A 144,179-nucleotide genomic window follows, 5' to 3' on the forward strand; every position below is an offset into this window, starting at 1 on the left:
GAGGGAAGAAGAGGCAACAGTTGGATATGAGAAAACTCTGGACTTGCTGTAAGAAGATCCAGATGCAAATTCTGCTCCATCTACAGATATGTGTGATTCTCAATAAACCACTCAGTCTCTGGCCTTTTATCCTTATTTGCAAAGTTAAGGAGAAGGTGTCAGGGAAGGGGGTTCGTTAGATGATTTCTAAGTGCATTTTGCTTTTATTACTCTATGTAAGGGCCAGTAAGCCAAACCCTGTTGGCTCTTGGCTCTTCTGTATATCTGTAAGGTAACAATGGCTTTTCCACTTTTAAATGGTTTTTTAGAAAATCAAGAAAGTATGTTGTGACATTTGAAAATCATCTAAAATTGAGTATGTTTTATTCGGACATAGTCATAATCATTTGTTTATGTATTACCTATGGTCAGTTTCATGCCAAGAGGGCAGAATTGAGTAGTTGCCAGAAACCATATGGCCCACAAAACAAGGGATATTTAGTATCTAGTCCTTTTAAGAAAAAGTTTGCTTTTTTCTGCTCTATGTCGATAAGTATACTTGCTTATTTTGGACTGACCCATCTCTTTTATATGAGGTTTGTGCTCATCAGGTATTTTTCAAAATATTATTATATTGCACAATCCCACAAACCGTTCAGCTTTCTGAGAGACTGTTTTGCTAACCATTGGAATCCTGGTGCCTTACACAGTGCTAGCATAGAGCAGGTGCTCAGTATTTGTTGTTGCGTAAGCATTCTAAGACCAGTGCCAAGCTAGTAATTTCAAAACTTCATAAGGAATTTTTTTATCCAATACAAACTAAGTTGCCTATTTTGGTAATTTCGATTTAAAAAAAAATTTATTTTTAAAAACTTTTTTGCTGACCAAAATTCTCCCTGCAAAAAAATAAAAATAAAAAAAATCCTACTGAATTTTAGATATCCAGTGAACAGAGAATTTAAAAAAAGATTAGAATCTTTTTTTTCCTAAATAAAGCATGTATTAAAAATACTGGTAAAACTGAAATGGCCTCAGCCTTTTACAACTGTGCGCCACGTTTTAAAAATGACGATTACTGGAGTCCAAGGAATGGTTGTCAGAAACATTCTGCGTAACTTAAGCATAGCGGCGAAAAATACAAGCATGAGTGCTGAGCAAAATGATTGTGCAAGGAAAAAAAAAGTAAAATTTTGCATTCTGTGCAATGTGTCGAACGTGAACGTATTGCACGTTGTGTTGCAGATTTACTACAGCTGAGTCATTTCGGGACACAAGTGTGTTTCCAGGAAAAAACGAGAGGAAGGAACCAGGCTGAGGGGCTTGCCGGGTTCCCCCAGGCACTCCCAGTAGCAGACACCGGTATTGCGCGGCGGGCGACGGCGTGGTCAAAAAGGCGCCGCGGCCCCTTTAAGACTCACAGCACCTTCTCCAAGATACCATCTTGCACCAGGAGTTCACGTAAGCTCTCCACCTACCTTGCTATATCCCTCCTCCTTAGCTGGGTACGGCCTGCCGGCGGGGCGAGCGAGCTTTTTCATTGGCTCTGCGCGCACGGCCCTCTTATTTCTATTGGTTTTTGCGCCCGCCACCTGACGCTATCCCCTGCCCTCCTGAGCCGTCAAGCTAGGTTGAGTGAGGGCTCTTGGGTTAGTTCCTGTTAGGCCCCGGCCGGGGGAGTAGGTTGAAGTCTCCTAAGATGCCCGGTGGGCTGGGGCACCGGGAGCTGTGAAGAGAGGGTGAGGAAGCGGCGAGGGGAGACCCGCGGCAGGCCTGAACAAGACCGGCGGCCGAGCCCGCCTTCCCTGCACCATGCTCATAGAGGATGTGGATGCCCTCAAGTCCTGGCTGGCCAAGTTACTGGAGCCGATGTGAGTGAGCCAGGCTGGGCCAGGGCCGGCGAACGTGGGCGTTGGGGGCCCGCGGGGGCGTGGGGGGAGGGGAGGCGGCGTGGGGGAGGGCGGAGCGGAGGGGCCGCGGTCCGGAGGTCCCGGCGACGTCTTCTCTGTAGTACTATCACCATTGTGGGGGGGGGCGGTGGCGGGGGGGGGCGGCGAGAGGCAGGGGCGTAGAGGCGGTGTGGCTGTGCGACCGGAGGGTGGGGGTGGGGGGCGGCAAGGACAGCGAGGGCTTTTTAAATATAAATATTGGGATGTTGGAAGGGGTAGCAGGAATAGTGAGGGAATTTAAAATTTTACTCTTTGAGAACAGCGGTAGATCGCAAGGCTATCGAGGGATTTTTGAATGTGAATATTAAGGGTGTAGCAGCATGTCGAGGGCTTTATTAACAATATTAGTACGAGGTTAAAAGATCCAGAAGCAGAGTATCGAGGGCCTTTTAAAAACATGAAGACAGAAAGGAATAGTAGGGATACTGAGGGTTTTATAGCGATTATTGATGAGCTCTAAGGGTTCAAGAATTTTGAAGGATTTGAGAAACATGAGGTAGTTGAAAGGGATATGTGAGCATTCAAGTGTTTTTGGGAATTACTGGAAAGCTGTTAAATAGGATAACAAGGATATGAAGGGATTTTAAAATATTATCTGGGAGTTGTTAGTACTAGGAGAACTAATAACTTTTAAATACCATTAAGGGTTAGAAAATACTGAGATTTTAAAGTTTGAGGGTTGAAAGGGCTACCCTGGTCTTTAATATTACTGGAGGAGTAGTTGAAAGGGGGTATACCTGCAACATGTAGGGATTTTTAGGTACAGCCATAGGAGCAATAAAAGGGGTAGAAGAAAGACTACGAGTTTTGTAAATATTGTTGAAGGATTGTGAGGGCAACTGAGGATATTGGGGTGTAGGATTATTGTTGACGGGCTGAAGAATCAGAAGGGCTTGTTTTTGAAAAATATTTGGGTAGTATTAGTTATGGAATTACTGGGACACTTGAGAGAGAGAGCAGAGGTACCAGCTTTTTGTTTTGTTTTGTAACCATTTTAAGAGTTTAGGATTGTGGTGAGTTTATTTGAGATAATGGGATATAGGTAGTTTCTGAAACATCCCAGAGAGGGAAGAGAAGGAATGCTGAAGGGAGAGTTGGAGAGAGATTATATCGAACTCTCTTGGGAAAGAAGGCTTGGAAAGAGAAGGGAAGGGATCATTTCCTGCCCCCTCCTAATTTCTAGTGCTTATTCTCCTGTTAGAGGTAGGACTTGCTGGTGAAAGAAAAGGGGTAGAGGAAGAGATGGGCAGGCTATAGGATTCATTAGATTAGACCATTTTAGTGGAAACATTGAGTTTTTCAGAAGTGTAAATAAGAGGTAGTTTGGGAGGCGTGGAGGTGTGGTAAAGCTGGGGCTGTTGGGAGACAGCTACTTCCCAGTTTATGTCCTGGTCCTCCTGAGAAATCTTGTTAAATAACTTTGTTGTTGTTTTGCTACTTTGATTTCTTGGATGTGAACACCTAAGAAGAGAGTCATCTTTAGTCCACTGTGTCAGCCTTATGAAGGTAGGATGGGCGAAGGAGGCAGCATTAGAATTTTGGTGTCTGACATGCTTTTTACATTCTGAGGATGAGGAGTATGTGAGAGTACAGGTGTGAATGAAAGTACACTAAGGGCTTCTGGGTTTTATATTAGTGTTGATCTACTTGAAAGTTTTGTAGAAGAGTATGGGTGTCTTGAGTCTGCTGTCTTTTTCTGCAGTAAAGTTTGGGAGCACAGAGATGGAGATGTATTGTGATGAAGGTAGAACATAAATGAAATAGATTTAGTGAAATTGACCATATATGGAAAAGGCTGAAAAAAAGATCATGTTTAAAAAATTGTTTACCTTCATGTTATTTGACATCAAAAAAAAAACCTTGTGTGCGTGTGTGACAGTTTTGGCTCATATAGGCTCTGATTTTGTTTGTAGGTAGAGATTCTATAAGAATTACATGTATATGTCTTTGGTAGAAGGTGACTAGTTTTAATGTTACTTTAATGTTAATTGCCTTTTTTTTTTTAGTCCTCCCTAAAATGTTTTATTCTGGGTAGTGGTTTTTGTTTTTGTTTTAAACAATTTTTTTTAACGTTTATTCATTTTTTGAGAGACAGAGAGTGAGCGGGGGAGGGGCAGAGAGAGAGGGAGACACAGAATCTGAAGCAGGCTCTAGGCTGTGAACTGACAGTACAGAGCTGACGCTGGGCTCGAACTCACAGATTGTGAGATCATGACTTGGGCTGAAGTTGGTTGCTTAACCGACTGAGGCACCCAGGCGCCCCTGTTTTTGTTTTTTGTTTTTTCTTTAATGTGAAAATTTAGTTCGGGTACAAACTTAAACCTAATTGTGTTTTTTCCCTTGGCTTTTTATACTAATAAGTTTATAGGTATTCTGTAATTTTTATGGGTAAAAATTATCTTTGAAAGTGATTATTTTAGTTTCCCCATTTGTTTTTACTTACATGTTCAACTGAAAACACCCAAAATGCTTTTTTAATTATTAAAAAATTGTTACTTTTTTGGGGCTAAAAAGAGCCAAAATCACTACTCAGGCTTTCCTAGAAGTACAAATTAAAAAATACTAAATTTTAACTCATAGAAGTATGGTTTCAGATGGAAGCGTTAATAAGAGACAGCAAATGCAAAAAGGAAAGGAATAAATGCAGATATATGTATTTTCTTTTTTTTTTTTTTTTAAATTTTTTTTTTTCAGCGTTTATTTATTTTTGGGACAGAGAGAGACAGAGCATGAACGGGGGAGGGGCAGAGAGAGAGGGAGACACAGAATCCGAAATAGGCTCCAGGCTCTGAGCCGTCAGCCCAGAGCCTGACGCGGGGCTCGAACTCCCGGACCGCGAGATCGTGACCTGGCTGAAGTCGGACGCTTAACCGACTGCGCCACCCAGGCGCCCCTGTATTTTCATTAGTTGTCATGGGATTTTTTTTTAGACATCCTAAAATATAATAAATGATATGCTAAAATGGGTTGTATTTGGTAATTTACTTTTTGCGTATTACAGATTGTAGAAAATTTTTATGGCGGATTGGCATGTTGTTATGACCTAGCGTTTCAGAGCAGTTGTTAGGGTTTCAGATAATGGAGTTGAAGTGGATATGTTGGAATCATACTGTGTCCATGCACATGATCTTCTATTGTGTTTTCTTAGCTTAGTTTATGGTTAAGTAAATTTATAAAAGATTTTAATTTTTAGGGGCTTTTAAGTATGTTGTGTTGCATGTAATGGGGTATTTCTAAACCAAGGCATTTTACATTTAATTATTTCTTATAGACAAATTAGAAATATCATATGCTAGAGCTTATCTGTTACCTTCCACTTCTTTTGTAGATTGGGGACCTATCTTTTACTTTAAAAAATTATTTTTTAACGTTTACTTATTATTGAGAGACAGAGACAGAGCATGAGCATGGGAGGGGCAGAGAGAGGGGGAGACACAGAATCTGAACCAGGCTCCAGGCTCTGAGCTATTAGCCCAGATCATGACGTGAGCCGAAGTTGGACGCTTAACCGACTGAGCCACCCAGGTGCCCCATGTCAATTACTTTTACTAGAGGAAAGACAAAAGGACAGTGCCTGGAAGAAATGACTCCTTAACTGGCTTGGAAAACCTAGTACCATTTTCACTGGCAGTGCAGTCAAGGGAGTGAAACCATCTCAGTCAAGAAATTTATATCTCTTTTCCTACTGCTACATGAACAGACTGAATTCACAAGTCTTGTTTGAGGTCTTTTTTTTTTTTTCTAAGTTTATTTATTTGTTTTGAGAGAGAGCACGATCTGGAGGTGGGGGTGGGGAGAGAGAGAATCTCAAGCAGGCTCCTTGCTGTCAGCACAGAGCTGGATGCGGGGCTCAATAGCAGAAGCTCCTTAACTGAGCTGAAATCAAGAGTTGAACATTCAACTGATTGAGACACCCAGGCGCCCCTTGTATAAGGTCTTTATCTTTGCTCACTTTCAAAATATCCTAGATGTCAGAGAGACTATGTAGGGATTATGTACAATTGGGAGATGTCATGGTTTCTATTAGAAATAACGTCTCATTTTCAGTAGGTGGGCCCTTTAAGAGTAAAGTCTAACTAAAATCCAAGGGATAAATTAAAAACTGATGAAGTTACAAGTTTAGAAAAAGTTCAGGCAGTAGAGCTTTTCTTGGGATTCTCTCTCTCCCTCTCTCTGTCTCTGCCTTTCCCCTGCTTGTGCTAGTGCTCTCTCAAAAATAAATACATAAAAAAAAAAAGTTCAGGCAAGCATTTTTCTTTTTAAGAAAATATTTATTTTTTGGGATGCCTGGGTGGTTTCAGTCAGTTAAGTGTTCTACTTGGGCTCAGGTCATGATCTTGTGTGTTCAAGTCCCATGCTCAGAGCCTGGAGCCTGCTTCAGATTGTGTCTCCCTTTGTCTCTGTCTCTGTCCTGCTAGTACTCTGTCTCTATGTCTCTAAAGAATAAATAAACATTAAAAAAATTAAAAAATATATTTATTTATTTTGAGAGATAGGTAGAGAGCAAGTGGGGGAGGGGCAGAGAAAGGGGAAGAGAGAAAATCCCAAGCAATCTCCACGTTGCCAGCGCAGAGCCCCCACTCAGGGCTTGAACTCATGAACTCAAATCAAGAGTCAGACACTCAATCCACCGAGCCATCTGGGTACCACCAGGCAAGCATTTTTTAATAACGAACATGCATTTCTACCTGAAAATGTCTTTATGTATTTATTTTTATTTGAGAGAAAGAGTACAAGCCAGGGAGAGAGAGACTATTAAGCAGGCTCCATGCTCAGTAGGGAGCCAAATGTAGGGCTCCAACCCACAACCCTGGGATCAAGACCTGAGCGGAAATCAAGAGTTGGACACTCAACTGACTTAGCCGCCCAGACACCTCCCCTAAAAGTCTTTAAGTGTTTTAAGTTATTTACATTATATATAATATATATATATATATATATATATATATTATATATATAAACGTAATTCAAAGCTGTTTGTTTAGCTTACTATAAAAATCTGTCTTGGTATGTGTTTTATTTTTTTCTTTATTTTTATTTTTTAAAGTTTACTTATTGTGAGAGAGAATATCCCAAGCAGGCTCAGTGTGGAGCCTGATGTGGGGCTCGAACTCACAAACCTGTGAGATCATCACCTGAGCCAAAACCAAGAGTCAGATGCTTAACCATCTGAGCCACCCAGGAGTCCCCTTGGTATATGTTTGAAACTTTTTTTTCCCAATGTCTGTTTTGAGAAAGAGAGACAGTGAGAGCGGGGGAGGGGCAGAGAGAGAGGGAGAGACAGAATCTGAAGCAGCCTCCAGGCTTTGAGCTGTTAGCACAGAGCCTAACAATGGTGCTCGAACTCATGAACTGTGAGATCATGACCTGAGCCGAAGTTGGACGCTTAACTGACTGAGCCATCCAGGCGCCCTCCTTGGTATATGTTTTAAAATGAGTGATGGGGTTTGTAATACTTTTTTGTACAGTTGCATCTATCTATTGTAGTAAACACCATTATGTGAATCAGGGCATTTAGTTTCTAGTTCTGTATCTATCTCTGATTTACTGTGTGACTTTGGAGAAATTCTTTAAATTTTCTCTAAACAGTTAATAATATTAGCCATCTACCTATCTTTCAAATATGGTATGAATATTAATGTGTAGACTATAAAAAGTGCCTGTGTACCTTAGAATCATTAAATATAAATGTAATTTTGTGGTTTTTGAAATATTAAAATATGTTAAACTCTTTTTGCAAAAATATTTTACTTAATATTGTTAAGCATTACTGCTACTTACTAGAGAGCAGCTAGAGTCTCACTGCGGGCCTGTAGGTAGGACCGGGAATTGGTGAAAGCTGTGACTTTGATGTGTAGCTTCTGTGACTTCAGCCCATAGCAACATCTTTTTTAGTGCACTAGGAGATTGAATATGTTGTCATCTTGGAGTATGATGGAAAAGGCAGCAGTAAGCTTCATAGACAGATCACTGTATTGGTTCAGTATTCAAGGAGGGAGTATACTTTGAACTCTATAGAGTTTTACATGCCACCATAGATTTGCAATCTTATCACATTAAGTTCTGATTAGTAATGTCTTCAGCTGCTCAAATAGGAGGAAAAATCATCACCTAGTAGCTATGACACCTGACCTTACATAAATAAACTACTAGGGTGAAATGAGTATTTTGAAGGTATGTTCTTAAAAGATTGAGAAGTTCTGATAATGTGCTTAGTGGCCTCAAGGAATTATACTGCCTCTAAAGTGCTGTCATTGGACTCGTTTAAGGAGACTGACCCTTAACTATTTCACAGAAAAGGACTTATTTTGACCAGAAGACTTCTTGGCAAGTTTCCGCCCCCCCCCAATTTTTTTAATGTTTTTATTTATTTTTGAGAGAGAGACAGAGCATGAGCAGGGGAGGGGCAGAGAGAGAGAGGGTGATACAGATTCTGAAACAGGCTCTAGGCTCCAAGCTGTCATCACAGAACCTGATGTGAGGCTTGAACTCATGGACCATGAGACCATGACCTGAACAAAGCTGGACACTTAACCAACTGAGCCACCTAGGCACCCTACAAAAAATTTTTGAGTGTTTATTTATTTTTGAGAGAGAGAGAACAAGAGCACAAGTAGGGGAGGGACAGAGATAGAGGGAAAGACACAGACTCCGAAGCAGGCTCCAGGCTCTGAGCTGTCAGTAGAGAGCCCGACATGGGGCTCGAACCTACAACCCACAAGATCATGACCTGAGCTGAAGCCAGACGCTTAACCAACTGAGCCACCCAGGCACCCCTTGGCAAATACACTAAGTTTAAGGACATACTTGTTCTTATGTCCTTTGGTTTGCCTCCTAAATATGTCTGACTTTTTTCTTGGCCCAATTGCTATAGGCTAGAAGCCAGAAGTTGCTCTTATAGCCCTCTGTTTCTTATCACTGTCTTGTCTCATCCTCTGATAGGGTTATTGCTTACTTTGTTGTGAAAATGTTTTTTAACCATTTGTTATTTTGTACTGTAATTATTTGTTTTCATTTTCAGCCCTTGGCCACTAGACTGCAAGGCAAGGTCTGTCTTTCTTAGATTAGACTAATTCCATTACCAAGCAAGATGCTTGGTACTTAGTAAACGTTCAGTAAATGTTTAAATGAATCAGTGTCCTTACACATATGTATATGTACACATTGGTTGACAATTTTGAAAAGTACTATTTAAAAAAATTTTTTTAAATGTTTATTATTTTTTGAGAGAGAGAATGTGCGTGTGGAGGGGAGGGGCAAGGAGAGAGAGAGAGACAAAATCTGAAGCAGGCTCCAGGCTCCAATCTGTCAGCACAGAGCCCAATGCGGGACTGGAACTCAGGGACTGCAAGATCATGACCTCAGCCAAAGTCAGACGCTTGACTGACTAAGCCACCCAGGTGCCCCATATTTTTTTAATAGCCTAATTTTTAGGGTATACTTAGCTGGTGACTATTGATTTGTAAGCCATAGTCTGAATATCAAAACACTGTTTGCAGCTGACAGGTATATATATATATTTTTTCTCCAAGGTAAATCTAGGTATTTTCTTCCATTCATGAAAGCCTCTAATTAATTAAGGGGAAGATGAAAGCTTTCATTCGAAAAGAAGTAGAAGTGCCATTATTTCTTTTTAATATGTGTTAACAGGTTCTTACAACTTAATGTTATTCATATTAACTCTTTAAAAAAATTTTTTTTTTAATGTTTTTTTTTTTTTTTTTTATTTTTTTAAATTTTTTTTTTTTTTTTCAACGTTTATTTATTTTTGGGACAGAGAGAGACAGAGCATGAATGGGGGAGGGGCAGAGAGAGAGGGAGACACAGAATCGGAAGCAGGCTCCAGGCTCCGAGCCATCAGCCCAGAGCCCGACGCGGGGCTCGAACTCACGGACCGCGAGATCGTGACCTGGCTGAAGTCGGACGCTTAACCGACTGCGCCACCCAGGCGCCCCTTTAATGTTTATTTTTGAGAGAGAGAGAGAGACAGAGCAGGAGCAGGGGAAGGGCAGAGAGAGAGGGAGTGACACACGGATTTCGGAGCAGGCTGTAGGCTCTGAGCTGTCAGCACAGAGCCCGACGTGGGACTTAAACTCACAAACCATGAGATCATGACCTGAGCTGAAGTTGGACGCTTAACCAACTGAGCCACCCAGGCGCCCCACATTAACTCTTTTAATAAAGTCAGTTCAAGTTTTACTTCCTTTTCTTTTCTTCTTCTTATTTTTTTTTTTTTTTTTTTTAATAAAAAGAGATAAGGGAGGGGGCAGAGAGAGAGAGAGAATCCCAAGCAAGCTCAGTCTCCTTGCCTAGCCTGGACTCAGAGGTAGGGCCTGAACTCATGACAGAGATTATGACCTGAGCTGAAATCAAGACTTGGATGCTTAACTAACTGAGCCAGCCAGGTGCCTTAGATTTTATTTTATTTTATTTTTAAATATTCATTTATTTTGAGAGAGAGAGAAGAGTGTGTGTACAAGCTGGGGAGGGGCAGAGGCAGAAGGAGAGTGAGAGGGAATCCCAAGTAGGCTCCATGACCAGTGCAGAGCCCCACTTGGGCTCGATCTTAGGACCATAGTGTGAGATTATGACCTGAGCCAAAAACAAGAGTTGGGACACTCAATTGATGGAGCCACCCAGGCACCCTTAACATTATATTTTTAAGTAATCTCTACACCCAACATGAGGCTCGAATTTGACAACCCTGAGATTGAGAGTCGCATGCTTCACCAACTGAGCCAACTGGGTGCCCCCTTTACTTGTTTTTCCAGTGTTGTTTTATCAACGGAATAATCTGAACACAGATCTCAGGGTCAGACATTTTGGTGTTTTATTTAGGTTTTTTTTTTTTCTTGCAAAGTAAAAATAAAAGCATTATTATAGAAAATATAGAAAGAAAAAATAATAAAATTGTGTGTATTAATTTCTAGTTTCTCTTGTGTGTTTGAACTTCATGTAGCTATAATAAGAATCAAATGTAAAATTAAAAAAAAACCTAATGTTTACTTATTGGAGGACCTGGGTGGCTCATTTGGTTAAGGGTGCAACTTCAGCTCAGGTCACGATCTCACAGTTTGTGGATTTGAGCCCCACATTGGGCTCTGTGCTGACAACTTAGAGCCTGGAGCCTGCTTCTGTCTCCTTCAGTCTCTGCCCTCCCCCGTTTGTGCTCTCTCTCTCAAAAGTAAACATAAACATCAATGTTTACTTATTTTTGAGATAGAGAGCGAGCAGGGGGAGGGCAGTGAGAGAGAGGGAGACGGAATCCCAAGCAGGCTCTGTGACCTGAGCCAAAACCAAGAGTTGGGTGCTGAACCAACTGGGCCACCCAGGTGCCCCCAAATGTAAAATTTCTTATCTTGATTTCTCCATTTTACCTTACATCAGAAATGTTTTTCATATCTGTGTATTTTTATAACTATCACTTTGGATCCCTTATGTTTCATAAACATTTACAATAAGAATGGGTGGGTACCTGGGTGGCTCAGTCCATTGAACATCCAACTTTGGATCAGGTCATGATCTCACCGTTCTTGATTTTGAGTCCCTCATCAGACTTTCTGCTGTCAGCAAGGAGGCTGCTTTGGATTCTCTGTACCCCTCTCTGCCCCTCCTGTGCTCTCGCAAGCGCACTCGCTTGCTCTCTTTCTCTGAAAAATAAACAATAATAAATGTATATTATTTATATAAACATACATAATAAATAAAAATAAAAATAAACAACAATAAGAATGGGTATCTTGACTTCTTGTTAAAAATAATGCTGTTTTTATATCATGTATATATTTAGATATATATATATATTTAGCACTAATTAGGTATAGTGTTCTCTATGTTTGGCTTTATTTCCTGAAGCTAATTTCTCATAACTACAACTACTAGTCAGAGAATATGAATATTTTTAATGGCTGTTGATACACATTAAGATCAGGAGGTTCTTTCCCCTATGGCTCAGTAACGTATTCATTGTTTCACTTATGAAACAAATATCACACTAAGGTATAACTTAAACTTGGGCCCTTCTTATTCAGGAACATGTAGATTTTTCTGAAAGTGGAAGAGGTTTAAATAGTGTTGGTTTTTTCCTTAAAAAAAAAAAAAATTAGACTTCTCTAACTTTTAAGTAGCGTTTCTTGGCTAGGGCCTAAGGCAAGCAAAGACCTTTATTCTTTGGTCTTGGGATTGGACATATGTCTGAGATCTGTAAAGCTGATATGCCACCAAAGCAGATGGGTCATAAACTTGTAGTGGAGATTTCATTAAGGAGGAAAGGACAAATTTGAGGATTTTACAGATATTTTTAGGGCAGTATTTCTGTTAACTTCCCCTGATGAAAATTCATTATAGTTGATTTTTTAAAATAAAAGATAATTGAAACATGTTCTTAGAATATTATAATGCAAGATGTAAATTTTAAGGAGTCCTCATGTTTCTAATTTCCATTAAACTTAAGGAAATTTATTTTGTTCTTGATTTTAACTGGAAGGTAACTATTGGTCGAGACTTCAGATACATTAATTTGTCATGCAGATTTACAGTAGGAAAGCATATGCTATAAAATATGCTATAAAATAATTTTACTCCCTGGAATTGCAACTGAGTTTTACTTCCACAAGTATGCTTTCTGCCTGATCTTAGGTGGATTCCTTAATTTGTCTTTACATATTTACAAATTTAGATATCTATAAAATGAATACTAATTCATTGTGCTGTTAAGGCCTTTTAAAGACTATAGTAGAATAGTAATTCAGATGGGTATCATTATGTTTTCTAATCTTTCTTACAATAGAAGCCTCTTTCTGTCTAGAAATGTGTGTACTTAACACAGCCATGGATCCAAGATTTTAAAATCTTTTTTATTCTCAAACATGCTTGTCCCTATAGTTAAGGAGAAATTGGTTTCCATAAGCTTTGGTTACAAATAAATAGCTAAAAGATTTAAAATACTCTGGAATAAGAGAATAAGAAGTCGTCCTGCATTTGTCTCATAAATTACCAAGAATCTTAGTCATGCCCCGATTTTTGGGACACGCTTTTGGAAGTCTTGTTGGTGTCAAAGCTACTACAGTATTGTATTTGTTAACTTCTAAAGATTATATAGTAAGAAGTGATAAAAGACTATATAAGAACAGTCATAAAGGTACAGAAAATTACAGCATAAAACTCTCCGGTGTATTTAAGTTTCACCATTCACTTGGTGTGACTTGATTATTTCAGACTGGTAATTTCCGTCATAGTACTTGATGGGTACATATTAGGAGCTGTTCAATTTAAATGGTCCCATTCCTTTGGTTGTAAACATGCTTTTGAATTGGGTACAGAATTCTAACTCTCAGTTCTTAACAATCAGTTGTTTACTCATGTTGCACAAATACTTAAAATCTGTGATCACTCTCTTGGTGTCTAGTTTTTTCCTGATCTTTTACCTTCTTGTAATTATTCATCTTGTGTTTTCACATCATCCTCTCATCATGTGTTTTACCAGAAGCAACCTAACTCCGCAGTTGTTTTTTCAGAGTCTGTATACTAAATACATGTATAAGATATGTGGGATTGGGGAACCTGGGTGGCTTAGTTGGTGAAGTGTCCACCTCTTGATTTTGGCTCATGTCATGATCTCAACCATTTGCGAGTTGGAGCCCTGAATGGGGCTTGGCGCTGACGGTGCAGAGCTTGCTTGGGGTTGATTCTCTCTCCCTCTCTTTCCACCCCTCCTCCCATCTCACTCTCTCTCAAAATAAGTAAACCTAAAAAGAAATACGGGTTCGTTTAACTCCTCTTCAGTAATGTAAATGTTTTGCCTGCTTCTCACTAGAAATGGCATATCCTTACCAACTTTCTACCTGTTAGGTCATGAGACTCCTTAAAGCTTCTTATAACAGGAGAAAAAACAACATTGCCTCTTTCTACCATTTGTACGTATTTTTAAAAATTCTTGTCTTTTCTACGTTTAAAATATCTTCCTTATCCATGATCTGAACTTTCTAAGTCAAGGTAGAGATGTGATATTTTTTTTAATCCTCTCCCCTCCATTTGAATGTTGTTTAGAACTGATTGATCAAATACCTTACCTTACTATTCTCAGGAGTGAAGTGTTTATGGATTAGCCAAGGTGAGCATGGTCTGTGTAACATTTTTGAAGGTGCAAATGCTATATATTCATTTTATTATTTATTTATTATTGCTGTTTTTTAGGTTGGGTAATTGACATACAATGTTATATTACTTCTAGGTATACAATATAGTGATCTGATTTATACATTATGAAGTGCTCACCACAATCAGTCGAGTTACAATCTGTCACCATACAAAGTTATTAAAATGTTATTGACTATATTCCCTATGCTATACATTATATCCCCTATGTCTTATTTATTTAAAACTGAAAGATTACAACTCTTAATCCCCTTCACCTATTTCACCCGTCCCCTCCAACTGCCCTTCTCTCTGACAACCATCAGTTTGTTTCCTGTATCTGTGAGTCTGTTTCTGCTTTGTTTTATGTTTTAGATTCCACATGTAAGTGAAATCTTACTGTGTTTGTCTTCCTCTGACTTACTGCCCTCAACATACACTTTCTAGGCCCATCCATGTTGTTGGCAAATGGCAAGATTTCATTCTTTTTTTTTAATGGCTGAGTGATAATACATTGTATGTATACGACGTCATCTTTATCTTCTTTATCCATTCTTCTGACAATGGACATTTAGGTTGCTTCTATATCTTCTTAGCTGTTGTAAATTATGCCATGATGAACATAGGGGTGCATATGACTTTCCAAATTAGTGTTTTCATTTTCTTTTTTTTTAATTAATTTTTTTAATGTTTATTTATTTTTGAGAGAAAGACAGAGCATGAGCAGGAGAGGGGCACAGAGAGAGGGAGACATAGAATACGAAGCAGGCTCCAGGCTCCCAGCTGTCAGCACAGAGCCCAACACGGGGCTCGAACCCACAGACTGTTAGATCATGACCTGAACTGAAGTTGGGCGCTTAACCCGACTGAGACACCCAGGTGCCCCCAGACATTTTTTTTCTGATTTTGATCTGTATATCCATTTTAGAATTTAGCAATTGGATTTATCCAGGTAGTCTATTAATAATTCTCCAAAATGTAATTTACATTTTTTACTTAAGAAAAATCCTGGCTTTCTTTTAAATTGCATATTTTTATTAATATATAGCTCATCATCGTGGACACTTATATTCTTTCCCAGTGCACTTTGACCCTTATCCATAATTATTTTTTTATTAGCTCTGAGTTTCGTAAAATTGACATTGAAACTTGCTCTCTTAGATTTGGTGCATAAATGTGCGGGTGTTTAAAGAAATAGCCTTTCCCACAGCAGTATTGGCAGTGAAAAAAATTCTATTTTATTGAATTATGAACTTTAAAAATATAGAATAGAAGGAAGTGCTTGGCTTTTCTTTTTGTAAAATTTTTTTTATTTACTTAAAAAATATATTTTTCCCATATATGTATATATTTACAACACAAAAACTTTCATTTCCTATAGTGTAGATAAAATGTTAAGTCTGGAGAGTACTACATATTGGCAACTCAGGGAACATGTACTGCCCTGGCAGACGAGATGATTTTGAATGTCAAAAGACAAGTTACTACTGACGGGGGGGGGGGGGGGGGGGGTTGGTGTTGGGAGGACAAAACAAAAAAGGGAAGTAGCTAAAGATCCTTTCTGCTGCCCTTCTACTACTTCTCTTATCCTTTCTGTTTTAGCTCCCAGATCTTTTCTTTCTTGCTTAGAGCTGCTAGAGTGTTTGCCAGTAATATTTATGGTGTCAACCTTCTTGTGTTCTCGTTTTTTAAAGAGATCTTTTGGGGTGCCTGGGTGGCTCAGTCGGTTCAGCATCTGACTTCCGCTGAGGTCATGATCTCGCGGTCAGTGGGTTCCAGCCCCATGTCGGGCTCTGTGCTGACAGCTGGGAGCCTGGAGCCTGCTTTGGATTCTGTCTCCCTCTCTCTCTGCACCTCCCCAGCTCACGCTCTGTTCTCTCTGTATCTCAAAAATGAATAAATGTTAGAAAACATTAAAAAAAAATAGATCTTCAAGAGACCGAGAAGATTATCAGTGGAATTGATTGCTATTTTTGGATGCTGGTGCCTGGGGTTATAGGGAATGAGGAAAGGTGTCCCATCACTTCCCCTGGTTCTTCCTCACGGTCACATGGAACAGATAGTTCCTGAAGATATGAACAGTGCTTCTACAGCACTGCAACTCGGGTTGGTTGCCATCCTTTCCTTGTTTCCATTGAGAGATGCAAATCAATGTAGATTTGGTCCAAAATTCTGGGTATAATTAGAACATTGAAAATAGACAATTTTATAAAAATAAGCATAAAAGGAAAATCTTGCTTGCACTGTGTGTATGCTATTTGTTATAAAAATCGTCTTTGTTTGCAGTCAGTATTTATTTATTTATTTATTTATTTAACTTATTCGCAGTCACTTTCTTTGAAATAAAGTTGTTGACCTTTAGCTTTCCAAAATAGGGGTGACTTCATTAATGACATTGCTGTTTAAAAAAAAAGTTAAAACATTTTTGTTTTCTCTTTGTCTATCTAGATGTGATGCTGACCCTTCAGCCTTAGCCAACTATGTTGTAGCACTGGTCAAGAAGGACAAACCTGAGAAAGAATTGAAAGCCTTTTGTGCTGATCAACTTGACGTGTTTTTACAAAAAGGTAATTATTGGGGCCTTTCAGCCACATATTTAAGAATGTAAATTTAAAACTTTCTGATAAAATCTTGGAGATAAAAACTTGGAAGGAAAGACATCAGTTATTGCCCTTTAAACATTTGAATATACCGATTCCTGTTAATTATTTATCATGTATTTTGGAAGAACTGTTTTTACCCCCTTTCTTTCTCTACTTCTTTCCTATATTGGAGCATTTGCTTTTTAGGTGAATGGATCCTCTTTGGCTTGTGACAGAATCTAGTTGATGGTTGGGGATAACAGTTTAAGGATGATGGAACTATTTATGCTTACTGTTTATTAGGACTATGAAGCTATGTTTTTTTCCCTCTTGGCTGGAGCTTTTTGCTGTCCAGGAAGAGATGGGCATGATCCTCTTTACTTTGTGCCTCCAACTTCCTATCTTACCAAAGTCCTTTCCATGGCCTGCATAGCGTCCTGGAGTGCTCCCCTGCTTATTCTCTGACCTCATCTCCTACCACTCCCTCTCACTTGTTCCAGTCTAGCCACCTTGACCCCCTTGCCTTTTTTTTTCAGTATGGCAAACATGTTCCCACATCAGGGATTTTGAACTTGTTTTACCCTTGCTTGAAATGGTTTCTTCTCTATGGTTTCTGGTTTCTCCTCAAATGTTACCTCAAATGTTTCCCCTGAGTGTTCTATGTACAGTATATTCTACCTCACGCCCCTAATCACCCTTTCCTTTTCCCAGCCTTGCTTCATTTTGTTTCTCCTCGTACTTGTCACTTTTTGTCATGTTATATGTTTATTTGCATGTTTATATGTGTGTGTGTCTTTTCCCCTCCCCCTACTTTTGTCTTTCCCTTTGTTGAGAGTGGTGACTTGGAACCTGTAATGCCTGGCACATAGAAGGCATTCAGTAAATGTTGAATGGATGAAAGGAATGTGGATAATGCACACGTTGGTTGATCTAGCTATTGCTGTGAGAAGATAACCTTCAACTGAAATGTCTACAGAGAAATAGAAGATAGTAAATATGGCTTCTCACTTGGAAAACAGGATTACATATTTTTTTGGTGGATTTTAAGGCTTTTTTTTTTTTTAATACACAAAAAACATAATACTTCTAGAATTCTTCCCTAGTACAGGTGAGTATTTGTTTTCTTTTTTTGTAAAGGAGTATTTTCTAAATGTATTCATTTGTTTTACTTAGTTTACATGTGATGAAACTAGAAGAGTCATGTGACACACAGAGCCATGAGAATAGTAAAAAAAAATTAGTGAAGACATTGGGGTAAGAGGCAAATGTATATTTAAATATACATTTAAGAATTTGTTGTAAAAGCTTTAAAGATTTTTAGTAACTTTTTAAAAAAACAGTACACAAGAAGAATCATAAAAACTTTCTTTTTAATATTTATTTTTGAGAGAGAGAGCGCGAGTGCATGTGCACAAATGGGGAAAGAGCAGAGAGAGGGAGACAGAATCGGAAACAGGCTTGAACCCACGAACTGTGAGATCATGACCTCAGCTGAAGTCAGACCCTTAACCACCTGAGCCACTCAGGTGCCCCTAAAAACTTTTTTTTTTAAGTTTATTTATCTTGAAAGAGGGAGAGAGAGAGACAGAGAACATGCATGTGAGCTGGAGAGGGACAGGGAGAGGGAGAGAGAGAATCTTAAGCAAGCTCCATTCTATCAGTGCAGAGCTGAGGAGAGGCTTGAGGCCACAAACTGTCAGATAATGACCTGGGCTGAAATCAGGAGTTAGATGCCCAACCAGCTGAGCCACCCAGGAGCGCTTATAAAACATTCTTTAAAAGAGAAGAAAATTAATAGCCATAAATTTGCCACCAGAGATAAAATCAGTTACCTCCGTATATGTCTTTGTAGACTAGCATGGTCTAGTAGAACTTTGTACACTGATGAGTATAGTCTATATCTTCCTTTTCTAATTCAGTAGCTCCTAGCAGCTTTTGAGCACTTGAAATGGGGCTAATGTGACTTAGGAACTGATTTTTATGTTTTTAATTTTTTTTATGTATGTATGTATGTTTACTTTTGAGACAGAGAGACAGAGTGTGAGCAGGTAAGGGGCAGAGGGAGGGAGACACAGAATCTAAAGCAGGCTGTAGGCTCTGAGCTGTCAGCACAGAGCCTGATGCAGGGCTGGAACCCACGAACTGGGAGAACATGATCTGAGCCGAAGTCAGCTGCTTAACGTACTGAGCTACCTCTGCGCCCTAGGAACTGATTTTTAGATTTAAATTAATTTAAACACCTACATGTTGTTTCGTGGCTTCTGTATTGGACTGCATGGCTCTGAACTTATATATATTTGTATTACTTGTCAAAGTAGTTTTAAATGAATATATGCCCTTGTAATCTTAAAAAGAAAACAATAGTTTATCTTGAATATTATGTTAGGTATTTAGCTATGCTTTTGTTTCTTTTTTATAAATATAAAAAAAAAATTTTTTTTAAAGTTTATTTTAGAGAGAGAGACAGTGCTAGTGAGAGAGGGGCAGAGAGAGTGAGACACAGAATCTAAAGCAGGCTCCAGGCTCAGAGCTGTCAGCATAGAGCCTGACATGGGACTCGAACTCATGGACTGCGAGATCATGACCTGAGCTGAAGTTGGACGCCCAACCAACTGAGCCACCCAGGCACCCCTATAATTATGTTTTAGATGTTTGTTTTTTGAGACAGAGAGCGAGGCATGTGTGTATGCATGGGCGGGGTAGGGGCAGAGAGTGTGGTAGAGAGAGAATCACAAGCAGACCCTGTGCAGTTGACACAGAGCCTGATGCGGGGTTCTATATCTCTGTCTCACAAACTGTGAGTTCATGACTTGAGCCAAATTCAAGAGTTGGCACTTAACTGACTGAGCCACCCAGGTGACCCTCTTTTTCTTTGTAAGTTTGTTTATTTAAGAAATCTCTGTACCCAATGTGGGGCTGGAACTCATGACCTTGAGATCAAGAGCTACATATTCTTCTGACACAGCCAGTCAGTCAGGCACCCCACAGTTCTTCATTGGGTTATAGGTCTTTTGTTTTTTCAATTTTTTGAGAGAGAGAGAGAGAGAGAGTGAGAGAGAAGATGCAAATGGGGAAGGAGCAGGGGGGGGAGAGAGAGAGAGGGAGAGAGAGAGAGAGAGAGAGAGAGAGAGAGAGAGACACTCAAGCAGACTCCACGCTCATTGCAGAGCTTGACATGGGTCTTGATCCCAGGACCATGGGATCATGACCTGAACCAAAATCAAGAGTTGGACACTTAACTGACTGAGCCACCTATGCACCTTGTATTATAGGTCTTTTAAATTACAAAAGTGATACATGTTTTAAAAAATGTTTTAAGAAGTACAGAAGCATATGAAGAGAGTCTTGATCATAAAGAGTTTTGAAGGGTCTGATCAATTTATTGTTTTAAAGTTAGGTGTAACAGTTAACAAGGCCTAACAGTTCTATAATCACAGAAAATGCTTACTACACAAATTCATACCATAAAGTTTTTTGAAAACATACTTTTCTGAAGAAAAACTCATTTTACATTTTAGAAATAGCTATTTATATAAAATGTATAATTACAGTGTAAGTAGATTCTGTGCTATATTTTTAATACACTCTGTAGTTTTTAATAAATTCATCTGTTTCCCCCATTCAGTTAATCTGAAAAAGTTACAAAATACAGTAGCTTTTAAGTAAAACACAACGAGATATTTTCATATCATTCTCGTACCAAACTTTATTTTTCCAAGTGATTTTAAAATGTTTATAATGAAATTTTTGAATAGACAGTACATTTAATCCAACAATTAAAGGTATGTATCTTGAAAAATATCATGAAAAGTCTGTCTCACTTGTTTTTCGTTTGTTCCCTTCCCGCTTCCAGTAGACAACCTTGTCATTTTTTGTCTGTGTCCTTTCAGAGTTTTTTTATGCACATATAAACAGATACAAATATTTAGTTTGTGTCTTTGAGATGTGATGTTATCCATATTCATTCTCTTTAGAGCTCTGTGTATTCTGTTGTATGGTTGTGACATACTTTATTTAACTAGTCTCTTATTCATGAAAATTGTTCTTTTTCCAGCATTTTACTATTTTGTACTCAGTGTTGCATATACATCATTTTGTACATAAGCAAGAACGTACAAAGGATTTAAAAACCCAGACATGGGAATCTCCCTCATAAAGTATAGACAGACTTAGTTTTGATTCCACTGCCAGTGTGGAAGGTGTTCTGTTTTCCTCAGCTTTGCCGAGGAGCGTGTTGTCAGTCTTCAGTTATTGTTTGTGCAATATTTAAATACTGTTTCTTCTCCTTAGAAACTTCAGGTTTTGTGGATAAACTGTTTGAAAGTCTCTATACCAAGAACTACCTTCCACCTTTGGAACCAGTTAAGCCTGAGCCAAAAGCACCAGTCCAAGAAAAAGAAGAAATTAAAGAAGAGGTATTGTAATAAAGTTTTCTTTTGCTTTTGGGGGCTTTTTAGATCCTATTCCTAGTATCATTCTTAGTTGGAAGTTGACCTCTTTAAAAATAATTATCTCTTGATTGACTTTTCTGTGTTTGGCATGTTACAGTTTCTTTACCAGGGCTTCTTAGTTAACTTCTTAGTTTTTTGGACTGGAAATGTTATTTAGTGTTCCAAGAAATATTTTAGGAATATTGAGAAATTCAGAGAAATCTTAGTGATTTTAGAAAGACAAAACTTGGTTACATGTAGAGGTTTGACTAAAAGTGAGATGAAAGCTCAAGAAAAATGATTAAGTGACACATTTTCATATTATAGACCAACCATTTTCTCTTTTTTAACCACAGAATATTTTTTATGGTTAAGGTAGTTACAAATAAATAGTTATAATGTTAACATATGAAAGAAAAAAACGTTTTTACAACGGTTGGAGTTTAAAAGCATGATTATATAAGGTAATGTTCTTGTTTGAACTAAGGGGAAACTTTTTACAGAGTTGATTTGTAATTCCTCCTTTCTTTTCCATTTCCTTCCTTCCTTCCTTCCTTCCTTCCTTCCTTCCTTCCTTCCTTCCTTCCTTCCTTCCTTCCTTCCTTCCTTCCTTCAACCCAGTGTGGGGCTTGAACTCACAACCCTGAGATTAAGAGTCATGTCTTCTATCGAATGAACCTGTCAGGCGCCCCCATTTGTGATTCTTTTTATGTACAGATAACACAGTATTATGAGATTATGGGTTCTAGAATCAGGCTGCATGAGTTAAAATGATAGCTCTAAAATAAATTACTTGCTTCATTTTCACATCAGGATAATGATCATAGTAATACTTATCTCATTGAGGATTAAATGAGATTTTTATATATACACACATCTTAGCTACCTGGCACATGAACGTTGGTTATGATCCAGAAATATTTATCAACTTTTGTTTTTATTATAATTGTTTAATAAACTTTTTATTTGGGAATAATTTTAAGTTTACATAAAAATTATAAGAATAGTACCTAAAACATCTGTATACCATCTATCTTTATTCACCTATTGAAGATTTGTCCCATATGCTCTCTTTATATATCCACACCCAGAACTATCATGCTCTGAATCTAGGAGTAAGTTAGATACCTTATGATCTCATGGCATTCTGTGTACTTCATAAGAATAACGATGTTCGTTATTCTCATTTTCAGTAAATTTAATTTTGACAAAATACTTTAATCCTGTTTGTATTTCAATTTTATGCATTGTCCCAACAATGTACCACCACCCCCCTTTTTTTTCAATGTCCTCCCCCACCTTTTTTAACAGTTTTTTTCTCTTTCAGTACATGATTCAATCTAAGAAGCAAGTATTGCATTTAGTTGTCCTCTCTGCTCCATTTTTAAATGCTAGGCTGATTGAATCAATCCATCATTAAAAGAAAACAAGGGGCTCCTGAGTGGCTTAGTTGGTTGAACGTCCATCCAGCTCTTGACTGGCTCAGGTCATGATCTCACGGTTTGTGGGTTTGAGCCCCGCAACAGGCTCAGTGCTGACAGTGCGGAGCCTGCTTGGATTCTCTCTCTCTCCCCTTGCCTCTCCCCCTCCCCTGCTCGTGTGCACGTGCGCTCTCTCTCTCTCTTTCAAAATAAATAAATAAACAAACTTAAAAAACAAAACAACAACAAAACGTGGCTATACTTACAATCACTTGAAACCACTGTCGCATTTTCGTTTTTGGCTCATGCACTATAATTGTTTCATAAAATCTTTTTAAAATAGGAGACACTCTCAGTATGTTACTTCAAGTAATGGAAATAGTAAGAAACTTTTCTGCTGTACTTGATTGTGTATAAATTTTGGTCTGTGTGTACAGGTTAAATCTTTTAAAATAAGTTACAATTTTTGCACCATTTGTCCTTTTCTACAGTCTTTGAAGTTCAGTGGACTAGAAGTATCTGTTTGAAAGATAGCAGGTTTGAACATAAGTGAAAAATTGCATTATTTTGAGTTATTAAAGAACAGTTTAAAAAAAACAAATTGTCGCACTCTTTCATTTTGTATCTTACTAAGTTCTAATTTCGAAAATTGTGAAAAATGGGTATCAGCTTCTGCATGTAACAACTCCACAGATAACATCATGTGGTATTTCTCTTGTATTCTAAGATTTTATACACAACTTAATTGTCATCACTGACATAAATAACAGCTTATTGAGCTAGTGTATAAGTAAAGTAGCTCATCCTAACTCTTCTACACGATGTGGAAAGGAAGGGGTTTGAGGTAGCACATACTTCTGGTCTGTTTTAGGTTGATGCACTTTCTCTGAGCAGTGTAGAGAGTTGCGGATCCATCTAAGGACTGGCCATTTTAACTTTTTTCTTTAAAGGAAAAGGGCATTGTGTATGCCCTCTGACTTATTTATTTATTTATTTATTAAAAAAAATTTTTTTTAATGTTTTATTTATTTTTGAGACAGAGAGAGACAGAGCATGAGCAGGGGAGGGGCAGAGAGAGAGGGAGACACAGAATCTGAAGCAGGCTCCAGGCTCTGAACTGTCAGCACAGACAGGGGTCTGATGCAGGGGTCGAACTCACGGACCGTGAGATCATGACCTGAGCCGAAGTTGGATGCTTAACCGACTGAGCCACCTAGGCACCCCACCCTCTGACTTTTTAAAAATAGCTTTATTGAAATACACCTCCCCTACCATACAATTCCCCTACTCACAGTGTACAAATGTGATGGTTTTTATCGCATTCAGAGTTGTGCAGCCATCACTAGTATGCTCCATTTTAAATCATTTTCATTATCCAAAAATGAAACCCTGTACTCATTAATCTATCACCTGCCAGCCCTTCTTTCCCAATCCCCACCCCTCTTTTAGGCAGCCACTAATCTACTTATTTCTCTATGGATTTGGCTGTTCTGAATATTTCATATAAATAGAATTATATAATTTGTAGTCTTTTGTGACTAACATTCATTTAGCAGGATGCTTTCAGGGTTCATGTAGGTTTTATCATGTATTCATTTTTTATGGCTGAATAATATTCCATTTTGGGAATGTACCACATTTTCTTTATCCACTTATGAGTTGATGGATATTTGGGTTGATAGACAAGTTGTTAATGCTTTTTTGTTGTTCTGAATAATGTTGCTCTGAACATTCATGTCCCAAGTTTTTGGGTGGCCTTATGTTTTTATTTCTCTTGGATCTTTCAACTCTTTAATAATAGTTTTTTCCATTAGGAATTAATACATGTTCATCAAGAAAATTGTTGCAAAATACAGAAAAGGAAAAAGATCTTCCAAGTTGATGTCTTTTAAGTTTATTTTAATCTTTAAATCCCCCCTTTATACCTACCTGTATGTCTCTCTCATTCTTCTTTTCCTCCCCACTTTTTTCTCCCTAAATTTTATGTTGTTGAAGGAACTCAGTCTTTTGCTCTGTAGAGTTTTTGCCATCTGGATTTGCTGATTGCATCCCAGGGGAGTAACATATAGTCTGTATTTCCTGTAAATAGGTAAAGAGAATGATTTTTAAATATAGTCTTAACAAATGTGTGGTATTTTAGCCAGCGCCATATGGTTGCCATATTGTGGCTACCATTTTATGTTGCCTGAGTTTTATTAAATTGTTCTCATCTGTTCCATTCACTGACCTCCTATTTGTTAAGTGAGCTTCTCCATTAGATGGACCTTTGTTTTAGCTCTAAGGCAAATGACTTTATTTCACCTTTCTCTAGTAAAGGCTATATATTTGTTTTCAGATTAATCTTAAAAAAAAAATAAAATCACAAGTTATTTCTGGTCAGTCTTAACTGTTAGGCTTTAAAAAGAAGACAGTATTTCTTGGGGCCCCTGGTGGCTCAGTCATTTAAATGCCTGACATTGGCTCAGGTCATGATCTCACAGCTCATGGGTTCGAGCCCCACACTGGACTCTCTGCTGACAGCTCACGTCCTAGACCCTCCTTCACATTCTTTGTCTCCCTCTCTCTCTGCCCCTCCCCTGCTCACTCACTCACTCTCTCTCTCTGTCTCTGTCTCAAAAATAAACATTAAAAAATAAAAATAAAAAAATAAGACAATATTTCCATTAATTCCAGTATCATTTTCCTGTAAATCTCATGAAATGTGTAGTTTATGGCACTTATTTACTTTACCATTTTTTCTTGAAACATTTTCTATGAAATAAATCTACAGCCCTCAAATTATGAGTATATTTTATAATTAGGAAAACAGGAACCATTTTGCATATGATACTTAGAAATGCAGAATTGCTGTTTCCCTTCTGCACTTCCATTCTCTACCTTAAACTAACATTTAAAAATTAGTGTATTACTGTTAAAATAATTTCAGCATCTTTTTTACTCCCCCCATTGCCTAACTTTTTTAGATGTGATTTGCCTCCAATATTTCTTTCTTTCGTCTTTTTTAAAAAAGTTTATTAATTTTGAGAGAGAGCATGAGACAGCAAGCAGGAGAGGGGAAGAGGGAGAGAGGGAGAGAATCCCAACAAGTCTCCACGCTGATGCATGGCTTGAACCCACAAACCCTGAGACCATGACCTGAGCTGAAATCAAGAGTTGGACACTCAACTGACTGAGCCGCCCAGGAGCCTCTAGACTTCAGTATTTCAGTGTATTTGTGCCCTCTCTTTCGTTAGAAAGATTATCAGGTGGATGTGTTTCGTAATTAGTAGAAGGACTGATCTTTCTAATGAATGCTTTCATGTAGGTATTTCAGGAGCCGGCAGAGGAAGAACGAGATGGCAGAAAAAAGAAGTATCCTAGTCCCCAGAAGACTCGTTCAGAATCTAGTGAACGAAGGTTTGTGTTTGTATTTAGTTAGGAAGACACTCATAATTCACTTTTCAGTTACCTTGTAGGGGCATTAACGGGATTTTTAACATATGTACTGATCCCTCTCTCTCTAAACTGATTAAAGAAAGTGAATGTTACCTTCTTTCCATTCTGTTTTTTGTCTTTGTCATATTTTCTCTTCCTTTTATAAACAGTCATCATTATGTGCTTTCCCCAAGAGCACAGGGGTGGGAGTAGTCTCCTTAGAGGATACTAATGAAATGTTCCATTTGGTTAGGGGTGCTCACTATTAAAATCTCCATAGTATTTTATATTACAAATAGTTCAGTTTACATGTTGAATCATCAGCCTGCCATCCAGAAATTAGTCTTTTGTTTAGGAAAACTTTATTGCAGCCTTTTTTTCTTTCCTACTTGTAAATTTCTTTTTTTTCCCCTACCCCTCCCCATACTTTGGATTCACCTCTTTCATTTCTCCCCACCCAGTACACTTGAGGGAATGTTTTTTCTTATTATATAATGGATCAGAGGAGTTGTGCTGTGGCTTTATGGCTTTCTAAAAAAGCAAGACGTTACGAGTTTTGATGAATCAGGGAGGGTATTTCATACTCCTGATTCGTTTGCTTACTTGGTTTCTCTAGTGTATATATGGCTTTTATATCTGTGCATTATAGGACACGTGAGAAAAAAAGGGAAGATGGCAAGTGGAGAGACTATGACCGGTACTACGAGCGGAATGAATTGTACCGTGAGAAATATGACTGGAGAAGAGGCAGGAGTAAGAGCCGGAGTAAGAGCCGAGGCCTGAGTCGAAGCCGAAGCCGAAGTAGAGGGCGCAGCAAAGACCGGGATCCAAGTAGGAATGTTGGTGAGTAGATGAGGCGTCCCCCTAAAAACTCTATATTGCTTATTTTCCTTTATCATAACTGTACCAGAACTTCCCTTCAAGGCACATTATCTTTAACGTGTCTGAGCGATATAAAATCTAGAAATGTCTCAAAAAATCTAATACTGATTTTGTTACAGAGACAGGGCTGAGTTTGACTAAAAAGAAGCTCTTGATGAGTATATCATGGTACATGTCTAGGCTTAAAGTCATTTTGTATAATTGAAACTAATGTCATTTCATCAACAAGGCTATCATTGGAGGAAGAGGATTACCTGCTCCTTCCCCCACCCTCTGACTAAAAATAATTGATTTGCTTTAAGATTGCCTAGAGTTTCTAAAATTAAAAATAAAAAATGTAGGTAGATAACTAACTGGGATCCCAACCACTCATTACCAGGATGAAGTCAGTTCTTGGAAGTCACTTCTTAGGTAGCTTTCTTATTAACTCTCAGTGGTGAAGCTGGTCTTTCTTCATTATGTACTGATGTTGATGTTATAAAAGATGATTTTACATAAGCTCTTGTCAAGATACATCATGTTGTTGATGCTCCTGCTTTTAGGATATATTAATAATGAGAACACTTTGAAATACGGATAGCTCAGTAAGTTTACTGCAGTGTTCTCTTTTTCCCTGTTCTGTGAAAAAAGGAATCATAGGTTGAGAACATAAATGTCTAATCTCGGTTGTTTCTTGTTTTTACTTTGTTTCTAAAGCAGAGCACAGGGAAAGATCAAAGTTCAAGAGTGAAAGGAACGACTTGGAGAGTTCCTATGTGCCTGTGTCTGCACCACCTCCGAGCTCTTCTGAGCAGTACTCCTCTGGGGCACAGTCTATTCCCAGCACTGTTACTGTGATTGCACCTGCGCACCACTCTGAAAACACAACGGAGAGTTGGTCTAATTACTATAACAATCATAGCTCTTCCAATTCTTTTGGTCGAAACCCACCACCAAAGAGGCGATGCAGAGATTATGATGGTAAAAATTGTCCTTTAGATTGTACCCCAAAGTGCTAGTAAAGCAAATGTGAATATTACAGACCTTTTCATTTTAATCCAGATTTTTGTTAAAAGGGATGGATGAGGAGGAAAATCTCTTTTCGTATATGCTTATTTGCTTTTTTGATTTAATAGTTTGGTTCTGGTTAAGAGGGTGTTTACATGTCATCCATTCGTTTCTTTGTTGTTGTTGTTACTTCAGACAGTATACCACAAAATATGGTAGGCACTAGGAATTGTAATTTATTTGTGTAGTGTTTGGTGGTGGCAATTTGTTAAGCATTATAACTTGGTTAAAATTTTAATATGCTGACTTTCCATTTGAATGTATGTATGTATTTAGGTGTGTATGTATTTTAATTTTTTATTATGGAAATATTTAAATATTAATGTTGACAGAACAATGTAATTAACCCTAGTGTATCTGTGATCTCGCATCAGCAGTTAGTAGCTCCTGGGCAATTTTGTTTTCATCTGTGCTTTTCTACTGCTTCTTCTGGACCTGTATTATTTGAAGCAAATCACAGACATTATTAACATGTTTCCTGTAAATATAGAATATATATTTTTACATTTTGTTTATTTTATTATTATTGTTTTTAATGTTTATTTATTTTTGAGACAGAGAGCACAAATGGGGGAGGGTCAGAGAGAGAGCGAGATACAGAATCCGAAGCAGGCTCCAGTCTCTGAGCTGTCAGCACAGAGCCCAGCACAGGGCTCGAACTCACGAACTGTGAGATCATGACCTGAGCCAAAGTTGGAGGCTCAACCGACTGAGCCACCCAGGCACCCCAACATTTTATTTATTTTTAAGTGGGAAATAGAATCAAATAATAATTCAGGCATTATCTCATTCTCACCCTGGTCTCCCAGCCACAGAGTTCTCTTAAGGCCAATTTAATGTTATTTATTTATTTATTTACTTATATATTTATTTTTTAAGTTTGTTTATTCTGAGAGAGAAAGAGAGAGAGTAGGCAGGGGAGGACAGAGATAGAAGAAGAGAATCCCAAGCAGTTGGTGCAGAGCCCGATGAAGGGCTTGAATTCATGAACTGTGAGATCATGACCTGAGCTGAAATCCAGAGTCAGGTGCTTAACCGACCAAGCCACCCAGGCACCCCAGTGCTATTAATTTCTTATGTATCTTTCCAAACATAGTCTGAATATGTGTACATAAATATGTACGTTCTCCCGTTTTCTATTTTACATAAATGCTAGTATACTATTCACACTCTTCTGCATGTATTTTTTTTCACAGAGTAGTATTTGCTGGCAGTTGTCCTATATTAGAGCTTCCTTAATGCTTTTTTGAGGTGTTTTAGTATTCTATATGTAGAAAAACATGTTTAACTTAATTTGATGTTAATGTGCTTTTGGGGTGTTTCTAACGTTTTGTTATTATGAACAATGCTGCAGTGAATAACCTAGTAAATTGAATGGTTTTTTTTCTTCCTTTTTTTTTTTTTCTTTTTACATTTATTTTAAAGTAATTTCTCCACCCAACATGGGGATTGTATTTACAACCCTGAGATCAAGAGTCACATGCTCCACCAACTGAGTCAGCCAGGCACCCCTTCCACTTTAATATTTAAAATTTTTTTTTTTTTTCCAACGTTTATTTATTTTTGGGACAGAGAGAGACAGAGCATGAACGGGGGAGGGGCAGAGAGAGAGGGAGACACAGAATCGGAAACAGGCTCCAGGCTCTGAGCCATCATCAGCCCAGAGCCCGACGCGGGGCTCGAACCCACGGACCGCGAGATTGTGACCTGGCTGAAGTCGGACGCTTAACTGACTGCGCCACCCAGGCGCCCCTCCACTTTAATATTTTAAACTAAAGTTTCAAACTGTACATATAGCAAGAATGTAGAATTTAGAATTATACCATGAAAATAGATAGTTGAAATTAGATTGTCTAGTTAAGTCCTTTACCTGCTGTACCCTGCCTTTGCTGTTTTGAATCTGAATTTTTTTTTTTTTTTATTATTTCCTTAAAGTAATCTCTACGACCAGTGTGAGACTCAAACTCATGACCCCAAGATCAAGAGTAGCATGCTCTATGGACTGAGCCAGCCAGGCAGGCACCCTGAGTCTGAATTTTTATTACAAAAACTTAATGCGAATAGGTTAATCTGATAGTGGCTAGTAGCCTGTTTTGGACCCTGTTACTTGCTATCTCAACAAAGCGTAGTCTCAGAAAGTAGAGAGTACATCTGGCCCTACCTCAGTGATATGTGATGATTAACAGAGTAACATTAAGAAGACTTTAAATTCCTTGGAGAAAAAATCTTTGTAAATCAGATAGGTAGGCTTTTCAGGGTCTTGTTTTATTTGTTTTCTGAACTCTAAATAGATTGTAATAAGATTGTTCTTCTGTTCTTACAGAAAGAGGATTTTGTGTACTTGGTGACCTTTGTCAGTTTGATCATGGAAATGATCCCCTGGTTGTTGATGAAGTCGCTCTGCCAAGCATGATTCCTTTCCCTCCACCTCCCCCTGGGCTTCCTCCTCCACCACCTCCTGGAATGTTAATGCCTCCGATGCCAGGACCAGGCCCAGGACCAGGCCCTGGCCCCGGCCCGGGTCCAGGTCCAGGTCCTGGACATAGCATGAGACTTCCTGTTCCCCAGGGACATGGCCAGCCTCCACCATCTGTTGTGCTTCCCATACCAAGTAAGTATATGTTCATTGACTATTTCTTTCTTTAGCAAAGAATTGTATTTAGAAGAACCCATCTCTTAGCTAACTTGACACTAGATTTAAAGTTTTTGAAAGATAGATTAAGAATAGATACCTTCAGGGGCGCCTGGGTGGCGCAGTCGGTTAAGCGTCCGACTTCAGCCAGGTCACGATCTCGCGGTCCGTGAGTTCGAGCCCCGCGTCGGGCTCTGGGCTGATGGCTCGGAGCCTGGAGCCTGTTTCCGATTCTGTGTCTCCCTCTCTCTCTGCCCCTCCCCCGTTCATGCTCTGTCTCTCTCTGTCCCAAAAATAAATAAAAAAACGTTGAAAAAAAAAAAAAGAATAGATACCTTCAAAAAATCTTAGGAGTCAAAATCTTGCTTAGTTGACAACATCTTGAGAAATCCCAGTGTTTTGAAGATGTCAGAAAAAAGAACATGCGACTTGGTTAATGAAATTTCCTAGTCTGAAAATCTGTTCTAGAATATTAAAATAATTTTTAAAGTCTTTTATGGAAATTTTCAAATATGGTAGAATAATAATATGTGTACCACATGCACGATCATCCAACTTCAGTGATTATCAGTATTCACCTGTTTTTGTCTTATTTCCTCCACCTTGCTCCCACTCCCCCGCCGCTGCCCCACCCTAGTGTGTGCGCTTTTTGGCTCATTTTTGCTGGAGTAAAATTCCAAAAGTCTTATCATTTCACTAGCATGTACTTTAGTATGAGTCTCTTTACTGATAAGGATTGTTTATTGTTTATTTTACTTTATTTTTTAGTGAACTGTATGCTCTTATCACATCCACCAAAATGGAGTACGAAATGTTTTTATTTATGTTAACGTTTATTTGAGAAAGAGAGAGCAAGCACAAGCGGGGAGGGGTAGAGAGAGGGAGACACAGAATACGAAGCAGGCTCTGGGCTCTGAGCTGTCAGCGCAGAGGCCGATGTGGGGCTTGAACCTGAGAACTGTGAGATCATGAAATGAACTGAAGTGGGATACTTAACTGACTGAGCCACCCAGGCACCCCAAGCACAAAATTTTTTTAAATGATCATTTAAAAATTCTTAATAGTTGATAGTTTAGCAAAAAGAGAAGCAAGACTATAAAGTCCTTTTTGTTTTGTTTTGTTTTGTTTTGTTTTGTTTTTTTGGTAATTAGAAAAAACTGGTGAATAGTTTACATGTGTGCAAAGATAGAACAAAATATCTATGTGGAGACATTAACAATTGTTAAGAGATGGCAAATTGTTATTTAAAAAAATTTTTTTAATGTTTATTCATTTTTTGAGAGACAGAGAGTGAGTGGGGGAGGGGCAGAGAGAGAGGGAGACACAATCCAAAGCAAGCTCCAGGCTCTGAACTGACAGCACAGAGCCCAGTGCGGGGCTTGAACCCACAAACCGCGAGATCATGACCTGGACCGAAGTCAGACGCCCGACTGAGCCACCCAGGCGCCCCGCAAATTGTTATTTTAAAAAATGATTGCCATTCAGTTTATTAAGCAGTACTTTTTCAGGTTTCTTTTTTTAAACTCTTTATTTTTGAAAATATTGTAGACTCACAAGGAAGTGACAAAAATAGTTTAGCATGAACCCATGTACCAATCACCTAGCTTTCCTGCAGTAGTATTCTTTATAGAACACATTTCATGGGGCACCTGGGTGGCGCCGTAAGTTGAGTGTCCATCTTCAACTCAGGTCACAATCTCACAGTTTGTGAGTTTGACCTGACATTGGGCTCACTGCTGTCAATGCAGAGCCTGCTTTGGATCCTTTGTCTCCCTCTCTCTCTTCTTCTCACCCACTTGCACTCTCTCTTTCAAAAATAAACATTAAAAAAAAAAAGGAATTAAAAAAGAACACATTTCATTAATGTTGATAAAGATTTGGAGACATTTAATACACAGATTTAGTATTGTCAATTATATGGCATAATTGTGAAGCTCAAGTTGAGATTTTATTCCCCAGATATAAAGACATCTTAATACGTAGAAATTCTCACAATAAAAGATGTGATATGTGGGAACATTTCTGTTTAATAGTGAAATCCAAGAATGTCATTTTTTCCATGTTGCTATGAAAAATTTCAAGCAAACTGAAAAGTTGAAAGAATTATACACTGAATACCTATATACTCACCATCTAGGTTCCTGATGAATATTTTACTATATTTTTCTCGTCATGTATCTTTCTATCTTTTCCATTATTATTTTTATATGTTCCTTAGAGCATGCATGTGCACACTTGGGGAAGGGGCAGAAAGAAAAGGAGAGAGAATACCAAGCATGGCTTGATCTCACAAACCATGGGATCATTACCTGAGCTGAAATCAAGAGTCGGGATGCCTGAGTGAGCCACCCAGGCGCCCCAGCCCATTATTATTTTTGATGCATTTCCTGTTGTGTTGCAGACAATCAGTATATTTAAACATGTTCATGATGTTGTAGAACTTGAGTTCTGTAGAACTTTATCATCATCCCAGAAAGTTTGTTCAAATTACTTCTCAGCCATTTTTCACTCCCATTCTCCAGAGGTAACTATTCTGTTTTTTTGTACCCTGGAGTTGTTTTGTCTGTTTTAGAACTGAAATGTCATCTTAATTAATACTGCAACTCAGAGTGTTGAAGCATGTGTTTATCGAATTCCTTTATTCTGTTCTAAGCTAAAGTAGGTAGTTTAATAATGACTACCCAAATTAGTACTAGCATAGTATTTTTATTAGTTAGGAAACATTAGTGTTCTAACTTTTTCTTTCCTTTTCTTTCCCTTTTCTCTTCTCTTCTCTTCTCTTCTCTTCTCTTCTCTTCTCTTCTCTTCTCTTCTCTTCTCTTCTCTTCTCTTTTCTTTAATTCTTAGGACCACCCATAACACAGTCAAGCTTGATAAACAACCGTGACCAGCCTGGGACAAGTGCAGTGCCCAATCTTGCGCCAGTGGGAGCAAGACTACCTCCTCCTTTACCCCAGAACCTCCTTTATACAGTATCAGAACGTAAGTAAATACTGCTTGACTTAAAACTGCTAGGGTCTAGAAAAGCTTAAGTTTCAGTGTTATCCTTTTAAAAAATACAATTTGTTTCTCTTCTTACGGACTGTGCCATATAAAAATTATATTTGTATTCATAAGGAAGTTTACTATGTGGTTATGCTCTTTAGTTGTGTATTAACTTGTGTGTTCATGGAGGAGAAGGGCAAGGCCTTCTGTACTGGAGAAGTTTCCTGTAGAGGAGGTAGCAACATTTATATCTCTTAAAGGACATTTCTTTTGAAGCTTTATTCTCTTCTAAAGGAAATTTATTTGAAGCTTCTGTTAAAAAATTGTACCTCTGATTGAATTTCCAAAGCACAAGGCTTATCTTCTAAGAATATACAAAAGGTCAGATAAAATATGCCTAATAATTATTTAACGTGTATGCTGGAGTGAAGATAGCGAACATAATTTGAACTGTAATATTTAATGGCTAGGATATTTATAACATTTATGTTTATAATATGTTGTTCTTCAGTCCTAATTCTTTTTTCTTAGGTGACTTTGTTGTTTATAGTTGATTTATAGTTGATTTAAAGTTTTTAAAAAAATTTCCCTAATAGCATAAAAGTGACGTAATTAGTTGTTAAAAATGTCAGGTTGTGAGTTTTTAATTTTTTCAGAGCTATGTCACTTTATCGATAAATTCATCTTTTATGCAGTTCTGTCTGTCAGGCATTTTTTCGTCTTTATCATACCATGGTGAGACAATTCAAAGTAATTAATAAGCCCAGGTTTAAATCCTGGTTCCATTACTTTCTGTCATTGTGACCTTGGACAAGTTACTTAACTTCTTTGTATCTTAATTTTCTCTTCTGTCAAATGGGAATAATAATATTACTCACCTCATTAAGAGTGTTTGAGGAATAAAGGAATATATGTATGTAAAGTATCTAAAATAGTACCTGGCATCTAGTAAGCTAGATGTAGTGGTTAGTTTTTATACTGTAGTTATTATTGTCTGATTAAATTTTAACTTTTCTGAAATCAAACATAATTATCTTCTCTTTAAGTCTCTACCTCCACTATCCCTGTCTTTATAAATTGAAATAACAGCCATCTAGTCACCTAGAATTGAAACCTTGACATGATTGACTCATTGCTTTGCTTTTTTATATCTAGTTAGTAAAAAAATCCTTTCTCTTTTTCTTTGAAGTATCCGTTTCTTTCTATTCCTCCTGTGGCTTTTGCCCTCATCCACACTTGAATCACCTCACATTTGGATTATTGCTGTACTTCTTTTGACTCCCATTATGTTTCACTCCCCCTAAGTCACACCACATAGTGCTGCTAGTTTTCCTAAGAAAGCCATTCATGACATGAGAACTCTTTAGTGGCCACAGTTTTCTCCTAAACTATAGATGAACCCTTCCCTGTAGCTTCTCTTTTATATAATAGGTAATCTCACTGTGCTCTCACATACATCTTCTGGTTAGGCCATTAATATCTTGTCTTGTGTCCCTGTCTTGACTCAACTTTCTTTTCCTGTCTTCATTCCTAGTAATGTGCTCTCTCTCTTCTCTTCTTTCAAACCCCACATCTTCTAAGTACATGGGGAACATTATTGGTCTGTTGTAAACTCCGACAAGACCAAAAAGCATTTCTTACATAATGACGTATAATTGTCCATAGGCCTCCTGTTAGATTTCTTTTCATGTATATTAAGTTTATGTTCAGCTGAGCTTTTTCAGAACAGAACATCTTAGCCTCTCATAGTCTTCTAATTAGTGCATCTTTGTTTTACTGCTTCTCTTATTTTTCAATTAGACAAATTTTAAATGTAAAAATAAAGATAGTATAATGTACTGCCATATACATCTGTTACCTGGCTTCAGCATTTATCAGTCCTGTATCATTTATTTCCCCCAATTGAGTTCTTAACATTATTAGTTAATGCTTTTGGACTTACAAGTACAAAAAACAGATTATTTATCTGAGAGTGTATTGCAGATGGCACGTTTCCTTAGTGTTAAATTTAGTGTTGTGACTCACAATAAAAATTCTTTGTTTTTGATTTTTTTTCTAAGTCTGGCAATTACCATTATTGTTAAATTTAACATAGTGACTGTAAAAATTCCACTTTGATTTTAATTTATAAAAATCTGACTGTTACCTTTTAGTGACTTAGATGTTTGTTAATTGAGCAAGTATTTGGTGAATGCCTGCTATGTGCCAGGTATTGTGCTACATGCTTGAGAGCAAAGTTGAACAAGGTATCTAACCTCATTTTACTTGAACACCATTTTTTATTTTTAAGTTTTTGTGTGGTTTTTTTGTTTGTTTTTTTGAGAGACAGTGTGAAGGGGAGAGGACAGAGAGAAGGAGATAATCTTTAGCAGGCTTCAGGGTCAACACAGAGCCTGATGCAGGGCTTGATCTCGTAACCATGAGATCATGATCAGAGCCAAAATCAAGAGTTGGATACTTAACCAACTAAGCCACCCAGACACCCCCATTTTTCTATTAAAAAATTTTTTTAAATATTTATTTATTTTTGAGAGACAGAGTGAGCAGGGGAGGGGCAGAGAGAGAGAGGAGACACAGAATCTGAAGCAGGCTCCAGGTTCCACATTCCAGGTTCCGAGCTGTTAGCACAGAGCCCGATGTGGGGCTCGAACCCACGAACTGTGAGATCATGACCTGAGCTGAGGTTGGATGCTTAACCAATTGAGCCACCCAGATGCCCCCATTTTTCTGTCTTTAAAAGCAAGAATATTTTGTTAATATATTAGTAACTGCTTTTCAGAAGCTGGTAACATTTTTAAGAAAATTTGGAGGAGCAGTATAGTTAGCAACTTCTTGTTTGCCCCCATTAAGAAACTATATGTGAAAAAATTTAATATTTCTGTTTAAAAACTACATTTTTATTTATAAAAAAAGACAGTACCAGAATAAAGGACAATCCTTTTATATTTCATTTTATGAAATATTAATTTTTCCCTTCATTTTGTCTCAGACCAGTAAAAGGTGATAGCTTCCTTTTGGCGTTTGTGAATTACTGCTTTAGAGGATAGTCCCATATATGCACCAGTGTCTTGAAGAGATTTGGTTGGCAGACAAATGTCTTGAAAGTTACAGAATTATTCATATCAGACAATTTAAAACTCTTTGTGCTATGCAAACTACTCTCTTCCTTTTTTAAAAGTTAAAATTTGATTCTAAAATTCATAGGGAAATTTGAAAACATAGGAGAAAGTTTCTGATTACAATGTAAACAGTTAAACATTTTTTTGGTGTAGTTTGTTAGGCATAAATTTTTTATATCTTTGTATTTAGTTGTTTTAAAAATAGCTTTTTTTTTTTTTTTTAAATTTCCTTTTAGATATAAGTTGAATCCTTCAAATTGTTCAGGTATATTTTTCTTAATAGTGTAATGAGTAATTTCCCAAAAAATTAGAACTTCACTTCAAACAAAGTAAAAAAATGTATTAGAGAACTTGAGCTCTCAAAGTTTAACAAGTTGGGAAGGTATAAATTACGGATATTTTGTTGTCGTTAAAATTCACAACACAGAAGATGTTTATAAGTGGAATACAGCGTATCAAGTGGTATTTACTTGTCAAAATTATGTCTGTAGAAACCCAGGACATACAGAGAAAAATGAAATCTGGGGTTTTGGAAGGAAAAATAGAGGAGTTTCCCTAATGCTAGGTACTGGGAATATACAGATGAGTAAGAAATGATTCTTGTAACAAGTTAATCTAATAGTGGAAAAGAAATGTGTTTTTTAAAATATAGCATATTTTGCCATTGTAACTAGATGAACAAAGTGGCTCAGAAATACAGGTGACAAAGGAACTAATTCTGTCAAAAATAAAACATCCAGCCTGTGGTTATTACTTGTTTTGGAATAGGACAATTGAATATTAAAAGAAAAGGAATTATCTTCACTGTATAACTGGGTAGGGTATATATGGCCTCTGGTAATGCTATTTAAAAGGTGTTGTCAAATAGATACAGTTTAGAAGAAATTCTGAAATGTTGTTTTGTTGCATTAAAAATGTCACAGATACTCTGAAAATGACTTAAGGAATATAGATGGAATTGTATGGAAAGAGAGCAATATCATAACACACATTAAAATCACCTCTGTCCTCTGCGGTACTCAAGACATTTTATCCAAATTTGAAATAACCAATTCAGTGTATAATTTTTTGGTTTTCAGGACCAGTTTTAAGTATATTCCCCTTTCTTCTTTAAATTTGGTCTCTTTTTTATGTTTCTCTGAAGAAGATGTGGTAGATACATTTTCTCATCGCTAAGCTCAGTGTAACGAGTGTGTGCAAGAGTAATAGTAGAATATAACATCCTGTATTCTACAGACTGATGTTTTGGGTTGAAGGCAGTTGTCAGTCTCCAAATGAATTTATGTAAATTATCTTTCTTAAAATACATTTCCTGTTACCGACTGTGTAAAATTATTTAAAGCCCTGTACACCTACTAAACTTGAGATTCTGCACTTAATTCTGTGGAATGCATAAATAATGTTTCTTTGTGCAGAATCTTGGGTTTTGAGGTCTAGAAAATTTATTCATATCTGATAGAGTCATTGAATGTTGTCTGGGGCATCTCTCCCCTTGTGTTTTACTTTGTTTTGTCTTGCATTCATTATCTTATTGTCCATTTCAGCATACAGATTTTCATCCAAAATACTTGTCATTGGGATACTTTTAATAAATAAACTTTCATCGCTTCTTTAAGTCACTCTTTATTGAGTTCTTACTATGTACCAGACATCATTTAGACCCTGGAACTTTAGATGGTGTGCCAGGGACCTTGGATTCTAATACTGAAGATACATGATCAATGTGGCCAATAATTGGAAGGTGTAGCTTTTTTGTTTTCTAATTGAGCTTTTAGTTTAAAGCTTAAGATTTTTTTTCCCTTGGAATACTCTTAAAGACAAAATCAGGAAATTACAAAGAGTAGCTAAAAATTCTATTTGAATAAAGACTATCTTCAGCTGACTACAGTTAACATTAAGAAGGTGAAAATTTGGGGGTGCCTAGGGAGTTCAGTTGGTTGTGTCTGATTCTTGATTTCGGCTCAGATCATGATCTCATGGTTTGTGGGTTCAAGCCCTGTTTTGGGCTCTGCACTGATAGCACAGAACCTACTTGGGATTCTTTTTCTTTCTCTCTGCTCCTCCCCTGTTCACTCTTTCTCTCTAAAAATAAATAACTAAACTTCATTTTTAAAAACTGAAAATTTTGCTGTCAGGCATATAAGATATATGAAAAACTTAGGAGCATGAACTTGGAGTGTTTGCACTTTGAAATTCTCCATTCACTCTGTGCTGATCAGAACTAAAATTAATGAATATAAGTTGTGATCAGCTCACCTTCACAGTTATTGTAACATACTTCATTTAAGAAAACTTATGGAAAATTTCAAATACACAAAGAAGGAAAGCAAATACTGCAGGAATCTTCAGGTACTCATGGCCTTCAATGCTTCTCAACATATGGAGTTAATCTTGCTTCATGTATAGCTCATCCCTGACTTGATTATTTTAGAACAAGCCCCAAACGTAACATTTGATCTGTAAAATCTTCATTGTATATCTTTGAAAGATAAGGATTGAACACACAATCACAGTACTTTATTACACTCCCAAAATATTTGTAAGTTTACTGTTGTCAAATATGCCATCAGTGTTCATATTTCCAAATTGTATCATAGGTGTCCTTTTACAGCTGGTTCATTTGAAGCTGGATCCAAACAAGGTTACATATTATATTTAGAAGATGTATTTCTTAAGTCTTTACACCTATAACAGTTTCTCGTACCTCTGTTTTGTTTTTTCTTGACCTTTATTTGTTAAAGAAACTGATCATTTGTCCTGAAGAATGTTTTCACATTCTGGACTTGGCACATTACACCCCCTTGTGTCATTTAACACATTCTTCTATCTTCTGGGTTTTCTATAAATTGGGGGCTAAATTTGGAGGCATTGGATTCACATTTGTTTGTTTTTTGTTTTTGTCATGAATATTTTATTGATGTACTTCCTACTACAGTATTTTATGATGTACATAATATTTCTTTTCTGTATTGTAAATGCTGATCAATGTGTACAGGTGTTTTCATCCTGATTGATCCATTTTGAAAGTTGTTCATGGTTTCAGCAGCCATTTGTAATCACTGCTTAGACCTGTTGTTTCATTAAGGGTTGTTGAACATCAGACTGCATTTGAATAAACAACCATCTTTCTAAAATTAAATGCATGTTCTTTGTCATTCATGTTGACAAGAAGACATTGTGCAGATTAGCCTTTAACTTTTCATTTCACTTTAAGACAGTTATTAGTTAAGTATACTTGGTACATTGAGTGCTGTGTCCAAAATTTAAACTAGTTGTATGGACTGAGAATGTACTTCCCCATTTTTCTCTTTAGCACACCCCTTCATTCTGCAGGAAATTCTGCCCAGTAGGTCATTCTTACAACTATTTTCAGATTTCGTTGATGATATGTTAGGTTGTTTTTGCAATGTAGTGATCAAAAGATTCTTTTTTAATGCAAATTTTGAAAGAATTGGTGCTAAGCACACAGTTTTGTGGTCTGCTGTGCAGTATGATTTGTCACCTCCTTCGCTTCATACGTAGCAAGAGAAGGGTAGTAAAATTTAGTACATCTGTTTCTCTTGTACGTTTACTATAAAATCAAGTGGCTGTATTGTGGTTTGTTCTGTTAAAAGCGTATTAAAAATCTTTTGGAGGGACACATGGGTGGCTCAGTCAGTTAAGCGCCTGACTTCGGCTCAGGTCATGATCTTGCGGTCTGTGAGTTCGAGCCCTGCGTCGCGCTCTGTGCCGGCAGCTCAGAGCCTGGAGCCTGCTTCGGATTCTGTGTCTCTCTGCCCCTCCCATGCCCATGCTCTGTGTCTCTCTGTCTCTCAATAATATCTCTCTGTCTCTCAATAATAAACGTTAAAAAAAAAAAGTTAAAAAAAATCTTTGGAATTTTATAACTGTTAAGGAAATTTATCAGGTGTAAAAGAAATTCTAAATTCACTTATCTTGTGCCACATAGTGAACATCTGACTTTAAATATAAAGTGTTGAGTAAACATTATAAATAGTTCTCATGGGGTAGTCAGTAAAACATACTATTAAGCGTCCAATGAAAGAAAAAAGCCTACTCCTTGGTACTTCTTTTTAAATCTTTTTCTACCAAATTTGACTTCGTTGTGTTAGAGATTCTTGTGTTAATATATGTAAGCTCTAAATGTGCTTTTTTTCAAAAGTCATTCTTAGTATCTGAGGTAATTTCATACGTACAGTAGTTGGTCTGTTTATCTCGGGTTTTGTCCTTTTTTCTTTGTACTTGTTATCTACCTGTTCATGGGATAACAAGTTTTCACTGTCTTGTTTAGTGTTTTCCTTTTGAACGTTTCTCATTTTCTGTGAGGATATGCTTGTGGTGTTTTTTGTTTTTAATTTTTTTATTGTTTTTTCTGCTCCCAGATATGGGAGTATGTTTTGTGTCAACCTTAAACTATGTGGTTTTGAGGAGAAGAGTTTTTGTTTTTAATGGATGTGATAGTCTTCAAAAAACTACATGTCTTGCTGGATACAAAACTGTACACAAGTAATAGCTCAGGGCACCTTTACCTGATAGTGTGACATGGTTGACTGTTCAGTTTTGGGTACAATTAGCATATAGTTGTTCCACTTAAGATTGTGAAAAATGGAGATTATGCAGTCATACTGCCTAATTCTCACTCTTTCTTTATACCTCAGTGCATCCTAACTGGTTATGTGCCTGTTTCTTGAGTTAGGAAGAATATCAGTAATACCTTTCTCGACTGGCATTTTGGTGTACTCTCTCTGTTCTTGGCTAAAGTCTCAGGAAGTACATCATTCCCTGAGAAGCTTGTGACTCTCATTCCCAGCTGCCCTCCTATTCTTTCCTCTGTAGGACAGCCCATGTACTCTCGTGAACATGGTGCTGCTGCATCTGAGCGACTTCAGTTGGGGACACCGCCTCCTCTGTTGGCAGCTCGTTTGGTGCCACCTCGAAACCTCATGGGATCCTCCATTGGGTACCATACCTCAGTCTCCAGCCCCACCCCTCTGGTCCCAGGTAAGCTTTGCTACAGATGGCTGGCCATCCACCCTCTGATCTTTTTGTACCATAGCTTGCCAGCCTGCGTGGTGACTGGCATCCTGATCTGCCATCACAAATTCCCACTGAACCTCTTAGGTAGTTTTCTCTTCTGTTCCTCTGCCTCTTTGATTTGTCCCTAGTGGTTGCTAGATTAGGCCTCCTGTGTGTCTGTCATCTCTGGTGTCCTCTATGTTGACTTTTAGTGCCTCAGTAACAAAAGTCATGGTAGTTCCTTGAACTGATTTCTAATACAGTAAATAGGAAGAGAATATCTACTTGAATATTTTCTAATCAGTTACACATTACAAGAAAAACTAGGATAATTTTTTAAAAAGCAAACCAAAAACATCTGTTTTTCTTGCTGATCACAGATGAGCATATCTTTTTTTCCCTCTCTGATCCATGTATGACCTGGCTGTGTATAATGTAGTAATTTCTGGAAAACTCTTCCCTCCTACTTATGTGTACCTTTGGAAGACCTGTGGAGTGCTTTGTGGGTGTTTCATGAGGTTTTTAACATTTCTTGCTTTCCCTTTAGATCTGAGTCCATCATAACTGTCTAAAGGACTTTTGAGTTTCTAGGGGTTCTGTGTATTCTCAGGAATTATAGAACAAGGTCATTTGATTATGTAACTGCTTTAAAACCTACAGCTATAGGAGATTTTCTTTCAAGACTACCAAGTGGTAACTGAAAACTTTTTTATCATAATTTGCTGATCTTATACTTTGAATCATATTGATTGGCCATTAGTAAGGATCTGAATGTCTCTTACTTTGTAGCTGAAACTTAATATGAATGCCATAGAGCATTTTTCCACCAAGGAAGAAAAAGAGACGCAAGGACTTCTAAATCACAGTTGTGAAAACCAGTGTCTTCACTTAATCTTAACCCTTGTTTCATTTTATGTAGGATGAAGAGGATATATACCACTTAGAGATGAACATATTCAGAATTTTTTTAATACTAACAAAATAGCCATTTAGCATTATAATTTTAAGAATTAAATATTTAGTTGTAGAGAAAACAAAGGGAATGTGATAAAAGTGGCATTGATGGGGTGGTTGGTAGTAACATAATGATTATATTTGTAAATGTAAAATTTTTTTAGCTGTTTGAAATAAAACATTTGAAATGTTTTATGTATGAAAGCAGCTATTATATCTCCATTTTAAAATGTAGGTAATCAAATTAGTAGATTGATTTTTTTCTCTATTTTTTTCCCTACTTAAAAGAGTAACTAGGGTGGGGGGGATGGCTAAATGGGCAAGGGGCATTAAGGAAGACACTTGTTGGGATGAGCACTGGGTGTTCTACCCAGGGGATGAATCTACTCGTAAAGTCATTATTGCACTATATACTAACTTGGATGTAAATTAAAAAAAAAAGAGTACCTAGAAATTGGTGAAACATGATAACAGAGGAAACTCAACCAGTCCTTTATATATAGTATTCATATATGTGCATATTTCTTTTAAAAATATTTAAGAGATGTTTGGATTAAGTGATTAATATATAGGATAAAAATGGCTAGCTAAGGTAAATGAATTTGGAAATATCTCCATAATCAAGAACAAATATGTGTATCTGTGTTTTGAGACAGGAGCGTTTTTATTTCTTTCACTTCTAACAGGGGTATTATTGTAATTCAGATTTGTGTGTGTGTGTGTGTGTGTGTGTGTGTATGTGTGTGTATTTGTATGTATGTATAGGTTGATATATTTATCAAAGAAAAATTCATTTTTTGCAGTTGTTTATAGTAATGAAAAATTACTTAACTACTCTCTTATTTGTTACGTGTTTTGTTGTTTTGTTTTCCCCCAGATACATATGAACCAGATGGTTATAATCCAGAAGCTCCTAGTATTACCAGTTCTGGTAGATCTCAGTACAGACAATTCTTTTCCAGAACACAGACACAGCGCCCAAACCTGATTGGCCTAACATCTGGAGATATGGATGCAAATCCAAGAGGTGAGAATGCCTCAGCCTTTGTTTGTTGCTGTTTTACAGGAGTTCAGTATAGCATTTCAGACCTCACTAAGGTCCAAAATTATTTACACACTGTCCTTTTGAAGAGTGCTTTATAATCATCTCAAATAAATGTTTTTGAATAACTTTGTCTCCACATTTTATTTTAAAACTATAATTAGAGGGACACCTGGGTGGCTCAGTCGGTTAAGCGTCCAACCCTTGGTTAGGTCATGATCTCACAGTTTCATGAATTTGAGCCTTGCGTCAAGCTCTGCACTGGCAGTGTGGGGTCTGCTTAGGATTCTCTCTCTCCCCCTCTGTCTGCCTCTCCCCAACTTGGGCTGTCTCTCTCAAAATAAATAAAAAAAATAAATAAATAAAGCTATAATTGTAATATATTTATTTTAAAATAAAAATAATACTTTTTTTTAATTGCTTTTTTTGTATACCTTTAGCCTGTTTTAGCTATTTACTGGGCACTGCACTAGAAAATAGGTAAAGAAAGATGAAATGACATGGTCCCTTGCCTTCAAAGAATTTGATCACTTCAGGGCCTACTTTGTATCGTAAGAGCTGTGTTGCACACTAATAACTGAGAATCTAAAATACTGCAATAAGATGATTATTTGACCTTTTTTAATATTTATGATTACAACTATATGTCAGGATCTTTACAGAGCATACAGAGCATAAACCTTTAAAAATTAAATGTAAGCATTTACCTTTAATATGGGTTGATGTCCTCCTTTCTCCTCCCTTAAAAAAGTTGGTTTAGGGGCACCAGGTGGCTCAGTCGGTTGAGCATTCGACTTTGGCCCAGGTTGTGATCTCATGGTTTGTGAGTTTGAGCCCCACATTGGGGTTTGTGCTGACAGCTCAGAGCCTGGAGCCTGTGTCTCCCTCTTTTTCTGTCCCTTCCCCGTGTACTCTGGTGGCTCGTGTTCTCTCTCTCTCTCTCTCTCTCAAAAATAAATATAAAAAGATCTAAAAACAAAAAAGTTGGGTTAAAAAGTTTGATGAGGTTCCAGTTTTTCTTACTATAGTTGGTTTTTTGATATTTAATTTTAATTTGAATGACTGTCCATGGGACATCCTGACAGTATTTATCTTTTTTTAAACATTTTTTAAAAGGTTATTTATTTATTTTGAGGGAGTGTGTGCATGTGCACGAGTCAGGGAGGGGCAGAGAAAGAGATTCCCAAGCAGGCTCTGCATGGAGCTGGGCTCATAGCTTGATCCCACAAACAGCAAGGTCATGAGCTGATCAATAGTTGGATGTTTAACTGAGCCACCCGGGCCCCCCCCCCCCCCCCCGACAATGTTTTTCTGATTTAGTTATATGGTGACTATTTTCGTGTTCTTACCTTCTTTCCTGTCTTGATTTTATTAACTTTTATTTACTGCCATTAATATCATTGTTACTACTGCAAGCTAACAGTTTTGTGTCAAGATGAAACCAAATGCTTTTGTATATGTATTATTATCTCTTATTTTCCTTTCCTACAACTCCTTAAAAGAGGTACTATTTTAATTCTCTTTTTACAGATAAAGACACTGAGGATTAGAGAGGTTAAAGAAATTTGCCCAAAGTCACACAGCTTTTAGTGGCCAAACTAGAATTTGAACCCAGGTCATTCCAATTCTGAAGAGTATACTATTACCTTCTATGCTATAATGCATATATTATTACCAAATTACTTGAAATTAGTGGAAAGATCAGAGTCTTAAAAATTCAAGTTTTTCCTTTGTCGCTAGTCTGGTCTTTCTCTGCATTCATATACAGTAATTCGTGGATAATCTCACTCAGATAGAAATGAGGTCTTTGGGGGACCCTGGGTGGCACAGTTGGTTAAGTGTCTGACTTCAGCTCAGGTCATGATCTCAAAGTTCATGGGTTCTCTGTGCTGACGGCTTAAAGCCTTGAGCCTGCTATGATTCTCTGTCTCCCTCTCTCTTTTTGTCCCTTCTCCACTCACACTGTCTCTGTCTCTGAAATAAACATTAAAAAAAATTTTTTTTTTAAATTAAAAAAAAAAAAGAAATGTGGTTTTTGTACAGCAGACTTGGTTTGTCACCTTGGCAAAGTCATCCAGCCTCTAGCTCTGTATCTCTTTCTTTTTTTATAAAGCACTTCAGTAAAGGAAAGCAGTAGGCAATGTTAGAAGGTAATCAAGCTATTTTAGGGAAGATCTAATGGCATCTCAGCTTCTAGAATGCATTATACCATCACAATTGCTATCTCCTCCATTTGCCTTCTGAAAATAAAGGCCCTAATAGAGCAGAGATCAAAGTTATTTTTTTCATTGATTTACACGTATGTCTAACATAATTGTTGAGCTATAGCAGCTGCTAAAGAAATACATGTTAAATCTGCATCATTATTTCCCCGATTGTCACACATATTACCCCCCACTCTCATCCCTACCCCAGCATCCCTACCCCTAGCCCTACATGTCGTTTTTGGCTGCTGATTTTACTTTTGGTAGAGTCACTTAAAGTTAAGGAGAATATTCACAGTGTATCAGGCATCGTTTTGTGTTGTTACTTACTTTTTTATTCACACCTCTCCCCATTCCCAGATAAGCCATTGTAATGTCAGTTTCTTTAAGTATTTTAGTTTTAATTGTTGTGAATGAAATATAGCAATTTATAATACGGGCTTTGGGTTTTCCTCCCAACTTTTGAGTTTGAAAAATTTTAAACGCACAGGAAATCAAAAGAAATACAATAAACATCTGAATACCTTTAGTTAGATTCACCTTTATTAAAGTTTTGTCACCTTTGGGCCTAAGTGCTTGCTTTTGTATGCGCAATGCACATTCTTCTTTATCCCTTCTTTCCTTCTCCCTTCAGGTTTTTTTTCCCTGAGTTACTTGAAAGTATATTGCAGAGATTGTGCCCTGTAGATACTTTATTTTACTTCCAAGAATATGACGTCCTTTATAAGCACAATATCATTGCTACACATAAGAAAATCATAATTCCTTAATATCCTGTCCAGGTGAACTTTTTTTAAATCACATCAAACAGTACAAATAATTTCACTCTGTTTATGGTGCTAAGTTTGATTGCTTGTCTGAGATGATAATTGATAGATCTCTCCATTGTAAAGTCATCATTTGTGGGGTGTACTTTGGCACCAGATAAATATCTTGTTCTCTAACACCGTTTCACTGATGAATATTGTTTTCCAACCATTGATGATCCTTGTCTGAATCAATTTTTACATTGGAACTGCCTATGACTTTTTAAACTTCAATATTGTATTTTTAACAAAGGAGAAAAAGGAGGAAGCAGTTAGTAAATAAGCATTTCTGAAAAGGAAATGGTAGCTGGGTGCTATTCACTGTGCTTTTTAGCTTTTAGGCTATATATTGTAATCATTTGAAATACCTCAGGTACCATGCATTGTTAGTAATGTTAATTTTTGTTTCCAACAGCTGCTAACATTGTCATCCAGACTGAACCACCAGTTCCTGTTTCAATTAATAGCAACATAACCAGAGTAGTTCTTGAACCAGATAGCCGAAAAAGAGCTATAAGTGGTTTGGAAGGGCCGCTCACAAAGAAACCTTGGCTGGGAAAGTAAGACAATTTGCTACTTAGTAGTTCTAATTGGTGTATTTGTTGTTTTGGTTTGCATTAGTAAATTTGTAAAATTCACAGTTGTCATTAATCAGTGATTTTAAAACTTTGTGTCTCAAAATTAGGGTTCCCTAAGGCATCATTAGAACATCTTAAAAATGGGAAGAGCAAGCAGAATATAATAGATATTAGTAATTTGTATTAGTAACTAATATAATAGGTATTAGTAATTTGTATTCTGTACTTTTACAGAAGTTGAAAAACCTACCATTGAAAAAAATGATGTTCTTTCCTTGCTTTAAAGTTAGACTCCTTGGTAATTGTGGCGGATCTTTTTAGCCTATTAGTTTTAATCTCATTTGGGCCTCTCTTTTTGTGATCTTTTGCTCTTCAGTCTTCTTTTTCTATACCTGTTCTGTTCCCATGTAACAAGGACGATGTGAAAATTACTTAGTAATTTCTGAAGAATGTAAGAATGTCTTACAAATGACACTTTAATACATATAAACTTAAAGTTTTTGTTGACCTGTCTGATGGCTAGGCATAAGGTGGGGGAATTAATCAAGATCTATTAATACTCCTTTCAGGCAAGGGAATAACAGTCAGAGTAAACCAGGATTTTTGAGAAAGAATCAGTATACAAACACCAAATTAGAAGTCAAGAAGATCCCTCAGGAATTAAACAACATTACTAAACTCAATGAACACTTCAGCAAGTTTGGAACTATTGTGAACATCCAGGTAAATGTGACTAGGTTGCTGACAGATGAATGTGCTTTTATGCATCTTTGAACATAGCAGTTCACTTTGCTTAAATGAGCCAGTAATTAATCTTATAATCTCTGCTAAGTGTTTTAAGCTCCACTGTATAGCTCTATACCCAACTTTATGATGAAATTAAGCTGAATTTGTTTTTTGCTTTTTTTTTTTTTTTTTAATTTGTTTGTTTCTTATCTGCAACCTCTTCCTGAAAGACATTGAGGATGGTTAGTATATTTTTATTCATGGTGCTCTGCACAAAAGACTTTTTAATCTGCTTTAGTATTCTAACTAGATAGGTAAGATTTTTGGTAATTTCTAAGGTAATTTTGTCTACTGAGTGACTTTTATATTGTAGTGAAAAAGTAATTGGTTAAGGATGGTTGTAATCTTGAGAATTTAGGCAGTGTAACATGTTATCTAACATCATGTGATTTGTAGTTTCTGTATTTTGCTGTCTACTTGACACATACTCCAATTTATGCATTTGTGGTTGGGTGTTCCGGTGTAATTGAGAGTACTTGAAGTCCTTATTAATTTGCCATTTCACTCAGTTACCCCTGATGGTTAATGTTGGTCATGAAACCAAAATATGATTTATGTAACAATTTAAGAAAGTATTATGAGGGGGTGCCTGGGTGGCTTAGTTGGTTAAGTGTCTGACTTAGGCTCAGGTCATAATCTCACGGTTCGTGAGTTTGAGCCCCTTGTCAAGCTCTGTGCTGACAGCTCAGAGCCAGGAGCCTGCTTCAGATTCTGTGTCTCCCTCTCTCTCTGCTCCTCCCCTGCTCGTGCTCTGTCTCTTTCTCTCAAAAATAAATATAACATTAAAAATTTTAAAAAAATTATATGAAAAAAGGCACCACCCTTAGGTCACTGCAATAAATCCCTGTGCCCTTCACCCTTCAATCTCTGTACTCATCCAAAATGTGGAGGTGTGCTATACTGGACCAGCACTGTTGAAAACACTGGCTAAAAATGAGCATGATGATCAGGGTCCTGGCCTTCATGCAGCTGACCTTCTCAGAGAGCAGAGAGAGAATAAACAAGTAAAACAGGTTAAGTGCTATAAAGATAAATATAGTAAGGTAATTAAGTGATAGAGGGGGAAGGGAACTCAAGAAAAAGCACTCTGAGAGGTGACATTTAAGCTGAGACCTGAAGAAAGTAGTATGAGGGGGTGCCTGGGTGATCTCACGGTTCCTGAGTTTGAACCCGGCATCAGGCTCCATACTGACTTTGCAGAGCCTGCTTGGGATTCTCTGTCTCTTCCTCTCCCTCTCTGCCCTTCTCCCACTTGTGCTCACTCATTCTCTCTCTCTCTCTCTCTCTCTCTCTCTCTCTGTCTCTCTCTCTCTCTCTCTCAAAAAAATAAACTTTAAAAAAAAGTAGTATGAGGAAATTTGATATTTCAAAGAATTGAACCAAGGTACTCTTTTTGAAAGATTTTTAAGCAGTGTTTTTTCCTGAGTATAGTACGTGTTTAATTTTATAGATAATTGGAAATCCATTAAACAAAAGTGAAAAAACAAATCACCTGAATCTCACCATGTTGCAACAATAATTATTAATCTTTTGATGAACATACTGTATTTATATGGAAGAACACATCTATACACACACATAGACATGTTTTCTTTTTAAAAATACTTTACACACTTCAAGAATACAAAATCATATCAGATGTCTCTGCCTTTTTTCTCTTACGTGTTTTCTAGGTAATTATGGTTTATGGCATTTAGGAAAATTAGATGGCTTAATGTAATTTGGTATATTAGTCTTGTTGGATTGCCATAACAAATACATATCAGAGACTAGGTGGCTTAAACAACATTTATTTTGGGGGAAGTCCGAAATCAGAGTGATGGCCTTTTTGGTTCCTGGTGAGGATTCTCTTTATGATGGCCACTTTCTTGCTGTGTCCTCAAATTTTGGAAGGGGAGAAAGAGCTCTTCCTTTTCCTATAAGACCTCCAGTACCATCTGATTAGGGCCCCACACTTATGACCTCATTTAACTTTAATTACCTCCTAAAAGCCCTGTCTCCAAATGTAGTCACACAGTGAGTTAGAGTTTCTACATAAGAATTTGGGAGTGGGGGCATAAATCAGTCTGTAGCAATAGGCCATAATTTACTTACTGTTCTTTGTGGTTGAGGATTTCTATTGTCTCTCTTATCTTCTATAAAAACAATGCTGTGGTGAGCCTCCTTGTTGCTAAACCTTTCGTTACCTTTTTATGATTCGTTGCTGAATTAAAGGGAATTTTAAGACTTTTTATTTGTGCTCTGCCAAATTGTTTGCCAAAAGGGTTGTGCCAGTTGATACTCCCACATGCACTGTGTTAAAGCCTGTCAACATTGTAATGTGGATCCATCAAAATGTTTTGAACCAGTTTCGTAAGTGAAAAATTATACTTGTTTTACTTTGCTTTTCTTTTTTTAAAATAAATTTTATTTATTTATTTATTTATTTATTTATTTATTTATTTATTTATTTAGAGTGTGAGCTGGGGAGGGGCAGAAGGGGTGGGGCGGGGGAAATCCCAAGCAGGCTTTGCAGTCAGCACAGAGCCGGACATTGGGCTCATACTCACAAAACTGTGAGATTATGACATGAGTCAAAATCAAGAGTCAGACACTTAACCCGCTGAGCCACCCAGGCGCCCCATTTGCTTTTTTAAATTACTACGTAGATTCTGATTTATATAGATCATTTGCAGGTTTTTTTGGATATGCCTATTGATTGTCTTCGCCCATTTTTTATGAAGCCATTTATAATAGTGCTTTTCCAAGCCATTGCTTGTCATGTATATCAAAAATAGTTCTTCTACTCATCATTTAGTTTAGGGTATATTTGGACTGACGGATTTTAAATTTTTATGTGGTAGAATTTACTACTGTTTGTCTTTATGGATCCTGTTTTTATAGGTATGCATAAAAAGATTTTCCAAACACTCAGATTGTACAGATATTCACCTTTTTTTCTTCTGTGTTTTTATTGTTTTTTTTTTGTTTTTGTTTTTTGTTATGGTAAAATATTTTCTTTCTCTGGAGTTTATTTGGATGTAGGATATCAGGGAGGGATCTAACAACTTTTCCCTAACTGGTTATGTAACATTACTAGGATTCTTTATTGAATAGTCTTTTTTGTATATAATTTGAAAAATATGCATATTATCTTTTAGGGTGATGGAGAACTGTACTTACAAAGCTTTCGGAATGGATTTCAGCAGGTTCTTTTCTATTCTGAAGTCTTTATCAATAATTTATTTGCATTTAACTGCTTATTAATTTGTTTGCTTTTTTTTGTTGCTTTTGTTTTTTTTCTCACAGGTTGCTTTTAAGGGAGATCCAGAAGCAGCCCTCATCCAGTATCTTACCAATGAGGAGGCCAGGAAAGCCATTTCCAGCACTGAAGCAGTTCTAAATAACCGGTTCATTCGAGTTCTGTGGCATAGGGAAAATAATGAGCAGCCTGCATTGCAGTCTCCAACACAGCTACTCCTGCAGCAACAGCAAACACTTAGTCACCTGTCGCAGCAGCACCACCATTTGCCACAGCACCTTCATCAGCAACAAGTGCTGGTGGCCCAGTCCCCTCCCTCAACGGTACATGGGGGTATCCAGAAGGTAACCTACTGGTTCATAGACAAGGAAAAGTCCTCTGGTCCCACCCTCTAGATCATTGTCAATTTGCGGTCGTTAGGTCTTCTACTTTAAAACTTCTCAGTTTGATCTGCAGACCAGCTGCATCTTATCTCCTGAGAACTTATTAGACATGCAGTTTTTTGGACCTCACCTCAACTTAGAATCACTAGGGTTGGGGCTTAAGCATCTGTGTTTTAACAAGCTCTCCACTTGATTCTTACAAACCGTAAAGTTTGACAAGTGCAATTCTGCTTCTACCAGAATTACTTGCCTGAATACAAATTCTTGGATCTTAGCACCCACAAGTTACAGTCAGTCTGTAGAAATGGGACCCATAAATCTACATGTTTAAAGGAATACTCTTAGTGATTCTTCTCAACACTAAAGTATAATAACTGTCCACTACCAGACAACTCTGAATCTAGAACTTCTTCTTTGTTTTGTGTTAGACTCAGTCATCCTTGTACCCACTCTTTTGTCTGACTTTTTTCCATGTAGAAAACTCTTTAAAAGCTTTAAAAATTGAAATGTAAGCTCCGAGAAAATAGGATTTTGCCTGTTTTATTCCTTCTGTCTCTTGTGTCTAAAACAAGGCTTGGCACATGTTGCTCAAACTATACTTGTATGAACAGATGAAGGAAGTAAAGAAAAAACCACTATGCATTAGTGCCATTCCAATATTGATGGTAATGCTAATCTTTTCCTAGGTGTTCTCTTGTTTGAATTAAATGCATTCAGGTTTTTTTTTTTTTAGTATTACCATATGTAATCTTAAGTCCAGTCATTATACTTTAGTATTACCATATGTAATCTTAAGTCCAGTCACTATACAGTCAGCCTCCATTTCTTTTGTCTAGGTTCCACTTCATGTTAGAGCCCAGAGGCAGGTTCTTCCCCTGGATGTAGGCTGAATGGTGTACAAGAGTGATACGGTCATGTTTGTGATCCATTAGACTGTGTTCTGTTAATGCAGCCCAAGATTGCACTGTGTTCTTGGGGTGTCCATATCACACTGTTATTGATATTAAGCTACTATCATTTAGAAGCCCCAGATCCTTCAAAGCATTACATATTAAAGGGAACATTTTAAAAATTAGTAGAACTTGTTTTCTGTATGAGTTTATATCCATATGCATGCATTTTGTTATGACATATTTCAGACATCCATAGAATAGATAATAGCAATCATTTGAATATCTACCACTTAAAAACTTAGAGATGATAGAAGCACTCTCCCTTCTCATTTCTTTATTTTCTCCTCCAGGGTAATCACTAGCCTGAATTTGTATCATTCCTGGGCATTTTTAAAACTTTTACCACTTATGTGTTTATTTTGTGTATGCAGATGATGAGTAAACCACAGACATCCGGCGCATATGTTCTTAACAAAGTTCCTGTTAAACATCGCCTTGGACACGCAAGTGGTAACCAGAGTGATGCATCACACGTGTTGAATCAGTCAGGTGGTGCTGGAGAGGATTGCCAGGTATGTATTTCTGTGACCCTCTGATTCATTAATTACACAATCTGTCTACCTATTTATAATTTTTAATGTTTATTTTCGAGAAACAGAGAGAGACGAAGTGAGCAGGGGAGGGGCAGAGAGAGAGAGGGAGACCCTGAATCTGAAGTAGGCTCTAGGCTCTGAGCTGTCAGCGCAGAGCCCAACACAGGGCTCCAACTCACAAACAGTGAGATCATGACCTGAGCCAAAGCTGGATGCTTAACCAGCTGAGCCACCCAGGTGCCACGATCCTCAAATATATTTAAAATTGTTTAGTGACACAGAGAAATTAACAACTTAACTTTCATCCAGATTTGTAATGTCTTGTTTCTTCACTTGAGGTAAACGTGACAGCTAACCTTAATGTGGAAGGTATACTTGCCTAATTTCCATGATACGGCCAGAAATTGGCTAAATTTTTTTTTCTATTCAAAGCTAAGTAGGAGTTTGAGAATTTTAGAAGAATATAGTGAAGAAGATTCTATCCTAATCAAAACTTTGAAATGTATCTTAAGTAGTTTCTTTTGCTTTTAGGAATATATCTGTACAGTGACTTTGCACAATGGTGATTATTTCAAAGAGGGCTTGGAAAATTCTGAAAATGATCAAGGCCGGTGCGGGGAGTGCTTAACCCTACTAGCCATAATAAAAGTATTATGAAGTCTATGTAACTAAGTCAGTTAGTACTGGCACATGAAGAGATAGACCAGTGAAATAGAGTAAAAGATGAGAAATAGACTCATTTGCAAATAGGAATTTATTAGATGTCAAAGAGTATCTCAGGTCAGTGGGGAGAATATGGACTTTTTGATAAATGTATTTGGATAACTGAATAGCCGTGTAGAAAAGATAAAACTAGATCCATTTTTCAAATTACATAATAAACTAGGATAATTTCCAAAAAGATCTGAGAATTTAGATGCTGATGGAAATGCTAAATGTTACAACCCCCATGAAAGCAAATTTGGCGGTGTCTGGCAAAATTATGTATGCATTTATTCTAAATCAGTAACCCTCCTTTTCAGAATGTATGCCAAAAGTACATTTGTCAAACTACGAAAAAATATACATACCAGGCTAGTAAGTGTAGACTATAATAGCAAAAGACTGGAAACAATCCAGATGTCCATCAGTAGGGGACTAGTTAACTTAAAATGCAGTACAGTAGCAAAAGTGCAACTTTACAACAGAATGAGGAATATCTTCATATGTACTATGAGGTGATCATGAGGCTGTATTAGGTAAAAAAAAAAAAAAAAAGTACAATGGTACAAAACATATATAGGCAGCCACTGTTAATGTAAGTAAGTAGGGCCATTGAACACCTAAGTATTTGATTAATAGCAGAAACAAAAAATCCTAAAATTAATTAAAAAAAATTTCTTTTAGTTCCTAAAATTTAAATCTTGGTGGTGACGGCAAGGATGGAAAAAACTAGACAACTTTGACTATGTCTTATTTTGTAGATTTGTCTTAGAACCATGTAAATGCTGCGTTCAGTCATAAAATGAAAAAAGTAATGTCTGAGAATTGAAAAGTGAAACAAATGAAGTAATATGTTTGCATAGAGAGTACTTTTTCATTTTTTACAGTTTATTTATTTGAGAGAGACATTGTGAGCAGGGGAGAGGCAGAGAGGGAGAGAATGAATCCCACACTGATTGCGCAGACCCTGACTTCACCTCATGAACCACGAGATCATGACCTGAGCCAAAATGAAGAGTCAGATACTTAACCGACAGTGCCACCCAGGTGCCCCTAGAGAGTACTTTAAAATACAGCTATTTGAATATATATTCCTAATGAGATGAACCCTGAGTTCAAAAAAACAATTTTAACAAGTATTTTTCAGCAATAATGTTATTCTGAAACAGTTTGTGAGCATTGTAGGATAAATCAAATGAAAAGTTATATTGGTGTCACTGACAAGTGCGATTTTCAATGTGGTTGAAAAGATGTGTATGGTAGATTAAGTGAAAACACTGTAGTCCTATGTTTGAATTGAAAGTATGGTAGATCCTTGAACAACATGGGTTTGAATTGTGCAGATCACCTAAACATGGATTTTTAAAATAAATACAGCACAGGACTGTAAATGTATTTTCTCTTAGGATTTGCTTAACATTTTCTTTTCTGTAGCGTCTTAGAAGAATACAGTATATAAAACATGTAACATAAAAAGTACGTGTTAATTGACTGTTTATGTTATCGGTAAGGCTTTTGGTTAGCAGTAGGCAATTAAGTTTCGGGGAAGTCAGAAGTTAAATATGTGGATTTTTGATTCTTGGCGTCCGTGCCCCTTAACCCCTGAGTTATTCAAGGATCAGCTGTATTGATACACATTCACATACTGTTTTATCATAAAAAATAATAAGCAGTAAAAAGCTCCAAAACATTTCTTAATTCTATTCACTGAAAAGGTTGAGAAATAATAATCAGTCCAAGGGTAATTACCCCCTGCCCCCTCCCAGGCACTCAGAGGAACCAAGGGTTTTTTGACGAAATGGCTGTCTGCAGATCTGGGGCTGGCAGTATTCCAGATGACCCTAGAATTACTTTGTTCAACCAGAAAACAAAGTTGTCAACAATTTCTGGAATCCTGTCAAAAGATTGAGAAGATGTCATAAAGGCTCTAGATCTACTAATTTGAAGGAAATTCAGAGGACACAGAAACATGTTATGGGGTATCATAGAATTTTGTGGTGAATACAAATTCACAGGATAAATGACCTGATTTCTTCAAAAAGCAGTTTGCAAGGAAAAGAAAGAGATGAGAAAGGAAATGGTATCAAAATAGACTTTAAAGAGATATAACCAGTTCCTGTAGAAGAACCTTCATAGAGCCCAATTCAAATGGCAGAAAATGTTTAGAAAATTATAATACAATCTTGGGGCACCCTGGGTGGCTCAGTCGTTAAGTGTCTGACTTCAGCTCAGGTCATGATCTCACAGTTCGTGGGTTTGAGCCCCGCACCTGGCTCTGTGCTGACAGCTCGGAGCCTGGAGCCTGCTTCGAATTCTGTGTCTCCCTCTCTCTCTGCCCCTCCCCCACTCACCCTCTGTCTCTCTGTCTCAAAAATAAACACTAAAAAAAATTTAAAAAAAAATTATAATACAATCATGAGATGTGATTGTCTAATGATAGTAAGGAGTTGTTATAAGTGTGATGATGGTATTGTGGTTATGTTTTAAAAAGAATGGAGTCCTTATTTTTTTAGAGATACAACTGAATATTTACATGTAAAACATAGTGTTTGATATGAATGTGGAGTTAGGGATTTAGGTAAAACAAAAGTATAGTAGTCTCCCCTTATCTGTGAGGATACTTTCTAAGACTCCCATTAGATGCGTGACACCATAGATAGTACCAAATCCCGTATATATTATGTTTTTTCTTGTACATACCCATAATATGGGTACATACCCATAATAAAGTTTAATTTATAAATTAGGCACAATAAGAGATGCACAATGATAATATTAAAATGGAATAGTTATAACTATACTTTAATAAAGGAGAAGTCACTGAAAATACTGTACCATATTCATCCTTCTTGTGATGATGTGAGATGATAAAATAAATGCCTCCAGATGAGGTGAAGTGAGGTGAATAATATAGGCAGTGTGATGTATTGTTAGGCTTCTAATGACCTCCTGATGAGTCAGAAGGAGGGTCATCTGTTTCTGGGCCACAGTTGACCTTGGGTAACAAACCGTGGAAAGCCAAACTGGATAAGGGGGAACTACTCTATTTTATGTCCTGATAATTGTTGGTACTTAGTGATGGGTACATCACCTTTGTAGTATAACTCTGTTGTTTCAAAAATTCTATTATGAAAAGATAGCAAAACAAAGATAGTTACAGATTTGGAAGTCAGACAGCCCTATTTGACTTGACCTGCCTCTTACTAGCTGTATTAGATAACTTGGGAGCATTGGTTTCCTTTTCAATAAGTTGCTCTGGGGATTAAAAAAATTTCATGTTAGTAAAGCATGGAAAGGGAGTGTTAAGTACATACTAAGTGCTCAGTAAATTGTAGGTGTTGCCATTTGTGTTAGGAAAGACTTAAACCAGAGAGATTATACTGTGCCATGTAGCTCTGCTATGCCTTAAAAAAGGGAAGATTAACTGGAGAGTGGTCTGTTCAGAACGGGAAAGGAATCTAAATACCAAAACAACCACAGTAAAAATGGCCACCACTTTGCTTGCAAAGTCAGACCTGTGAGCTAACTACTTGTTTTATGTTTGATTATAAACTCATATAGCATTTGATTTAAATAGATTCTGATGAGGAAGTACTTTAATCCTGTGTTAGGTGATTTGGATCAGGGTTTAAAGAAATAGGAATAATTCTATGACCAGATGTCTTAATTAGTCTTAACTTAGAAGGAGGGAAAAGTAGAATGAGACTAAAGATGTAATTGGTAAAGAGGCTGCAGTCATTGCTGTTAGCCAGGTTAGAAAGGGACTTGTTATTTTAACTGTTTGAATAGTATTCCTGTTTTTTTCTGTGTTCAGTCATGATTCTGAATTGTGGATTTGTTTTTGTTTTTGTCTTGATTCATCGCGGTTACAAGAGTTGGTTTGTTGGAGGTTCTTAATCTGTGAAATTGTTGAATGAGAGGACAGTAAGGCTTCGCTATGAGTACAGGCCTGCTCCTAGATAAAAGTGGCTGTGGTTCCTTTTTCTCAATTAAGAAAATAGAAGAAGGATGTGATTGCGTTCAGAAACATTATTGCTAAAATTTTGTTTTTGTATTTGAATTACAGTTGAATTTATGTATATATAAAAACCAGTTATATAAATGAAGTTTTTATAGTAAACTTTAACTCCTGAACCAAAAGAAATACATGCAGTCTTTCTAAAAAATTACCTTAAAGCGTTCTAATATTTAATTTAATTATACTTGTGTTTCATAGATATTTTCAGCTCCAGGCCATCCAAAAATGATTTACAGCTCCTCAAACTTAAAGACGCCTTCAAAACTTTGTTCAGGGTCTAAATCTCATGATGTTCAAGAAGTTCTTAAAAAGAAACAGGTAACAGCCTTGATTCTAATTTCCTTAAAGAGGGAAGGACCCATTGAATTCTTAAGCGATTTTATTAACACATTTGAATAGTTCATGTTCTAGAACTACATTATGTTTATTTAGCTGCTTCTCGATGGAGTGTACATTTGAAAAAAAAAAAGGTGAACAGACAAAAAAGTATTTTGCAGTTGCCTTGCAGAGGCTACATCAAGAACAAGGAAGGATTTTTTTCTATGTAAAAATAAATAGCACTGAGTTGTCCTGTTTTTTTTTCTCCAAGGTGAAGAACCAGTTTTATTTCATTATTTCTTCTTTTAATTCCTCTCTTGCTTTTGTAAGTTAGTGTTTTATATAAAGTATAATGTTTATGTAATTGGTATTCATATGACTTCTGAGTTTCATTGTTATCTTAGATATAAACTCATATAGATGATTTTAAATCAAATAGATATTTATAGGTATTATTTCCATATAATTGGAGATTTGATTAGCAGAGGGGTGGGAGGCAATATTTTCCTGGCAAAAATCCGTAGAATTTGCCATCATTTCTGTCCTCTAGCCTGCATCTCACATTTATTAAACTTTAAACTTGAAAAATCAGGGATGGCTTATTACATTGGCAAGTAGAAACAGCCCTTGTTTTTCCTCATACGTACATTCAGGTAACTCAAGAATAAATGTCATAGATACAGCTAATTAGGAGTTAGCCTTTTAAATATTTTTAAAAGTACACTTAGAAATTTTAACTCTTCCATAGAAAATGTAATTAAAGGTTTCATTTCTGTTTTCATCTGTTTTTTGATTAGGAGTGAAATTTGTCTTGTATAGCATAGGGATGATCCAGAAGAAAATGAGTTGTTCATGTATCAAATGTTTGCAAGTATATCATTGGCAAATATTGTTATCTCTTACTAATTTTTTAAATGTATTCATATAGGAAGCAATGAAGCTACAGCAAGATATGAGGAAAAAGAGGCAAGAAGTGCTAGAAAAACAAATAGAATGCCAAAAGGTAAGACAAGAGCTCTTTTGCCTGCTGGAATTGTTTTCTACAATGGATTTTATAGCTATTCCTCTTAGTAAAGTTGATAAGGGTTAGTTATAGTAAAAGTTACTAGGCATAGTTTTTACTTTTTTCTGTTTATTTTATAGATGCTAATATCTAAGCTAGAAAAGAACAAAAACATGAAACCAGAAGAAAGAGCAAATATAATGAAGACTTTGAAAGAGCTTGGAGAAAAGATCTCGCAATTGAAAGATGAATTAAAAACATCTTCCGCAGTCTCCACACCATCTAAAGTTAAGACAAAAACAGAGGTATGTATTTGCATTTTCTGTTCAGCATAGGGTTGTTGAACATCTGTTATATGTTTGGTGCTTTGAAGTACAGTGGAACCCTTAGGTAACTAATAGTATAACAGGGAGACAGTAAAAATTTTAAATGTTCCTATAGATCCTGTGTCTTGTCTTTGAAAGAGGTGCTAATACCTTGTTTGAACAAAGATATGTTTATTATCATTATGTTTACTAACTGAATTTATGGTTTCCTTTCCTAAATATGAAATTGCTAGAGTGATGGCGAAAAAAGTGGTATTTCCTATTTCAGCAATTGTTTTTCTAATCCTATAATACAGTGAAACCATTCCTTTTAATATTCAAAAGGTATCATTGGCTTTAATACGGGTAAAAATGTGATACTCTATTGAAAAGGATAATCCACTTAAAGTTCCAAATCCACTTAAGTCTCTTTTTTAAAAAATACTTTTTTTAATGTTTATTTTTGAGAGAGAGAGAGAGAGAGAAAGACAGAGTGTGAGTGGGCAAGGGGTAGAGAGAGGGAGACTCAGAATCTCCAGGAGGCTCCAGTCTCTGAGATGTCAGCACGGAGCCCAGTGCGGGGCTCAAACCCACGAACTGCGAGATCACTACCCGAGCCAAAGTTGGACACTCAACTGACTTAGCCACCCAGGCACCCCACGTCTCATTTTATTAATTGTCATTTGTTTCCTTACCTAGGAGAATAGTTACTTTACACAGTGATTACATTATACCACAGCTCTGTCATGGAATTAAAAAATTTTTTTTTTAAAGATTTTATTTTTAAGTAATCTTGACATCCAACATGGGGCTCAAACTCACACCCCAAGATCAAGAGTCATGCCCTTCTTGACTGAGTCAGCCAGGCACCCCTCTGTAGTGGAATTTTAATTTCTAGTCCTTCGAGAACTCAAAATAATAAATTTGTCAGATATATAGAGTGCAAATTTTTATATCCAATATTATAATACATTTGAAGTTGTGGTTCTGTATTACTAGAGGGATATAAAGTATTTCTTCAAGATTGCATTGAAAACATTTAATAAAAAATATTTTTAGTGAAATTTCCCCCAATTATAGAAGAAACATAACGAACATTTTAAAAATTGAAGAGAGGGACGCCTGGGTGGCCCAGTTGGCTGGATGTCTGACTGTCGATTTTGGCTCAGGTCATGATCTCATGGCTCACTTAGTGAGACGGAGCCCTTTGTCGGGGTCTGCACTGGCAGCGTGGGGCTTGCTTGGGATATTCTCTCCTGCCACCCCCCCCCCCCACTCACAAAATAAAAAAATTAAAAAAATTTTAAGACAATATGGGAGTAAAAATTAGTCTTACAGTCACACCATCTAAAGACAGATAGTTTATCCCTCACACACACAAAAAGTGCAGTATTGTAGAGTTCAAATCTGAAAGCAGTTATGTAGATGTTATTTATGTTTTTATTATTAATTTTTCCTATGTATATATTTTGCTTCCATTGAGTTTGATTTATGGCTCTTTATTATTAGAAAATTATTCTCAGCTCCCTTTTCTCATTTGACTGTTTCCAGAGTCTGATTTTTAAGCCATCTTAAGCAGTAATACTGCTTCTTATTTTTACTGATTTCAGTATATTCTCTGTATGTTTTCATACAGTGAACCTTCCTTTAAACACTCCAGTTTATTGCATCCTCTCATTCTCCTTTTGCCAAAAGAGATGTTATGTCATTCTTTAAGTATGATATTCCGAATAAGATCTTGGAAGTTATCTAACAAATACATTTTTACTCTTAATTTTCCAAAGGCTCAGAAAGAACTATTAGATACTGAACTGGACCTTCATAAGAGGCTATCCTCAGGAGAAGACACAACAGAGTTACGGAAAAAACTCAGTCAGTTACAGGTTGAGGTGAGATTTAAGAGGTTCTTAAGAGGTTCTTCCACGGTTCTTCCTAGAATGTATATTATATTCTGCCTTTTGTTGTTATTCAGGCTGCACGATTAGGCATTTTACCTGTGGGTCGAGGAAAGACTATGTCCTCTCAAGGTCGAGGAAGAGGCCGAGGCCGTGGAGGAAGAGGAAGGGGCTCGCTGAATCACATGGTGGTGGACCACCGCCCCAAAGCACTAACAGTAGGGGGATTCATTGAGGAGGAAAAAGATGAATTGCTTCAACATTTCTCAGTAAGTTTTTAAAGTTGGCAGATATCCACTCTAAAAGCACTGTATTCAGCATTTTCTTGCATTCTGTATAAGTGTCAAATGTTTTATAGATTAGAAAATCAAGTTGTAAAAAATGGGTATTAGCAAACTCTTATTAATATATTTGAAGGTCAAGAAGCAGGTCATGCTTTATAATTCCATAATAGCCCACATAAATGCATTTGTAGTGACAAGTTGTTCCAAAGCAAATATTTGATTTTTGTTTTAGGGTTATTACATGGTTTACCAGGTGTTCATAGTCAATAAGTGAAAATGATCTGGGACGAAGGCAGAATTCAAAGGAAGAATTTATTAGGATAAGAGACATGTATAGTTATGTTCTGTATACAAGGGCAACCACTTTTAGATAAACATGCAAGTAGAGATTTGCTACAGGTAACTGTCTTTAATTTGCTTCATAAACAGAGTATATCTTCTCTCCAGTTACTCATTCATCCAATTAAATATTGAGTGTTACTTGTGCTAGAGCGTTTTCATACATGATCTCATTTAATCTTATTAAATAACTGTATAAAGTGCATGTGAAATCCCATGTGTACATACAGGGAAAACTCATGTTTAAAACTTAAAAGTGAGTCATACATATAAAAAGATCGTTAAGTAAGTGTCAGAACCAAGATAAAAATACAGTTGACTGTTAATATCTGGGATCCCTATTCCTCAAACAACTTTTGTTTTAAATTTTTATTTTACTTATTTAAATTTTTATTTTAATGTTTTTATTTTATTTTGGAGAGAGAGAAAGAGACAGAGTGCGAGTGGAGAAGGGGCAGAGAGAGAGAGACATAGAATTTGAAGCAGGCTCTAGGCTCAGAGCCCAATGCTGGGCTTGAACCCGTGAACCGTGAGATCATGGCCTGAGCTGAAGTCTGACACTAAACTGACTGAGCCACCCAGGCGCCCCGACTCAAACAACTTCTTTGAGAGAAAACATTTTCAGCCCTATTAAGTATTAAAGATGAAGGAAATATTTTTACTTGTTTTTTACTGTTTATTTATATTTGAGAGAGAAACTGTGTGTGAGCGAGGGAGGGGCAGAGAGAGGGAGACAGAATCTAAAGCAGGCTCTAGGCTCTGAGCTATCAGCATAGAGACCAACACGGGGCTCAAACTCATGAGCCACCAATATCCTGACCTGAGCCAAAGTCAGATGCTTAACCAACTGAGCCACCCAGGAGCCCCGATGGTGAAGGAAATCTTAAAGAGCAAGACTTCACTCTGAGTTTGACACCCCTTAGTCCTTTTTCTCCCTGACTTTAGAGAATGGTAGGTTGTTATATAGTGTCCAGATTTGAGAACTGTGCTGGCAGTACTCTGTTCACTGTTGAGGCAGTTTCATTCACCAGTTTGACCTACACACACGCACACACACGCACACACACACACACACACTTTTTGTAAAGTGGGAGACCAGCTTTATGTATTTATTTATTTTAAATGTTTAATTTTGAGAGAGAGAGAGAAAACGCGCATCCACATGAGTGGGGGAGGGATGGAGAGAAAGGGAGACAGGATCCAAAACAGGAAGAGTTACTTATACTAAATGTTTAGAATACTTGAGCTGCACTTAGACATTTTCAAGTAGCATGCATCAGTTAACTGTAAGATTTTTGAACTGTGGTGTATGGTTTAGCCGTTGTACTCCATGATACAGGGTGGAACTTGATTTTTTTTTTTTTTCTTCTTTCTGATTATGGAGGTAATACACACATCTCAGGATGTGTTTGGCTTCAAGTAAAAGATAACTTGGGAAATAGGAAGATTTATTTTCTTTCCTTTCATGAAATTTAGAGTTAGGGAGGTTTTAGGTTTAATTAATTCAGAAACTGAGCCACACAGGTTCTTTTCATAGGTCTCCTCTGCCTAGTATGTTGGCTTTGTTCTTAGGCATTTTTCTTCATGGTATGATAGCAACCACAAACATCATGGCCTCTAAAAAGAATGTCCAAAGGCTTAAGGTAACAGTACCTTTCTCATGACATTTTAAAAAATCATGAGAGGTAACCTTCCCAGAAAGTGTCCCTGTTTCAACCCTCACCCTCTTCCACCCTCACCCCACCCCTGACATATACCACTCTTACTTAGCAGATGTGCCCTCATGTGTCTTAGCCAGAATTGTCCCTTACCCGTTTGTAAACTAATCCTTGTTGAGGAAAACGGTTACCATGATTGAATTAAACCTGTCATGGTTCCATATGCCACTTGACCAGTGATGAAAATCAGGGTCCAGTAGAATGGAAGGAGATCAAGTAGTTGTTGGTTTAAACAACTAAGACAATGTCTTTTTAAAAGTTTTTATTTAAATTTCAGTTAGTTAACATACAGTGTAGTATTAGTTTCTGGTGTATAGTATAGGGATTCAGCACTTCCCGTGTATCACCAAGTGCTTGTCAACACCAAGTGCGCTCCTTAATCCACATCACTGAGTTAAACCATTCCCCTCTGGTAACCATCCGTTCTCTACAGTTAAGAGTCTGTCTCTCAGTGTGCCTCTATCTCTCTATCTCTCTCTCTCTCTCTCTCTCTCTCTCTTCCTTTGCTCTCTTGTTTTGTTTCTTAAATTCCACTTATGAGTGAAGTCATACGGCATTTGTCTTTTTGCTGCCTTCCTTTGCTCAGCACAGCTGAGCCGCACAACTCTAGCTCTATCCATGTTGTTTCAGATGGCAAGATTTCATTCTTTATTATAACTGAATAATAATCCTTTAATATTCCATTGGAATGTTCTTTATCCGTTCATCAGCCGATGGACACTTGGGCTGTTTCCATAATTTGGCTATTGTAATACTGCTATAAATTTTGGAATACATGTATCCCTTTGAATTAGTATTTTTGTATTCTTTGTGTAAATACCCAGTGGTGTGATTGCTGAATCATAGGGTAGTTGTATTTTGGGGGGAGGGCTGGTAGTTTTATTTTTAACTTTTTGAGGAACCTCCATACTGTTTTCCACAGTGACTGCTCCAGTTTGCATTCCCACCAGCAGTGCAAGATGTTCCCCCTTTATCACATCCTTGCCAAGACTTGTTCTTTCTTCTTTTGTTGATTTTAGCCATTCTGACAGGTGTGAGGTAACACATCTCATTGTAGTTTTGATTTATATTTCCCTGCTGCTGAGTGATGTTGAGCATCGTTTCAGTGTGTCTGTTTGCCATCTGGATGTCTTTGGAAAAAATGTCTGTTCGTGTTTTATGCCCATTTTAATTGGATTGTTTGGTTGGTGGGGTGAGTTTTATAAGTACTTTATATATTTTGGATACTATCCCTTTATCAGATATGTCCTTTACAAATATCTTCTCCTTTTCCATAGGTGGCTTTTTGGTTTTGTTGATTGTTTCATTTGCTGTGCAGAAGCTTTTTATTTTGATGTTGTCCCAATAGTTTATTTTTGTTTTTGTTTCCCTTGCTTCAGGAGACCCATTTAGAAAAATGTTGGTATAAGCAATAACAGAGAAATTACTGCCTGTGTTTTCTTCAAGGACTTTTATGGTTTCTGGTCTCACATTTAGGTCTTTAGTCCATTTTGAGTGTATTTTTGTGTATGGTGAAAGAGAATGGTCCAGTTTCACTCTTTTGCAAGACAGTGTCTTCCATGATGTTCATTGAAGAAAACTTGGAAAGCACTCGGTTATAGAAAAAAGAAAACGGGTGCCTGGGTGGCTCAGTTAGTTAAATATCCAACTTCAGTCATGATCTCACAGTTCGTGGGTTTGAGTCCTGCGTCATGCTCTGTGCTGACAGCTCAAAGCCTGGAGCCTGTTTCCGATTCTGTGTCTCCCTCTCTCTCTGCCCCTCCCCCGTTCATGCTCTGTCTCTCTGTCCCAAAAATAAAATAAACGTTGAAAAAAAAAAAAAAGTTATATGTGTACATCATTTGAAGAGTCAGATGAACTTAACAGCCACAAGGTTGTTAATCATTTTATTACTCTATTTCTCCCCAATTTCTATTCTTAAAGGATGTCTACTTTTAAATCTTTTTGGGTATTTTTGGGTATTTTTTTCATTCCTGAAACGTTTTTGCTGCTATTTCCTGATTTTAAAATTGTAGGCATTATATATTTAATCCTTCTGCTTCTAAGATCCCCATGTTTTTTTTTTTTTAGCTTTGTTTTATTCTCTGTTTTTTTTCTAAATGGATTTATGCCTCTAAAAATAAATCATTTTAGTATCATTGCATACTATCGTGTTCATCTTCCATCTGTAGCCAGAGAGTATTTTAAATCTTAAGAAAGTAACAGGTTTAGAAGTCTAAGTTTCTGTACCCCTCCAAAATATTTGTGTAATTCATTCAACTTTTTGTGTTCTTATTGGCAAGAGCCTCTAATTGATCACTCCTTCATTCCTGGACCTTCAAGTAAGACAATGGAATACTTCTGCTGTAATTACTAAAGACTTATCATGTATGGTTAACTTTTCCCTGTAGCCTCTCTAGGTAGGGATTTTACCCTTTCCCATCTTTCAAGTGTGTGGAAATATATTTGAGAGTTTTATTGTATATGGAAGTGATTGATACCTTATCATTTGAAAGATAATTTTCCTTTGTGTTTACTAGAACAAAAGTTCCCCTTTCTCTGGATTTAGTATTCAGGGAAAGTTTTCTGAATAGCACTTCAATATTGCCATTCTTCAGACCTTGTAAAAAATCTCTTAGTAATGGTAGATCTTTCATGAACTACTGATACTGCCTTTGATGGCTAGAGTATTTCCCATTTTGCTGTGAACAATGTTACAGACATCTTACTGGATTTTGCATTTGTGAGTGGAACAGTTTGTAAGTTTTTTTAATGTTTATTTATTTTTGAGAGAGAGACAGAGAGAGTGAGCAGGGGAGGGGCAAAGAGAGGGAGACACAGAATCCAAAGCAGGCTCCAGGCTCTGAGCTGTCAGCACAGAGCCCGATGTGGGGCTTGAACTCACAGGGTGCAAGATCATGACCTGAGCCTAAGTCAGAGGCCCAACTGACTGAGCCACCCAGGTGCCCCAAAAGGCATGCATATTTAAAATTTTAGGACAGCTTGCCAAATAACCCTCCAGGAATGTTGTATTAAGTTTTACTTATAGTGACATTAGATAAGAGTACCTATTTGCCTATGTCCTCAGTAGCACTTCAGTTTTGTTTGATCATATTTGCTGGTCAGGTAATTGATAAGTGATGACTGACAGAATTGGCATCAGTTTCTGATCTTGGAAAATGGTCAAGTTAGATGAATTTCTAGTAACTTCTGCCTCTAAGGTTCCAAGTACCTCTAAGTTACTGCATATAACTTTTCTTTGATGGTATATAATTGATTTTCTTATATTCATATATTAGAATGTTACTTTATTTGAATTACCTTATATTTTGAGGGGCAGCACACATGTACAAAGTGTAAAAGAAATAAAAGTGTAGGGGTGCCTGGATGGCTTAGTCGGTTGAGTATGCAACTCTTGATTTCAGCTCAGGTCATGATCTCATATTTCAAACCCTGCATTGGGCTCTGTGCTGACAGTGCAAAGCCTGCTTGGGATATCTCTCTCTCTCTCTCTCTCTCTGACCCTCCCCTATGTTTCTCTCTCTCTCTCTCTCTCTCTAAATAAATTAACTTAAAAAAATATAAAGAAACAAAAGTATATGCAGTGTACAGAAGGTTTCCTTCTATGTCCAGTCATTGTTTCACTCTGTGTAGGCAATTACTGTTATCTGTTTCTCACATATCTTCTTGAAGATATTTTTCTGTATTTATGCATTATTTTATCTCTCTTTAACAAAAATGGTGTGCTATACAATACTCTTTTGCATATACACTTTGTATTTGGTATGTATTGAATTGTTATTGGAGATTATTCTATACTAGTGCATGTGTTGCTGTCTTCTTTTTAATGGCTGCATGGTATATCATTGCATAGATGTACCACACTGGATTTAAACGGTCCTCTAGTGGGCCTCCTGGGTGACTCAGCTGGTTAAGCATCTGACTTTTGATATCAGCTCAAGTCGTGATCTCACTGTCATGAGATAAGCCCGAGTTGGGCTTCGCACTGGGTGTGGAGCCTGCTTGGGATTCTTTTTCTCCGTCTCTCTCCAAATTAATAAGTAAACTTTAAAGAATCCTGTAGTGATGGACATCTAACTTTTCCCTAGTATTTCATTGTTTCAAGCTATATTATGGATATATGCGTTAGGTAAAATATATGTGCATATTGAAAAATTACGTATTTTAATAGATACGTTACATTTTAGAGGCCAGTCTTAAAGTTATTAAAGTATCCTTTAATAAAAAAAGAATACACACAAATGGTTAAAAATATGGTTAATAAAAAGTAAAAAATCTTCACTTTTCCTTCATCTCTGCCTACTCTTAAAAGGTAGTCACTATTCTTAGATATCTTTATAGAAAAAAATTCTGTATATAAGAATACATACACAGTCTCTCACTTGAAAAAATTTACCAGAGTATAAATATAGAGCTGCATTCCATACCTTGCTTTTTAAACATAAATATCTTAGCTGTTTCATATATTTTTTTTAGTTATAAGGATAATATTCAATTTAAAATACTCTGAAACAAACTATACCAACTAGAAACGTATATATATAGTTCAGTGATTTATCAGAAGGTAAACTTCCATATACCTACTCCTCAGGTAAGGAAAAAGTATATTCCCAGCCTCCTCCTTGCCCCCTTCCAGTTACTGTTTTCTCTCCTCCTCAGAAAAGTGACCCCATACCCTCACTTTCTGATAATCACCTCCTTGCTTTTGTTCTATAGTTAATCCTTATTATTCATGGATTTTGGACTTGCACATTAACCTGCCTAGTAAAATTATTTGTAAGATCAAAAATCAGTACTCAAGGTGCTCTTGTGGTCATTTGCAGACATTGGCAGAGTTACCTGATGCACACATTCCCAGCTAAGTTCAAACAAGGTGACACTCTGTCTTACTGTTTCAGATCTCAAACTGTAAACAAGTGTCCTTTTTGCAGTTGATTTAGTACCACGTTTTTCTCATTTTTGTGGTTTTCATTGTTGATTTTCCTATTTGAAATGCCCCCCCCCCGCCAAGTATAGTTCTCAAGTGCTATGTTGAAAGTTCAGGGAGGCTGTGATATACCTTATGGTGAAGACACGTGTGTTAGGTAAGCTTTGTTCAGGCATGAGTGCTTTTGGCCATGAGTTCAGTGTCAGTGATTTCAACAATATATATTTTTAAAAATATTTTTTAACGTTTATTTATTATTTTGAGAGACAGAGACAGAATGTGAGCAGGGGAGGGGCAGAGCAAGAGGGAGACACAGAATCCAAAACAGACTCCAGGCTCTGAGCTGTTAACAGAGCGCTACATGGGGCTCGAACTCAAGGACTACAAGATCATGACCTGAGCCGAAGTCGGACACTTAATTGACTGAGCCACCCAGGCACCCCAACAATATATTTTATGTTTAAATTTTTTAATGTTTGTTTATTTTTGAGACAGAGAGAGACATAGCATGAGCAGGGAAGGGGCAGAGAGAGAGAGGGAGACACAGAATGTGAAGCAGGCTCCAGGCTCTGAGCTGTCAGCACAGAGCCCGACGCGGGGCTTGAACTCATGAAGTCGGACGCTTAACCGACTGAGCCACCCAGGCGCCCCAACAGTATATTTTAAATAAAGAGTCTTTAAAGCATAAAACAAGGTTATGTATTGATTAGTTGAAGAAAATGTTTTGACCAGAAGCTCATAGGAACCTGGCCTTACTCTGTTTGCCCTAGGAGCAGTGGTTCAGTATTTGCTAATTCAGTACTTGCAGTGAACTTCATACAGCTAGTGCAAATAATGAGAATCAGCTGTAGTTTTATCACCTAAATAGGCATTCCTTAATATTACAGTATTAGTCTGCCTATTTAAAAAATTTATATAAATGGAACCACACAGTCTATATTCTTATGTGTCTGTTTTTTCCCTTAACGTTATGTTTGTAAGATTCATTCATGTTGTTACATGTAACAGTAATTCACCATTTTTATTGCTATATTATTTTCAGTTGTATAAATATACCACAGTTTATTTTTCTGTTCTCTTGTTGATAGGTATTTGGGTTATTTTCACATGATTTTTATGAACACCATTGATAGTATTCTCATAGATCTTTCAGTATATGTGTATACACATATATGTTTGATATACATGGAATTGTTGAGCAGACTACATCAGTTTTACTAGTTTAGATACCCACCAGTAGTGTGTGGGAATTCTTGACTTGGTATTATTAAAATACATCTTTATTCTAATCACTAATCTTACTTATTGTTGTAGGTTAGACTGTGAGAATTACATATTATTAGTTCCTGACCGCATACAAATTACATTTCTCATTTTCTTTCAGTATTTTATATGCACTACATTTAATGGCCTAAAATTCCCTTTGGAGGACAGAACTGCTGTCCTCTTTGGAGGACGACCCAGTAAATATAGACTAAAAAAAATCTATATTGCCTTCTGTGATTATAAAAGTAACAGATCTTTTTTTACAAGTTCGAATAACAAATAAAGCCTAAGGATCTAATGTGTTACATCGTGACTATAGTTGATAGCACTGTATTGTATAATTGAAATTTGCCAAGAGAGTAGAACTTAAATATTTCTATCCCAAGAAACGGGTAAATATGTGAGGCGATGAATGGGTTAATGAACTTGATAGAATCTTTTCACATTGCATATGTATATTAGATCATCATGTTTTACACTTATAAATGTCTTAACAGTTTGTCAGTTACATCTCAGTAATGCTAGAAAGAAGAATTCAAGTAATACAGAGGTGAACAAAATACTGAAAAAGGCACTCTTTAATTGGTCTGTGTATGTTAAAAGAGTAGGGCACAGGAGGTCTCCTACACACATTACCAGATTTTTCCCCCAGGTTTATTGAGATCTACTTGACATACAGCATCCTATTAGTTTAAGATATACAACATAATGGTTGAATACATATACCTATAGTGAAATGATTACTAAAATAAATTTAGTTAACCCCCATCACCTCACATAGTTAGAATTCTTTTTTTCCTTGTGATGAGATCTGTTCTATTAGAAACTACCTGAGTTTTACAAGATGGGACCATTTTGATACATAGTGTAATATGTCCCATGAGTTAAAATGTTTGGTATCACGGTATAAACATTCAACCTCCACAAGGATAATAAGAATTTTTCCTTAGATCACATGCTGATTTCTGGTCATACTGGTTCTGGATCTGGTACAGTCTTAACATGCAGTCATCTGAGTGTTCTATGGAAACATTTGGCAAATGCTTACTGATATTTATCAACATTTTTCTTAGAAAAACTAGAGTGAACCCCCATATTTAAAAGAATGCCTTCTATTACATTTTTCAGGATTGAACCCAGAATTGGGGATGTTCTACAATCTGGCACCATTAATAGGAAAGACTGAATTTCACTTTAATGAAACTTTGGGTCTATATTCTTTTGTCTCTGTTGCTTTGTCTTTAAAATTTTTGTTTTCTCTTAATGAAATTTGTTGGGGAGGAAGAAATTGGATGATAGTACCAAGAAATACATTTGAAACTGAACAGTTTTATTTTGAGTTAGGATAGGAGGTGTTTGATTAACATTTATTGAATATATAGAATGGGTGGGTACTTGTCATTGTTGTTTGGCATTTCAGAAGATGAAGTGGGAGTAGCTTTATCACTGGGGCTGTGAGAGATGCTGTGAGATCATTAGGCATTAAAAAATCACTCTTAAGTTTTCAGTCTAAGTATGTAGATTATCAAAGCTAAAGGTTAATAATTGTTTTTTTTAATCTTTATTTATTTTGAGGGTAGGGGAGCAAGAGAGGGGGAGAGAGAATCGCAAGTAGACTCTGCCGAGTCAGCACAGAGTCCTAAACAGGGCTCGATCTCATGAACTATGAGATCATGACTGGAGCCAAAATCAAGAGTTGAATGCTTAACTGACTGAGCCATCGCAGGTGTCCCTGAAGGCCAGTAATTGTATTAAAATAGCATTTGTTGTTTTCATCATGACTTTTGCAAGTAGGGTGACTATATAATTAATTTATCATCTAAACCAAAACAAATCCTAAAGTTAACATGACATAGATACAAGTCATGGACTATCTGGGCAAAACAGTACATATGGTTCTTTAATTAAAAGGGACTTCACTTTTTCTAGCTCTTACTAGAGATTGTGTTTAGATCCATTTTAACACCCCCCCCAAGTCATTACACTTTTAAATAGCGTACAATTTGAATATAAACTTTTCTGTTTTTCTGAAATTTATTTTAGACTGCAAACCAAGGGTCAAAATTCAAAGACCGTCGGCTACAAATATCATGGCACAAGGCCAAGGTGCCTTCTGTATCCACTGAGACTGAGGAAGAAGATGTCAAGGAGGAGGTAAATTTAACGATTGAAAATAAGCACTGAATTAGATTGTTTCTCAAGTAGTATTTTTCTTGACATTAAAGTAAATAAATTTTAAAATACGATGCTTTCATGCACACAGTAATCAAAGACTAGAAGTTTATTAAAGAATGAGAACAGGTGCAGACACATAAAAAAAGCTCTTTGGGCGGTATTTTCTGGTAGAGGAGACACTTTTTTTTTCTTTGCATTTATTTTGGCTTTCTTTGGGCTCTAGAAATTTTTATTCTGGTAAGTGAGGACATGGATTACATGGACAAAATACATTTTAGCTGGTTGTGTAGCTTTTCATTTATTCACGTTCCATAGGTAATAGATTTAAGTTTCTTATTTTCCTTCTGTGTACAGTTGGTTAAAATGAGAGTTACGGAAGTGGGACATAAAAGGGAAGAAATAGGAAACCAAGGATTTAAACCAAGGAAACTCTTAAAATATGAAAAATAATTTCACTCTTTAACTCCTGTTTCTAATTTGTTTATTAAAAGGGACCTTTAACCAACATTGCAAGTTATTCCTGATTCATCATAATGTTGGTTTTATAGATGTTAGCATTCATGATTGATCAACAGTTTTGTGATCATGTGGATAATTTTATAAAACAAAAGCAGAAACATTTCCCATGTTAAAAAAAAAAAAAAGAAAGAAAAATCTTGATATTTTGGGAATGTTTGTAGAAATCTGTATTTTACGTAAGATTTTAGATTTTTGTATAAGGTTGGGAATGTTGGTGTCATGGGGAAGTTAGTATACTGTCCATCACAGATTATTTGATACTAAAAGAAAGGTTTAGGAGTTTGGTCATATATTTTCATTTTAAGTTAATGGCATAAATTAAAAATTATTTATTTTTATGAATAGATTAATTTTATCAGAAACATTTTATAGATATTTTTTCTTTTACTCCTCCTACTCAGCAGTCACATTTTATTTTCCTGATGATATTAGAATGGAAGTCTGTTAAAACTGGCAAAATTAGCAGGGGAGGAAAATATGTATACATTGAAAGACTGTTGTGGGTGTTTTTGCCCTGCTAGCTACTCTCTGAGTGTGTCACTTGTAAATCTGTCCTAGGTTTTGTATACTAGTCTTTGTGTCCTTTGGCTTAAAAAGTATTTTACTTAGGGGCGCCTGGGTGGCTCAGTTGGTTAAGGGTCCAACTTCGGCTCAAGTCCTGATCTCATGGCTTGTGAGTTCGAGCCCCGTGTCGGGCTCTGTGCTGACAGCTCAGAGCCTGGAGCCTGCTTCAGATTCTGTGTCTCCCTCGCTTTCTGCCCCTCGTCACTCGTGCTCTGTCTCTCTGTCTTAAAAATAAATAAGACATTGAAAAAAAATTTTTTTAAGTATTTTACTTAACTTTCTTATACCACTAAGCAGATTTTATTTCTCTTTCCTCAGGAAACGGAAACCTCAGATTTGTTTTTGCATGATGATGATGATGAGGATGAAGATGAATATGAGTCTCGTTCGTGGCGAAGATGAAATCTGATTCGAGCTGTATAATTTTTAGGAATATTGTTTAGAAAAGAACAACTTTTTAAAATTATTTAAAGAAGTCAATGAGCCAAAAATTTTTTTTATTTTTCTTTTCAACACAGTAGGTTTAAGGACAGCAAGTTTGCTATTTAAACACATCTCATAACTGTTCATGATATTAAAGCACCAAAGGCCTAGTGACTTTTACACAGTTGTGAAGATCCACAGGGATGATACGGATAATCTCTAGAGCCTTATTTTCCACACCACCTGTTTTGTTGCTATTGGTGTTGGATTATGATGTAAATGACAGGGTGTTCAGAAATTTTATTTTGGATTATAATCTGCTGATAAAATTTCATTAAATGTCAAAATCGCCTGGAATCTCTTAACTCTCAGCTATTATGGATGGGTCGTCAGACAGAAGGAGATATTTGTAATGAAAATACCCTTTTGCTTTCAAGAGTTGTCTTGGAAGAAAAGTAGATTTATTTTAATTTTTTTACTATGGAGGAGCCCAGTTTGTATTCATTCTAAATTTGGGGGGTGGGGGGTGTTGATGTTCAGTACAAGTACTATTTTAGCGTAAATCATAACAAACTCTGTATTCTTAAATGCTGTAAGGCAACGGTAGCTAGTTTCATGGTATTTTCATTCTGTCGTCATTAATTCTCCTGGACTCGTGCTACTGATCCTTAGTTTGCTTTGAAATTAGTGAGAATGGGTTCAGTTGGTCCTTTTAAAAAATATTCCTAGAGTGTAAAAGTCTTTAATCTGTTGCCCATTTCTTGTCCCCATTTTCTTTTTCTTGCCTTCTTATTAATAGGCCTGACTTACCCACTGTTGAGATAAGTGATTCTTTTGGGCCACCAAAAAGTCAGTCCCCAATAAAAAGTTTAAACCAGCACCTTGATAAATAAGTGATGTTTTGATGAGAATAATGGAAGGATTTGGGGGGGGTGGGGGGGGTGGGGGGAGAGTCACCAGCTTTTCCTTTTTCGTTTTTGAAGCTTCAGTTTAGTTAGTAGTTACAAAAGAGGGTTACAAAGTGTCTGAAATTCTTTTCCTAAATTTAAACTATGATGGTGAGGTGACTGGGGATAGGGTGGGGGTGGGGTGGGGTAGGGTGATGGGTATGCTAGTAATAAATGGGAGTCATAACTTGACTTTGATCAGATGACTTTATATTTTCATAATTTTGTAGCTTGTTGCTATCCATGAACATATGCATCCTTCAATAGACAGTTTCCTTCACTGTGTGCATTTTTACTGTACACTGTATAGAGTAGAGTATCTGTTAAGTAAAATATATATGTAAATTTATGTCCTTGTGTTCTGAATGTTAGATGGAAAAGCAGAGGAGCAACACTACACTGTATTGACCCCTGGGAAAATAAAGTGATTAATGTACATAGGATGTCACTTTTTCAAGGATATGCACATCTATGTTTTTATATATGTGTGGTGTGAAAATTTGAAACTTCCTGTTGGCTTCAGAAGGTTCTTGGTGATCACTATATCAAGGATATTGTATCCTGAGGTAAAGGCTGTTTCTCAAAATAGAAACTATTCACTAAGAAACCTAAAACCATCAGGATTCTAGATTTACTTATCTCTAAGAAGTTAAATCCCACGTTCTGATTACCTTTTCTCTTCTCCGTATTTTCCTGGAATGATGTATCAAACCAGGATCATTTTTAAGTTCATGTAATTTTCCCTTCACTATAATAAGGACCTCCTTTTTCTAGGTTGTTATTATATTTTCTGATAACACTGAAGCTAAAAAATAAGCTTATAAAAGAAGGAAAACCTTACAATGGGGTACCTAGAATAAGCAATCTTGCTCCTTCCTCCTCCATCATCTCTAATGAAATTTTGATGTCTGTGGCTCAGTCGGTATATATTTTGAAAGATTCATTGTGGTGAATATTTTGAGTCCTGACAGTTTAAACGTGATAGAGGGAACAAAGGATTTATATATTTTTTGTACAAAGTTTTTTCTTAAACTGTATAATTTTGTAAATAATTTGTTTGGTTTTTTTGTGTACTAAAACTACCAGCGTATAGATTTCAATAAGAATTGTTGTATTTTTGTATTTGGAAACTGAAAATTACAGTAAATTAATGGAGCTGTAAGAAAATTTTCAGTAGACTGACAGTTCAGCAGAATGAGATTCCTTTTCATATGATTTTTTAACTTCAGAATTGACATCGTATTATAATACTCTCGGTGTAGAGAGAGTTGGAGATTGATTTGACTTTTTTTAGTTACTGGGGGAGAGGGGATGAAAGAGAAGGGCATTCAAGTAAAGAATAGGCAGACCCTTGTTCCAGAGAGATTGGAGGCCCTTCTATAAAAGATAGTTTTCAGATACACCTTAAAATAGGACTGATATACTTTTTAAATGTCCTACGAATTCTAAAACATGTCTGACTCTCCAAAATGAATTCAAAATATGGGTAAAATATAATATTGGGAAATTTAGTTAAGGTCAGCATAAAATAGTTGAGTGTATTTTTTTCCTTTAGGAGTTTTTACCTCCACCTTCAAATCCCCAAGCATTAGAATTGCCCTAAAAAGTAAGTTACTACCATGACTTGTTTTCTTGGCATCTTCACTTACAGAAACAACATACAGCATCTGAGGCAAATTTTGTCCTGTTTAATGTGGATGCCATCTAAGTAGCTGAAGAGCGGTAACAGCCACCAGTCTGGCTGGGTTAGCCTGGTTTACTAGTGGATTGCTGCCCAGGCTTAAAAAGGTGACCCTAGGGAAGGCAGAATTTCCCTCAATTTCTTCATGTTGTAACATTGGGAAAACACTGTCAGCAGCTAAGATGATAAATTGGTCAACAGTCTTGCTATAGGTAGGTCCATGGTGATGGATCATTATTTGAAAAAGAAAAAAATCATGTGAAAAGGAATAGTGGTTCCTCTTGATGTATAGTATGCCTGTATTATAGTTTTTACAAAATTGTGAACTTGTGTAATAGTATAATAGGAGATATTGTTGAATTTCTAACTGTTTATACATTTAAATTCATATATGTAATGTTTGTTTTATCAATTACAATCTGAATTTCTAAGAAGCATGTTGACTTTTGCAATAAAGATGCAATATGGAATGGTTCACAATTGGAAAAAAAAAAAGAAAAAAGATAAAAGTATTACAAATTCAAAATAATTTGGAAAATTTATGAACCATTCCAAAAATTCTAACAATCACCAAAAGAGCTGTAATTCTGGCTTGTTCTGGAAAGAAAGAAAATGTGTGTGTATGCTTGCTTGTATGTGAGAATGAGTGGGCAGTGGATATGCATGTGTTTCATGTTGGGTTCATGTACATGAGAGAATGCACTCAATATGAATTTGGGTACTGAAGTCACTGGGTATTAAATATTCAGGAGAATATTTCATGAACAGGGTGGTCTTAAAAATGAATGAGAAGGGTATTGAAGTGTTAGTCGTAAATAACCTTGGAAAGCCCTATTCCTTTGTTCATGGATGGGTCTTGGTATTTCAGATAACAAAGCACAAACAATGTTATGAAAACAATTATTTTAATGTTAGCTTGAGATGATTGAGTATGCCTGCCAGTGATGAGGAAGGACATTTTCTTTAAGTGGAGTACAGAGAAGGGAAAGAACACCTTGAAGAGGTGACCTAAAGATCGGTCAGCTCTAACTGTGATGAATGCTTGTAAGGAATAACAGGAGAGGGAAGTGACATTACACACCATGTCCTGGATGGTGACGAGAAAGAGAGGTGTATCACTTGGGCTTATTTTCTCATTTTAAAAATCGCTTTTCTTCTGAATTCCCCTTCAAATGATTAGGCATTGTCTAAGAAGAGTCATTCTTTAGTTCTCAACTTGTACAGGAAAATACTAAAGAATGGGAACATTTTGTTTTCATTCTCTTCAAATACACTTTATCTGTATTTTATGAATTAGGTAAAGTGAGGTCTGTGTGACCATTTGTTTCATTTAACCTACATTATGTTTATATTAAACATTAGTTCTGGGACGTTTGGAATAGCCAGCATACTTCTAAACATAATTCTACTTAATGGTGGCAAATCAAATCTTGTGCTCAAGTGGAACTCTCAACAGAAATTACTGGTTTCATGTGATGTTTTTACTGATTTTGATGTTAATTTCCTAAAGCCAAGGATACATTTTTGCATCATGAGTCCAGTGTACTATCTAGTCTGGATCTAATAGTGTTACTGTAAACACAAGTTGTGAGTGTGTATGTCAGCATGTGGGATCACTTTAGATGAGTCAGGATTGCCATAGACACGTGAGCCAACGTCTGGCAGGGCACTTTTTTTCAATTGTGGTCTCAAAGATCTATTTGAGGGACTAACAAAGAGTTAAAAAAAAAAAAAAAAGACTACACTGCTATTGCTTGTATTTCAAATCACCATTTATGCTTTATAAATTGATCTTATTGCCAGGTGATCTCATTTCTACCAGATCATCTACCATTTGGCCTCTTAACCTGGTTCTGCATTCGACCTTAGGTTAACTAAACCATCCCAGCATTCTGATACAGGCAACTTGATACAGTTGAAATTAAGGTCAGAATAGTGTTGGATGATTGTTTGCCAAGGTATTTGTAGTTTGAGTCTACTCTTTCCTTGGGCTTCTGCAAACTTGTTTTTGTGTTTTTTGTTTTTGTTTTTTTGGTAGTGGTGGTGATTAAGCATGAGAAAACATTGCTGTAACTTTTGTTATCTTTCCTTTTATGATAGAGGAGCAAGGGAAGAAGGCCCTAATCTAATAGCCTATTAGCTAATTTCCAATGAAAATCAGCCGGGGGTTTCCCGCATCACCTCAGGTTTCTAACCCCTTCATAAAGTTCTAAAGTTCTACTTTGGTATACAGATCTATTCTTAAGAGTTACTAGTACTTGGTATTTCAGAATTGTTCTTTACTCAATCCTTTGTTGGGGAATGGAGTTGTGAAAAGCCTTTCAGGGACCCTAGCCATCTTCCTGTTGATTTTAACATTGCTTTGTAAAAGCTTCATAAAAGTGAATGGTGAACATTCCTTGTGATTTCATCTCTTAGTTTGCCCTCAGACAGCTGTTATTGTGAAATATGGATAATGTCTCCTCTAATTTTAAATATTTTTTTAAAGTTCATTTTTTAAAATTTATTTTGAGAGACTGTAAACAGGGGAAGTGGGGGAGAGAATCCCAAGCAGGCTCTGCCCTCTCAGCGTGTAACCCGATGCCGGACTCAATCTCATAAACCATGAGATCATGACCTGAGCTGAAATCGAAAGCCAGACGCCTGCCTAACTGACTGAGCCACTTAGGTGCCCCTCCAATTTTAAATTAGATGCTAAGAGCTAATACAGACCTTGCTAAATTCATTTGGTTTCTTGAGGATTTGGCTTCAAGGATGAGGCTGCGCACGTGTTCAGTTTACGTCTTTTGGATCAAACACTGCCTATCTGTGTGTTCCTGTGCAAGCTATTGAGTTGTAGTTTCTGAACCACCCTGCAACAGAAAGATGATTTATTTACTGCAGGGTTGAAGTTTTAAACATGTAGAGCCTGTAGGGGGCTCCAGAAGGCAAAATTTATTTGGCCTTAGAGCAGTGACTAAATCTTTCACGGCAACTCACAGTGAAAAACACATTTTGCATTGTGACCCAGACACATTGTGATGCGTGCGCGCACACACACACACACACACACACACACACATGCACATATTAGAAAAAAGGTTACCAACAATATGTACCTTTACTACCCGGTATGACCTGATACTTTTTATTACAAATTCTTGTCAGGACCCAGTATTTGGCTTTCAGAACTGCAGTTTGGAAAACAAGCCTTTTGAATTGCAGGGGGAATTGCATTTTTAAACCACTTTCTCCCTTGCTATCACATCATCACTACTATTTTGAGTATTAAATGGTATCAATTTTATCTTCTGTGTTTTGCTTGGAAAAGTAAGTAGTCTGGAATGTGAAGTTGACCATTAGCCTAAAAATAAAGGTGGAAGGAATGTATGCATCAACATCTTTATTGATGAGTGAATGCTCTTGAACATGAAGGTGTTTTATAATTTTCAATTTTTTAAAATAGACAACTGTGAGCAACTTTTTAAACATACCTGCAGTGTTTTATATTTCTGTTATTATTTCTCCTGGGAAGGGAGTGGAATACTGTTATACTGGTGCTACTTTTTACAAAATTCAAGTCACTTTGCAGACATTTATTTTTTAAAAAGTGGGGTGGGGGAGGCCCTGCCTGTGAAGTCCATACAACTGCAACTACTTAGTGTCTGTGAATCAATAAAAATTATTTGACTTTGAATTTTGTTTTGCATTTAGAGTTTGCCTTAGCTATTAAGCATTCAAAACAATCGAGTATGCTATCTCTGTGAGAACATTGTATGAAGTCTGACATTGCGCCATTGAATTTTACCCTTTCAAACACATTGCCCTCTAGGTTTGTAACAGATGTTGATAAACCCCTGTAAAAAGTTACTACCGAATCCTTGCCACTTTTCTTTATTCTGGGCAAGTGTGTCATTTGTATCTTTACATGCCTGAGCTTTTTCATTTCCTAAAATGTAAAGAGAAAGACTGGAAGCATGTGGATGAGACTTGCCATATTTTCAGAAAGCCCCAGAAGAAAACCCATGAAGTCTGCAAAGTAAAAGGGTACTAATCATGCAAGTATAAGCTATTGGTACATTTCAGTATTCTTATTCTCTCCTCTCTCTGTACATTCCTTGTGGGAGTCCTTAAGCAATAAAGTGTGGCTTCCTGTGGTACCAATAGTCCCAAGTAAATATTTTCAGTTAAACTGGTTGATCATTTCAAACTGTTCACTTTTTAAACATAATATCCGGCAAATATTTAATGCAGGCTGTGAACCGGGTAACAGGAAGTTTGCCTGCATTCTGTGCTTGTGGCTGCCCTTTGAAGAGAGTGCTCTAACCTCCTCTGTTCACCTGTGAGAACTGAGTTTTGGAGTGGTCAAGTGGCTTCCTGGAGGTCACACAGCCTTTAGTGGTGGGATCAGGATTTGAACACGGGTCGGCCTCCAGAGCTGACATCCTTAACCTCTGTGCTCTGCTGCTTCTAATAAAATGGAATATTGCAAGTCTGTAGAATGTCACTGGCCTTTTTTATCAGTGTCTGTCAAACACTGCCATTCTGGCTCCATCTAACTCACCTGCCTTGGATTGGAACCAAGCTCCCTTGGGGAGCAACACTGTGTTTTTAGGTAGCATATTGGAAACCATGGAGAACAGTGTTTATATATGCTAATTTGTGGGGAAACATTTTAAAGTAATTTTCTGTGACCTCCATGATGTACAGCCAGCCAATTTGATACATTTCACACTAATTTGGCTATTTCATAACCTATGTTTATTTTATTTTCAATTTTATCTTAAATATTTTCCCCATGGCAAACTGAATTATGATAATCTTGCAGTATTTCTACCTTGCCTCTTTGTGTTTTTCAATATTTCTGGTGCCTTCTTCCTTTTAACCTTGGCATTAAAAAAATCATGTTGTACATAAATAAGTTTACATGCTTTAATTTAATGATGTTTTCATATAGTATACTGAATTTTCTAGGCAAAAAGTGCTGAGAATAGCAGTGTTCGTTTACAGTTATGTTTATGCCATAGTTTTTTTTTTTTTAAAGAATATATTCTCAGTGAATAAAACTGATGTTCATGTCTTTGTTCTGTTGTTCATAGAATTATTTGATTTTTTACATGTTTGGATTTCTTATTTTAGTAATGTCTTTCTAGATCCTTGGGGAATTTCTGATTTTAGCTCTTTTGGCAACTATGAAATGTTTATTGACTACTAATGGCATGGTGATAATTGTCACCTGCAGGAAAACACAAATACGCACGCGCGCACACACACACACACACCCCAGATGTAAGCACTGTTGGGAGAAAAGGGAATTTTTTTTTCCCTTTGGCAGCCCATGAGAAAACTAGGCACGTTCTCATAGATATAACAGAAAAAGTTTTTCATTCTTGACAAATATCCCATGGTCACACAATGCATATGTGCTGTTTTTAAAGCATCATCAGCATATTTTGCTTTGAAATATATAAAGATGGGCAAAAATTTTATACACAGAACCTAATTTCTTAGAACTATGATTTTTTTACTTATTGAAAATTTTCTACCAATAACTTTAAAGCACTTATTTCCCTGTGATTTATTTAAGTCCTAATAAATTATACATTTCTGCACTTTAGCCACTCATGTGAGAATTATTTGGAGTACTCTTAATAGAATGGTGCTGTGTGGTCTCCTGAGGCCCCAAATATGTCAGAGAAGTTTGATCCACTCTTAGTTTTATATTTTTGGTGACTATCCTTGATAAATGAGATAAAGCTAAAGAGAAGGCTTTAAAGATTGAAGTATATGATTAAAATCTACTAGAAGCAAGGACTTGCTTATGCAAGGACTCTTTTTAATTAGATTCCTTAGTGCCCCTTACCCATTTAGCCCATCCCCCCTCCCACAACCCCTCCAGTAAACCCTCAGTTTGTTCTCCATATTTAAGAGTCTCTTATGTTTTGTCCCCCTCCCTGTTTTTATATTATTTTTGTTTCCCTTCCCTTATGTTCATCTGTTTTGTCTCTTAAAGTCCTCATATGAGTGAAGTCATATGATTTTTGTCTTTCTCTGACTAATTTCACTTAGCATAATACCCTCCAGTTCCATCCATGTAGCTGCAAATGGCAAGATTTCATTCTTTTGGATTGCCGAGTTATACTCCATTGTATATATATAGGACATCTTCTTTATCCATTCATCCATCGATGGACATGTGGGCTCTTTCCATACTTTGGCTATTGTGGATAGTGCTGCTTTAAACATGGGTGTGAATGTGTCCCTTCGAAACAGGACACCTGTATCCCATGGATAAATGCCTAGTAGTGCAGTTGCTGGGTCGTAGAGTAGTTCTATTTTTAGTTTTTTTGAGGAACCTCCATACTGTTTTCCAGAGTGGCTGCATCAGCTTGCATTCCCGTATGTAATGACTCTTTATGGCAAGCTTCTGTGCTGAGCTCTTAATATTTTTCAAAGCTACCTGAGTTGTGGACACCTATCAATTTTTCAGAAATGGCCATATCTAGAAAAAAACCCTAACAGGTACATTATGACACATTCAGAAGACTCTGAACGTTGTCTGCAAACAAAGCACAGAGCATATTTTGCATCTCCTGTCTTGCAGCCCAGGAGGATTGTGTTTTCATTCATTTTGGTTTCAGTGATCGTCACTGGCAGGGGTTTTCTACTTCAAGACTTTGGGTGGCAGAACTGGTTACAGTAGATGGTTTCATTTGTTTTTCTTCTTTCTTTGTGGACTTCATGAGTCAGACTCCCAAGAAAATTTGCATACTTAAAGTAGGAGAAGAGTGGGGTGCCTGGGTGGCTCAGCCACTTGAGCGTCCAATTCTTAATTTCAGCTTAGGTCATGATTCCAGGGTCATGGTATTGAGCCCTGAGTCGGGCTCCACACTGAGTGTGGAGTCTGCTTAAGACTCTCTCTCTCTCTCTCTCTCTCCCTACCCTGCTCACGCCCTCTCTCTAAAATAAAAGGAGAGATGTACAAGTTCGATTCTCGTTGACATTTAGTTTTATTTATTTATTTATTTATTTTGAGAGAGGGAGGGAGAGACAGAATCCCAAGCAGCCTCTGCACTGTCGGTGCAGAGCCCGACACGGGGCTTGGGCTCAGGAGCAGTGATATCGTGACCTGAGCTGAAATCAACAGTTGGGCACTTTACAGACAGCCACCCTGGCACCCTGATTCTCTTCAACATGTCAGTTGGGGCTCCTTGATCATTCTGGCCCAGAAACATGATGCAGTTTTGTGTGTGTGCCATAAATAAGAAATTCAGAAAACATGTTTGATCAGACAGGGTGAATATTCTGCACACAGAAGCCCTATAGTAACTGTTGAGTAAGCGATTAGGAGAACTAGAAGAGATAATAACAATCTATTATCTGTACTCTTTATTTGGTTCATTTTCATTTCGCTTCACCACAATTTTAATGGTGTTAAGAACTGATTAGAAACTTGGAAAAGGAATTGTGAAGACTATTGTTACCTCCCAGTATATTTCCTGTGAATTATTTTTTTTTTAATTGAAATACTGGTTTCTTTAAGCATGGTACCATTTTTTAAAAGATTTTTGGGGCGCCTGGGTGGCGCAGTCGGTTAAGCGTCCGACTTCAGCCAGGTCACGATCTCGCGGTCCGTGAGTTCGAGCCCCGCATCAGGCTCTGGGCTGATGGCTCAGAGCCTGGAGCCTGTTTCGGATTCTGTGTCTCCCTCTCTCTCTGCCCCTCCCCCGTTCATGCTCTGTCTCTCTCTGTCCCAAAAATAAATAAAACGTTGAAAAAAAAAATTTAAAGGGGCGCCTGGGTGGCGCAGTCGGTTAAGCGTCCGACTTCAGCCAGGTCACGATCTCGCGGTCCGTGAGTTCGAGCCCCGCATCAGGCTCTGGGCTGATGGCTCAGAGCCTGGAGCCTGTTTCTGATTCTGTGTCTCCCTCTCTCTCTGCCCCTCCCCCGTTCATGCTCTGTCTCTCTCTGTCCCAAAAATAAATAAAAACGTTGAAAAAAAAATTAAAAAAAAAAAAAAGATTTTTAAATTTTTAAAGATTTTATTTTTAAGTTATATCTACACCCAATATGGGGCTCAAACATACAGCCCCAAGATCAGGAGTTGCACACCGCATAAACTGAGCCAGCCAGGTGCCCCTCATATAGTGCTTTTAATGTCAGTGTTCCCTGTGTGAAGAGACATGACAAGCAGAGCTCTGAGGACCCACAGGTCCTCTCCCACAACTGGAGCATTCCTCGCCATAGGGTGGGCAAGAGAGCCCCAGCCTTAGGTCAAAATAATACTGGCTGTCGTTTCAAGGCTCCTAACGTGACTTGCTATGTGGCATGTTTTCAAACATTCTCATTTAGTCCTTTCAATAACGTGGTAAAATATACTATGATTTTTCTCTGTGTGTGCAAGGGAAAAGTGAGCCACAGACAGGCTGTGTCACCCAGAGTCTCAGAGCAAAGTTAAGATTTAAAGTCACGTTATAACTGACTTCATAGTAAGACTTTCAAACATCGCTTGATGCGGTATTCATGTCCCAATGCCTGCTACCTGTGCAGGCTAGGATTAATTAGTCTTAAATGCTCAACTCATTCCTATAGAATGGGCCTTTCACTATCAGCACCGATTTAGTGTTCACACGCTTTCAGTAAGCATTAACTGGATAAAATCTCCAAAAGCCTCTGCGAAATGTAAGCCGCTATTATTAACACATCTTCCGAGCTTCATCAGATTGTCTGAACAGAGTTATTTTCAACTACAACGGAATTTCCTACTTTGGACATTAAACCTTCTGGCATCACCTAAGTAAATGTGTCCTGCCACGTTGGAGACAAGGGAAAACTTCATACCCGAGTTGGCACTTGTGTATTTCTTTAATAGGCCACGCTCATCACCTCGATAGCGACAACTAGACTCGAGGTCAGGACGTTTCCTGATGTCTGAGCAGTTGTAAATGCACATTACATGTAGCTGTGAGGTGCGTCAGATACGGTAGGTTTTGGCTTTGTGCAAGTCACTTACTTCAGATTGAAGGGGCTCACTTTCCGGACGAGGACCCCCTAGCAGCCTCCCCTGCAGAAATTAGGTATTTTTTGTATGCTTACAGAATCTGTCACAGAAGAGCACAAGTATCACTCCGAAGTCTCAAGTTCTTTGACCTGGGAATTGATTTAACAGGCGTACTCCAGCGAGGGTGCTCCCTGGCTGCTGTGGTATTTGCCGCGTGACTTTGCTCGGGCCGCAGTAAATCCTTTCGCGTGAATTTCTTAGTTGTGGAAAATGAGATTTTCTTTGCTTTCCCATGTGTGCATACTGCACATACCCGCGTGCGACAAGGTGGTGAGTGAATTATGCTTCAGGGTGTGACCAAAGGAAAACAATTAAAATAGAAAATTGTTTATATTATTTTGCATATGGAATCCTTTGGGGACACAAGACTCAGCTTTTGAAGAGGTACCTCGTGGTAACTTCCCGGTTGTTCCCTTTGTGTTTCTTGATAAAAGGCAGAAAGATATTTAAAAGCAAGCTGTCAGTTTCTTCATCTCTTCATAAAATGATCATTGGGATGGTACACACTGAAAGGAATCATGTTATTAAAACTATGGAACGTTTCTGTTTTTAGTGGGTTCTCTTGTAACCATTTAAGCAAATGTATTGATTTATTGAACATTCTGGAAGATAAAAAATGTTTTAAACACTCAAGTTGAAAATACACAGACACGTTTTGTCTGGAAAGGATGGAATCTTCCCCTTGCTGGCGTCCCCTCCTCATGTCTAACTTAACCACACTATTAACCAGTGGGAGACTTTGTCTTCTTTGAGACTTTTATATCTCTATTTTATACTTCCTCAGTACATCATCTCTTTATTCATAAAATGGCAAGATTTTTTTTTTAAAACCCATTTCCTGTAGCAAAGGATTTCACTTTAGGAAGTAAGGAGGTCTTGACAACCGAATTCCCTCAGGGATTGCGAGGGGTAGTATGCTTGCCTTGGCCTTCATTCTTTTCTGCCTTATTCTTTCTTATTGTTGGGATTATTAACTTAATGTGACTACCCAGAAGCCAGAGGCGAAGCTGCACTTCAAGTTTAAAACCAAAACAGAGGATAGACAGCAGGTGCAAATTTTTGATAACGGCTTTATGTGGACTGGATCTGGAACATTATAGGTGCAGGGAGCTTTTCCACTAGTAATGAATATAACCTGTGGATTCCGTCCCAACGCTAGGCTGTAATCCAAAAGAATAAGCACCTGCAGGGAAAAAAATGAACCTGTCTTATAACCAACAAGGCGCTTTTTTCAGGCAGCAAACTTAAGGATTATGTAATTATTCAAACCTTTACAATGTTATAGTACGTTACACCGTGGGAATCACAGATTACAGGAGAGTTTTGAGCTTTCCTGTAGGAAAAGATCATTTGCTATTGTCACTCTCTGCATTGGTAGTAATGTGGAAAAGCGACCGGGGGAGTTTTTGAAGAACTCATTTACTGCATTGCTTTGGAAACAAATGAGTGTCATCCCCCTTTTGACTCAGAAGTATATTAAATTATATAATAAACACAGAGGAAACATCTTTGCCCTTTCCCCCCATACAAGTTGGTTTTGTATAGCCTTATTAGCTCAGATCTTTCTAAGGATTATTTCCTCCTGAGCAGTAAGAGGCTGGTGACACTGGGAAGAAGAGAAATTCTGGAATGACCAATTATCTTCCTTTCCTTTCCTTTGGTTTAATTGTGATTACAATGCACTCTGCAGGTATTTTAGTACTGGGTACTATTCCAGGTGTTTCTTTTTAAAGGTAGTGGCACCTGTCCTAAAGTAAAAATATCTGAGCAGAAGTGTGTGTAGGGCAGCTAAACAAAAGATTGGTCTGGAAATTGTAATTGTCGATACCTTCGTAGGCAAATTAAATTTGTTTGTTGAAATGTGGCACAAAACACGTGAGAATTGTCAGTCTGGTAATCAAACTATTCATCTCTTCACTCTTCCTCGCTCCCCACCCCGCGCCACACACACCTTTTTTCATTTTATGGTTTATAAGGTGTTTGTGATTCTACTTCAGATTAATTCCATTTTGCTCTGTGAGAGTTTATGTGTTTTTGCAGGTCATGTAGCAAATAAGCATGTCCTTCGGGTTAGAAATATGTGGAGAAGGAAATAGAAATGTGAGTGGTGGGGTTGCCTGGGTGGCTCAGTCGGTTAAACGTCTTGACTCCTTGGTTTCGCCTCAGGTCATGATCTCATGATTCGTGAGTTCAAGCCCCGCGTCGGGCTTTGCACTGACAGTGTGGAACCTGCTTGGGATTCTCCCTTTCTCTCTGCCCCTCCCTCACTTGCCATCTGTAAAAAAAAAAAAAAAAAAAAAAAAAAAAAAAAAAATTAAATAAACATTAAAAACAGACAAGAAGAAATGTGACCAGTGTGGAATATAATATTGCCATACACCTGAATGCCTCTTCTAATTCATTTGGTCTGTGTATAGGAAGCAGTGCCATTTACATGACCTGACAGGTTGTGTTGTTTAATAAAACACAGAAGTGACATGGAGAGCTTTGGCTGCACGTTGGGTCTGATTTCGTTAGAGCGGCTAATGACGCGCACACTTTGCCCAGCCCCTGCACACGTCCTCCACATTTGGGGAAATGAGCTAATGTGCCACTTCCGGACAGCTTGGTTTTAGGTAATAGGCTCTCCTCTCTTTGTGGCTTTTCTATTTTAATTTCACAACCTAATGACTGGTCCAGGGATCCTTGATGCTAAAGGAATATGCACAGGGGATGGTGGGAAGCAGGGGGAGGATGGATACTAAATGAATCTATTGTTTTTGTCTTGGTTCATGACTCTCTCATCTAGAGAGTCTCTTGTGGGTCCTTGGCTGAAGCCATCCCAGCTGAGTAGGGACAGAGCAGAAAATGTTCACAGGCAATACAAGAGGTTGCCTGTGGAAGGAAAGTGGACCCATGCCAGGGGCACGTTCTTGTTGGAGAGGTGAGAGTCCTTCTGCCAGGTGAGAGCACACTGTTGGTCTGTTGTAGAGCAGTTTGGTGGGCAATGCATAATCCCCTGAGCAATGCACTCCCAGGACTGTATTGTGCTAGCTACTGAAAATAGTTCTTCCCTCACCCCCCAGCTTTTCCTGATAAGTAAAGCATTATTTCAACCGCATGTACTAACGGCCCATCAGTGGCCCTGGCTCACTACAGACTCCTGCAGAGAGGAAACAGGAAGCTGGTTTCTGCACTCATGGCTTAACTTCCTCTTCTTTCTGTGCAGAAAGTGTTCGAGCACAGAAGGGAGGAATAGTGACCGCGTTAAGCTCAAATCCACCCTGATTTATGACAGTGGGTCTTTCATAAATGTTGATATGCTTTAAAAAAATTATTTTTTAATGTTGACAGAGAGACAGAGAGAGAAAGAGAGACAGAATGAGAGTGGAGGAGGGGCAGAGAGAGAGGGAGACACAGAATCTGAAGCAGGCTCCAGGTTCTAAGCTGTCAGCACAGAGCTCGACGCAGGGCTTGAACTCACAAACCACGAGATCATGACATGAGCTGAACCGACTGCACCAAATGTTGATACTCTTTACATCACAGCAAGGTATATGAGGCACGCAAATGCACTGTGACACTGGACATAGAGTATCCCTGCCTTTGAATAGTAACTCCAAAATCCAACTGCACACCAGAAGGTTCCTAGTGAACTTTAGAAAGTACATATTGGGGCGCTTGGGTGGCTCAGTCGGTTGGCCTCCAGCTCTTGATTTCAGCTCATGTCATGGTCTCATGGTTTGTGAGATAGAGCCTCCTTTGGCATGGAGCCTGCTAGGGATTCTCCCTCTCTCTCTCTCTCTCTCTGCCCCTCCCCAACTCTCAAAATAAATAAATTTTAAAAATAGTTTAGAAAGTACAGGTTATTAGGCCCCAGCAGTGAAGATTCTAAGTCTGTAGTTCTAGAGAAAGGCTTTATAGTAGACAGACACACACACACTCACCACACACCGCCCCACATGCACACACCACACACACACTCATGTGCACTCACACAACATACACACACGCAGTCACACACCACACACTCAATATGAATAAATACATACATAAATCTACATATATGTTTTTTAAACTTTCCCGAGTGATTCTGCGTGCGGTGTGAGAAATGCTTCCTAGGCTCACTCCATACGTTGATGACACATGATTCAACAGGCAGGACAGAGATGACCTTCCCAAAGAGGGGTCATTCCCTGTGACCCTTTGGATACAAGTTCTGAGGACTACCAGTGCCTTTGAAGGGAACTCCTTCCTCCTCAGTCTCCAGCGGAGGTGGTAAGAGGAGTGCTGGAGAAAGCATGGGCTTAGAACACCAGTCTCCTGTGGCTGCCATTTTTGTCCCTTAGTTGATACCAACCATCCTGCACATCTTTCTTGGAACATGGAGGGAACTGGGCTCTCCTCAAAGGATCCTGAGAAATCATCACGACAGAGAATGTGAGTTAGGAGGCGAGGTGGAACCTGTCACTATCATTCCATCTTGAAAGCGGTAGCTCTATAGAATGTCAGGTGTCTGTAAGATCCCCACCATTGTCATACTCATAAACTGAACTCAAGAAAGCTGTGTTGAAAATAATGATAATGATAATAATAATATGCAATAATATATAATAATAATAACTCACAAAAACTGAGTACATATATTTGGGTGTCCTAAGAACTCACTTTACAACAATTTTTAAAAAATGTTTATTTATTCTGAGAGAGAGAGAGATAGAGAAAGAGAGCACATGAGCAGGGAGAGAGGGAGAGAGAATCCCAAGCAGGCTCCCTGCTGTCAGCACAGAGCTTGACACAGAGTTCGAACTCAAAATGTGAGATCATGACCTGAGTCTAAGCCAAGAGTCAAATGCTCAAACCAATGGAACCACCCAGGTGCCCCTCATTTTACAGCTTTTTGAGGTGGATGTTGCCAGTGAGGAAACTGAGGAAACTCAGTGAAGTACTGAGAGGTTAATTTGCCCAAATTATGAAGTTGGTAAGTAGGAAAGCCAGGGTTTACATCCAGATGGCCCAGCCCTCAGATATGGCCCTACTGTAACTGTTTCTCCATTTTGCAGGGGGGCTCTTCTGACACAACTTTTACAACCCAGGAAAGGAACTGACCGGGTATAGTCTGACCTGGTCCATGTGAAAGCAAAAATGAAGGTTTGAATCATTCAGATTTATGCGATGATTTCAAAATTCACAGCCTTACCACTCCTTAGCAGCCGTGGAAGAAGCTGCTTCTGGAATGCTTATGCAAAGGGGGCAGCTTTCGAGGCTGTTTCAAAGAGTAGTGGTCTCATTCTTTTTGTCCTCTACCCATACCTTCAACTTCTATTATTCCTGCTTAATACAATACTTACACATTGGGCAATGTGACAACAACGTGCTCTGATGATTTCACTGTGCCTTGCTGTTTAAACAAATACTGTCTCGGGGGCACTGATGCATCACTATTATTGTTTCCTGTCATCGCTATACATAGACATATTTTTCCTATTTGCACCTCTTTATACTCATTCTATTCTTCAAGGTTGTCTTTATGAAGATACATCTGTTTAGCTTTGGTGATTAGCAGAAACATTAGCAGACCTACTGTTTCAGAGCATAAATAATTAATGGATGTTCCTCATTAATTTCTTCTGAAACTGACTCTTGTTAGACGACTGTTAGATATATTTCTTGAATTAAGAGCACATACAAGGAGTAGGGACTCTCTGCCTATTTCGAAAATAGACCATTTACTTTTGAGGGAAAATATGGCATCTGAGTCTCTCAATGGCAACGAAAGGAAATCCTCTTTTAATGAGGTGTAACACATGTCTTTTGTTTGCTGAGAGCCTTCTATTACAAGGCGCCCGTTCTGTGATCTGTTTCTCTAGTTTTCACACAAACCTGCCTTTTCTCCCCATTTAGTGCAAGCGGTAATTATTGTATTGACGTATTTACAAAATATGACAGTCAACCTGCCTTTTAATCAAGCAGATGTAAAACAGAAGGATCCCTTCTATGTCTGCCCTTGCCTCCCTTACTCTTTTTCTTTGTACAACAGCCCATTTCACTACTTGCTGGGGATTTCTCTAAGTTCATGTACACACGGTGGAAGACTTGCCCCACATTAGCTTTAATTCCCTCCCTTGCTATCTATTAATACACAGCCTTTGAATAATCTGTTCAAATTAACAGGCAGAAAATAAAAATATAGCTCAGTAAAACACTTCCCTCAGAGTGTTAGCCTAATTAAAAGTTAGATTTCCTCCTATGAAAAAATCAAATGCACGTCAGTGTTTGCCTGCTTCTGACCCCCAGAGTAGGCAAAGCTTATCACCCCAAATATCAACAAAATAACTTCTCAGACTTCCTAAGGATCTCAAACAATTATTCAGCCTAGCTCTAAGCTGGCCTGCCCTTCACCCAACCAAAGGGAAATTGTGGTTGATTTAAAAACAAAACAACAGGGGTCCCTGGATGGCTCAGTTGGTTCAGTGTCAGTTTTTTTTTTTTTTTAACATTTACTCATTTTTTTGTGAGACAGCACGTGAGAGGGGGAAGAGCAGAGAGAGAGGGAGACACAGAATCTGAAGCAGGCTTCAGGCTCCGAGCTGTCAGCATAGAGCACAATGCGGGGCTTGAACTCACTAACCGTGAGATCATGACCTGAGCTGAAGTCAATGTTCAACCAAATGAGCCACCCAGGCACCCCCAGTGTCAGACTCTTGATTTCGGCTCAGGTCATGATCTCAGGGTTCATGGGTTCAAGCCCCGCATGGGGCTCTAAACTGACATGGAGCCTCTCTACCCCTCACCCCTCTCAAAATAAATAAATAAACTAAAAAAAAAAAAAATCCAACAGAATTAGTAGAGTAACTTTGTAATACAGAAGTGCCTCCAAAGTAATCATAAAATATCATGCTGTGCCTATATTCTGTGCTAAAATTCTAAGTAATGGCAACCACTGCAGCAAAGGGAGGCCATATTTCTTAGCTGTTTTCTTAGCCATGTGGGCTCCTGAATATTTATTCCAAGGTAATAATTCCAGGTATTAATGAAATGTTGGTGTCAGCCTGAAGACCAGCATTATCCGTTGATTGCATTTGGCAATGCTGCTGATTAGACCCCATCCATTATAAGCAATATTGCCATAATAAAAATAGCTAACTTTTTAAAAAATGTTTTATTTATTTTTGAGAGGGAGAGTGTGAGCAGGGGAGTGGGGGAGGGAGTAGAGGATAGAGGATCCGAAGCAGGCTCTGTGCTGACAGCAGACAGCCCTATGAGGGGCTCGAACTCACAAACCGCGAGATCATGACCTGAGCCGAAGTCAGAAGCTCAACCAAGCCACCCATGTGCCCCCAAAATAGCTAACTTTTGAAACATGCTAGGCATAGTGCTAAGTGCTAAATAATAGTTTTAAAGGATGTGTTTAAAAATGTTCATTCACCTTTACTTTTTTTTATTTTTTAAAAAATCTTTATTTTTTAGAGAGAGAGGGAGACAGAATCTGAGGCAGGCTCCAGGCTCCGAGCTGTCAGCACAGAGCCTGACACGGGACTCAAACTCACAAACTGCGAGATCATGACCTGAGCTGAAGTTGGACGCTTGACTGACTGAACCACCCAGGCGCCCTGCACCTTTACAATACTGCTTAAGGTGTATAAGATTATTTCCATTTTTCAGATGAGAAAGCACAGAGAGATTAAGTTACTTGCCCTGGTCATACAGTGAAAACATGGCAGAACTGGGCTATGAATCCAGGTAAAATAAAATTGAAACATTGTGCAAATTGATTATTAAAGGGACAAAGGATGTGATGAAACTTACCCACTTTCCTCCCATTTTAATTTTTAAGAAGACAACTTTTATTTTCTTCTTTTCTTAGTAATCATGCATCACTTTTGCATTTTGTGACTTGGAAAAATTTCTTTTATATTTGAAATAAAGTATGTTGAATTATACTTGACGTAAAACATGATGGCTATTTACAGAAGCACGCTACGATGTCTATTTAGTGTTTACTTAATAAACATAAGATGACATTCCTTTTCTTGAACTTGCTGTCTAAATTCAGAAAAGAGCAGGCAACTTGTAAAACAAGACAAAACAAAAAAACTCTGGAAAAAAGGGTAAGGCCCTAGGTTGCTGTTAAATCTGTTTCCACTGGGGCGCCTGGGTGGCGCAGTAGGTTAAGCGTCCGACTTCAGCCAGGTCACGATCTCGCGGTCCGTGAGTTCGAGCCCCGCGTCGGGCTCTGGGCTGATGGCTCAGAGCCTGGAGCCTGTTTCCGATTCTGTGTCTCCCTCTCTCTCTGCCCCTCCCCCGTTCATGCTCTGTCTCTCTCTGTCCCAAAAATAAAATAAACGTTGAAAAAAAAAATCTGTTTCCACTATAATTTAGAATTGGTGCATAAAGCAAAAACCAGACAATGGTTCTTCCGTGTCTAACCAACTGCATGGTGCCCCCCGCAGGCTGGGGCTGAGAGCCTGCGTGACAAGAGTGAGGTGAAGGTACACAGTAGGAAAAGTGCACGCCAGTGAACGAACCACTCAATCTCAATATTGGTTTCTTTAATAAATGGCACCATAAAGTTGCATTGAAGTGAATGTACATTATTAGTATCGCTCACCATGTTTATGATCCACTCCACATCAAAGTGACATAAAAAGCAGAGTTAGTACCAATTAATATCCAATTGCTCATCAAACTTTAATTTGTATTTGCTTTCCCCCGATTGATACATCTTTTATAACTGAAAGGCTCCATTTCTTTATAACATGTGCTATCATTCAAGGCCACTTGTTTTCATCACTCTGCGAACCAGCATGAAGTTGTCTAGTAATTCACCTAGGTTTTGTCACAAGTGCCTGAAGTTATGGCAGTCTTTTCCTGGGAGCAGCTGTCCCCCTTGGAAGCGGTTGGAATTATTAAAACAGTGGAGCAGCTTCCTGGCTAGCATTGATGAATAAAGTGCTGATTCTTTCAGAAGCACGCAGTTGATTTCTTGTTTTTCACCTGTTGGTTTGGATTTTGGTGGCACAGCCGCAGAATAGAATTCACCGCTGCTGGGGGGCTGTTGGAGAAGGCTTGGGGGGGAAGTTTGTAGTCGAGAGCTACCACCTGTCAGCACGGTCCTGCCACCCCTCATCTTCAAAAGTTATTTATCCACAGCCAGTGCCAATTTGGATTGAAAATATGGTAAAAACAAGCAAAAAACAACTCCTGATATCTTTCATGTTACTTTATTTTAGGTCTTCTCCTGAGAGTGAATGCAGACCCATATAAGAGGCTTCATATTGCATGGCTGTTGCAACTCCGAGAGTTCTCCAGGGTAGCAGAGGGCATTCCCGGCACACGGGGTGGGGTGGGGGGTTTGATCTGAAACACCCTGACCCCCCCGGTCCCCCCCAACAGAGCCCCAGAGAGCTTCTCGGCAGTCCAGCCACTGCCATGTTTTAAAGGTTCCTGTTGTACTTAAACAAATGAGAATATGAAATTGGCATGTTTAAAATCCTCCACATTAAATAATGTAAATGCTTTTCGTATTCAAGGAAGAGGAAGAAGGAAAGGGAAGAAAGGATAAAAAAAATAGAGAAGAAAAATTACAGACTTCAAGCTTACCCTCGTTTGGAGAAAAATTTCAAAGGTCTGAATAAGCCCTTTCCCAAAAGAGCCCCTTGGCCAACCTGTGGGGTAAATCCAAGCCTTAGTGTGGGAAGACAACTACTGGGCAAATGCCTGTGTGCAGTGTGGCAGTGGGTGTGGGTTAGTTTCTAGTCCTTTGAACCATTTTAGCCTGCAGGTGAAACCATCTGAATGAGTGAAGAAGGAGTTGAGTGGAGGTCCCAATCCTAATGCTGCTTTCGTCTTTCCATCCTACCATGGATATCTGGATGAGCGTGTTCTGAGGAGGGGACAGGCAAACCGACAGCATCCAGACCGAGCCAAAGGCATCCCTCCCTCCCCAACTATGGAGAAATATGGTAGGGTGGCGAGAATATGGATCAACATGAATCTGGCAGTCAGAGAGGCCTGCTTACAAACACTGGCTCTCACCTTCCTAGCCATCAGGCCTTGGCCATGACACCAAACTTCCGAGCCTCATCTCTCTCAGCTATAAATGCAGGATAATCATGACACCCCCACCCTGTAGTATTGTTACGAGGACTCGATGGGATCACCCTCTCAAAGCATGTGGCATGGTGCCAGGCACAGCATTGATGTTCAGGAAACACAACTAGCATCACCGTAAGACTGTTAGATGCTGGGCTCAAGTCTACAGAACCAGGCACGCAGACGAATGGGGAGCTGCAGTCTGCAACCTAGTGGGACAGCCACACATTGCCACAAGAAGCATTCTGCGTCAGGGGAGACCCGAAAGGCAGCGCTCACTTCATTTTTTAAATCGTGAAATATTTCAGCCTTCCTGCAAAGTTTAGAAAAGAATATGACAAACACCAAGAGTACCCACCGCTCAGCTTAAGAAATAAAACATTCTGAACAATAAAATGCAATACAGCTATTAAAATGAATGAACTAGAGCGAAGTGGTTAAATCTCAGAAACATAATTCTGGTCCACAAGAGCGAGTGGCAATAGGATGTATACGATGGGATGCCATTTACCTCAAGTTTATCAACTTGCACAGAGATGCTGTGTACTCATTGTTTCGCGGTGCACACGTAGGTAGTGAAAGTGTCAAGATATGCAGGGGGATGAGAAGTCTCTGGAAAGCTTTGAAGGATGGGAGCCTTTTAATTCTCAGGTGTCCTGGCTTTGTTCTCAGCAGGGCCTAGGCCAGGAGCTCTCCTCCCTGCTGTTTTACACAGATGTTAGCCCCTGTGGAGATAGAACTCTAGGCAAACAGTGTTAAATACACTGAAAGCAAAATTCTTCCTTTGAATGTACTCGGCTCCCATTAAAGTCCAGGGGCGCTCTCTCTGCAGGTCTCCTGCACATCATGGCATGACATATTCAACCTGAATTCTGAAGGTTGGATGTAACATAAAAGCAGGCAACCAACAGCATAAATGTATATGAAATGAAATCAATAAAAAGTGTATTTTTTCCTGCTATTGAAGATAGTCCTGGGAGGGTACATCACAGGAGCTAGGACAATGTGAGGGAGATGCTCACAGGAAGGATGAAGGGAGAAAGTTGGGGTGGGGGAAGGCTGGGGGGAGGGGGGAGGGGGGAGGCCATGTTAATATTCGCTGCGTGAACTGGGGTTTACTGAGAAGTGCCTTTTCCCTCACCACTTAAAAAAATCAATTATCAATGCTCATATGATGAAATAGTGAGTTGTGTTGTATTCGTCTGACTGTATCCTAAAAGGTCATCCTGATGAAGAATTATTTCTGAGATCAGGTGGATATCACAAAAGGTTGATACCAGATTATAAATGTGTTATGGACTAAAAACTGGCATCAGGCTTGGAGAGAGAAAAGCTTTTCTTCATCCATCCTTTTCTGCTATAACAACAGTGGTATTTGTATATCTCATAAAAGGAAAATGCCAGGAATCGCAATGAGTTGTCTGCGTCGGCTGTTGTGTGTGTCTGTCATAAAAAAACACACGAGGTGGCTTGGAGAGCTTGTGTGAAGTGGGAGGTACACTGGAGAGCCAGGATTGAGCCCAGGGAGTCTGACTCCAAAACTTCCACTGGATCGCCATGCAATATACCTACCCCCACTGACACAAATACGCAAAGAAATGTTCTTTATTTACTCACAAAGCCATCCTCAAACTACTGAAACTTTACACGGGGCTCTGTTGCTGGCAGGGCTTTGGAAATTATCTAATGTGACCCTCTCTCTCAGAAAGTTTGTATTCCAGGTAATAATGTGGTCTGGTAGCTGGAACATCAGTCTGGGCACTGGGGACCTGTTTTCTAATCCTCATCTTATTCTAAAATTGTCCTGCTCTAGCAGACACGCCTTTGCCAGCTCTTGCCCCTGACTTTTATAACTGTCCTAAACTCCCCCAGGGCTGGGCTCCCGCATTCTTTTTTTCTATGACATGACCTTGCTCTTCTGTGACCTCAGGAGATTAAACTCTAGATGGACACCTGACCTAGGGGAAAGCAGTCATTGGTGGACAGAATCAGCCAGACTGTCCCCTGGGAATTTGGGCAAAGAAAGAGAGGGTCGAGAAATAATGCTGTCTCCTTCCTAGATCTGAGTGATGTTGTTTAGAAATGCCTGGAGTCGGGGTGCCTGGGTGGCTCAGTGGGTTAAGCATCTGACTTCGGCTCCGGTCATGATCTCGTGGTTCCTGAGGTCGAGCCCCACGTTCGGCTATGTGCTGACAGCTCAGAGCCTGGAGCCTGCTTCAGATTCTGTGTCTCCCTCTCTCTGCCCCTCCCCCTCTCATGCTCTGTCTCTGTATTTCTCTCTCAAAAATGAATACACATTAAAAAAAAAAAAAGAGGGGTGCCTGGGTGGTGCAGTCGGTTAAGCGTCCGACTTCAGCCAGGTCACGATCTCGCGGTCCGGGAGTTCGAGCCCCGCGTCGGGCTCTGGGCTGATGGCTCAGAGCCTGGAGCCTGTTTCTGATGCTGTGTCTCCCTCTCTCTCTGCCCCTCCCCCGTTCATGCTCTGTCTCTCTCTGTCCCAAAAATAAATACACGTTGAAAAAAAAAAAAAAAAAAGAAAGAAATGCCTGGAGTCATCAGCTTCCTAATTACATCCTAAAGACCAGCCCTTTTGAGTCCCAGCCTACAGCAGTCTGTCTTATGTTGTCCCAAGTTTGCTTCTTTTATCCTGCTCTCCCTTCTCAGAACTCTGTACACAGAGACTGTTAAAACTTCTGCTGCTACTTCATCACCACTTTGGGTTATGTTTTCCAGAAGTTTAGTTTATTTTGCACGAGTTACACTTCAGAATATTTTTCTTCTTATGGCAGTGGTGGTGGGGATTCATTTAATCTCAAAAGTGTGCTATTTTCAGAGTCTCGTATTACTAAATATATATATTTTTATATATTTATATACATGAACATTATACATTCTATGATATATTTATGTCATATACATACACATATATGTATATACGTATGTGTGTGTGTGTGTGTGTGTGTGTGTGTCTAATTTCATTTCATTTCATTTCCAGGGAATAATAGAGATTTTCTGACCTCTTGTCACCAGACTCCAGGCACACATGTATAATTATCCACCATCATCCTGTGACTTTGCGGAGGGCCCTTCCATGATAAAGGGTCTTTGTCTCTTTTTGAGTTCCTTGGTTGTGAGCAACAAAAAATAACCTAGCTCATGTGAAAAAGAAACTTACTGAAAATATAGAGTAACACACAGAATTGAAAAAAAGACTGAAGAGCTCAGGGAATGGCTGGAGCCAGGCAGTTCTGAGACAGCAGAATTGAAAGGACCCAACTTTCAGGTGTTGTATGAGCTCCCACAACCCTTGTCAGCCCACTCAGCATTCAGTGTCCATGATGAGAACACTTGCCTGGCCAACCCTGAGTCATATACCAAACCATCAGCCACAGGAGGGTAGGACTGTTGATTGCCAGTCCCACCAAGATGGTATCCATTCAAGAAGGGCTTGTTCCCCAAGGCAAAATTGGAGTGTATACTAGTAGAAGGGGGAAGGGATGATGGTCAGAGTAACATTATATACTTTCAACATTTCGTCTGATCCCTCCCCAAGGGTGGGGTGATATGAGCAAGGAGTCTCTAAGAAGAGCTGCCATATATAGATAGGCTTGTTACCATCATAGTCATGGATAGACCCCACTTAGCTCTGTTACTTGGTACATCTGGACACGGGTGATGTGCCATGAGATCCCTCCAGACTTACATGAGACTGCACGGTGCTGGGTGTTAGGCTGGTGACTGTTAGTGTAATTTGAAGAGATAATAGGTTCTATGGAACTAAAATCTACATCATGTGCAGAGAAGGAGAATCTGATCTGTAACAACATTCAGAGACAGAATTTTCTAAATGGTGACACAAAAGTCAATAAGTATTCCTAATCAGGTCCCCAAATATGTTCACTTCAATTCAGAAAATGCACTCTCCCCTTGATTTACTTACTTCTTTCCACTGAAAACAAATATTTCATATTACTCAGTTTTGGATCATGTCCATATGTATGATATGAAAGCTTCCCGGTTTATTCTGTATTTAGATTCACAAAGATCATTGTCCTCTAAAATATTCATTACTTACTTTAAAGTAATTTTTAGCGCTCAAGTAATTTATGTTCATTGTAGAAAAATCAGAAAATAGAGACTGGCCAAAGGAAGAAAAATGAAAACCCACAGACAACCACTAGATACATTTTTGTGTGTATACCCCTAGACTTTTTTGTCTGTGATGATGTATTTACATATATTTATGCTCACAAAAAATTTATAAAGCTTTTATTTTATTATTATTTTTTAATATAATTTATTGTCAAATTGGCTAACATACAGTGTATACAGTGTGCTCTTGGTTTGGGGAGTAGCTTCCCATGATTCATTGCTTCCATACAACACTCAGTGCTCATCCAAACAAGTGCCCTCCTCAATGCCCATCACCCATTTTCCCCTCTCCCCAGCCCCACGTCAACTCTCAGTTTTTTCTCTGTGTTTAAAGTCTCTTATGGTTTGCCTCCCTCCCTCTGTGTTTGTAACTATGTTTTCCCCTTCCCTTCCCCCATGGTCTTCTGTTAAGTTTCTCAAGATCCACATATGAGTGAAAATACATGATACCTGTCTTCCTCTGACTGACTTCTTTCACTGAAGGCTCACAATTTTCAAAACATGGAATCATGTTGATTACATTGCTTTCATGATCTTTTTCATTCAATAATAAGTTACTACCTTTTCATAATTATAAAAGTATTTCCTCTACATTGTTTTCATGTTTCCAACAAGCTTCATATATTAGTATCATGTTAGCTTACTGGTTCATTGCAGAGACAAGGACAAGACAATTTGCCACGTTTCTTACTTCTTATTGGTGCCTTCATTTTGATTTGCCTTCTTTATGAGACTATGAAACCTAGATTTTTCTTTTTTTTAAGTTTATTTATTTTTGAGAGAGAGAGAGAGACAGAAACAGAGTGCAAGCAGGGTGTGGGGGTGGGCAGAGAGAGAGAATCCAAAGCAGGCTCCAGGCTCTGAGCTGCCAGCACAGGGCCCAACATGGGGTTCGAACTCACAGAGTGTGAAATCATGACCTGAGCCGAAGTCAGACGCTCAACCCACTGAGCCACCCAGGTGCCCTGAAACCTAGATTTTTCTGAAGTACTACAACACAATCTGTTGACACCATGGTGGTTACAAAAAAAAAAAAAATTAATTTCCCTGGGCGACCAAGTTTCCTTTATGGACGTGCAGAGGTGTTAAAAGTCCTTAAGCGCTTGGATATAGTCTTCATGTGGAAGAAGCTGGCGAGCACTGCTGTCTATTTTACCACTAGGAAAAAGGAGACAGTTTTGAGGCCACGGGAGAAGTCAGTGGCAGAGCCCAAAAGAGAAGTTCTAATGGCCCAGCCCTGTAATCAAACCACAAAGCCACACTGCTTCCCTTTCCGCTGCTTCAGGGCTGGGCTTGGAAAGGAAAGGGCTGCCTCCCTGGGAGGGCTGAATGGTGATTTGCCATTCACAGGCCAGGTTGCTCTGTCAGGAGAGATGCAAACTCCCCAGCTCTCAATTGCGGGTGAAAGCTTGTTATCGTGTGCAGGACCCATTGATCTGTTTCAACAACGACTCCTGAATAATAGGGCCCCTAAATGTTTGCTGCCGGAGAGATCTATACCGTGGATGAGATGATGGTACTTACTGGAAACTATTGCCTGATATATGAGTTTTGCTGTTTTGTCTCAATGAAGTATCCCTGCACACTTGGAGATCTCCCTCCTCACTACTCCTTCCTTCAGCTCTGGTGTAACCTGTGGGGCTAGAAAATAGTGAAATAAGATAATTTACAAATGTCTTAACATTTAAAGGAAAGTCGCACTTGTGTGAGTAGAGAGGGGCAGAAGCTGTCCAGAGGATGAATTTTTCAGTTTACTAAGAAAAGCTTAGGGGTGCCTGGGTGGCTCAGTCGGTTGAGCATCCAACTTGGATCAGGTCATGATCCCGCGTCTGTGGGCTCGAGCCCATGTTGGGCTCTGTGCTGACGGCTTGGAGCCTGGAGCCGGCTTCAGGTTCTGTGTCTCCCTCTCTCTCTGCCCCTCTCCTGCTCATGTTTTGTCTCCCTCTATCTCTCAAAAACTAAAATAAAAACATTTAAAAAAACATTTTTAAGAAAAACTTAAAAAATGCGTGTGCTCATTTACCCAGCAATTGTGCTTTGCGTAATTCATCCAAAGTGAATAATGGTGGAAGAGACAAAGTCTAAATTACAAGGATCTTCTCTGTAGCATCGTTTACAGTGGTAAAAAAATTGAAGCCATTTCAAAACTGAATAGGAGATTGGTTAGATGAATGATGATTTGGTTATATAATGGCTCTGTGCTGTCATTAAAAATAAGCTGTATTAATGCTTATAAATGACAAGGGAAGTTGTTTATGATATAATGTTAAGTTACAAACAACAGGCGATGAAACAATGAGTTTGATGCCCATTTTGTAAAAACACTACATGCATACATACCCTTACCCTCATACAAACGCACACAGAGTCCTGGTCCTGCCAGCCTCTCTTTGTCCATTGCGAGCTATTCTCCCCCTTGACTCTTTCAGTGACTCCCCCCTACCACACACATCGCCCAAGAAGTTCGCTTTCCCTGCAAGATCTTCCTTCTCCCTGGGAGCAACTCATCCTTCAGCAAACATCGCTTTCCACAAATAGGGGTCAGATCCCCAGTATAAGTTCTCAGGATCCCCAGAGATGAGAAAGACATTTTCTGCATAGCACTGTGGGAGTCATCAGTGCTGTTGACCAAATACAGAGTATCCAAAAGTCTGGAGACAAAATATAATTCCTTCATGAATTATAATATCAACAAACTATTCACTATGTATTCTCTTATGTTTTCAGACTTTGTGGACGCCCTGTACTGCGGTCCCCCTCTGTCTGGGCACATCATTGGTCATGCTTCCCTTGTCTCCATGGAGTTAAGTGTAGCCACCTGACTAGCTTTGGTTCATGAAAAGGACACAGAAACGACATGTATCAATTCCCTGTAGAAGCCTGCATGGAACAGTCCAATATGCTCTAATCTTTCCTCCCTGCATTGGTCTTGCAACTGTCCGGGGGTAGAGATTCAGTCCGTCTTCTTTGCTGAGTGAGGGCGACCGGGGCAGGGACCACATCCCGTCCCCACTGATGTAAGATGGAAAGTATTGTGAAAGAGGAGCTATTCTTTGTGATATGAGATGACTGAGACCTGGGGTGAATGTGGGAGAAATCAACAGTTGTATGAATGCCTCTGAGCGCTCTGGGGGAAAGAAAGAGTAGGAGGATAATATACTAAAATGTTGGAGATTTTATTGCCTTCTTTGTGCTTCTTTATACTATCTAATGTTTTTTTTTTTTTTTTTTTTAAATTTTTTTTTTTCAACGTTTTTATTTATTTTTGCGACAGAGAGAGACAGAGCATGAACAGGGGAGGGGCAGAGAGAGAGGGAGACACAGAATCGGAAACAGGCTCCAGGCTCCGAGCCATCAGCCCAGAGCCTGACGCGGGGCTCGAACTCACGGACCGCGAGATCGTGACCTGGCTGAAGTCGGACGCTCAACCGACTGCGCCACCCAGGCGCCCCTCTAATGTTTTTATACTAAGCACACAATAAAATTTTTTTTTTTATAGAGATAAGTTGTGTTTTCCATTTATAACTTGGGGATTGTGGAAGCCCAGCAAAGTTCTCCGGCAGCCCTCACCAGTGCTGCAACCTTTGAAAATGCACACATTCTCTCTGAGGTAGCCCTAGTGAGTGATCACTATGGCTTAATAAAGAAGAAATGGAAGGGAGAAAGTGTTAGGTACAGGAATAGTTTTTGAGGGAGAGGGCAAAGGTGAACTTTTAAGTACACATTGCTTAAGCATAGCCCATATTTGAGCCTACCAACTATGCATATTTTTTTTCTTCCTGTTATAACAGCGTTATGTGTCTGAAGTCACTCACTCAGACACGAGTGGAAGTCCACGTTGTGACACTCCTGGTCTCCATTACCGTAGTTACTTGACAATCTACGACTTTGTTTTCACGCTGGTACAGAGGGATCCGAATAGTACCTGGCACCCGCCGTCGTGGGGACCAAAGTCGGCAGTGCCCATAAACGCTCAGTTCGATACCTGTCCAGAGTGCATGCTTGGTAGATGCTGGTTACTAGTAGTGCCATTGTTGGCTTTATCATCTGTGATTTGGGGGAGCACGACTAGCGACAGAAGATCCTCCACGTGTAAGGACTCACTTTTTTGACTGCACCAATCGTAATGAATGCCCACACCTAACCCTGGGAGGTAGGTGCGAATAGAACTTTTTAACATGGAAACTGAAGCTCAGAGTGGTTAATTAATTTGCCCCAAGTCACACAGCTGGGAAGAGGCAAAGCTTGGATTCCAACTCCTATGTGTCCAATACTACAACGGACATTCTTCAGTTATTCTTTCCAGGGAGCTGGTGCAGTGCCTCGTCTTCACTCTGTGTGGTTCTGTATACCCACGGGCCCCTGTTTAGGACAGCATGTTCCCTATTACCCACCTGCCACTTGGATCGCGGCAAACACACCCAGCCGCGAGACTGTTAGCCAGTGTGGCGGAAGGTTCACTGTCTCCTATGCGCCTCCAGTTTTCAGCACCAGCCACTACTGTGGGCTAAGCAGGGGTGGGGCCCTGGGGGACCAGCTCTGTAACTGCTGAGAGGGTTTCATCCAAACATTCTGTGTTCCAAACCTGAGAATTTAAAGTCTTTTTGGAGGTTGTTATCATATTACAAGCCCTTTTCTGGAAGTTGGAGACCTCAGTCCTCTCTCATGCCGTTCTGCTTCAAGGAACACACTGGAGGCCATCGTTGTGCTGCGAGTACCCGTAACTGCTGCTTCGTGACACGCTCACACGTTCGCAAGTCAGAATGCCACAGGTGAAGTGGACAACACTTAGGTTTTCATCCGCAAGAGTGGGAGGGATCCCTGGGGAACGGCGTGCACAAGCACTTCCCCTGGCCCCGTGGTCCCTTCAGCGGACTGAAACGCTGTTTTGCAAAGAGTTGCTTAGGCTTCCTGAAAAATCTTCTTTCTCCCGCACTCCTGCCTTCCAGAAGCCTTGGGGTAACCACGGGGTGACCACGTCATTAGAACAACACAAACATCACACCGTAAGTATGGGGAAGACAGGACAAAATGTAGGGCAAAGCTGTAACTTATTCACACGGTTGGAAGGGAAACACAGGCATCCTTGCTCCCATTACAGTGATTTTGGAGAAAGCCTTAAATGCTCCAGGGAAAAATAAAGGTTTCTGCTTCATTTCAGAACCAGCTATGCAAGATATTCTATCTATTACGTATAAATACTTGAGAGAGAGAAGAGACCTATTATAATAGGTTTGAAATTCTTATACACCTTAAACAGGCTTATGTGGTATTTTAAATGTTTGTATTTTCAGGGGCGCCTGGGTGGCTCAGTCAGTTAAACATCCGACTTTGGTTCAGGTCATGGTCTCACAGGTTGTGAGTTTGAGCCCTGCGTTGGGCTCTGTGCTGACAGCTCAGAGCCTGGAGTCTGCTTTGGATTCTGTGTCTCCCTCTCTCTCTCTGCCCCTCCCCCACTCACACTCTGTCTCTCAAAAATAAATAAACTTGAGGGGCGCCTGGGTGGCCCAGTCGGTTAAGCGTCCGACTTCAGCCAGGTCACGATCTCGCGGTCTGTGAGTTCGAGCCCCGCGTCGGGCTCTGGGCTGATGGCTCAGAGCCTGGAGCCTGTTTCCGATTCTGTGTCTCCCTCTCTCTCTGCCCCTCCCCTGTTCATGCTCTGTCTCTCTCTGTCCCAAAAATAAATAAAAAATGTTGAAAAAAAATTTAAAAAAAAAATAAAAAAATAAAAAATAAATAAACTTGAAAAAAATTTTTTAAAAGTTTGCCTTTTCATAAGGAACTTCCCTTCAGTGCTCCCACAACTCCCAAAATCAAGATGGCACACAGTTATCCTTCCTATGTGTGGATTTTAACACAGCCCACATGCACACTCCACTGTAAAAGGACTGTTGACGACATCACTCTTATACAAGGGTTGGAACTAAAATTCATACTCAAGCTCTTAATGACATTGGTTAATAGCCAAACATAACAGTCTGCAGTCTGAATACGACTTAACATTGCAAAGAATAAGCGAAGAGATCTAATTTTCTCAGTTTAGAGATTTGTTACTTGTGCTAGGTCTCTGCGGGATGCTTCATTAGTAATAATACTGGGAAATTCTCTGTTATTTAAAGATCAGCCAGGGGAGACTTTCTAACCGTCCCACAAATGTGTCTTTAAATGTTTAAATTTTATTTTAAAGAGAGACAGAGAGCATGAATGGGGGAGAGAGGCAAAGGGAGAGTGAGAGAAAAAGAAACTTAAGCAGGCTGCACACTTAGTGCAGAGCCTGACATGGGGCTGGATCCCATGACCCTGGAATCATGACCTGAGCCAAAATCAAGAGTCAGACATTCAACTGACTGAGCCACCCAGGCACCCAAATGTGTGTCTTTTTTTAAAGTTTATTTATTTATTTTGAGAGAGACAGAGAGAGAAAGAGAGAGAGGGAGAGAATGTACACAGGAGGGGCAGAAAGAAAGAGAATCCCAAGCAGGCTCCACACTGTCAGTGCAGAACCCGATGTGGGGCTAAAAATCATGAACTGTGAGATCATGACTTGAACTGAAACCAAGAGTCAGACACTCAACTTACTGAGCCACTCATGCACCCACAAATGTGTGTCTTTAATGAGCTCTTTCAATACCTGATGATCATCTACCTAGTCGCAAGATCAAGTGACTACAAGTACCAGTCTTTAAAATTTTGTATTAATTATGTGATACATTTTAATCATTCTAAGAAATTCAGAAAATACAGACAAATTAGTAAATAATGAAATGTCCTCGTAATGGAATGCTATGTGATCATGAAAAGGCTAAGGTACAGCTTTATGTTTGGATGTGGCAAGATGAGTGTCATAACCACAGCCATCACCACAACAATGGCTAGAGCTACCATGAATGAGAGTGTAAATGTTTCAGGCACTCAACGCTTTGGACACATTAATTTATTTTTTCCTCTTAAAACAACCCTATGATTAGATACCAAATATTACACTCTGAATGCAGATAAATTGCTCTTTGTACATTTTCTGCCTAAGCGTGGGACTTTCTGGCCCATAAGCTTGAACTGAATTTGGGACTAAACAGCCAAGCTCCATCTGGCTACACTGTCCATCCATAAGTTCCTGGAATCACTTCGTGGGCAAAATGGACCCAATGTAAGATGTGAGGTTTCAGCAAGATATTGTGAAACCAGTGAATATAAGGGGGCTGTTGACTGAACAAACGTTAGCCGATGTTCTATGGAGGAATAGTTCCTTTTGGTGGTCTAGACAGGCCCAAGTACTTGCACTATATATAGACTTTAGCTAGTTCTTAAGAAGCATGTGATGGGAACTTCTTAAAATTAATGTTATTTACCTGCTAGGATGTAAATGCTAAAAGGATGTGGTCTACATTATGGACAAGGGCTTTGTAAAATGTGATATTAGAAAATGGAAATTTTACGAGTTCTGGGAACAGAAACAGTTGATGGGAGTGAAATGGGAGAAAATTCTAATTTTTGCTGCTTTGCTAGAACTTAATCTAAAGTACTGAAAAAAAAATGAATAGTAGAACTACAACACCCCTGGGTTAATTATGCTCACTTTGACTCTATCAGGCTGCCTGTTGCTGAAAAATAACCCTTGTACTTAAAACAATAGTCCTTTCCACCGCTGTTCATGGGGCTAGAATCCCAGAACTCCAAGCTGTTGAGGAACTCAGGATTCTAATCCAACTCCCAGCGTGGGGCATGAATTACTCTTTGTTGGCTGGTCAAATCATCTCAGTCAGAGACTTGTGGGATGGGTGGTAGTGGAGTGCAGTGGGTAAGACCTCAACAGCTTTTGCTTTCATATTTATCAAGCTGTGTCTGGGAGACAAGGCAAGATTAGGGTCCCCCTACTATTCTGCCATCTTAACTCTTCCCAGATTTTGCTTTCAGATGGTCTTCGCGAGCTCTGTGACCTTGATGTTGCTTAGCCTCTTAAGAGGTCATCCATCTCATCTCTAAAATAAGAATACCTCACGGGATTGTTGGAAGGATTAAATGAGGATACCTTAGCAAAGCCTTGGGTTAAATGCCTGACACAGCATCCATAATGACTATCTTTTTCATCATGATTATCATCACCAACATCACATAGAGGAGTAAGCATGATGTGAGGCGTCAGACTGCAGGTGCTGGGACAGTGATAAGTCCATAGGGCTACTTTTGGTCATAAGCCATCCTTCTTATCTTGAACTGGGAACCAGTGAGCCCCCACTATCCTGAGTTCTTGTGAAAACTCTTTTCCTCATTTTGATGGAATTCTTATGTTACCCTTCTCCTATCTTGAATGTTCTTTAACATCAAAAAGACCAACGTTACCCAAGTATGGACCACATAGAAAAACAAAATCAAATTCATAAAGAAAGGAAACAAACTGGTTGATGCTACCCTATACCCACCCCACCCAGATTAAAGCCCAATTCTTTCAGTACAATATTAACCTATAATATAATTACATGGTGATGAGACCTTCTCATATTTTATCGCATTCACTTATTACTCGCCAACTTGGGAGGAAAATAGAGCAAAGAATACATTATCATCCTTGCTCTATAGATAAGGAAACAGAGAGAAAGCAGCGAACTTGCCTGAGCTACACAGCTGTTGTTAGAAATAAAATCCGGGTGTCTGTGTATAGGCTTCTAGCCCATTATCTTTCCACTGCTCCAGAGAAAGCAAATATGTGCAGCCACTCCCCCATTCACCACTTGCAACAGACATTGCTAATCAACCACAGTATTCTTTCCCACCACCTGAACTTAGACTCAGAGTCATTCTTACCACGGTGTTCCAGATAGCCATCACCAGTTGAGTATAAATGACACGAGAATATAACAAACATATTGGCCATTCCTGGACAGTGGCCTTCACCACTGATCTCATCAACTAATTCACTTGGCATATCAAAGCTGGAGGGAAAATTTTTTCCTTAGAAATCTGTTGCCAGGCCCTATTTTCTTTTTCTTTTTTTTTTTTAAATTTTTTTTTTCAACCTTTATTTATTTTTGGGACAGAGAGAGACAGAGCATGAACGGGGGAGGGGCAGAGAGAGAGGGAGACACAGAATTGGAAACAGGCTCCAGGCTCTGAGCCATCAGCCCAGAGCCTGACGCGGGGCTCGAACTCACGGACCGCAAGATCGTGACCTGGCTGAAGTCGGACGCTTAACCGACTGCGCCACCCAGGCGCCCCGCCAGGCCCTATTTTCAGCAGGTATGTGGTCAACATTGATTGCGTGCTCCTCCAGTCTAGATCCTTGGTCATTTTCATATCCCATAACCTGAAATGGAGCCTGACAGAGAGAGACATTGAACCACGTTTTGATGGATGGATGAATGGACTTAGCGATTGAATAGGCCCATAGAAACATGTCTAGGGTAGAAAAGAGCCTCCGCAACCGATGGTTTTATAGACTTTCACTTCGGATGATGACTTCACGCCTTCGTGTCTCCTAGCAGTGGGCCGTCAATCTAGAAAGCACTGTCCAGCTTCCAAACACTATCTATCTCCATTTATCAGAGGATATTATCAGACACTGTGCTGCTGAGGTAGCACATTAGGTAGAGCTTTTTGTTCTGCGTCGGTGATAAGGATTTGGGGAAATGTGTTCTGCCAGGGGAGGGAAGGTACATGGTCTCTCTATTACTCTGGCCTGATGACAGCTGCTAGCACTCTGCTGAATGATCAATAACTGGCTGCCAGTCCCGTTACTCCTCACTGGCTATTTTAAGAACTGCCAGCAGAGACCCACCATGGACTCATGAAAAAATATTCTGAAACAAGGAAGCCCACTCTTCCTCCCTATACCAACTTTGACCTTGGTCGCAGAGCCCAGAGATGCATGCAAGTCCAGGAGTCCTTTCAGAGGGTATCACAGAAAACCATCTGCAGTGGGACAGGCGACCAGCCATTCCCGTGCACTTAGCCATCGATCAGGATGCTGTTCCACTGGCGCCTGGACTTTGGCACCGTTGGTGAGAATTTGAGGTTCCAGATCCTTCTGCCTTCTCTGGATTGCTTTTCATTTTAGTTGCCTCTTTCCCAAATAAAGATCAACTGAATTTGCAAGAAGTCCAGCCAGTCACTAAAGAGTCTTACTTGTAAGAAAAGCTGCTTTTACAAGGACAGATGTAAAAAGAAAAAAGGCAGTTCTTTCCTTTACTTACCTCTTGTTTTATATACAGAATCTCTGGGAAGAAATTACAGGACTGAGGAAGGTTTTTGACCTAACAAAAACTTTTGTGGTCTTTGTTTATTTACTTTGCAATACGGGGTAGAATTGGTACTGCCTTATGCACTTCCATTTCCTGTACTGTCTTAGAGAATGGATGTTACAATCCTTTTTATGGCAATGATGACTAATAAAAAATAGTATAGATTTCAGTTGACTTTATTTTTTTAAGTTGATTTATTTATTTTTTTTTTTTTTTAAATTTTTTTTTTCAACGTTTATTTATTTTTGGGACAGAGAGAGACAGAGCATGAACGGGGGAGGGGCAGAGAGAGAGGGAAACACAGAATCGGAAGCAGGCTCCAGGCTCTGAGCCATCAGCCCAGAGGCTGACGCGGGGCTCGAACTCGCGGAGCGCGAGATCGTGACCTGGCTGAAGTCGGACGCTTAACCGACTGCGCCACCCAGGCGCCCCGATTTATTTATTTTGAGGGGGAAGGGGCAGAGAGAGAAGGAGAGAGACAGAGAATCCCAAGCAGTCTCTCCACAGTCGGCATCGAGCCTGACCTGGAGCTCGATCCCACGAACCAGACTGTGAGATCATGACCTAAGCCAAAATCAAGAGTCGGACAAAAGTGACTGAGCCAACTAAGCACCCCTGACTTTATTTTTTCTAAGTGGAATAATTCAAAAATATGAAAAGAGAATAAAATAAACCCAGCTGAGATATACACCATTAAAAATGCATTTCAACCTCTCCAGCCACATTTTTTACTCCAACCTTTACCCCTACTCCCAAGGGAGACATTACACTGCTTCTGGTGTCTCTCATTCCCAGGCCTGTCTTCATGCTGTTTGTTTGTAGTGATAGATAATAATATTTCGCATGCTTCAGAATATTATATAGGGTCACCTGGGTGGCTCAGTCAGTTGAGTGTCTGACTTTGGCTCAGGTCATGATCTTGTGGTTCATGAGTTTGAGCACTGGGGTTGCTGCTGTCAGCACAGGGCCTGCTTTGGATCCTCTGTCCCCACCCCGCCCCCCGCCTTCCCTTCCCCCTCCCCCCTTTCTCTCCCTCCCCAAAATAAATAAACTTTTAAGAAATATTATGCAAATGGAATCAAACCAAATGTCTATTTCTGGGAATGTACTTACCGAACTCCTCAGTATGTATGTGAGTTTTTTTTTTTTCTATTAGTACATGTAGTTTAAGTTAACTTTTAACATCAAGCAATGGATTTTTCCGGGACTGGTTTGAGAGTCAAAAAGGAGAGGCTTCTCCAATCCCTAACTGAGGTTAGATATCCTTGTTATGGACTCTCATCACACCTTGCTCTTCTCTGTAATGTTTAATCATAGTGCTTCTCGTAGTTTTGTTTAATGATGAAATGATAAATACTACGTATTTATGTCATGTCTGTCTTCCCTGCCAGAAGGTAAGCTCCCTAAGGTCAGGGACTATGTATATCTTATTCACTGCTGTGCCCGTTACACTTAGCTTGGAGCCAGCCACTGAGCAGGCAGATAAATGGAGTTTGTTTGACTGCCTCCAGTATAAAACCCAGCTTCCTTAGAATTCTGTGTGATGTTTTTAGTGATCTGGTTTCCACCTCAACTTCTGAGCCTCATTACTGCCCTTGTATGACCTGCACCCTACTTTTTCTCCCCTAAAACCTTTGCAGTCCTGAGTTCTCTTGGGCTGCTTGCTTTTGCACATGCTGTCCTGTCAGTCTAGAACATCTACCCACCTTTGTTTGCCTGTCAAACTCCTTTTCATCCCTTAAAACTCATCTGAAACGGCACCTCCTCTGGGAAGCTGTCAGCAACAATTTCAGGCAGAATGCAGGGCTTCTCCTCTGTGTTTCCGCAGCACCATCAAATTTCTCTACTCCTTTATTCGTTAATTTATTGAAAAATATTTACTGGGGCACCTGGGGGCTCAGTCAGTTAGGCGTCTGACTCTTGATTTCAGCTCGGGTCATGATCTCACGGTTCATGGGATCGAGCCCCACATCGGGCTCTGCACTGTCAGGATCCCTCTCTCTCTCCCTCTCTTTCTTTGCCTCTCTCTGTCTCAGAATAAATAAACAAAGCTTAAAAAAAGAAAAATATTTACTGTGTTCCTACTACAAACCAGGATTTATCTGTGTTCTAGAAATACAGAATAGATAAGATACGGTCTCTGTTGTTTACAACTAGGTCAACAGGATCTATGAAGGCACTAAATGGGGTGACAAGACAGTCACTGGCAGTCTTCTTTAGGGAGGGTAGGGAGGAAGGCCTGTCTGAGGAGCTGATGTTTGAGCTGAGGCCTAAAAAGAGGAAAGCAAGTCAGTCACACAAAAGTCTGTGGCAGTATTTTCCAGAATAGCAACTGATTCCCCAGTGCCAGCAAATGACCATCAAAGTATTTCATGAATGAATGAATGAGCCAGATTATGTTGGCTCAGAAGGAACTTCAGTTATCAAACTTGCAACAGCCTCACCTCGCATGAAATATTCACGTCAACCCAAATCAGGCCCTCCTCAGGTGCTAATAGCTGTGGGAAGAAAAGAATTCCACAGAACCCGAGCTGGTGATACCCAAGTGCAGACAGAATGTCAGTCAGTCAGGGTTTGCCCTGTTTTAGAGTTTGCATGCTTGAGTAAAGTCAGCCCATGCAGACACATACCACCAGGGCCAGCAGCAGCCCTACTCATCGTCACTAACTTGTCATTAATATTTCTACGGCATTAAAGATAATTATTCCCTATGGGGAGGTCAGCATGCACCAGGCATGGTCTCATGTCGTCTTCATTTTGCTCTATTATTATCTCTCAGAGGATGGAGACTCATCAAGACCTTGTAGCTGGTAGGAGTACCTGGGTGGCTCAGTTGGTTAAGCGTCTGACTTTGGCTCAGGTCGTGATCTCACAGTTTGTGAGTTCGAGCCCCGCTCCACCTCAGGCTCTGTACTGGTGGTGTGGAGCCTGCTTGGGATTCTCTCTCTCTCTCTCTCTCTCTCTCTCTCTCTCTCTCTCTCTCTTTCTCCCTCTCCCTCTCTCTCTCTGCCCCTTCCCCACTTGTGGTCTCTCTCTCAAAATAAATAAACTTAAACAAAATATAAAAGACCTTACAGCTAGTAAAGGTGAAGTCAGGGTTCATGCTGGAGTCTGTCTCGCTTGGAAGCCTGGGCTCTTAACTCTGCAACCCAGGGCCAGTTTCATGGGTGTGGAACTGGTTCAGTGGCACAGGGATCCACGCTTAGAAGGGCCCCGTGCTTGGTTTAATGGTATGTTGTTGCCATCTTGAAATTTTTAATATGTTTTTGAACAAGGGGATCCACATTTTCATTTTGCACTGGGCCCTGCAAACTATGTAATTTGTCCTGCTGACACCACACCATCTCTCATAACAATACATTGGATGTGGTACGCACCCCAGTTTTTGGAAACCTCTTTGTCCCTGACGCCCTAAACAGAGACTCCTATATGCACTGAAGCCCCAAACAGGGGCTTCTTTCCTCAAGATCTGTATGTTCAAATCTGAAAATACGTGAGTGTTTCTTTCTGGTTATAAAAGTAATACAGACAAGTACTAGAAGTAGTAGTCAAGGGAACTATAGTTTTATCTGTAGTGGAATAACTTTTTATAAGAAGAAGGTTAATTATGTTGAGTATATAAAGCTCTGTGTCCTCTATATAAACTTTTGTATCTTATATATAAATATTTTTATCCTTAGGATGATTTTTTTAGACTCACTCTCAGATGGATGCCTGGAGAGATATTCTAAGAATCTGTAGCACCCGGGGGAATTTTTGTTATACTTGTAGTCTACTTTTGTTCGATTATATGCTAGATAGGCATCTTAGGCTTTCCGCTAAAATGTTAAGTAATGTGTTGTGAAATATTCTTATTCTCTTGGTAAATATCCACCTCGTTTGATAAAGGGAACTTAGCTTGTATCTTGTACATTCCTTCCGAGGTCTGAATCAAACCCATCTCCTCTTAGCCCCCGTCCCTTTGTCGAGGCTGAAAGTAGCCCCATGGGGGTTTACCACTTGATCTTTGGTGCTGGTGATCCTTGGGCCTCTCTTGCCATGAAAAGCCTCATATTGTGTAAGTTGCCATGTTGCGGGCTGGTCAGGTAACTTCTGTTACTTAGCAACCTTCTCCTGCTTTGTTAAGTTGGGCTGTTCAATCTCCTTAATGAATAAGAGCATCAAGCCAGGTAATTGATGCCTGGACGTTTAGCTCATGAATAATTGACTGTCTGGGTAATCCTAGATACATTTCCTCGATCAGATTGTACAATGGAACAGTCATGTCATAGCCAGTGTCGAGTTTTGTGTGTGCGTTTTTTTTTTTTTTTTTTTGGTCTTAATTGGTTTTATGATGTCAGAAATCTGCTTTATTGACCCAAAGGCTCAAATGAACAATGGAAGCAATGATCCTCCCAAAGCTGGGACATGCTTCCTCTTTCCTCCACAAGAGCTCAGCATTTCCCCTTCAGTCTGGGCTTAGAAAAGTTTTCAGCTCTGCTTGTGTATCTTTTCAGCTATCTTTTCCCACATACATCGGGAAGGCAATGTGGTCTAAAGGGGAGGAGGGAACTGAGAATTGGGTTTCCTGGGCAATGCCAATCAGTCACTCTGCAGCTCCAGACCAACCTTAGCTCGTCTGACTTATGTATTCATTTATGCATTCCTTCAACACACGTTTGGAGCCCCTCCTGTGTGCCAGGCACTGGAGATTCTGTGAAAAACAAGGTTGGCCTTGTCTGCTTTCATGGAGCTTATGTTCTAGTGAAAACACATGGGTGATAAGCACATAAACAAGGAAGAGGACAAGTAATTTTCAGATCGTGCTAAGTGCCAGGTTGAAAAACAAAAATGGGATAATGGGGCAGAGAGTGACCAAGGGGGGAGGAGGTATATAGAGATAATTTTGATTGGGTGGTCTGGGAAGGCCAGGGAAGTTGTCTTTGATGAGGTGACATGTGAACTCAATGACAGACGTGGAGGAGCTGGCCAGGTGAAGAAATGTGGGGATAAGATAGAGGCACATGAAGACAAAAGTTCTGAGATGGGAATGGGCTTAGCATGATGAGCAGATTGACGGGCAGCACAGTATGAGGCAAGGTGGATGCCCACATAGGCAGCTCACCTTGCATACCATCCAAGATGACAAAAAAACTGTGTAGCCTCCCCTTAGCCATGGGGGCCTGAAGGAAGGGGCCCAAATATAGGCCTCACCAATGGTACAGATAGTGTCATTCTTTGTATAAAAATAAAAATAAAAAAAAACAGATGTCGTCAAAACTCAGCTCAGGTTAATTCATTGATTCCACACAAATGTATTGAGCTCTAGGCAGTGTTTGTGACACTAGGAATATAGAAGTGACTAAAGCCACGTCCCTGCCTTTGTCAAACTTACACTGTATTAGCGAAATAGGCAATAAACTAATAAAAAAAGTCAAATACAGCTATAAAGTGTATAAGATACTGAGTGCTATGGAGACAAAGCAGAGAAGGGCATAAAAGTAGGAGGGATGAGATAGTTGAAATTGTAAATGGAGTCATCTGGGAAGGCTTCACTGAGAAGATGACATTTGAGCTGATGCTTGAAGGTGGTGTGAAAGTGCGCCGTGTGACTGTCTGCAGGAAGAGCTTTCCAAACAGAGGGAACAGCAAGAGTACCACTTTTTTCCAGAAAACCTCCCTTCCACATGCCTGCCTCTGGCCTGGGCTGTGTTCTCTCTTAGGAGACTTCTATCAAAATGCTTATCACTCTCCTGCTTAAAACTTTCCACTGCCCTTGGAACAAAGCACAAGTTTCTTACCATGGCTTATAATGTCCTATTTAATCCTTCACCCCTCCAAACTCATCTCTCTTTCTTCTCCCTTGTTCATTGGCCCCTGCAGAGCATCCTTCTTCCTGGTCTATAAACATGCAAACCCTTTCCCAGTTTGGAATGCGGGACATCCTTATCCTTTGCCTACAACCTCTTCTCAGAGATTGTCATATGACTGGTTCCTTCTCTTCATTCAGGTCTTAGCAACTTAGAGAAAGCTTCCCTGACTGTCCTAATCCTCTGACCAGCCACTCCTCACAATGATAGAATTTATCAAAGGCTTACCACTTATTCACAAAGGATGTGGTCATTTCCTACTGCTCCCAAACTGGCCCTTCGTGTGTAATATGCTCTTTGGAGAAAAAGGAGGTTATAAATGTGAAGTGAAATGTAACAGAGTACCAGTGACCATACTGTGATGCTTGCAGCCCTTGGTAATATGACATTCACTTCCACAACCTTCTATTTACCACCAGACCGGATTTCCTTCGAATTCTGAAAGGTTCAGTTACAAATGCATGCAAAAATTTCTCCCCTGTTCAGGAAAGAGAATGCAAGAGCAAAAGAAATGGATGAACTGCCATTTTCACAGAAAGTAAAATGTCTGGGGATACAGGAGACAAGAGCTTCCAGCTTCTCTATATTTCTAACCCACTAGAACTTGGATGCTGAACCCCGTGATGGAGCCAGGCTTTCATTGTCTTTTTTGTTATACTAAAAAAATTGTTTGAGAAAGATAATAAATTATGGATATTCATGGGAAGAAATGGAATGGGATAGCATATATTTATAGTGTTTTGTTTACAAAGTGATGAATTTTAGTAAAGAGAAGGCAACCGTCTATAAAACCTTTCTGGACTGACGTATTAAAATATGTCAATGGCTGGGGCGCCTGGGTGGATCAGTCGGTTAAGCGTCCGACTTTGGCTCAGGTCATGATCTCACGGTTGGGGAGTTCGAGCCCCGCGTCGGGCTCTGTGCTGGCATTTCACAGCCTGCTTCAGATCGTCTGTCTCTCACTCTCTCTCTCTCTCTCTGTCTCTGCCCCTCTCCTGTTCTCTTTCTCTCAAAAATAAATAAATAAACATTAAAAAGAAATATGTCAGTGACAAGGTCATCTCATGTCAAAAATAATGTTTTACCCCTGTTCACACAGAAGACATGGGTCTTGGAAGATGGCGTCTCCACACCACAAACAACACCAATACACTCCCCTTTCAAAACCCATAAATGAAAGAATCTACTGGGTCAAAATATCTTGATGTCTCAAGATGGCAGCTGTCTTGTAGAGCTGTTTGGAATCACTGGCCAGCAAAAAGCCACAGACATGCATTTATCATCCAGCTCAAACTTAATGGTAGAGTAAATAGGTGACTTGTGTACTTTTCTTTTAAAGCCACTTTTGGTGGTACTTTATCACAGCACAGGGAACTACAGGATTTTAAAAGGGGAGATGGGTAGTTTCTCCTCACCGAGGAGTGCCTGCTCTCAGTCCTCCAAGGAAGAAAAAGGAGGGTGTTCAGGTAGGGAAGGTTCTGTCTGTCCCACATCCCGACAGAAATATGGCCCTGCAGGAAGGAACCCAATGAAAGAAAAGGGCCAAGGTGGTTGTCCTTTGTCCTTCAGCCTGTCCACCCTCAGCCCAGGAGGTAGACACACCCCCTCCTCAACTCTGAACGAGTCATCACTGTTATTTCCAGTTTGGTGGATTTTTTCTTTTTCGAATTCAGGAGACCCATCAATTATGTAGGGCTCTGTGATGATCTCAGGCAGTGACACCTCTGTAGGTCTGAATGGCGTTTCTGAAGGGAAACCATCTGGCCTACCTTAGCTTGTTCATCCCTGGGCTTCTCTCCCAGCTTGTAAGGTGTGGCGGCCACAGAGAGTGCCAAAACCATCAATATTTCACAGCCTTAATTAAAGTAAGCCGAGAGCTGTCAGCCTCTTGCAACTGGCTTCCTTTTCCAAAACAAAACAACCGCCTGGCATCTTGAACAGGGGCCGCAGACACAGAAAGGGGACTTTGGCTAGAGCTGGGTGAGGGAGGGAGGGAGACCGGGATTTCACAGACCAAGACTTCCCAGAGTTATAAACCCGCCAGGACACTGGAGTAAATTCCCTGGCGCTGGCCTGGGGACCTGGGACCAGAAAAGGGAAAGAGGGTCGCCTCTTGAGCTCCCTTTGACAACTCTTGTAGGGGACTGGAAGTGGGGCAGCAGGGAAGTGCAGTCTGCAGACTTCGGGGCTGCGTGTACCCTAGTCCAACATGAATGAGCTCGGGCCCCAGCAGAAGCTTCACAGACGGTGGGGGGCGAGGGTGGGGAGGGTCTGGAGCCGGTCTCTCTGCAGCCCCCTTCCCCGTGCCCGCCCCACATGCCCAGGCCCGCGCCGCCATCCAGCCTGGCGGGCAGGGGAGCCCGGAGCCCTGCGATTTATACATCTATTAATTACCTCCAGCCTGGAAGAACTGCCTATAAATACAGTGGCACTTTAGATAAAACTTTCATGCAGCTATTTAGATCCTTTAAAATATAAATGATTTCCTCTAAATTTTTTATCATAAATCAGGGCATGGAGCTAGGCGACAAGACGCCGATTTCCCCCCTGATGGGAGCAGAGCCTTTGCTTGTTTTCCCTTTTTCTTTTTCTTTGCTACTTTTCTTCTTCTCCTCCTCCTCCTCCTTCCCCTTCTTCTTCCTTTTGATTTACAGAGGTTGGTTAGTGGCTCTGCTTCTCTGTGCTGTGTGGGGTGGGGGGTGGGGGAAGGGAACAAGTTGCGGGAAGTTTCACCCCCTTTCCTGGATGGAGGCTACCTAGTGTCTGTGGGAAAGCTCAGCAGACCTGAGTTCAGATCCTATCCCTGCCACTTGCTCCCGGTGGTGCTACCAGGAACACAACTTCTCTGAGCCTCAGCAGTCCTGTAGGCGAAACATAGGTAACAATAGCACCTACATCGACAGGGTAGATGTTAGGATGAACTGACATGATGCACACAGCCAGGCGGACAGAGTAGGAGCTCAGGGAGACAATGAGCTGTACATTGGCAGACAAGTTACTTCACCTTTCTGAACCTCAGTTTCCTCATCTATAAAGAAAAGGTGGAAAGATAATTCACTTTGAGGGAGTTATTATAAGGAATGAAAAAGACAAAAGCCAGATTCTAAGCTTCTTGAGCCAGTGACCACGTAAACCTTGTTCATCATTGCATCCCTAGACCTAGCAAGTGCCCAGCTCAGAAGAAGCGCTTGGCAAGCATGTGATGGCTACACGAAACAACAGCGTTTTCTGCTTTGAACTTGGTTTCCATTTATGGTGATGGACCTCTACCCTCTATGGTTTGACCTCTACCCTCTTTCCAAGATTCCTGCTTAGAACCTTGACATATCCACATTGAAAGGGCCTGTGGATCTAGTCTTGAGTAACCAGAGGCCCAGAGCCCATGACTAACTTGTCCGGGGTGACACAGCAGGTTAGCTATGTATCCATGTTTGAATCCAGACCTTTCCCCTTGCTGCTTCTTCACAATCAAGCTGACTGGGTAAGAGAAATGGCCTAATCCTTTGGCCACAGAAGAGCTAACAACCAACTGAGTGACATGGGGATTGACTTTATGACTTTGAGCTCTAGGATGCCTATGAACTGGGGAAGAGAAAGTCAAAACCAGTCTTCGTGGGCCAGGAATAGGACCACGTGATGATTGAGTCCAGATTCTTGAGAACAAGCAGAGAGATGGCCATGCTACTGATGGCACAGATATTCTAAAGTCTTGAGCTCAAAGATGATGACACAGCAGGACCTATTTGGTGGCAGGGGGGTGGAGGGTAGAGTATGAAAAAGTCATGCACTGACGTAGGAAGTTGTTAGGAAGTCTCCTGGGGAATGGCGTGTCAAATCCAAACTACTGACTGATTTTCCTTGAAGCAGTAGACTAAACCCAGAAAATGTGGGGTCTCTCTCATCCATTCTGGACCACTGCAACCCCATTCCTATATGGCTGCAGGAAGTAGACCTCCAATCCTATCACCACCCTGCTTAAAAGCTCCAGTGCCCCCCCCTCCATGGTTCAAAACCCAATTCCCCTGCAACATCTGGTGCCTGCCTTTGATTCTGTCCTTTCCTACCTTTGCGATCTCCTTACTACACTCCAACCACCCTCGACGTCTGCTTGTTCCTGAACACGCCATTCTTACTCCCACATCAGGTGTTCACACTTGCTGTTTCTCTTGTCTTCCGTTTTATGCTTTAAGCCTTCACTCAAAGGTGACTCTTTTGCTTTCTGTCCAGGCAGTCTCTATTCCTGTATTTTCTCTGTTTTATCTTCTCTGCAGCAGTTATCCGGACTCCAGGCTGTCTTGTTTGATGCTCACTTGCTGCTGAAGTATCAGCTCCATGGGGGGAGGGGCCCTGGGGAGGGTGGGGTCTGCCTTGTTTGTAGCTGAATTCCTATCTGCTACCATCATGAGGGCCACAGAGTAGATGCTCAATAAATGTATTCGGTGAAAGAATGCATGATGGACAAGGGCTCTGGGACATCCCTCGCTTGGTCCCCTCATTTTTCGGATGAGGAAACTGAGGCCATAAGGAGTCAGATGACTTTGTCAGCTGTACTGCCGGAGTGTCAGAACTCAGTCATCAGGGGACGCCAGGGCAGGGGAGGGCTGGCGCGTGGCGACGACCCCTCAGGGGTGCTGGGCCTGGGGCTCCTGAGTCCCTCTGGGCATCTCGGATCTTCAGAGCCCCGCGCAGACAATGTGAGGCGAGCGGCCACAGCAGCTGTGCAGGCGGCAGGTACATGTGAGAAGTTTGTGAGAGGAGCTGAGAGAAAGGGAGAGGAAGGCAGGCGGCTGCGAACACCTGGCCGGGCAGCCCCGCCAGCTGCCTGCCCGCGATGGCATCTCGAGTTCGGGCAGTCCTATCGGGCTATCTCCTATTCCACCCCTCCTCCCTGTCCTCCCCTTCTCTCCGAAGTGGAGCTTGGCCAGGGATGGAGGTGGGAACTGGTAGCCACTGGCTTCTGGAAGCGGCCTCTGCCGGAAGCAAGCCTGGAGCGGGGCCAGCCTCTGAGCCTCTGGAATAGAGGCCACCTCGTCTTCTGGGAGAGAAGTAAAGCCTGCTCTTCCTCCCAGTCTCAGCCTCTGGGCTTGGGGGGTGGGGTGGGGTGGAGATTCTGGTGCCAGCCCAAGACCTTCATTAAAAGCGGGTTCAGAAGTTAGAAAAACCTGGGTTCTAATGCCCACCCTACCATGCTTCAATGTGTGGCTTGGGGAAAAAAAATCAGTCTCACTGTGCCTCAGTTTTCTCATCTGGGAAATGGAGATAATAATATAATGTCAAAGTCTTGATGTGGAGATTCAGTTATAATTCTTTTCTAAAGCACATAACCCAGAGGCTGGTAGTTCATAACTGGTTTTTCTTGTTATTACCATCATCCTACTGCCAAAATCGTAGGGGAGATATTATTCATGCATTCATTCATTCAATGCACATTGTTATATTAAGCTCCTATGTGGTACCTGGCCTGTAGACATAGGCAGTGGAGACACAGGGACAAATAAGACCCATCCTCAAAGAAGTCCCAGGGTCCTTCAAGGAGCTGAGGCAATGAAACATTGTGTTCTTACCAAGACATAATAGAGGAGGACACAAAAGACTCAAAGAAGAAAAATTTATCTCTTGGAGTCTTAGTGAAACTTAAACTTTAATTATTTTAGGGTCTGAAAAAAATAATGTCAAGTAACAAGTTTTCACATCAAGGTTTTCAAGTTGAGAGTCCCAGGTCACCTGCTGGCAAATCATAAATGTCTATTAAGAAGCACCTCAGGGGCACCTGGGTGGCTCAGTCAGCTAAGTGTCTGACTCTTGATTTTGGCTCAGGTCATGATATTATGTTTTGTGGGTTCAAAACCGCGCACTGCTCTCCCCTCTCCCCTGCAGTCTCCTGCCCCCCTCCCCCCCCCCACCGAGGGACTCTGCACTGACAGTACAGAGAACCTGCTTGGGATTTTCCTTCTCTCTTTCTTCCTCTGCCCCCCCCCCCAAAAAAGAGGCACTTCACTCCCATGGGTAGCATCTCTGCATGTCGTCATCTTAGGATGTTGTGTTTTAAGAGGCTGCAGATTCCTGCATGATTCCTGCTCATGCTAAAGTTGAAAACCACTGGCCCACAGGAAAATGCCCCTGCCCCTCTGCCCTAGCTTCCCTACAGGGCTAGTCCTTCCGGAGGGACAGAGTGCTTTGTGTTCTGATTTAGAGTTACATGTGACAATTTTATGTCCCCACTAGAGTCTGAGCTCTCCAAGCAGTGTGCTCTATGCCTACAGAACGTATCACAAGATCCAGCCATCAGTAGATATCCTGAAATGACTGTGGAATGAAGAAAGTGCCCCCATTAGTGTCACTCACATAAATGCCCATGTGGTCCCTACTTTGGACCCTCAGACAGATTTCGTGTGGTCTTTATGTGGGGTGTGTGCATGGAGAGGGGGGAGGGATATGCATGTGCTTTTTAATTGTAATTTAATGCCACAGGGGTGAGGATGGGGTATTTGGTCTCCACTTTACGTCAGTCCCAGTGTTCCCTGTTATATACCCAACTGATCTGCTTTACTGGACTTGCTCCTGACAGAACTGAAGCTTGAAAATCCTATAAAGTATACAGTGTTCATAGTTCTTCTCGTTCGTTTCTCTGTGGTCTTTACCTCATCTCCTCTCTCTTCAGGGCCTTCTCAGAAAGACTGCTCCCTAAGGATGGGTGTCACCTCACTGCTGGCTGCATAGACCTGTCAGTGGACCTTCTCTGAAGGGAAGGATGAGAAAAATCCAAAGAACACAAGTTGTCTGATGCAAGAGTGGCTTTTGATTTGTGGTCCTAATGCCTGGGGATGCTAGGACGGGGGCTGGTGAACTGAAGGCCAGCGCGGAGGCCTAAGGAGGTCAGTTACTCTTGCTCTGGCTCTGACCCTTGCCTGACCTCGACCGACCCTGGCAAGTGTCTCCCAGCCCCTGAGGGGACAAAGCAGAGAAGGATGGATGTGGATGGGCCTTTCCTTCTGTTTCTAGGGGTTCAGCTTCTTAGACAATTAGGGTATGATTAGGTGATTGTGGATCTCAGGGCACCATGGGGTCAGGCAAGCTCCAAAATCTTCTCCCTAGAGGATCCAGCCTCCCTTCTTTTCCTTCCCCACTTTCCATTTGCCTTCCTGCATTGGGCAGAAAATGAGAATGAGTGGTCCTAAACGCTGGTGAAGTGATGAAATAATGCTGCGTTCAACTTCTGGGAAGTTAAGGTCCTAGGAAAGAAGCTCTTGACTCATTTAAAATGTGTTTCATTTAAGTTAACCAGAATGGTACTGTTTGGCTGGAGCTGGAGGTTCCTACCATCTAGTCCAGCCTTCTTCTTGTGGGTAAACTGAGGCCTGGCCAGGGTCACACAAAGCCCAATATTAGAATGCTGTCTAAAAGCCAGCCGTCCTAAGGCCCACAGTTCTGGTGTGTATTCCGTATTTCAAGAATTCCACCAGCCTTGCTCTGGGTCTTGTACGTGAATCTACATCTTCTCCACTGCAGTGCAAGTTTATAGTCAATTTCCTGCAGTGGATTTTAGACTGGCGACTCCGTGAGGGCAGGGATGGAGTCTGATTCTCATCTGTGGCCCAGCCCTCTGTGTGGAGTCTGGCACAGAGCAGGTGTTGAACGAAGGAAGGACAGCAGGGAACCAGATCGCACCTTTAGATCAGTCATTCTCCAGGGAGATTACTTAAGCCACCCCGGCTCCCAAATGCTTTAGCTTTAAGTGTTGAGGGAAGAAGAAGAGAGCAACCAACATTTATTTCATGATTTCACTGTGCCAGGCAGCATGCTGAAAGCTTATCTCAGTGCACTGCTCGCAACAGTTAGTGGAGGGGAAACTATTTCATATATGATGAAAGTTCAGTCCAACAATGTTTGAGGTGGCTCATGGCCTCTAAGTCAGCAAGAGGCAGAGATGCATGTTGAATCTGAGGGCAAGGCTGCGCCCAAACATTAGGTTGTGAGGTTTGCCGAGCACTAGATATGGTGCTCAATGCTTTCCTTTCTATTCTAGTTTGAAAACACCTTCACCAGAACCCAAGAAGGCAAACAGGAGTGCAGTTGCCGTTTTACAGACGAGGAAACCAAGGCTCAAGAGAGTTTAGTGGGAGGGCAGCCCTTGGCCTCAGGCCCCTGGGCTCAGTCCTCCTCCCCGGTTACAGATTACAGGACGGTTACAGGACGCACAGGACCCATGCAAGGGGGCTGGCTGCAATACGGAGAAGAGGGATTGGCAGGATCCGAGGGTGGGGAGCCCAGATCTAGGCAGGATTTGCTCTTAGGCCAAAGGTGACCTCTCCACACCCAACCTCCGTGTTCACATTCTGAGAGACCCGGCCCCCATACGCGGGCGCGCAAGGCCCAGCCCTCCGGCTGGGGAGACTTCCGAAACTCGAAGGTCGCTCCCCGGCGGTGGCGGCGTCCGAGGTGAGGTGGGCTCAGCTGGGCGCGCAGGTCTCGGCTCCGAAGCCCGGAGGGCGGCGCTGCGGCGCGGTCCCAGGATTCCCTATCCATTATTCACGATGTTTACTAGCGCGGGCAAAGGAGAGGACACCAGGGGGAAGGAGAGGGGATCAGAGCGAGGCGGGGGCGGAGCAATACTAACCCTGGGGCACTTCGGGTCCCAAAACTTCGGGAGGATAAGTGCGAAATGATGAAGAGCTGGGAAGTCAGATGTGGGGCCCGGCACACAGTAGGCCGTCCGTGAATATTCGTGGAATGGATAACGGAACGAGTGAGCCAAGGGCTCTCTTCCCAACTAGCTCTGTTGTCTCGGGCGAGTCACTTAACCCCCTCGTTTTCCTCACCTGGAAAGCAGAATAACAGTATCTACTCCGCAGGGTGTGCGGATACCATGAACTAAGTCTCTAAATGGCCTACCACGTATTAGGAGCTCAAAAATGGTAGCTCTTGTTCTGGCGAATGGGGCTTGTGAGGTTTGGCAGCCGAGTGGAAGTGCACTGACTGACTCACAAGGCCGGTGGGCAGTTCTGAACTGTTACTATTCTAAACAGAACTCATTAAGCTTCCTTCCACTGACGGGTTGGGGAAAGGGAGAGGGGGCCAAGTTGTCTTTCTCTAGCGAAGGCCAGAACTGCCAGCGTTGGGAGGAAGCCGCTGGTCTCCAGGACCCGGCAGACATTTATTTCCCCCATTTCCACCCCGCCGGGCGATTGGGGTCACCTGGGGCTCATTCTGGCAGCCCCTCACCCTCCCTGGAGCCCGTCTGGGCGCATGGAGGCGCCTCTTCGCTGAGCCGCGGGGCCGGACTCTGGTGGACGGCTCGGGCGTGGGGCCAGGAGCGCCCTGGAAATGGGCAGTTTGGCGGCAGCGAGGCCGACAAGGAGTGTGTGTGTGTGTGTGTGTGTGTGTGTGTGTGTAGAAGGGTCAGCTTCCTGGACCCACTCAGGCCGTGGCTGCCCTTCGATCTGGGCAGTGCGAGTTGGGACAGGACGGAGAGGTTTGAGACTTTGGGGGAAACTAGTCCACCAAGAAGAAACAATCCGGAAGGTCTGCCGGCCTGGAGCCAGGCGGGGCGGGGCAGGCCCGGAGAGGCCAGGCCCGACCGGGGTATAAATGCTGTGGCGGGGGCGGCTGTGGCGGGCGCACAGACGCGCGCCTAGAGCTGCTGCCTGGCCTCGCCTCCCGGGCCGCCCCTGCGAGTCCCGGGCGCGTGAGCACGCCTGCGCGCGCCCGGGCCCTTCCTGGCAGGCTGCTTGTAAGATGAGTGAAGAAGCAGGTGGGGGAGAGGGGAGGCAGCGAGCGAGAGGGCGAGGGGAGCGCGGGCGCTGAGCGGCGCTCACTTGGAGCGCGGCGAGCGAGCGAGACGAGCCTGATCCATGTCCCTCGCTGCCTCCCTGCCAGGCGCGCGAAGATGATGGCCATGAACGCCAAGCAGCCTTTCGGCATGCATCCGGTGCTTCAAGAACCCAAATTCTCCAGCCTGCACTCCGGTTCCGAGGCCATGCGCCGAGTCTGTCTCCCAGCCCCGCAGGTACGTACTGGAGCATAATTACCGCTCTAAGGCACATTTTTTGACAGGCACTAGCTTCATGTTTTTTTCATGTCGCCCAGAACAATCGCCGCTGTCTGAACCCCTCTCCTTGTCTCCCCCGCGCTCTCTCCCGGCGCGCTCTCTCTCTCATTCATGTCTCTCTGATCCACACGTCTGTTCCAGCAAAGCCTCTGTCTCCGTATTAATTTTTATGACCTGGGCTTTGAGGAGAGGCATCTCGGTTGCTTGAAAATGTGTTTTAATCCTGAGTTGACAGTATTCCCCACTGACCGTGCTGTGCGCCTTCTCGCTTGCAGCTGCAGGGTAATATATTTGGAAGCTTTGATGAGAGCCTGCTGGCACGCGCCGAAGCTCTGGCGGCGGTGGATATCGTCTCCCACGGCAAGAACCATCCGTTCAAGCCCGACGCCACCTATCATACCATGAGCAGCGTGCCCTGCACGTCCACTTCGTCCACCGTGCCCATATCCCACCCGGCCGCGCTCACCTCACACCCACACCACGCCGTGCACCAGGGCCTCGAGGGCGACCTGCTAGAGCACATCTCTCCCACGCTGAGCGTGAGCGGTTTGGGCGCCCCCGAGCACTCGGTGATGCCGGCGCAGATCCACCCGCATCACCTGGGCGCCATGGGCCACCTGCACCAGGCCATGGGCATGAGTCACCCACACGCCGTGGCGCCTCACACCGCCATGCCCGCGTGCCTCAGCGACGTGGAGTCGGACCCGCGAGAGCTCGAGGCCTTCGCCGAGCGCTTCAAGCAACGGCGCATCAAGCTGGGAGTGACCCAGGCGGACGTGGGTGCGGCTCTAGCCAACCTCAAGATCCCCGGCGTAGGCTCGCTCAGCCAGAGCACCATTTGCAGGTTCGAGTCTCTCACTCTCTCCCACAACAACATGATCGCGCTCAAGCCGGTGCTCCAGGCCTGGCTGGAGGAAGCCGAGGCCGCCTATCGAGAAAAAAACAGCAAGCCAGAGCTCTTCAACGGCAGTGAGCGGAAGCGCAAACGCACGTCCATCGCAGCGCCGGAGAAGCGCTCGCTCGAGGCCTACTTCGCTATCCAGCCGCGGCCCTCATCCGAGAAGATCGCGGCCATTGCTGAGAAACTGGACCTTAAAAAGAACGTGGTGAGGGTCTGGTTTTGCAACCAGAGACAGAAACAGAAACGAATGAAGTACTCAGCGGTCCACTGACTGCGGCGGGGCGCGGCGTCCGGGGCCGGGGCCGGGGCCGGGAGAGCGGAGTGTATGCCACCCCCCAGAGTGTGTGTGTGGGGGGAACGGTTATGGGGAACTCCAAGACGTTTCCTGGCAGGTCAGGCTGTCTCCCCCGAAGCCACAGACTTTCCCCTTTATCCTACCTGGTTGCCTCCCGGACTTCTCTTTCTCTTTTTTCCTTTCCATTGCCACCTGAAAAGTTATGGCGCTAAGAAAAAAATTCCTGAAGGGCAGGCCCGGAGTGGCAGGCGCTGTCCGTGGTGCTGAAAAATCTCCCTCGCGCGCTGGACTGCGAAACCACAGGGCAGGAGCCCCAGGGCAGGGGACAGTGAACTGGCCCCGACCACACTACTCCGGGGTGAAGGCGCCACTTTGCTAAGCGTGATTAGACAAAGGTGAAGGGATGGGAAGGCAGTGATAAGCACTAATACAAAGTCTAACTGGGGCACAAACATGTACTGGAGATTTATTTAGAGTATATAAAATACATGTATGTTTCCAAAGGATAGCCTTATACTCCTTTCCTCTCCTAAATTCTATCCATCTCATCCTTTGGTTTGCTGTAAGTTCTCTAAGGTAGCACGGACTATGTTCAGGGAAAGTGTGCGTGAAGTTGCGAGGTCCCAGCTGTTCTCTGCGGTAAGTCGGGCTCCCTAAAAGATGGGCTCAATTTTGGCGACTGAAAATGCCGGGATCTCAAAGCTGGTTGCAAGCAACAGCCGGCAACTGCTCTAGCGCATCCTCCAAGATCTGATGGTGTTTGAGGGGGTGACTACTGCCTGCTGCAGGGGTGGGATTGGTAGTGTTCCGGTCGGACTGAGGACTCTCTGCCCCCAGCTCGCTCCTGCAGCCAGATTTCCAGCGCAGCATAGAGGCGGCTTTTCGAAAGTAATTGTAACTTCTCTGAATCATATGCAAGTCCTTCCAACACATCTAACCTCATTGCGATTTTATTATTGTTGTTGTTGTTGTTAGCATTGTTATTGGCTATTATTTATTTAACTCTGCTTCTTTCCATCCCCCTTACATGGGTGTCTCCTGGGGGAGGTTCACTTGTGATTTGGAGCGGAAAGAGGACCCAGACTGCTGGCCTGGACCCTTCTCACCGCCATCCCTCTGGCCCCACCACATTTTATCTTTCGTTGCTTCATGTAATTTGCGTGTTGCTGTGTGACCTTGGTTTTGTTCTCCAAATAGATACAAATAAAATATTAAGTTTTCTTCTCTATTTACCCCTTGAATTAACTCCTAAAATAAATGCTTTATTTTTCAACCCGAATCACAGTGCTTTTCTTTCTCAGAGGCTAAGGAGTACTAGTCTTGGAAAGGATTTAAAAGTGAGGACCCGTAAGGGCTGGGTTCTCGCTTCTGGCAGGCCAGTGTCTGGCCATCTCTCCCCTCTTCCACGCAGCTGCACCTTCTCACTCAGATCTCCTCTAAGGAGAGCTGGCCATTCTTCTCTGGACCTCAGGGTTACAAGGCACTTCCCTCCACACTTCCCTGCATGTGAATCTATCAGCCTCTGTTCCGGTCAACTAGACTCAGATCCACCGCAAACTTTGAAGCCTGACTGATGAGAGTAGGAGCACCTAGTACTTGCACTCATTGGCTGAATGATCCTGAAGCCAGTTTCTTACCTTCTCTGAGGCTCGGATTGCTCTGCTCGCCTGCAGGATTAAGATGTTAATATTTACCTCACAAAGTTATTGTCAAGATTAAATAAGATTGTTTATTTGAGGCATTTGGTAGCGCTTGGTGCTCAAGATGAAACATTATTTTAAAAGATTCAAGTGGCCCGGCAGGAAGTGGGTGGATAGAAGCAAAGAGGGAGGAAAGTGCTCTTTCCTGGGACAGAGTCCGTTGGGGCCCCTTCGGGGTCATTTCAGAAATTCATTTAAAATTGTCACCCAAGAGCTTACTCAATTCATGGTCTATCTCATCTTCTCTATGAGGAAGGGGGTGCTAAATGGTACATCTGCTGTCAAGATCCTAGCCTAGTGCCCTGCGCACAATAGGTGCTCAAAAGATGGCCATTCCCTTTTCTTTCACTCCCTCTAAAAGGGGGAAGAAACCTTTTTATTTGTGAGCCACAGGAACACCTTCATGATTTAAAAATTAATGTTCCAAGTCAGGGAGTCGTCTGCACACTTCCCCTCTGTGTCTTCAAAGAGGTCTGGGTCATCAACTCCCGGCCGAAATTCGGAGCAGAGCGGGTCTCCCCTCCGCGCGGTGCACTCCCTCTGCGGCAAAAACAAACCTAGGGATCGCCCCCAGCCCCTGGGCCTCAGTCCCTCGCCCCCACCGAGCGCAACAACCCCAGCGATGCCTCCACCTCCTTCTCCATCGGGTGTCCTTTAATAATAAATGCCCTTATGCCATTACATTATATTGTGGGTTTTGAAAATTTAAAATACGGCTGATGCAATATTAATTGCCTATAGTGGTATAAAACACAGGGCCGGAGCCCAGCCGGGCTGCAGAGGAGGCGGCCGTGAGCGTCCCGCGCCGAAGTGAAGCGCTCCAGACAGACGCGCCTTTGCGGGCTGCGAGATTTCCTGCAGGTAAGAGCCTTCAGCTTTTCTGGTCCGGGAAAGAACCCGATATCCGCCGCCTCCATCTCCTTTCTGAAAAGTTCCCTGCTGAGATTATATATATATATTAACCTCAAAAGTTTGGAAGACTTTTTTTTTTTTGGAGAGGGCGGAATGAGCAGCCCGAAAATAAGATCTGCGCTATTACTGGACTGGCTGGGTTGTGAGTCGCACGCTCACCTCTGCGCCTGGTCCGCTTCAGGCGCCGGGACTGTCCAAGCGTACCGGTATTTCGACCAATTTGCACCTGCGGGCGGGAGCTGCGGCCCGGTCCACGACGCGCCCCACCCTCTCCCACCCACTGAGTGCGCCGGGTCGGCGCCGCTGCCTCTCTCCTTGGGCTCTCTCAGGAAGCAACGGGAGCTGTGGTTTCTCCGGAATTGTGCAGTCGCCTCTGCCCCTCCTCCGGGGCGGAGGCACAGTCCTCTCAAGAGTGGAGGGTGGGTAGGTACCAGCCGGTTTGGGGTTCACATAGGCCTGGTTTGCATCCTGGTGTGCCATTTCCTAACCGTGTGACCTTGGGCAAGTCACACCACCCCTGGAAGCCTCTCTCCATGGCTGCAAAACCACAAACATAATTTTTGAAGAGTAACTGGAAAACACTCCGGAGCAGATTTTCCTTTGCAAAATACTGCCAATTTGCAACATTCACTCCCCCCCCCCCCAGCTGGGAGTTTCTTTAAACTGGGCCAAGAGAAAGGAAGGCCAACGTTCAGGGCTGTTTGTATGGAAAGGTGCACTGGGCCTTTCAAGGTGGGATTTTGAGAGTCATCTGTGGACTAGGGAAAGGCTTCTAGGCACGTGGCTGTCTGGAATTAGGATGTGACCCCTGAATGAACCATGCATACAAAGGCCCACATGGGTGAAGCCTTGGGCAGAACATGCATGTGGGAATCCTGGGCTCCTGGGTCTGGGCTGTGTGATCTCTGGCCAGGAGCTTCCTTTCTCTGTGCCTAATATTTACCAGTTTTATTCACTGTTTTATACCCACTGCCCAGCTCAGGATCTGGCCCAGAGTGGCAGACGATAGGTATCTGTCAAATGAATGGATGAATGAATGAATGAATGAGGCTTTGGTTTTGTAAACTGAAAGGATCCTTTTCCAGCCCAATCCTTTCTAGATTCTGGGGACTGTAGGGGAAAACAGAGACCATCAAGTAGAGACAAGGGAGTGAGGTCAGGGTCAAGGTGGTGATCTGCATCTCCAGAGTCCATTCAAAGGTGGCCAGTTTCCTTCCTACTTAAATTAGAAGAAGCCTTGCCTCACTCTGTGTTTATCATGGGTACACAAGGGGTCCTCTGTGACATGGGCCCTCAGAACCTAGAGGGGGAATCAGGGAGGAGGATCAGGAGGTGACTTCTGCCCTGCTGAATGTGCCTGACACTCTCTTGGCCCTTCAGCCTGGTTTATTTTACTTTCCTGCTGAGATGGTAACAACTGTGGCGCTGGGGTGGACGGACTTGGGGTGGGACACCTACTCCATCTCTTAGACCCTTTAACTTCCTGAGCCCCAGTGCCCTCATACATAAAATTAGGAAAAAAAGGCTACCTTTCAGATTGCTGTGATGAGTATCACACAAGGCCAGGGCCCGACACATAATAGGCATTAACGGATATTTAATCTTTTTCAAACATAACTTATACTCAGACAAGTGAGAGTTGGCGTTCCAGGGACAAAACAGGGGCTTGGCCTCGGCCAGGATAAACATTTTCCCTCTCTGCGCCACAGTGTTCATCTATACAACGAGAGCAGTAACAGGGACTACCAGCTCCCGATGTGGTTGTTAGTGGTAAACCAGAAAGGGTAGAAGTAATCTCTTTGCAAACGGTGTGTCCCAGGCACAGAAGGCACGATGTAATTCGCTCTCCTGGAGTCCACCCTGAGAATCCGAGTTCCCACTGAGAAACTTGGCCCCAATTTCGGCTGCTTGAACTCCCAACTTCGGCTGCTTGAACTCGGAGCAGAATCCTTGAACTCCTTTGCAGAATCCTGGCATGCATCAACCTTTTGATTGTTGGGAAACTCAGCACCGCCCTCCCTCCCAAGGGGCGGGCTCCAGTAGGCAGAGGAGGCGGGGGTCGGGGGATGGTGGGGTCTCTGACTCGTTCTCCCGGGCCCAGCTCCCACCTCTGGGCTAGGTGTCAGAGTGCGTCAGCCTTAGGGCGCCCTCTTTTTTTTTTTACCGAAGGAGAGACTGAGGCCCAGACTGGGGCGGAGGCTCCTTCTACCTTAGTTTGTTCTTTTCCCCAGTCACCCTATCTTACTACCCTGTTGTATTTCTTTCTTAGTCCTTATCATTCCCTGTTAGCACCCTGTTTATTTATTTAACAGTAAATGAGCTTTGGGGCAAGTACCACCTCCATAACCCGCTTCCTGGAACCCTGCGCAGAGCCTCCCAGAGAGTGCGCGCTTCACTAACGTTTGTTGGAAAAGTGAATAATAATATCTAACATGTATTAAGGGCTTCCTGTATGTCAGGTAGTGTTCCAAGCTCGTAATGAGCATTAACGCATTAATCCTTAAACAACACAAGTAGGTACCATTTTAAACCCCATTTTACAGATGAGAACTTGGAGGCACAGAGTGTTTATGTAACCTGCCCGGGACAAGTCGTTATATGGCAATTCGGTGGAGAGATCTGGCCAAACACCTGCTTCTTAGCTTCACTGGTCCCCTAGTGAGACGCAGCCGCGTCAGGGGGCAGGGAAGGGGCGGCCGCCTGGATTAGAGGTGGAGCAGGCGCGTCAGGTTTGGCGGAAGGTGCGGAGGGAGCAGGGGTGGCCGTGGCGTAAGCCGACGAAGCCCGCCGTCCTCGCCGGGTTTTGGAGCCCTCCACTCGCGCTCCATCTGCGGGTCTCTCCCTCGCGATTTTGCGCCGCCTCCCATGTCTCGGTTACTATCGGTGTCCGTGTGTTTGCCTGTCTCCCCCGCAACCCGCTCTTAGCTTCCCTTCACCCTCGCGGGCGCCAAAGCCTGACCCCAAAGCGCGGGAGCGACTTGGCTGCGTCCTCTCGGCGCGCAGAAAGCCCCTTTCCCCTCTTTCGTCTCTTCCGCCGAGCTGCGGGAGCCTCCTGCGGTAACCCCGTCCCGGCGGGCGGAAGGAGCCAGCGAGGACCCCGGCAGACGATTTAGCCTCCCTCTTCGATCGCTCTTTTCCGAGCAGGTCAGGTTTCCCTCCACCCCCCGACGGCGCTTCCGCACTCGCTCCGCTCCCAGGACTCCCCGGCGGGGTCAGGGTTCGCCCCGCTCCTCCCCTCGCCTCCGGAGGGGGCTTCCTCTACGCGGCTTTCCGGCCTGGGGAGCCCCCCGGCGTGCGAGAGGGGCGTTGCAAAGAGACGGGAGGGCGGCCAGGCCCAGGCTCCTCCTGGGGAGTCCTCCCCACCCGTTGTTTTCTGTCTCCAGCGCGTGGAGGACTTGTCTCCGTGAGACGTCGGTTCTCTGCCTCTTCATTCAGCCCAGCACTGCCCAGCCTGGCACTGGAGGCAAACTGGTACCGAAACAGCACTGTCTCTCTCTGAGTTTGAGTTTTAGGATTTCACACACACACAAAATCCTAGTGTTCATCTTGGGATAATCAAATTTTGCTGGACTTCTTTATACATTTTTAGGATTGATACTGTTTTTACTGTGTATTATCTAGGGAGGGAGCATCACGGTAGTTTCAAGAGGTCTCTGGACGAATCCCACCTCCATTACCATATCTCTTTTTCCTCCACTCACAGGCCCTCTACCCATCCCGAGCGCGCGCGAGCGCGCGCGCGCACACACACACACACACACACACACACACACCAACCCAGCTCCAAAACCTCACCATTCCTTCCTGTGACAGAGCCTCCCAGTGCCTGGGGCCTTGCTAGGCAGCTCACCTCTTGGCAGATATAGTTAATGTCCAGCCCTCATAAATCAAGACCATAAAAAGCTTACTTTCATATGCACTCAATTTCTACCAAACCTAAACTAATTGCATAAATTCCTTTAGGCCACTCAGGGCTGCTCTCTGGGTTGGGATCTGATCAATTAGTCATTAGGCACTCCATTAGCTGGGGTTTAAGCTGCCTCATATAAATGTCTCCTGTCAATTTGCTTGTAATTGAATGAATAAAAAAGGGTACAATTATTAGCACAGAGGATCAGAATAAGGAGACGTCAATTTTATTGAAATATTCTAAAAATGTCTTAATCTAACAACAACAACAACAACAACAACAACAACAACAACAATTGAAGGCATTTAGACACCAGCCACTGCAAGAGTCTCTGTCCATGTTAAGGAAAGGTCTGGCCTGAGACACAGTAACCTGAGTATATATCTATGCTCTGCACCCCACCCCCGCCCCCCACTCCCCAGAAACTAGTCTTTTCCACCCTCAGGGCCTTAGTTTCTTTACCTGTACAATGAGTAGGTTGGGGTGATTCTTTTTAAAATTATTTTTATATTTTGTCAGAGTAATTCATGCATTTAGTTTAAAATGGAACACAGTATGACAATTTGACCCATCCCCAACCTCAGCCATGTTTAGAGATTTCTTTTGGAAGCCAATTACGTGCCTAAATAGTATGATTTTGGTACTATTTTTCTCTTTTTAAAATTCAGAGTTTATGTCTTCATGTTTTGATTAAAGAATACACAATTCAAATTCAAAAGAACTAGAAGATTTGCAGTGAAAAGTCTTTCTCCCATCCTTGACACAAGTTACCCAATTTCCTTTGTTGAAGTCAAATAACATTATCAATTTCTTGTGTACACTCTAGAGACGTTTTATTAGCCGTCATATTTTGGCTTGTCGTTTTTGATCATGGTGCATTAATTTCTTGCTATGGTATCAGAGAACTAGAAATGATAATAATCGTGAATAATCTTTTCATACCAAGAAACCTAGGAAATATACAAAATCAATATTTAAAAAATATGAACTGAATGGGTAGTTGAAAATTCTGATTTTTTTTTGACCAAAAATTAATTTGGAGATGCAGACTCCATCATGTGTAAAAACTGTCTACTCGCAAACATAAAGAGTGTTTATAGATTGGTTTACATTCTACCACACCTCCTTCCAAATAGAATTTAAAGCAGCCTATCTGTAATTACTATGGAATCAGTAGTCATTTTTGGCATTTCTATGGAATCAGAGCTCATTTTTGCATCAAGAATTTTTCTTTGGTGGACACAGCAATGATGGAACTGGGAAAGACCTTGGTGACATCATTGAATAATCTGCCTAGGGTTGGGAATTGAACACCAGACTGGAGAAATTGCAGCTGAGCTCCTGTAAGTGAGGGAATTGCAAACCTCAAAGCATAAATTCTGTCTCTGACAGAAATTCAAGATGATGATCCTGATTGATGGATGATATACAGGAGACATTGTTCTGGGGGCAGGATTGATTTGTACTGAGTCCTGCATACTCTCTCAATAAATTCCTCTTGTAGTGAAAAACATGGGTTGAAAGAGTTAACTAGGAGAATCAGAGTCACCTCTGTCAGCATACAGGCCACATGGTGCAGTGGGAAAGAACCTGAAATGTACACAGAAAGGTCTGAGTTCCAGGCCTTACTCTGTTCTTTGTGATCTTGGCAACTCTATTCACTTTTCAGTGCCTCAGTTTCTCCAACTCTAATGTAGAGAATTGAATTAGATAATAGTTCAATTCTGGAGAGGATTCATGGACTCCTTTAAGAATCTGAGGAAGTCTATTTCCTTAAGTCAGAAAAAGGTACATCTGTACACTCAGAATTTTGGCTAACTTCTTGAAGATCAACCATGTATCTGCTAGCACCCCATGAGTTTATGAGTTCCAGGTTAAGACCCCCTCGAGGAGGTCATCTAAAGACTCCTCTTCATATGACCATTTGAGTGTATGCTCAAATACCCATAGGCACTGAAACCAGCTTAGCAAACTGGGAAGAACTTTACTGAAGGTAAAAATAAAGTGTCAATTAGAGTATGAGCCAACTGTCAATAAAGACTCCAAATGGCTTCGGCAAAATTATTTTTCAGATCAATAATCAGTCTCCCAAGAGACAATGTAGTGGAGTGAAAAAAAAAAGCACCACATTAGGGGTAAAAATCTAGTGTTGTTGTTTTTTTAAATCAGTTTGCCAACACGTAGAATTGAGATTTTGAGCTGGGGACTTCCCTGCTCTGACCCCCTCTTTTCTTACGGGTGAAATGAGAGAGTCTGGCCAGATAATTTCTGAAGCTTCCAGTTGTGACGTTATATGAGCTTCCATGTGTGTAGACATTGGCATGTCTTACGTTAAAAAATTTTTTTTAATGTTTATTTATTTTTGAGAGAGAGAGAGAGAGAGAGAGAATGTGAGCGGGGGAGGGACACAGAGAGAGACAGAATCAGAAGCAGGCTCCAAGCTCTGAGCTGTTGGCACAGAGCCCGACATGGGGCTCGAACTCATGAACTGTGAGATCATGACCTGAGCCGAAGTCGAAGTCGGAGGCTTAACTGACTGAGCCACCCAGGTGTCCCTTGCGTGGGCGTGTCTTACATTTAACATTTGTTTTGGCTTATTTTAATTTTCTAATTTGTTTTCAAAATGATAGTTGTACAATCAAAGTAGAACTGGAAGGAGAGGCTACCAAGTGTGATGTCTGCTGGGTTCCCAGCATTGAGGCTTCTAAAACTGTGTGGCAGAAACACAACCCCACCTCCTAATGAAAAAATAAAAACACCAACAGTTTGTAAGTTTAAAAATTAAAGGCAGATTGGGGGGGTTGTAGGAGGCAGGATGAAATGAAAACATTTTGTTAGACTAAAGAATCCTGGCTCAGCCAAGCCAGTTCAACAGCAGGTCTGGGGAGCTCCAGCCCAGGAGATAGTAGAAGGACTAGGGGTTGTTATGGGCTGGGCAGGGTAGTACCTGGTCCCCAAGCCCATTCCAGCTCTGGCTGGAATCCACAGATAAGAGAATGCTGACTAGAGCTCCTGTTCTCAGCTCTCAGCTCTTCATTTTTTTCTCCCCACCCCCGTGACTTGGGTCAATGCTTGCTGCTGCGAGCTCACTCAGCCTTTGAGGGTCTGTTTTACTGGTAACATGGTTCAGGTAAAATGATTAGAGCATTGGCCACCTTCCACTCTTCTGTCTCCAGCTTCATGAGGTGTCTCCTGTCCTATAGTTTGTTTTGCCCCAGTTTTATTGAGAGATAATTGACAAATAACATTGCATAACCTTAAGGTGGGCAACTAAGTGATTTGTTATATGTAGATACTGAAAATGATCACTGTAGTAAGATTAGTTAGCACCCATCACTTTACATAGTTGCCATTTTTTCCCTCATGGTGAGAACTTTTAAGGTCTACTCTCTAATCAACTTTCAATATATAATATAGTTTTGTTAACTATAGTCATCAAGTTGGACATTACGTTCTCAACACTTATTTATTTTATAACTGGAACTTTGAAACTTTTGACAACCTTCGCCTAATTCCTACATTCTGTAGTTTTTAGTTCTTGAGTTTTTCTCTGATGGTATTGTAATATTGGTCATGGCTTTGGATAGGATGGCCCTATGATTTCTAGTGCTATTAGGTCATTCAGGGGGAGGGTCTGTATTTCTTGACTGTCACAGTAGGGTTTTTCCATCACGAGAAGAGTTTTAACATTATCTATTCAAATGCTTTATATTATCTACGTTAGACACATGAAATCCTAGAATGTGAAGCAAAGAGAGTTCATAGAGATCCTCTGGCTGGAGAACATCATGTTGTATTTCTAGGGGCTCTTCTATCTATATTTTTCACAATCTCTCCGTGGGACTCTACCTCTGCCTACTTACACAGATATAGGAAGATGTTTCATACACCTTTTTCTCCCTGCCAAGGTGCCCCACCCCTGGAGTTTGGGTATATAGCCTTAATCACAAAATTGCTTTCAATACATTTTTCGTTACAGACAGTATAAAATTTACCATCCATTTCACAACACATCTGTGACTGTTTTGCCCTCCCCACCATCGCAATGTTACTTTACTTAAGGAATAAGTTGGGGCAGCACCAGAACCTGTGGTACAACCACACCCCGCACACTTACATGTGGTTCATAAGAACAAGTAGCTTAGATTGCCAGTAAATTCTAGTGCAACCTCTTTTATTATAGGGCAAAAACGAGACCCAAAAGCAAAGCAGTAGTATATAGTAAAATAACAGTAAAACAAGCGACAGCTTCGATGATCACTTTAGAACAGCAAGATTTAACACATTTTGAAATTAAGTCTATGAATGAGCTATTCTTTATTATTATCCTCCCAACCATACCCCTCCCCCAAAGGTGAAGGGAGGAAAGCAGGAAATTTAAAGGTACAGAGTGTTCCTATCTTAAAAGTACTGCTCTAAGATGTTCTACAAACCTAGGTGAAGTACATATATCATAACCCATATTTTATTTTTTTAAATTTTTTTTTCAACGTTTATTTTTGGGACAGAGAGAGACAGAGCATGAACGGGGGAGGGGCAGAGAGAGAGGGAGACACAGAATCGGAAACAGGCTCCAGGCTCTGAGCCATCAGCCCAGAGCCCGACGCGGGGCTCGAACTCACGGACCGGGAGATCGTGACCTGGCTGAAGTCGGACGCTTAACCGACTGCGCCACCCAGGCGCCCCCATAACCCATATTTTAAAAATGAGGTGTCTGAAAGGTAAAACAACTTGTTCAAAGTCATACAACTATAAATCATAGAACCTAGGAGTTCAATCCTGAGTTGTCTGCCTCTAGGGCTGTACTCTTCCCACTATGCCATGCTTGCTCCTGTGGACTTACATTTTTAGAGATGATATCTGAGGGACTTTTATGTGAAAGAAGCTTGTTCTGTGGGCCCCGAAGGGGTGTAATTAGATAAGAAATGAAAATCACGGTAAGAAAAATTTAGTTTCTTGTAAGAAGAGGGCTCTGGTAGTCAATATGGTTGAAGGAGTGGGCTGTGCTGTGAATCCCTGCTCTGGAGCATTCAAGCAGAGATGTTAGTGAGTGATGCTGGGGAGTGGTGTAGATGGTGGGTTTCAGCATCAGCTGTTCGGTTGAATGAGGTCATGTCCCCTTCCAAGCTGAGAGCTACTGTTGCTCTGGATGTTTGTTCAGTCTTAGATACCTCCTGTGAAAAATATAAAGGACTATCTCCTCTAAAAAATGTACAACTTCCTTAAAGAGGCTTGGAAAATGAATATTATCTTAATATTTTTATTCTTGAATTTGCCTTTTAGAATACTAAAATATATACTTGAAGCCAATAATAATAAAAACATTACATTTGGCTCCTTGACCAACTTACCATATTAGAAGAACTTAGGGTCTGGGCGCCTGGGTAACTCAGTTGGTTAAGCATTCGACTTTTGATTTCAGCTCAGGTCATGATCTCATGATCTCATGGTTTGTGAGTTCAAGCTCGGCTTGGGATTCTCTTTTCGTAATCTGTCTCTCTGCCCCTTCTTCATGTGTGCTCTCTCTCTCAAAATAAATAAATCAACTTAAAAAAAAGAAGAACTCAGGTTATTGAGGCTCACTAGAGTCTTTGAGGAAAATGGGAGCTGTCACTGAAAAATGTTTTTGTAGAGTAGGGACTAGATTGGGGGCCTTGAGTGCCTTTTTCCACTGCCATCACTTTATCTTCTCTCTCATCTTTTCCTTCTTTTTTTTTTTTTTAATTTGCTTTGAGACAGAGAGAGAGAAGGAGAGAGAGACAGAGAGAGAGCAAGCTGGGGAGAGGCAGAGAGAGAGAGAAAAAGAGAGAGAATCCCAAGTAGGCTTCACACTGCCAGCATGGAGCCTGATGAGGGGCTTGAACTCATGAACCATGAGATCATGACCTGAGCTGAAGTCTAGAGTTGGATGCTTAACTGAGTGAGCCACCCAGGTGCCCTACGTATTTTCCTTCTTATTTTTTTTTCTAATGTTTATTTAGTTTTTTTTTTAATATGAAATTTATTGACAAATTGGTTTCCATACAACACCCAGTGCGTATTTTCCTTCTTAAAAAAAAAAAAAAAAAAAAAAAAAAAAAAAAAAAGCTTCTTTTGTTCCTTCAGTTCTTTCCCTATCTCCTTTTCTTTTCCCTATCACAGTGTCAAAGTGCTTGGGAGGACTGGTTACTGTTTTTAAGTTTATCATTTGGACCCTTGAGTGTTCCAGAGGCAGCAGGCTACGAGGCTAAATATGCCCCAAGCCAGGGCTCAATTGCCAAAAGGCAGACTAAACATACGAAGGGAAGGGGCGCCTGGGTGGCTCAGTCAGTTAAGCCTCTGACTTTGGCTCAGTTCATGATCTTGCACTCTGTGAGTTTGAGCTCTATGTCAGGCTCTGTGCTGACAGCTTAGAGCCTGGAGCCTGCTTTGGATTCTGTGTCTCCTTCTCTCTCTGCCCCTCCACCTCTCATGTTCTGTCTCTGTCTCTCCCTCTCTCTCAAAAATAAGTAAACATTTAAAAATTTTAAAAGAACATGTGAAGGGAAGATATACCAAAATAAGAAAGAATGTTTTGGAAGACTTCAACTTTTGATATTTTAAAAAAGCATCCTTACAGTCAAGTTCAGAATTGTGTTAGACTTCCTGAGGTAGTGATTTTAACTTCATACAGGGAAAGGGTAGCAAAGCATTAAGTGTTTAAAGCTTCTCAAGATCTTCCTTTGACCCAATATAAAATACATACAATTATAAGACTAATTATGAATACCCTGAACTGTGACTTTTTTTTTCATTCCCTAGCACAGTTTGACCAAAAAACTGAAGAAAAGTAGAGTGTCTTCTAATTTCTGTGTGTATGCCTGGCTTCATGAGAAATAGCTGAGGTCTAGAAATATAATGGATTCATTGAACAGATATGTGTTATGTTATTACTATGTGACAGGTCCTGCTTAAGGTGCCGGGGACTGAGCAGGGAACTTGGGACTCTCTCCCTGTGCTCATGGAGCTTACACGCAAATTGGAGACTAGTGATATCTCATTCCTGGGACTCTGGACCAAACTGTTAAGTATTAACCAAGTTAACCTGACCTTTACCTGTCTGTAGTGTTTGGGAGCCGGTCCCAACCTTTCTGAGTATCTCTGTTCACATAGTATATAATATATGAATACTGTTCTCCTCCTTTCTCACCCCTGTCTGGAGAGAAAAGTCACAGAAATTGAAATGAAGAAATAAACAATAACCCCCAAAGCCTAGTGACTTAACATCAGTTGGCACCAAGTTATGGAACTCAACCATGATTTTTTTTTTTTTTTTCAAAAAATGACAATAGGAAGTAACAATCGGCTGGAGAGGGTGGTGTGTGTTCCTGGCAATCACAGTTGGCCACTACACTGTTGGAGCCGCTTCCTTTGTCTCCCTCTGGGCCACTGATTGCATGGATTCACATTTCATATAGCCTTCCTCTATGTCCGTGATGCACTGACATGGACACATCTTCTCCAGAACAGACCAACTACCGATTTCTATGCAGCTGGACTCTTCAGAGTTTAAGCCCAGTTAAAATGATTACACAGGGTGGGGGGGAGCATAAGAAGAGCTGCTTTTTTTTTTTTTTTTTTTCTGAGAGAGGAGAGGTTTGATGGCAACAAGGCAACACTGATTACATTCTAGGATAGTCAGAAACTAGGTTGGTTAGAAATTAGGTAATGCTTGTGTTACTCCCAGGAATCAGAGCAAGATTCCTTTTCTTTCAAACTTCTTTTTTTTTTTTCCAACGTTTTTATTTATTTTTGGGACAGAGAGAGACAGAACATGAACGGGGGAGGGGCAGAGAGAGAGGGAGACACAGAATCGGAAGCAGGCTCCAGGCTCTGAGCCATCAGCCCAGAGCCCGACGCGGGGCTCGAACTCACGGACCAGGAGATCGTGACCTGGCTGAAGTTGGACGCTTAACCGACTGCGCCACCCAGGCGCCCCTCAAACTTCTTTTTAAAATGAAAGTTGTATGTGGGGCACCTGTGTGGCTCAGTTGGTTGAGCATCAGACTCTTGACTTTGGCGCAGTGCTGTTGTCACGGTTCGTGGGATCCAGCCCTGCACTGGGCTCTGCGCTGACCGTGTGGAGCCTGGTTGGGATTCTCTGTCTCCCTCTCTCTCTCTCTCTGCCCCTCCCTTGCTTGCTCACTGTGTCTCAAAATAAATAAGTAAACTTTAAAAAAAAAGCTGTATGTGTCCATAATTTCAAAGTTCAAATAATTTAGCAAAGTGGCTAAATTGAAGGGGTGGCTTCCTTGAAGATTCTCTAATGCTAGTTTTTTTGCTTTTCCTCTTTGGATTGGTTAATTCCCAGAGAAAAATCTCTGTTTCCTGTTTTAAGCATGTATGTCTGGCTGTTCACATTCACGGTTCTGAGTGACAGAAAAGGAATGTGATTTTCAACATTTAGAACGTAAAATGTATATAATTCCTCTGTTTTCTTTTTTTTTTTTTAACATTTATTTATTTTTGAGACAGAGAGAGACAGAGCATGAACGGGGGAGGGGCAGAGAGAGAGGGAGACACAGAATCGAAAGCAGGCTCCAGGCTCTGAGCCATCAGCCCAGAGCCCGACGCGGGGCTCCAACTCACGGACCGGGAGATCGTGACCTGAGCCGAAGTCGGACGCTCAACTGACTGAGCCACCCAGGCACCCCTAATTCCTCTGTTTTCAATGTAGTTTCCCACCCTTAACTGTGGTCGGTGTCCCCAAAACCCCCACGTACACTTTTCTAGTGAATAAACTGCCAGCGTTCTGCCAAGTTTGGGTCAGACGGTTGCCCACCTGAACCAAGTGGTTGAGTAGGTCTGAGTCCTCATCTGAAGGTCTAACCGCTTTGTAAACACGCTCTCGGCCAAGTCACCTGTTTGCAGCCGCCTCTTAACTCCAACCTCCAGAGATAGGAGGTACTGTCACTTTGCAAGTCTCAGGAATTTGCTATGCCTTTGGGGTTGCTTCTCAGCATTCCCCCCTGCTGACTTAGGATTCAGCTTTCGTGTGTCTACAATCATTTACCTCTTACTTGCTGTCCAGTTTCCAAAAAACATTTTTTGGTAATTGTCTTTTTTTTTTAATTCTCTTTGTCTCTGTAGGCTTAGGCTTTAAATATCCTTTAATTATCATTTTACAATTAGGTTCTGGGAGAAAGGGGGCTGATGTATGTGTTTGGTCTCCTACTCTAACTGGAAGTCTCCAGAGCGGGGACTCTGAACGAAGGCCTGAGGAATTCCTGGAAGAGTCATGGATGTACTTTGAAGGGCGTCTTTGTATAACCCCCCTGAAACTTTATGCAACATTAAGTGTCTTTCTATGTATATTCCCACCATTATTAAATCTATAGGTTTTATCAAGTTCTCAAAGTGATCTGTCCTCAAAATCTCAGTATTGTCTCTCCAGAGGCCAAGTTTATGTTACATTGTGAAGAAAGTGGCATAAGCTTAAAGATCCTCAAATTTGGGAAATAGCAGACCAGCCCAAACTTTCCAGCCCTGCTAATAGATGAAGGTTCAATCACTGGGACTGAACAGCCCTTGAAGACCAGTTCATTCCTATTCATTGTGCCACATCTTTCTCGTCTGGGCCCCAAGAACCATGCAGCAGGCCTGAGGAGAGAGCACTCACGTGTTTGAAATTACAGGTGGAAAGTAAGTGATGAAACCTTTGAGACGCTCCTTGCAGACCAACAGATCCAAATGCCAGAAGGGCAAGTAGATGAGAACAGTGAGCCACATGTCGGTGGCAGAGTGGTGCAGAATTGCGGGGAACCGGAGGGCCTGTCGCCGCCTTGAAAGGGGCAGAAGTTACCCAGCATCAACCTGTGACTACTGTGTGGGGAAATGAGACCAAGGTAAGCAAATCTTGTGATTTTTTTTCAAGAGACCCTGGAAATCTAAATTTCTACCATGTGATACCTACTTGCCTTTCCTTCCTTAAAATAAAAGTTAAAACAACAACAACCAAGTAGGCTAAACTACACACATATGCAGGCCAGATTGAACTCACAGACCACCAATTTGTGATACCTCATTTGCTCCAGTCTTCTTCTGCATTCTTGGAGCCCATGGCCCAGAATGAGGATGCTTCCATGTCAGTGTTGCCCAAGAGAAGGGCCCAAGAGATTGGGTTTTGGATCTCACAGGGCGGCTGTGAGTCCTTCCTGTATAAAAGGGTGGAAATTGGTGGCATTGGAGTGCATATGAGAGAGAGAGAGAGAGAGAGAGAGAGAGAGAGAGAGAGAGAGGCAGAGTATATGGGGAAGGAAGGGAAGACTCTGGTGAAGAGATAACATGAAGAGACAGTGTTGGCTTAGGCTCCAATAGCTATACTTCTCAGAGTTTGATTAAAAAGTTATACAAAACTGGGGGGAAATGAGGGTTGGGTAGGCAACACTGCTGAGTACTTTTAAGATATTTTAGAAATGTCCAATGCTGTCCAATAACACTTTTTATAATTATGAAAATGTTTTCTATATCTGCACTGTCCAATACGGTAGCCAGTAGCCACATGTGGCTGCTAAGCACTTGAAATGAGGCTAATGCAACTGAAGAAGTGAATTCTTCATTTAATTTAAATCTAAAAGGGCTCCTGGCTACTGAACGGGGCAGTGCCAGTTGGATCATTATATCCCACCATGCGTTATGTCTTCTTTCATGGGTTGCATGTGAATAATTAAGACAGAAAACCATGTCTTTGCAGCTACACCCACCCCCTACACACACACACACACACACACACACACACACACACACACACACACATTCAGCCCATGATTTCATGGCTACTGTTACCTGACTGAGACGGAGTTTAAAAAGGGAGCGAATTTAAGAAAAATGTTTAGGAGTCATTTTTAGTAAACATATCTAATAAATAGCATTTACAAAGTATATATAACAGTT

General features: G+C 40.5%; 2 protein-coding genes across 5 annotated transcripts; both read left to right on the forward strand.

The window, feature by feature from the left end:
* Positions 1-1,599: 1,599 nt before the first annotated feature.
* Positions 1,600-76,728, forward strand: RBM27 (RNA binding motif protein 27). 4 transcript variants are annotated; one of them, XM_030320764.2, is made up of 21 exons: positions 1,600-1,847; positions 16,509-16,627; positions 20,933-21,057; positions 25,798-25,889; positions 26,557-26,750; positions 27,486-27,749; positions 30,160-30,447; positions 33,316-33,450; positions 41,409-41,573; positions 43,420-43,569; positions 47,010-47,154; positions 47,742-47,895; positions 51,247-51,543; positions 52,907-53,047; positions 57,987-58,106; positions 59,035-59,109; positions 59,250-59,414; positions 61,199-61,303; positions 61,387-61,578; positions 71,887-71,997; positions 73,420-76,728. In XM_030320764.2, exons 1-21 carry the CDS (start codon positions 1,789-1,791, stop codon positions 73,501-73,503), a joined length of 3,180 nt encoding a protein of 1,059 aa, XP_030176624.1. In that variant the 5' UTR covers positions 1,600-1,788; the 3' UTR covers positions 73,504-76,728. The 4 variants fall into 4 exon arrangements, with proteins under 4 accessions (XP_030176624.1, XP_030176634.1, XP_030176641.1 ...); XM_030320774.1 differs by having other exon boundaries at positions 1,622-1,847; positions 27,489-27,749; XM_030320781.1 differs by lacking the exon at positions 41,409-41,573 and having other exon boundaries at positions 1,622-1,847.
* A 48,660-nt stretch (positions 76,729-125,388) lies between these two features.
* POU4F3 (POU class 4 homeobox 3) lies at positions 125,389-126,722 on the forward strand. Its single transcript, XM_030300794.1, has 2 exons — positions 125,389-125,508; positions 125,826-126,722. The coding sequence occupies exons 1-2, from the start codon at positions 125,389-125,391 to the stop codon at positions 126,720-126,722; spliced, it is 1,017 nt and encodes a 338-aa protein (XP_030156654.1).
* The last annotated feature ends 17,457 nt before the right edge of the window (positions 126,723-144,179 follow it).

Source organism: Lynx canadensis, chromosome A1 (assembly GCF_007474595.2).
Source record: "Lynx canadensis isolate LIC74 chromosome A1, mLynCan4.pri.v2, whole genome shotgun sequence".
Lineage (NCBI taxonomy): Eukaryota > Metazoa > Chordata > Mammalia > Carnivora > Felidae > Lynx > Lynx canadensis.

Excerpts from the sequence above, each read along its gene's own strand:
- RBM27 (XM_030320764.2), top strand. The coding sequence starts at position 1,789 with ATGCTCATAGAGGATGTGGATGCCCTCAAGTCCTGGCTGGCCAAGTTA. Across the intron at positions 33,451-41,408 it reads CCTTTATACAGTATCAGAAC|GACAGCCCATGTACTCTCGT; the intron begins GTAAGTAAATAC and ends TTTCCTCTGTAG. Across the intron at positions 61,579-71,886 it reads AATTGCTTCAACATTTCTCA|ACTGCAAACCAAGGGTCAAA; the intron begins GTAAGTTTTTAA and ends AATTTATTTTAG.
- POU4F3 (XM_030300794.1), top strand. The coding sequence starts at position 125,389 with ATGATGGCCATGAACGCCAAGCAGCCTTTCGGCATGCATCCGGTGCTT. Across the intron at positions 125,509-125,825 it reads TCTGTCTCCCAGCCCCGCAG|CTGCAGGGTAATATATTTGG; the intron begins GTACGTACTGGA and ends TCTCGCTTGCAG.